Source organism: Mauremys mutica, chromosome 14 (assembly GCF_020497125.1).
Source record: "Mauremys mutica isolate MM-2020 ecotype Southern chromosome 14, ASM2049712v1, whole genome shotgun sequence".
Classification (NCBI taxonomy): domain Eukaryota; kingdom Metazoa; phylum Chordata; order Testudines; family Geoemydidae; genus Mauremys; species Mauremys mutica.
This window is the reverse complement of record NC_059085.1, coordinates 18,911,691-19,055,869: the sequence shown is the minus strand read 5'-3', so window position 1 is coordinate 19,055,869 and position 144,179 is coordinate 18,911,691.

Genomic DNA, 144,179 nt, shown 5'->3' with positions numbered 1-144,179 from the left:
AAGACTTTGCCGTTATAGCTAGGTTGGCAAAGCCTCCTAGTGAAGGTGCAGCTTATACTGGCATAAGGAATTCTTTTGCTGGTAGTTAAATCGCCTCCCAGAATAACAAAAGCTTTACTGATGTTGGTTAGGGCTGTGGTTTTTTCACACTTTTAACCAACATAGCTATGCCAGCAAAACTTTTTAGATGTGGCCTCAAAACAACATTGGCCTTGTAGCCTGTCAGACAAAGTGTGACTAAGGCAGAGGATTTGGGCAACCAGTAGTTAGATGTTCCCCCCACCATTTGCGGTAGAAGTTGTGCATCTTGTCCTACAAGACCATTCCTTCATTTCTATAGAACTGATTATCTGACCTATTCCACAGAAGTCACCACGCACCTTCAGGCTGAAAGCTGAGGTATTCACTGGTCCATTAGGTGTAATAAGTAGTTTATATTCTTTACAGGGGCATTGACTTAGATATCGGCAGGATTGGCCTTAGCACTTCTGATGCCTCAAAGCAGACTGAATGAGAGTTAACTTATATGGGGTCAGAAATGAAAGACAGTGTTTGTCAGGGGATTTCATTAACAAAAGAGAAGTGAGGGGGTCAAAGTCTGTCCTCAGGTGTATATGTCCCTATGTCTCTATCTGTGCACCCATTCCAAGCTTTAGCCCTCTAGTCTCCACTTCCCTGGGGTGAAATCTCATGATTCTCCCACTCTTTAGACTGGGTCCCTGGGGTGCAGCACCCTGTGTACCAACCCTGATTCCTCAGCAGGCCCAGCTGGGTTCAAGCTCTATAAATCCTTCCCTTCCAGAGCTGTGTCCAGAGCACGAGTAGCGGGACATAAAACACAGTATTGTTAAATCTCAACAGGAGGAATTAAAGCATAGGAAGAAAAGGGTTTTTTAACACACAAACAGCCTACCTGCATCTATTGTACTTAAAGTCTAGGTAGGTTTAGTTTATTCACCCACTCCCACTACTGCGGCTGGGGTTCAATCTCCTGCCCTCTTATTCCTGTCTCTCTCTTTCACAAGCTCAGACACACAGGTTTTTACCTACTCTCAAGTTCTTTATTCCAGTTTTCCAGTCTGGATTCCCCCTTCTGTTGTGTCAAGCCCAGGGTGTTGAAATGATCACAGTTTACCATCAGTTTTGTCTTTTATGTATTGGGTGCTACCTAAAGCTTATGGTCTGCCTTTCTGCCTAAGTCCAAGACAACTTCTGCCAGAATTATCGCTTGGTAATCACAGAGCCAACACCACAATAACAATCAAACTAACAGATACACATATAATATTAATAAAATATTACAGGGAGTTGCCACATCCTTCACAGCACCTTTCTTTCAAGCATTTTAGAGACATTCATTAAGATCACAACATTCCTGCAAGGTCTGACAAGCAGTTGTAAGGTCCTTTTTACACATTGGACCCAGAGAGATTCAGTGACTTTCCCAAGGCTACGCAATGAGTCAGTGGACAAAGGAAAAAAACAACAACAAAATCCCAGGCGGAATCTGCTGTGATTATTAGATCATACTCCCTTTAATAGCTGATCCCGCAGCACGACACTCATTATACCATTAAAGTATATAACCTTATGTACGGCTAGAGGAAAAGAAGAATGAATAAGATTGGGTTTTGAATAAATGTTAGTAAGATTCCTGTATAGGGGCCAGAATTTGCCACCCATATTCATGCCTCATTTCATGCCATTGAATTAAAGAGTAAGGACTACTTAACATAACAAAGTATGGTTATAAGTTTAAAAAAAAAATCTCATTCCCCGCCTCCCCATAAGAAAAATAGATTACAAGCCCAAGTGTTCAAAATCATAAATCAGGCCCTCTGGAAATCATGAGACTGGCTCAGATGTCAGGAGATTTTTAAGCAAGAATCCAAATGTATCGTTTTTTATTTTCCTTCTGGCTTTTGAATCTTCAGGGTACACCGGGGCCATATGTTCAGACTTTTATCTGCAACCATAAAGAGTGGCTAAAAAAAAGGAATCTGAGATTTTCACAATCATAGAATTTTGAGAGCTAAGGTTTTAACCTCCCCCCCCCACACCAATCAGTTATTATAAGAGTTATCAACACTGGGACCATTGAACACTATTTGCAGTGGACCATCTTACTGATTTGCACTCAAGATCTCTCTGGCCCTAGTTTTGCACAAATACAGGAAAATTGGCCACAAGCAAACAAATAAAAAATAAAAAATGTTTTTAATCCTGGAGATACAGCTAGAGCATGTTCTTATATTTATGCATGAAAAAAAAGCAGAATATTGGAATTAAGATCTTCCATGTTGACCTGAGAGGACCACGTGTCTCCTCATTACATTCCAGGCAAAAGAATCATGAAACATATTCTTCAACCAGATTTCTTTCTTTTTTTTTTCCCTCCAAGCTTCAACTTGAAGGTCATGTAAGTCTTCAAAACTTCAGTATGCTCTCTACTCCTACACACTTATTCATCATCATGCATCCACAGCAGTGTAAAATACCACGTTTGCCAGTCTTTTAGGAATGTGGAGTTATATTCTACTTACAATATGCTGATTCTGGATCACTGAGTAATTCTCACTATGACCAGCAGATGAAACATTTTCCAGAGTATGCCAGTGAATGACATTTTTTCCCATGAGTTATTTGTCAACCTTTCAACAGAGCACCATATTTTTCCTATTAAGCCCCTTGGAGCTATCACCCAGTAGCTAGAAAAGCTTGTGGCGCTTTGCTGGAGCTCATAAAGCACAAGGCAAAGTGTTGGTAACTCAAAAATGCACATTGCTTTAAATCAAATTTATTAAACAAGCGAGGCTGGCAGGATGTGAGATGCCCAATTGCTTTAGTAGAAGGATGACTAAAATGTTCCACTGCTGCAGAGGTTACACACACTGTACATGCTGTCTGGTGTGAAGAGGGAGAAAAGGAATTTTTCCCTAGTCAGAAAATAAATGTGCTCCACACAAGTGAGAAGTGGGTCCATAGAAATAAGAAACCTCTTGCAGTCCAGCATCATTTTTGCATTTGTAAGGCTTATGCCAGCAACCAGGACAAAGTGAGAAGAGATAAAATACAACATTTGGGAATTCTTGCAGAGCCCTATTAAAAGGCTCATCCCATAACAGAAAAGGGGATTGGGGCCGATGAATTTGTTTTTCTAATAAAGGAACCAACTCTGCCACCTCTCCATTGAGTAGTATCTTACTACTCAAAATCAACGAATCCTGCACCTCCCTGCACCTCGATCATGCTTACTCCAGCTTGCCTGTCCAGGCAGTCCACACCTGGGCATAATAGGGTTCTTACCTCTTACTCCCCTGCATGGTGAAGCAGTCCAAGTTCCAATACAGCCTTTAAAAATAATATGAAAATACTTATAATAATAAATAAATAATAATCATTAACAATACCTAGCTCTGATAGATCCATTTTCATCCATAGACATCAAAGTATTTTATAAAAGGAGGGAATTGTTGTTATCTCCATTTTCCACATAGGGAAACTGAGCCACAGGGAGATGAAATGACATACCCAATATCAAATATAACAGGGCTGTAGCAGAGCTGGCAATAAACCGGTTCTCTTGAGTGCCCAGTGCATTCTCCTATACACTAGACCATGCTGCCTTCTGATGATTCTAAATGCAGTCAGCTCCTGCCTATCTACTATCTTGGGTCCCAAGCCTGCAAACATTTACTCATATGAGTAGGCCTTCCTCTGTCATGTGATTAGTCCCATTTATTTCAAGAGGATTCACTCATGTGACTAAAGATTTGCAAGATTGATCTTTTTGTTTGAAATTGTGTATAATCATATAGCCCGGTATGTTAACACTGCTGCACCACAGCTCGTGGTTCAGGGAGGGGGACTTTGCATGGCTTATGACATACCTGATGTGTGGCAAAGAGAAAACATCATTCCCTAGGGCTGGCAACTATCACAAGCACAAAATCCACATGTTTGGCCTGATCCTCAGCTGGCATAAACTAGCTTTGATGACCAATGCTGATTTGCACCATCTGAGAATCTGGCTCATTACTGTTTTAGACAAAGTCTGGGTTAGACCTTTTCCTGTTTGCTCTCCCCCAGTCTATGTTTACTATGAAAATCAAATAAATATTGTAACACAGCAAACCATTACCCCCGAGGACTATATATATTGAAGCATTACCAACCCTATGCAACATAATTAACCATTACTTGAATTATGGATTGCAAACAGAGCTTTAAGATCTAGCATTTGGAAGTTTAACCCACAATGAAGGAGCCTGTTTTTTATAAGAACAGACTATTACATTTAGCATTTTTTCATATTTTAAATGGCTACTTTTTCACTGTATGGTTCAATGGCAATTAATGTGGGCTTGTCAACAGTGCAAGGTAACATGGAGTAGACAAGCTAAACTTTCTAGCTGACTTGTAACAAATGAGTCTGAATGCACTGGAAATTAAATCTGAGGGATGAATTATGCGATGGAGGCTTTCAGGCATGTGTCCAAGGCAAGGAAAACTGGATAGGGAGAGGGGAGGGAGAGCTATGAAAGAGCTGGGTCACCCTACCTGGACTATCACATAACAGTGGATGGCTCTCTGGCCACAGAAGTGACAATACATGCTGCATCTTCTTGCAATATGTTAGGCTGTTATAAACATTCATTTCCAGTAGTAATGTAAGGCCCAATCCTGCATTCCATGCACAAGCTAAACTCCAACTGTAGTCAAAGCTTGCAGGGTAATACAGCAATAAAAAAAGAATTTTGGGTAGCACAGAATTCTAACATATTTGGGCTTTAAATTAGAAGTAGACGGGGACCAAAATCCTGAAGCAGAACTTTTCTACATTTTTGGGAAAGATTCAAAAGCTGAACCAAGTGCCACATCTTTATAACAGACTGAACCAAAATCCTGGATTTCAAACTTTGGAATCTTTGAAGTCTACAGCCAAATTTTGTAGTATAAACCCATTTCACCTGTAAGTGAAAAAAAATCTGTATCTGGTAAGGACGTGAGCTATACTGTTCTCAGTGTCTAAAATATAATTCTTTGTTCCTCAGTCCTCACCTTTCCCCACACATACTTCTCTGGAAACACTTCTGGAATATTCCAGTATAGCCAAGGCAATTTGATCGAATTTGCCACAGAAGGCAGTATCATATCAAAACCATTGGAAGAGGACAGGACAGCCTTTCTGAGTTTAGACTGAACATTCATCTCAAAGTGGAGGCATGAGGCACAGCCCCCAAACCATGCAGATCCTCATTATTTTGCAATGGAAGGAAGACCCAACAAAATGGAGTGGGTTGCCCCGCCATGCTGTGCTAGGCTCCCTTTTCTCTTTGGCAGCAGGGCTTCTAAAGGGGGCCTGATGCTCTTGACAGGGCCCGCCTCACCTGCTCCCTATTCCTCCTTGATAAAGGGTGGAGAGGGCATAGAATTACTGCTTCTTCTCACTTCCATCATTACTAACTCTTTCTGGGTTTTCTGGAAGAATTACTGCCAGTTTTGGAGGAGACCATGTCATGAAGAATGGCTGCTCCATGGCTTTTCCTCTCCCGTTCCTTTCGTTTGCCCCTTGGATCTATGGATCTCCAGGGAAGAGCCTATACTGACTCCAAGACCCAGGTTCAAGAGCCTTTACATCACCCGTTACTCCCTCCCATATCTTACATGTGAGAAATGAGGAAAGGGAACCCACAATAAGTAATCTAGTGTCATCCCCCTAATAGGGAGGGAACATATTTGAAGTCAACGGTTGTTCTGCTTGTGTAGAGATTGCAGGTCTAGGCTCTCAGTAATGCACTCAGTCAAACAGTAATCTTTTTCTCAGCTCCAGCAGATGCAAAATCTACTGTGTTGATTTCCACTCAATGTTCATTCCCCATTGATTGTCATCAAGCACTTCACTGTAGTGTTGCAGATTCCGCAAAAGTACAGGTCCTTTTGAAATAATTCTTGATAGATGATTGGCATTTAAATATGAATTTTCTGATGAACAATCTGAATTTCTCAGCTTATCATTCTGGGTTGTGTTCTAAATGGTATTTCTTGGGGGATCAGAGACTCAGGGTGTGAAGGCCTCAAGAACTTTTTTTCTTTTTACGTATGTTCTTTTCCTCATGTCTAGGTCTCATAAGCTTGGTTGTTATAGGAAAGTGAAAATTTGGATGAGGGTTTTGTGAACTTTTAAACTGAAGGTTTTGATAATTTGGGTGAAAGCCAAAAAGGCAAATGCAAACTTCAACAACCTGCATTTCTTCTAGTCTGGAATGACTCTGTCTGCTTAATCAATAAGCAATCTTTTTCACATGATGAAGACATCTTATGAGCTATCCATGTTTAAGAATGGTAGCTCTAATGGGATAATTAGCAGCACATTCTATGGTAGCAAAACAAAATAGAAGCGTGTCCTTTAGCTGTCACCTCAATTGTACTTGCTATCGAGGCTAAATAAGACTTTTTAGCTGTTCTGGGCCTAAGCATTCAATGTGATTGGACAGTCTCCCATCCAAACTGTTTGGGTAAGTATCTTCTCATAAAAATAGCTCCAATGACTGGCAGAAGAGATGTACATGAACTTCCATGCCACAGAACCCAAGCACAGGAGGGGCGCTGCTAGATTGGCTGCATGCAGGGGTCTTCTGTGCTCCCTGTGTACCAGGGAAGTACCTCCTTTTACGCTCTGCACATGCTGATGTGGGGACTATGTGTTGAGGGTAGACCTGGAAATCGAGTGGATTCACATACTAAGGTCCTGATCCTGCAAATATTTACAAGTTTAACAGTAAGCACGTGAGCAACGCCATCCACTGTCTGTAGACTGATTCGTTGGCTAGGATTCCCTGCACTGGGGACACAAAGGGGCTATTGGTCCAGCCCACAGAGCTGAGTAGCTGCTGTGGGGTCTTGATGATTGGAGATGGATCTTGGGAGTTCCTTATTCCAATTCTGTATCCAAACTGAAGTGGGGGTTGAGGTAATTTCCCACCTTTCTCCGGATACTGCTAAACCACCCCAGCAAGAGATGACTTGTTCCTTGGGCTCACACGAATACCACTGCTATTAGACCAGCCCAGATTCTACAAAATGGGAGGTATTTTTAAAAACTCTGCATGGAAGGACACTCACAGACCTCTGCAGAAGACCTACAACCCCAGCTCCTTCTTCAGACCACACAGGGAAAACACTGGGCTATACTATCAATTTATGCAGCAGATTTTTGCAGTGCGAAATATTAACATTTCCAGCAAAGAGTAGCTCAACATAAGTTGGTTTGCCAAGTGAGGCTGCCTCATCTTGTTTTTGCTTGAACTGGAACAAATGAACACGTTTCCCCGACTTTTGTGCCTCCTCCCTGCGGCACCCCAGGACACAGGCTTTATCATGGAGTAACAGGAGATATATTTATAAAAGTCTTACTAAAGTATTGACAGTGCATCTCTGCAGTGTATTGCTGATGAACGCTTTGTTGCAGCCCATGGCCTGTCTCCTGTCTGGTTGGGGCACAGCATTACTCCAACCTGCACATGGGCCCAAGATTTTGGTCTCAGTTATATTAATCTAAATCTCCATGGCTCTGGTGATCCAGTTTTCAGTGGGTCTTCTAGCTGCTACTTTTTTATTTATAGATCAGAGTTACATCAATCTATACCAGCTTATCTGAGATCAGAATCTGGCCTACAAAGCTTTACTCAGGTTTTGTTCAGTGGATTATGCATGTAGAGGTGAGTGTCACACCTAGTGTATTACAATAAAATGGCATAATTTGTATTTTCAAATGTAAATTAAAAGTCAAACATGCAAATTATTTAAAAAAACAAAACAAAACAAAAGGAAATTATCATGTGAAAGCTTCTCAAAACCAGAGCCAGATTCTACCACCCTTGTTCACACTATTACTAATTCAAAGCCCACTGATGTCCATGGAAACACTCCTACTAAGTTCAATCGGCTTTGGATCAGGTCCGTTAAATCAACAGGACTGCTCATAGAGGGCCAAATGTGCTGCTCCTTACTCAAAGCTTGTGGCAAAGCCATGGTTAGGACAGACTAAGGGCTTGTCTGTACAGGGAAGTTGATTGGCTCAGATACAGGGGCGGCTCCAGGCACCAGCGCACCAAGAACATGCCTGGGGTGGCAAGCCGCGGTGGCATGCCTGCAGGAGGTCTGCCGGTCCCGCGGTTTCAGCGGCAATTCAGCGGCGGGTACGCTGAAGGTGTGGGACCGGTGGACCTCCCGCAGCCATGCTGCCGAATCTGCATTACCAGCGGACCTCCCGCAGGCACGCTGCCAAAAGCCGACTGACTGCCGTGCTTGAGGCGGCAAAATACATAGAGCCGCCCCTGCTCAGCTATATTGGAATAATTATACTGCTATAACTATATGTCAGTATAACTGTATAACAGTCAATTCTGAATTAATGTGATTTTCAGGGTGAAATATTCATACCAGAAATCAGTCTCTTTTATTCAGGAGCACAGCATCTACACGGCATAGCCACAGTGGTATAATTATTCCACCATAACTATGTTGGACAATTTCCCTGCGTACACGAGTCCTAAGATACTACTCGGTGTGATCTAGGAAATTTGGGGCTACAATTTTTTGCCAGGAAGAAAGTGGTTAGTCTAAAAGCCTCACCTCCCTTCAGTACATTACTGTTCACGTGAGCAACCCCCCTGCCAGCTTCCAGAAGTGCAAGAATGCAGACAAACTCAGAAGGAATCTCAATATTCTTGGAACAAGTGATTCTTCATATTACTACTTTTTCTGGCAGTGCCTGTCAATCATGAAACTTCAGAAATGTCACAAACACCCACATGCACTGTTTCAAAGGTATCTAATGTAGGCTATATAATACCATATTTCAAAATGGATTCAAAGCTTTTCATGTATCCAATAGTTAAGAAAAAGGAAAAACACAAACATGAAATGAAAATGAAATATGTTTGTTTTGCTATTAAGAGCAACACTATTAGTCTATTCCACATCAACATTTCATCACAATTATTTCTGTGGTACATGTTATGGTCCTGATCCTGCAATTGAATCTGTGTGGCATCTGCGCGCTCATGCAAGATTCCAGTGGGGCAGGCCTGTGCAGGTGTGATCCTAAAATATACTTTATGATTTTAGAAAGGATGTAGAATACCAATTAGTTCTTTGGGTGTTCCAAATAGCAACACCATCCCCATTCTACACCCACACTTGACCGTTGCAATTAAAAAGTAATTAATTGTTACCTTAAGACAAGAGGAGGGAAAGAACCACGTTCTTGTGAAAAGTGCACATCTTCCACAGTGATTAATATAATATAATAGCTAGGTAGATCACACCACAACTTCTCCTCCTTCCAGGAGCAGGAGCCACTGAAGAGCATAAGCCCATGAGCAATAGGCCACGAGCAAAAGTTTTATTCCTTGGGCCTGCATCAGTCTTGCACCTGTGTTTTAAAGTTATTATTTAATATTGTTAGTTAAGCACCAGTGATGTGCCTGGAACTGTACAAGACACAGGAGCGAGACAGTCCTTCTGCTGCAGAGCTTCTCTTCTAACCAAGAGCTTGTCTATATGGAACATTATGGGTAGGTTGACATTTAGGCGGCATGCAGAGTATGGACATTGCACGCCCAGCTAACATGGCTATAAACAGCAGTGTAAGATGGTGAGGCACTTCTCGGGTGAGTAGAATACAGACACACCCGAACTCTAGGGTATATACCCCACATGGCTATCTACATGCCCAAGAAGGTTCTCACTGGGCTTCCAGGCCAGAGGTGAAGACAGCATGAAGAGAAGCCAGGATTTAAAGGAGCGACTGGCCACTCTGCTACCTGCCTCTTTTTAGCCTCAACTAGGAAGAGTTAGAAAGCAGGAGCGTGCCACTATCCCATCCTCCAGTGCTTCTCTCTTCTCCTCTCACCTCCCCTGGCTGCTCTGCCCACTCCCTGCCTGAGTCAGGTGCAAGAGCAGTAGGCATTGCCCAGCCAGATCATGGAACTGAACCCTCATTTCCTGATTCCTAGTCTTGTGCCTTAACTACAAGATCATCTTCCCTTCCTCTAGTCCAGTATCTTGCCTTGACAGAGGCTCCATAGGAAGGTGCAAGGAACACTATATGAATAACTCTGGGACAACCAGACCATAATGTCTAATCTCCATCCCTAACATCTGCCAGTCACTGCTTGGTGTATGCCTTGACGCATGAGGGTTTACATCCCTATTTTGTACCCTAATGTAACGGTGGACATTCTCATGATCCAAGGAGCTCAGAAGGTCCCTCTGTGTATTTCATTTACCATCATCTCTACAAACTGACAAACTGAGTCATATGAAGCTAGAGCCACCTACTGTTGGCTTCTCCTGAATCCCCATAGGTTTAGCCCATGGGTCTAGCCTGCTAAAAAGTATGGTTACACCCTCACTACTAGATGGTGGTTTTGTTTGTGTGTGTTCTGCAGGCTTTCCTCTGGTATGTAGTACAGCCTCCTTTGTGTCTGAGAGTTTGTTTCTAGAATGATAAGTGTGTGGAGCTAAAGACTCAGACACAATATTTAAATCCAAATGTCCACTTTTGTAATCTCTTATATGCCAAAGACTCAGAAGCATGTAGCGCACACAGGCGAGGGCAGTAATGCTCTTACTAACCAAGCATTTAAGACAAGTCATTCTGCCACATCTGCACCTTGAGCTGCGCAGTTATACAAGTCTCTAGCATCCTACCCTGTCATGTTAATAGAATGCCAGGGCCATTAAAAGATACTGAATATATTTCCCAGTCTCAGCAAGCAGCTTTCAAATGACTGTATTATTTATTCATTAGTATTACATTCAAAGTGCTGTTTCCCTTGTTATTTGGTGAAATAAATGAAAGAAAAGCAATATCATTCTAAATCCCAATTTACTGCTCTTGGAAGCCTGGAATGGCCACATCATAAAATTCTCTCTCTTCTCCCTAAGTCTCTCTCTGTCCTGCTTCAGACTGAAAGAATAACTGCCTTCAGCATCTCCCCTTATACATTGTGAGAAGTTAGAGGCAGGCATGGGGTAATGGTAGCTCTAGCTAATTAAGTCTATACTACTATAATAATCATCCTCCTCTAGTAGGGAGGAGGGATGGTGTCGTGATGAAGACACTGGACTCGGGCGCCAGAGACTGGGCTGCTTGCTGGCCAGAGTAGCACAGATAAACTGGGTGAGCGTAGTACACTGCTCCAGAAAAAGAGGTGAAATAACTTACCCCTCCCCCAGAAAAAGGGGGGAACAGGGAAAAAATTCAGAGTATAGAAGGTTGGAATATTTTCCCCTGCTGTCAGAAAATCTTGACTTTTCATCAAAAAGCCTCAAACGAAAATGTTTTTCTGCAATAACTTTTAGTTGAAAAATTTGAGGGTTTCAGTTTTTTGATGAGAAAAAAAAATCAAAATTTTCCACAAGAAAGCAGAAACTCCCAATAGAAAAATTAATGTAGCCCAAACCCCAATTTTCCATCGAATCACTGGTGGAATATTTTCGACCAGCCCTAACTGTGACTCTTTAAGGCACAGTTTGTTTTGGGGCCTCTTTCTGCGGTGGTGCATCAATGTCCTGCCCCTTATTCACGGCAGGATGTAGAGTTGGAATCCCTTTGAAATCAGTAAAGGAAGGTACTGCTCTGTGTAGGCAGTGCTGCCAACTCTTATGATTTCATCATGCGTCTCATACTCTTCTTAAAGCTCGAGCTCCTGGAGCCCTATGATTATGGGAAAATCTCAGTTCTCCATTTTAAAAAAGTATGTTTCTATCCTTCATAGTTGCAGAGGAAAGCTTGAACATGTGAATCCCAAAGGCTCAGAAACTAGAACAACAAAAAGAAGCTCAAACTTAATATATATATTTAAAATTATGATTGGGGGGGGCAGAGGGGGTAGCTCAGGATTTTTGAATGCTTAGCCATTTAATTTAATAAATTAAATACAATACAGCGTAAGATGGCCAGGATCAACACCTCAGTCATATGTGATATTAAAAATGCATCAGGTAGGATTTCGCTAGCAACCAAAATCATTTCCTGATCCAGGAGAGTTTGCCATGCCCTCTGAAACCTCACTTTGTAGGCAGAGATTTTTAGAGGAACATGGGATTTTTAAGCACTCAGCTCTCACTGCTTGTTACAGAGATTTGGGCACTTTGTGCCTTTGAAAATCTCCCCTGTAATCTTCAAAGTCAATATTATCACCTCCCACTTTTCAACTCCCTAAGATCTGGTTTAAGCTATAACGGCTACTTTAAGCTCCTGCAGTGTCAGGAAACTTGAATTTGCATCCCAAAATGCTCTAGTACAATGATGTAAAGAAAAGTTGGCAGGAAATAGCAGATATCTGACCCACACAGATGTGTGTGCGCGCTCATGAGTGTGTGTGAGAGAGAGAGACAAATAAGAGATGAACCCTGCTGTGTACTTGACTCTTTAAACACACTGACTCTGCTTTCAAATTGGCCTTGAAATACTAACTGCTAAGCAGATGCAGACATGTAAACTATGACTTTAGAGGAGGGCCCCGATGTGACAAAAGCAAATTTAGTCTCTACTATCTAGCAGCTCAAAGAAGCGCAAGCAGGCAGAGCTAAATTAAACTGAGGTCAGAATATAACCCCTTCCTGACACAAATTCAGACAGCAAACCCCAATTGCTCCAGGACACAAAAAGTGGTAGTTTATCTTGAAATCTAACATGCATGATCTGGCAATGGCATTGTTTCAATTATGAAACAATTCACATCTCAGCTGACACATGTAGTGAAGCTTGCTACTTGCCTAGTACATAATTTAAGGTAAAAGAAAAGAGGGTGTGTTTCATCATGGTCTATCATATCTTTGTCTATTGTTCTGCAATCCATTTGCATACCTAAAGGGAAATGGCCTCTTTAATTTCTTTCCCCTCTCCTAATCATCTGAGGCCTATTAAGAAGTGCTCTGTATCCTGTAATCAGACAATTTATACAGTGTGTACCCTTAGGCTACAGCCATTATAAACAAGCTGGAACACTCTTTTACAATAAATGATTAGCATGGGAAGACACCATTCATAATTAATTTTTTTTTGTTTTTGTTGGCAGATGGTTCCAGGCATCCCAGCATGGCCTATTGCCCACCTCTTTATTATGTGTAGAGAAGGGCAGTTTGTGGGGGTGGGGAAGAAAGCTAACATCTGCAAGGCTAACTCACTTCAAGATTAAAAAATGCTTTTCAGGTCTCCCAACCTTCTCATGAGTCTGTGGTGAGCTTACTGCTGAAGTTGATGGAAACATATATAAATTAGCTTCAGATCAGAATCTTAGTTAAAATCAAGGGAACATTTTAGATCAGGATCACATTCTGGTGCCACTTTATCCACAGCATCTATTCTCGATACACCTTAGGCAAATCAGCTAGTACGTCACACATCTGGAACTCAGGTAGCTGATAGATCCGGACTATGGGCCGCACTGCCACCAGGCTAAATGAAAGTTCTGCTTGTAATTACTTTTTAAAACCAATTGCCTATTTACCTGCTAGTGGAACCAGATCATTGACAACTAGGTGTTTCCATTTATTAATTTATTTATTTTACTGTTTGCTTCTTGCTTTTCACTCCATTGTCTGTATCAACCTTAACACTTTTGAGTTCCTTGCAGCACTGTTAAAGCTTCTCCACACTGGGATGCAGCCAAAGTGAACTGTCATTTGAATGACTTGTGCCCGCACTGGTGCTCAGACTCTCTCCCGTTGAGTTCTCCTGACTGTGATAGGGCAAATTTATCAGAAGACCTGGATTCTACAGAACAGATTCCTTCCCTAAGAGCAAATAAATCTCTTGCTGTCATGGCTCAGTAGGATTCTGAACCTTCACTTTGCTCCTTTCAGAAAATAACATGCTGTACTTGCATATTAGACCTTTGGAGCCAGATCTGTCCTGATCTCATTGAAGTCTGTAGGACTTTTTGCCATTGACTTCAAGGAGATTTGCCCTCTGGAAATATAATAGATTGTTTGCACTACCTAGAAATATACAAAGTCATAATTTCCAAGTGAAACAAAAGGAACTGTATTCTAGAAACGTTTTCATGCCCACAGATACTAAGTCTGATCCTTGGCCAGTGGCAAAACAAGCATTAAGGCTGGGGTAGCCAGCTCTGAGAGGATCATGTCAGTGCAAGGGGATGATCAGTTGGTAGACAGCCTAGCAGGCAAACAAAGCAAGGATTGTGGAAATGGGGGTATGGCTGGGGCTTCTTGCAGATGCCTGACTGCTGCTCACATTTAGTAGGGGACTGACCTAGAGAACAGCTGAGGAGCAAGGGATCACAGAGATGGCTTAAAGTCACTGTAATGGGGTATTCACTCCCACATTAGCCTGGAAAGAGTTAACGAGGCTGGGAAAGAGCCAATTAATGGACAGGCCACACCTGAGGAAAATTAGATCTAAGCAACACTTGAATGATTATGGAGCCCAGCTGAGAAAGAACAGGTAGAGCGGTTATAAAGCCAGGAAGTTGGCAGCAGAAAAGGCTGCAATGAGGAAGCCTGCAGGAAAGAAGGGAACCCAGAGGGAAAGTAAAAGCCCTGGAGAGCCAGGCCACGAAGGAAGGGATTACCCAGAAGTGTGGCGGAGCAGAAGCCTGAAGGAGGCAGAGTAGGAAAAGGCTCAGGGGAACAGCAGCAAGGTGGGATGTTGCAGACCTTGACCACTGATTAGATGGTCTCTCAGCTGGAACCTGGAATAGAGGTTGGAGCCGGGTTCCCCTACCAGCTACTAAGGAAGTGGCACATTCTGGGCAGTGGAACTGAAGACTGTCTGAGACAGTTAGTCCAGTGAGACTTTGAAACTTTGGGAAGGGGAAAAACACACAGTGACCTGGTTGAAGGGCCAAGCCATGAAGAGGGAGCAACCAAGCCACAAGAGAAAGCCCCCCGAGTTGCAGAAAGAGAGAGAGGCTGCGGGGCATGCAAATGAATGACTGACCCAGAAGGAGCTAATTCCCAGAGCAGCCAGGAGGAAGTGCCCTAGAGGTGAGTGTACTCCATGACAGTCACCTTTGAATTCTTCTTCTGAGTCCTTTTATGCCCTTCTCAGCCACAATCAGCCAACCTGGATTAGAAGCAGAAGTGTCAAGAAAGGTTGTTCTCATGCAGATTTCAACCTGGCTTGAACTAAAATTTTCACACAGCAGGCACATGGATTTCCATCCCAGCTTTTGCAAGCCAAGGAGTTCCAGATAATTTTGACAATACAACTTTTGCAATTTTGTCAGGTGCCATGCTTTCCCTGATCCAAACTGGTATGAGAGATCTTCTTGGAAAATTTAAATGCTGCAGAAAGTGGAATTGTTTTCTCTGACTTAGTCTTGACTCGATACCAAAGCATGGTTTGCACTGAATGGCTAGATATGCCACCTTTCAGATGAAATGTAAAATTGGGGCCCTGATCATTTCTAAGTTCTACCATGAGTGTTAAGGAGTTTTTGCCTTCAAAACCCACCCTGTGTTCATGGTGGTCCTGTTTGCATTTTCCATGCCAGAAGGTATAATGCATCTTGTACAGAGAACAAGCCTAGTCTGATTTCAGAAAAGGGGCCATATTGATGTTAAACTTCTCCTAATCTCTGCCAGTGATGGTGGAATTTCTAGGGTCACTGATTTGACATACCAGTGCACATTGTCCTCACATTCCAAAGCAAGCCTGAAAAGGATGACCGCCATATCTGAACCTTCGGTGCATATACTTAATCAGGAGGGAAAAAAAAAAAGGATGCAAAGGATTGCCTTCGGATCAAAATATTTTTCTTGTCAGTACTGACTAGGCCCAAAGGCTTGTAGACCAAGATGTTTGGAAGCCAGAATACCTGTAGGAGATGCTGGAGGGAAGAGCTGACTTGCAAACCAACCACCCTGATTTTTTTTTTTTTTTTTATCTGCAGTGGATTTGGTTCAGGGTTTTCTCCTATAGCCTTTGTTCAGCCAAGAGCTTGCTGCAAGACAGCAGCAACAGATAGAGTTATTCCTTTGTGGATACCGTAAAAAGCAACAAAGATTCCTGTGGCATCTTACTGACTACAAAAGATAGATTTTAAGTGATAAGTGACAGGCAAAAAGGTCAGAGTTAGTTACCAAAATAAAATACAACATAATCACACAGTCTAAATTCTCAACCCTATTAGACTGGGCAACATCTAGATTAAACAGTTTTTCTCACCCCACTGGATATTGCAGTTCATAGTATGCAGGTTTCACCATTGAAACCTGGGCCAGTCCCCTATGTTGGAGTCTTCAGTCTTCTCTGAGTGTCCTTATTGCTAGTTGCAGTGTAGGTGGGGGAAGAAGGAAAGCCAAGCATGGGGCTTCTGTGTTCTGTTTTATACCCTCAGTCCCATGTGCTTGGAGAACACAAGCCCAGGCATGTCTGGTGGGCCTTGCTGAGACCCCAGGCAAGGTTGAGCAATTCCCCTGATGTGGCCGTATGCAGGTGAGTCATTGAATTGTAGCTCCCTTGTCTGTTCAACATCCACTCAGGTGTTGGTTACCTCTCTTGTCATTGTCTCTGGAGAGCTAGTATCTGGGCACCTCCCAACCCATAGTGTATTTTAGTGACAATCATACAACACATTCTCATAACTTCATATGCATTAGTTATATACGTATTCAGATAGAAAAATGACTTTCAGCAGATCATAACCTTTCCCTGATACCTCACATGGCCTGCTTTATATGCAATAGCATAATTATCTATAAATGAGGAATATAGGGGTTACAGGATGCTCCCCAAAGAATGTCACAATGGGAATGTGGCATATCTCCTAACCACTCAGTGAGTGGTGGGGTTTCTGGTTTAGTCACTAAATACCTGACCTGCGGCAGGTTGTACTGGCGTATGTGGTACCAGTAGCATGCCCAACCTGACTTTTCAGGATGAAAGATGAGTCATTTTATTATCCTGACCAAATCTCCTTGTCTTTGGAAGCTGGTTTGCCTATCAGTTCCATGAAAAATGCTTCAGTGTGTACTCAGGACAAAGAGTGACTGCACTTTTTGCTTTGTTCCTGTCTTTTCAGCAATTGCGGGGTGGCTTTTTTCCTTTCACAGACAGACACTGTAGCTCCACATTACAATCATCATTAGACTATATCAATGTAAAGGTAAGTCCAACGCTGGGAGTAAGCTACTTGACAGAGCCTCTTTGTTTGTCTGGATGACTTAAACTGCAAACGCTGAGGTCATCCAAACCTCTCAATCATGGTGCAGCCTAGTTCCAACAGTTGTAGTAGAAACTGATGATGTAAAACATGCTTAACATGCCAAGCCCAAGTTTCAGATGAGGCAATCTGTTACAAGCTTTTTTTCTACTTGAATGTTACACAGCAGCATGCAGAGATTTATTTAAACCGTTTCTAACAGTATGACTACTCAGATCCCCCCCACGATTTCCTGCTCCTCGAGCTAATTGCAAGGACTGTTTTGTCATGAAGCAGAAGAAAATTATTTCTTGGCTTTAGATCTTTGCTGCATTCAGTTCCACAAGTGATGTGCATTGCAGGTATTTAAACTGGATTTCAGAGTCTGGGTTTGGATCCATATCTTGGGCTTCTATTGTAAAGGTTATTACTAATAAATGCTATGAGATTAGGGATAAAAGGGAGGCAATATAGATGCCAGAAGTCTCCCATAAGCATTTTTTTGCTAACCTGTTCATTTAATTTTTGAGCATGCTCTTACTCCTCTGTTGCAACTGCTGTTCTGGAGAACAATACAAAGTGAGGCTCTGTAGTGGTACCTTAGCAGGAAAAACTAAAGTATAAAATTTATCGCTTAAATTAGATAATAAGGCTTCAGGCAGGATTTCCAGCTCCTGAAAAGTAATCTACCTGTAGAAGAGATCCCTCTGCAAAAGAGTTTCATAAAGCAAGTTATGTTGTACTGTATTATAGGGCAAGAAAGTGAATAAAAGGAAGAGAGGAGGCAACTCCACCAGGGCGTGCTGGGTCATTACCGCTGTGGTGACGTTTAAGGCCAGATTCCAACATCTAATGCATCGCTTGTATTGCCACACAAGTTTTCAAAAAGTATCTGCTGACACTTGTAAATCGCCACATGTTTGGATTTCCAACAAGATCTCTCAACAAGCTGTGTTACTGCAAGTCATTATTTCCACTGGAAATAAAAAATGGCTGAAGCATGTTAACTCACAGCAGGGTGTGCAACAGTGTCAGGATAACTCACTAGGGAGCATTCCCACTTCAAGGCCAGAAGGTTCTGTTCAAGTCCCACACCAGGATTTAGGCTGAGGGCTTTTACCTTATATATTTAAAAACTGTGTGAAGCCAGTGCTCACGGACAGTGCCAAATTGACAAGCCCTGGAGAGTGAAATCACACTGCAACAACAAACCTTCCACTCCTCACTGCCCTGTCGACATGCCTCAGTTTTCACATGTAGGAACGATTTTGAGAATGACATGCTCACTCAGCCCCCGAGCTTTTCTGCTAAGGCTGCCCACTAAAGTTACAATGAAATTGAGAGATTCATAAATGTTAAGGCCAGAAGGGACTGTTGTGATAAACTAATCTGACCTCCTGTCTCTCACAGGCCCAAGCACCTCACTCAGTAGTTTCTGCATCAAGCCCATAAGTGCTGCGTGAGCAGTTTGAGATGTTCCATCTTCATTTAAAAGACTAAAGAATTAGTGCCAGTTGGGGTGGGTTTTTGTGAAACAGACTGAGACCAAACCAACCAAACATTTTGAATCATCTGAGATGTTCTCTAATTAATCCACCAGGTTCCAGAGGCTCTGATGAGCACATTTTTTATAAATCATCAAATGATACATAAACATACATCCTTCCCAGTTGCCAATCACAGAGAGCAATGGCTTTCAGGCAGTATTGATCTGAGCTGGACTAAAACTAAGACATAATTATATTCTTGTACCAACTACCGGGGCCATCCAGTTCACAAATGGTTCACGTGTCACGTTACAGAGTACTCGGCTACATCATACTACTGTTGATTTCAGCCATCGCTTGAGATGTTACTAGGATGGCCAGGTGTTCCACAGTGAGCAACCTAGACAACTATTGTCTCCTATGCCTGGACACCACACAGCACTCGCCTCTGGTGCAGGGCAAATGAGGAGAAGCTTAGCCACTGACAGTCTGGGTCATCTGCTTACTGCAGGTGTCAGTGTGGGCAATACTGTACTTACACGACCCTCATCATGATAGTATTTGAGCACCTCCCAATCTTTGAAGCAGGAAAGTATGACTCCCATCTTACATGTGGGTAGCTGAGCAGAGCTTCAAAAATATTGAGGCTCCTAACTTCCTTTGATTTTGTGGATCTGGGCCCAAGTGATTTGTCCTAGGGCCACAGAAATTGAACCCAGATCCAATGGGTACAGTTCTGGGACCTATCCACAGAGTACCCCGTATGCCGGAGTGGGCAAACGACGGCCCTGGGGCCACATCCGGCCTTTCAGATGTTTTACTCCGGTCCTCGAGCTCCTGCCGGGGAGTGGGGTCTAAAGCTTGCCCTGCTCCGTGCAGCTCCCAAAAGCTCCCAAAAGCAGCAGCATACCCCACCTCCGGCTCCTACGCGTAGGGGTAGCTGGCGACTCCGCACACTGCCCCCGCCCCAAGCACCACCCCCACAGCTCCCATTGGCCAGGAACCGCAGCTGATGGGAGCTGCAGGGGCGGCGCCTGCAGACGGGACAGCGCGCAGAGCCTTCTGGCTGTGCCTCCATGTAGGAGCCAGAGAAGGGACATGCCGCTGCTTCAGGGAGCTGCTTGAGGTAAGCACTGCCCGGAGCCTGCGCCTCTGACTCCCTCCAGTGCCCCAACCCCGAGCCCTGATCACCCTCCTGCCCTCCAAACCCCTCATCCCACCCTCCTTCACCCCAGAGCCCGTACCACCAGCCGGAGCCCTCACCCCCTCCTGCACCTCAACCCCCAATTTCATGAGCATTCATGGCCCGCCATACAATTTTCTTACCCAGATGTGGCCCTCGGGCCAAAAAGTTTGCTCACCCCTGCCTTATGCTCATCATTCACAGTAATGTCTGCAGTCAATACGTCTGCATGCATGACTCTACATGCAGGGCGAAGGGCTGGGTCAAAGACTGATGAGAACAGCACTGGATAGGTTGTGTGGAGTATAGTCCTGGAAGCGCACACATGCACACACACACAAACACACTCATTTGACTGGATGTCATTTTCACCAGCTCAGCTGGCTGGTGGCCAGAATGTGCAATTGTTTGCAAAAATCAAGGGGAGACACACACACAACAACAAAACAAAAACCAGCAAGCAACCCTCCCCCCCGACCTCCATACACACAGATTGGGATGCCAGGACAGACCATGAACATCAAGATGTTTCTGTTTCCCAAGGGGACACAGTTTGCCTAACGATTAAATGAAGTTCATTTCTGTCCTTCTAATGTGTGTTCAGAGCCCATCAGACTCTCCAAGAAGAGCAAAGTATTTTCCCTGAGTCATAGTTGGGGAGGAGGGATAGGTCGGTGGTTTGAGCATTGGCCTGCTAAACTCAGGGTTGTGAGTTCAATTCTTGAGGGGGCCCATTTAGGGATCGGGGCAAAAATCTGTCTGGGGATTGGTCCCATTTTGAGCGGTGGTGGGGGGTGGACTAGATGACCTCCTGAGGTCCCTTCCAACCCTGATATTCTATAGTCAGCTCTCTCAGTAAAACATGCTCTAATGTACAAGGCGGTGTGGAAACTATTGTTGAGGGCATTTCAGCTACTTCTTTCGCCTACAAAGGACTTGATCCGAAGCTAATTGAAGTAATTGACAATCTTTCCATTGGCTTAAATGGGCTTTGGATCAGGGTCATAGCTACTACATTATCAATAGCTAGCTCAGTGCACTGTAAGGTGTTTTGGGGCAGCTAGCGTCTGAAAAGCACTCAGTTGCATTATAGTGACATAGTACTAAGATACCTCATATGGTAAAGCCAAAACTATACTAAGTCCCCAAAAGATCTTGTTCAGATTTTTAAACCAACAGAGCTCAGACACAATTGTTTTGAGTGTTTCGCACACTGAAATCTGACTTTCAGTAGAAGGCAGAGCAAAATGTCATGAAAGTAGCACTTGCCTCACTTAGGGCCTGTCATCATGTCAGCAATATTTATGATCTCAAACAAATAATACTGTTTCTTGTCAAGCAGCATACAGCATGTTATCCACAATTATTCAAATAAATCACTATACAATAGTAATCACATTACTCAGAAGTGTGACTCAGTCCTAGTTTTATCTACTAGCAAATATCTGTTACCATCTCCTGCCCATTTCCATTATGGGTATTTTACAACACAGCTGTGTATTTAGGTATAATACTGAAAACTAACAAAAATTTGAACTGAAAAATAAGATGTTCAAAGAGTTGTGAACCTAACCTACTTTTATAAGTGGGCTTCACATAATGAATTTTGGAAGCCTTTCAGTCAGAAAGTGTGTGTGTGTGTGTATGTATGTATGTGTGTGTTTAAATGCAGATTAACTTCAGTGGTATAATACAAGAAGCCTACAAAATAATTCACTGTGTAAAAATCTTTTCTATTTTTTTTAAAAGACCCTTAAGTACTTTAATGTTATAAATATGGCCATAAAGAACATCAGTTTAAAGCAAACTTTAAATCGGCTATTTTCAGCATTGCCATTTGCTCTTTATTAGACAGGACTAATCCTGCAAAGAACTCAGGGCCAGATTTTTAAAGGTATTTAGGGACTTAAGATGCAGACTGGCACATAGTGAGATTCTCAAGAGTACTTAGGCAAATTAGCCACCAAGCTCCAGCTGAAATCATCTGCATCTTTAGGCACCTAAATACCCTTGAAGATCTAGCCATCAAGTAGGTCCTCGATTTTAAACACAAGTAGTACCATGCTAAAGTCATAATGGGTGGCAAGTCAACAGGACAACTCATATGCGTAAACGTTTGGCCGGATCGGAGCCTACATTCCCTGAACTTATTTAAAGGGCTGATCCAAGGCCCACTGAAGTTGTCTGAAGTCAGTGGGCTTTCAATCCGGTCCAGAGGCCCTGATGCAGGAAAGTACTTAAGCATATGCTTAATTTTAAGTATTTGCATAGGTCCCATTAACTGCAAGTTAAGATCATTCTTAATGCTTTCCCAAACAGGAGCCCAAGTCAGTCAGATTTAGGATGTTCAGCAGTGGCACCTTGTAGGGGGAAACATCAAGCCAGTGACCCTGTAGCCTTGCGTCGAGTGGGAGTAAAATACTCTGGATATGTCTCCACTGCAGTGAGAAGGTGCCAGCTGACTTGGGCTCGTGAGGCTCGGGCTAAGGGTCTGTTTAATTGCAATGTCGACGTTTAGACTTGAGCTGGACTCCAGGATCCTGCGAGGTGAGAGGGTCTCAGAGCTCGGGCTGCAGCCCAACCCTGAAAGTCTATAGTGCCATTAAACAGCCCCTGAGCCTGAACGTCAGTCAGCTGGCCCAGGCCCGCCACGGGTAGAATCTAACTGCAGTGCAGACAGCCCCCGTGATTGTGATTTAGGAGCATTTTACATCCACTTTCCAAGGAGGGACACCACAGGAAAGGGAACGGGTGAGCAGATTTTTATATTTAAAACAACCAGTATAAGATTCCGAAACTGTTGAACAGTTTCAGAAACGAAATGTACCCTTCTTGGTTCTATAAAAGTGTGATGATCGTGTGTTTTGAAGTGGGGAGTTTCTTTAAGAGAGAAGAGGAGGACATGGCAGACTGACAATGTTACGAAATCATCTACAACATATGTATACTCCTTTTTTTTTTTAATAAAGCCCCTCTAATATCACACTGTGAGAGCTTTGGCCCTAGTCCTTGAATTGCGCAATTATAGAGGAGAACCTACAAAATCCTGAAGGAAGATAAAATAGATTCTTACAATTGTTTCCTTGGGGACTTGGGGCTATAAATGGTTATGCTAGCATCTGAATTGTCTATAGTTTCTTTTAAGTTTACTTGTTCAGTTAGCTCTTCTGAGTCCTGCTCATCTGCTGAGATGTGAAAGAAGGAAAAAGAAAAATCCACAGAATTTCTCAAAATGTGCCTGGCTTACAATCCTAGATACAAATCTTGCAGAAACTTAGATACACGTGTAACTTTATGCTTATAAGTAGTTCTACTAAAGTCAATGAAACTACTCATGTAAGTAAAGATAAGCATGTGCATAAGTGTTTGTAGTATCTGAGCATCATGCAGTTCAGTAATGGAAAAAAAAACCCAAGCACAGAAACACATTATTCGTAATCCTACTAAATGAAAGTCAAAATATAATAGGTCAAGTCCTCAGCTAGTGTATATCAGCACCATTTCACTGATGAAAATGGAGCTCTGCCGATTTAAACCCATTGAAGGTCTAGCCCCATATATTTACAGCTTCTGACCCGCGATATGTACCAGGGACTCCTATCAGGCTAAAGGCAGCCACCCTGTTACCAAGACACTTCCCAGGTAGATGAGCTACAATGTTGGTTATATCCAATAAATATTGATTACATCCAATATTTGTACTCACTTTAGTCCAAGCTGTAGCTCTTAAAACGAAAAGCTCACATTAATCTGTAATACAACCACCCGTCTCAGTCAACACCAATCCCGGGAGTGTTTAGAGGGCCGTATGGTGTTTCAAAGGAAACAGAATATGTAACATTCTGCTAATTGAATGGGACAGTTCTTATTACCAAGAAGTATCCTTCCGTTTCCCACTGTAGTCAAGATATTTACATATGGATAATGCTTCAATTTACAATCTATAAATAGCATGTCATTACAGTGTAATTAATAATTGTTTATATAATTGCATGAAAACTATTCACAATTCAAATTTTACATTAAAGAGCAATGGCCATTTTTGGTTTCACATTTTGAGCTGTCTAGTGGCAATTCCCTAATTATCAGTAAAGCAATAACTTTCAAGAATAGGAGAGGAGAGTGACTCAAGGCCCAATCCTGCACTCATTGGGTGCTACCATTTAATCTATTATGGTTGCAGAGCTATTTTTATGTGTCTAGATCATTCAGTTACAGCTTTATTGTAGATTGCCTCTATGTCACAATTATCTGCCCAGTATATGTGTGTTTAGAGGGGTTACATTCTGTCAAACTAAGCAGAATCTTCACTGTCATACCTAGTAGCTGAGAAAAAAGTTTTAAAGCAAACATTCTAGGACATTGAGATGCTCTGCTCTTTGGATTATACAGCAACTTTAATCCAAGGATCTCTTAGAGCTTTACCACCTTTGTTTAAACTTCATGAGACCAGGGCATAGTAAGCAATATTATACCCATTTTACAATTGGGTAAACTTCAGTATACTCAGTGAGGTTAGATGACTAACTGGGAAGATAGTACTGTAGTTCTGGCTCCCTGCTTGCTGCTCTAACCACTAGCTCTGTGTCTTCTCTTTTCTTGGTTCCAAGGAGACATTTCCACCCAAGCTTCAACTGCAAATGCTCACTTTTCCACATGCACAGGAAAGTCGAGGAGTAAGCAGTTGATTAATGCACTTCATGTTAACAGCAGTGTAGCCATGAGTCCACAAGAGTCTCTTTTGTAAATAGACAAGTATTTGTAGCTGATTAAGGCGGTCCTAACCCTATGCAGACCAACTTGTAAAAAAAACAACCCCACAAACCAAAACAAACATACCAGTGATGGTAGTGGGGTTTTTTTTGTTTGTTTGTTTGTTTGTTAAGCCACAAACTTATGTAACTGATATGTACCTTGTTTATATTTCTTTTACAATCACTGATGACTATCAATACAATAGTCACAATGGAAGCATTCTTCCTTGTAGTCAGCCTTGGGATTATTATTACTATTAATCCTTGTGACCGAGTTATTCACTGATCCAACAGTTTGTATAGAACATCACCATCACTTCCATGGAAATGTCACTGATGCTGATCTCTGACATTGCTACAGAAACAGTCAGCAGCAGCTGAATAGAAAAGGAGGAAGCTCCACAATGGGCCTGATCCAAAGCCCACTGAAGTCAACAGAAATCTTCAGTAGGCGTCGGATTGGGCCCTATATACGCCAACCACTTGTTAATAAATAAATGGCACGAAAATCTTCTTCTTCCAGCATCTGTTAAAAACCCACCTAATCTGCTAAGCATTCAGGCTATGAGGATAACATCCAATTTGTTCTTTTGGTAGTTATGTATCTGATCAGTTTATGGCATGTGGGGTCTCAATCCATCCTTCAACCTTTATACAAGCAAATAGCTGCCTTGAAGGCAACGGAGAACACTTCAGAAAACTTGTAACCCCAGTCCTACAAACATGTAGGCCCTCATCCTGCAACTGAGTGTGCTTGGGTGCCTCCCCATTGATTTCAGTTGGGGTGGACTGAAAGCACTCAACTGCAGGACTGAAGCCTTGAGCATGATTTTCCCATTAAAAACAATTGGAGGATTAAGTTACACAAACACTTAAGTGTTTGCAGGACTGGAGTCTTATACTGATATTTTCTGGACATTATGTCCTCTTATGGTGCTGTATAATAATAATGGACATATAGAATAAGTGCATGAAAGTAGAATGGAATTTGTTAAAACATTTTTGGGGGTTGAATTAAGTCTTTCATACACAAAGAACACCCAGAAAGAAGGAGCGTGCACACGCGCACACACACACACACACACACATACACACACACACAGAGAAAGGAAGTAAGCTCTGTTTTAAAAGATTAAATTCAGGAAAAACATGTCAAGGTTTCTGAAGCTTTTAATCTTTCTTCATCCTCAGAAGAATAAATCCTTGTTTCGTCTGAAACCATGAACAAACCTCTGCACCAAACACGACTTTCTTGTTTCAGTGTCCTGGGTTGCTCACAGCCTCACACACAGTTACCCGAACGTGTCTGCTGTCAGAGCCATACTTGGTGCAATTCCTTACATTGACTGGTAGCTGTTAGTAATACAAGCAAAAGACATTGCACTGCTGGTGCCAAACCTTTGAACAAAATTACTTCCTTTAACACAACACCACCTTAATTATGTGCTGGGGAACGTAAAGCAGGTCAGACAATTTGTACTGGGACATCATAATTCCATCAGTATAATGCTGACATTAGCAAAGATTTATGAATGGAATGTCATAACTATTTTTTTAGTAAACATATCAAGTTTCTCTAATGGGTTTGGGGGGGGGGCTGGAAGTACTAATTAGCTTTTTCATTTTCCGTGTACCATCTAAAATGTGGGGAGGAAGTGGTGGGAGGGGGGAGGTCTTGTGACAAAAACAAGCACTCAAACAGTTTAGGTATGGCCTGTAATTCAAGCAGATGTTCTCATATAAGGGCTGCAAGGATTAAAGCCTTCTTTGCACATAATTCCATTTTGCTAACTGCTTTCTGTCTGCACATACTTTTCAGAACGTGACAGACTTCTGCCAATAATCAGGGTTATTTTTAAAAAAGGAGGACAAGTAAAAAAATCCAAAAGATTTGTGCTGCTAAACACCAGGGTCTGGCAGCTTCATTTAGAAATTCCTCAACATTTAGCCAGCTAGGTGACTCCATGGCAAATTCTAATTTTGATGGAATGATTATAGCAGTAGCCAATAGAGCTAGGGTTTGGTCAAAGTGTCCTTTGTAGCTTCTGGGTCCAAAAAATTGCACTCTGTGTAAGCACATAGATCTGCATTGAAGGCAAAGGAATTGCACTCTCACTAAGTCTCAATTATTGCTATTTATTTTTATTACAGCAGTGGCCAGAGACTTCCCTCATTGTGCTGGGTTCTGCAGGTCTCTGCCCCAAAGAGCTTACAATCTAAATAAACAGGACAGAAAAGGAGAGAGTAGAAACAGACAGGTAAGTGATTTGCCTACGGCCATACCACAGGTCAGTGGCAGAGATGGGACTGTAGCCCAGGTCTTCTAATTCCCAGGCTGACGTCCTGTCTACTAGACCATGCTGCCTCTCATTTTAAAAAATAAAAACAGAAAAAGGTTTCAAAAGGGCATATTGTAAGTTGCCACTGCCAGCAAAACTTGTCCCTGGCAACAACAAAAAGACAATTTTTTTTCTGTCACACTGGTGTGAATCTTAAATTGCCACTTTGACTTCGGGAGATTCATGGTGGACTTACATGACAGTAACTAAGATCAGAGGGGGAAAATCTATTTCCTGACCCCAACGTTAGCTGGGCAACTGGGATTTTCAAAAGGGGGAAGAATCGCCAATGGAGCAACAAAGCTACTCCAGCCTTCACATCCCTAGCATTCCTCCTTCTACAGGGTAAGGACCAGAAAATCCACCTCCAGCTAATCCCTCCTGAATGCTATCATGCAAGAATCATCCACAGAATGAGTCTCTGCAACAGCAGCAAGAATTCCCTATGCAGCCTCCTGAAAGCTTCCCCCGACTCCTAGCACAATGGAAACGATGAGGGTCCTCCACACCTGAAGAAGTGGGGCAGGATTGCCCCTTAATGAGAGTCTGAAATTGGGCTGTGTGGGCCCTCTGTTCAGGGATGAATACACCCTTAGATTTCACAGTCAAGTAGTGCTTTAGATTTTTTTTTTAAATTAAATTTAAAATGATTGACATTTATAAATTGCAGTAACATTTGTTTTATAAGACTCTCTAATGTAGGTTGTGTAGATTACATCTTTGTTATCACAATGGCTCTATACTATGGATTCTGTGGCCTGAGAAAATACAAGCCAAGATCATCTTATCAGAGTCTATAATAGTAATAAATAATAATAAATAATAATAATAATTGGAGATATACCTATCTCATAGAACTGGAAGGGACCTTGAAAGGTCATCAAGTCCAGCCCCCTGTCTTCACTAGCAGGACCAACTAATGATACTTAGTTACTAAAGCAATACAGTTTTAAGCTTATGGTGTTTATAGACCTGTTCACCATATTCTACCTGACGCTGTATATCAAGTCCATGACTGTCTAGTATTATTAGTGTTCTCAGGTTGCTCTAATTCATTCAACAGCATGAGGTTTTTATGGATCTGTAGCAGCATGGTGCACTTAGGTGCATCTCAACACACTTCCAAGTACCCTCGAAATGGAAAACCCAAAGTAAAATGCAAGGTACATGGTATAGTAACACAGCTGATCATTTGTAGCTATTTCTCATAGCACTGTTAGAAATAATTCTTCCCCCAAAACAGTGCATGAAAATTAATGAAGGAAAAGTGAGTCCTGCTAATGTTAGCTTAGCTTCTATTAGCTAATCTAATAGCATTTATAAAATCTGTTCTGAATGTCTGAGGACACTGGTGCTGGGATATTAAGTCTTCAGTGTCTGTGTCACTGGTTCTGATCCATTTTGATAGTGACTGAAAGTTCTTACCGTTTGCAAACTCTTTAGTGGCCTATATGCAATGATCAGAGGGGTAGCCATGTTAGTCTGGACCTATAAAAGCAGCAAAGAGTCCTGTGGCACCTTATAGACTAACAGACGTATTGGAGCATGAGCTTTTGTGGGTGAATACATGCATCCAACGAAGTGGGTATTCACCCACGAAAGCTCATGCTCCAATATGTCTGTTAGTCTATAAGGTGCCACAGGACTCTTTGCTGCTATATGCAATGAGTCTGTGGTCTTAGTCCAGGTGCCTCAGGCAATATATGAGATGCTGCGCACTCAGTGAGACCTTTGCTGATATTTGCAGAGAAACTAACGGGCATAAAACCCTTCACCACTAGCAGTGGATCTTCTCCATTAGGTTTGAGATCCATTGGCTGGAAAGCTTAGATGACCAATATTCAGGCTGTGGGATGCTTTTCAATGAACAGAAGGCTTCAGAGATGAATATGAGCGATATGACAAATATCATCACTAAGAAAACTGAAATTTCATAAAGTAAAAAGTTAACAAGGAAAAAGCTGTTCTATTTAAAATATAAATGCAGAATCATAGAAGTGAAAATCAGGAGCAACTTGAAGGCATAACCTCTCCCAGTGTTCTTTCTGGGAGTGGGGGTGGGGGCAAAGGGGAAGTGTCAAGATCCATTTGGGGAGCATAAGATATCCACAGTATACCTTGAAAATCTCCCCAGTGTTTCTTGCCTTTAGCCTTACTGCTGTCAAGGCTCCGTGCAGCTCTCACCATCTTTTTTATCCTCATAAGATTTTGGAGGCTGTCAGTGGGTTTTTTTGTTTTGTTTTTTTTTAATAGTCCAGGTGGATAATTCAGTGATAGAAAACATGCTTTCACCCTTTGCTGCTGAGTGCTGTGTCTCTGGAACTCTCCAAGAGTGAATGCCTGGTACCAAGAGTGACATGTAGATCTTTGGCATGGTGTGCAGGGTTAACATGATTAACTGCAGCTCTGAAGAAAAATCTGCAAAACTACAATTCAGTGTACAACCACTAGACAATCCCGTCACGTGGAGGGAAGAAGAAAATGTGAGAAACACTGAATATTAAACACTTCACTCTAGAACATTTAGTATGAAACATACACACTAGTTTGAGATATAGAAAGAGTTTGTTCTTACCATTAGCAACATGTAATAGACAACTTTTCCAAACTTCGGTGTTTAAAGATGGGTTATGTATTTAAAATCAATATTTAGACACCTAGTTAGGTGACCTGATTTTCAGAGATTCTGGAATACCCTCAACTCTCAGTGAAGTCACAGAGTTGCCTAAATATTCATGTAGATGCTCAAATTTTGACACTCAAGTTTGAAAATTTTAGCCTATGGCCGCAGTCCTGAGGTCAGACACACACACAAATGTGGGCACTGATTTTACAAGACGCATGGTGATACGTGCCTAGGTTGATTACATTGGAATGAAAACTAAATAGTAAAGCTTCATCCAGAGATTGGTTTTCAATTGTCCCCAGTCCAGTGGATAGCCAAAGAAAAAGCTGGAAAGCATCCAGATGGCCTGGTTCCGTTTCTTTCTTAAAAAAAAACATTTACTGTAAGTATTAGCCAAAGACACCCCTTTTTTCTTGTGTTTCAAATATGTGACAGAAATATCATATATCCTTTACTTATCAATAGGCCAGGTGCTGCAGCATCTTTTGTTTATACTCGCTTTTCATGTTTCACTAGTTCTGCACCGATTAATCTTCAAATGTACATGTTATATGGGTTTAGGCTTGTCCACTCCATTGTGTACCAGTTCTACTGGGGACTTCAAGCCACTGAATACTCAACAGATAACAGTGAGCTACAGAATCATTGTATTCTTAATTAATATCAGCTAGGAATCCAGATGGGATGGCTGATTTTGCCAAAATGGTCCCAAGTGGCCTTTGTTTTAGGTGCCTCCATTTTTGAGAGTCCAACTTGAATCCACTGCTATTTATACTCCTCCTAGGGGGGCATGCAGTGTCTGCACTCTACATACTGCCATAGGATTTGTGCAGGGTAGACATACCTTTAAAGTAACATCACAGGATTCTGAGGAAAGGAGGGCCAGCTTCAGAGAGAGAGAGAGAGAGAGAGAGAGACTCATCACTCAAATGTGATCATATTTGTATTCAGTTGTAACTACCTGTGTTTGTTGCTATTAAGAAAATCTGGAAGGAGATTTTATGCATCTTGGGGAAGAAAAACAGTCACCAAAATGTGATTCAAACAGACAATAATATGATTTCTTTCCTTTTTCTAACTGTGCTTATTAATAGCTGCATTTTTGTTTCTATTTTTGAGTACGCTGTAGCATGATACATCAGCAGCAAAATAGCTGTTGTTTGATGTAGACATTTTAAACAAAATAAAAGCATTAATCCATTCAACATTTATTTTAACTAGTGTAATGGGGGACTGCTTCCTTGTTTATTCAGCTCTACAGTCTGCTTACCAGGGTGTGTAAGCCAATTCCGAGTGGTCTCTGCAAAGTGGAGGAATATAAAATCTAGATTGAGGTCACTGGAATGAGAACCACAATGACATTTTGAAACTTCTTACAACAATGTTCCTTGGTGAATCACATTAACTATCCCGGAGCTTGCAGATGGGAAAAGGAGTGTGTGTGTTTATTTTCTTATTTCTACTGTAGATCTTTCTTGCAAATTCCATACTGAGATAAAAAGTTCTGCATTTAAATGGCAGAAGAAAAATAGATTAAGGTAGGGGAGTAAATAGACAGACAGCTTCCAGTAAGCAAGAGACAGAGAGAGAATTGGAGAAATGCAGGGAGATGAGATATTCCAAAGCCACATAAAGGGCAATGGGACAGTATGCAGCCATAGCATTAGGTAAGGCATAGAATCAGAAATGCAGGACGGGAAGGAGCCTCGAGAGGTCATCTTGTCCAGTCCACTGCACTCATGGCAAGAGGAACAAGTATTATCTAGACCAGGGGTCGGCAACCGGTGGCTCGCGGCTCGCCAGGGTAAGCACCCTGGCGGGCTGGCCTGGTTTGTTTATCTGCCGCATCGGCAAGTTCGGCTGATCGCGGCTCCCACTGGCCGCGGTTCGCGGTCCCAGGCCAATGCGGGAGGCAGGAAGCCACGGCCAGAACATCCCTCGGCTCGCGCCGCTTCCTGCCTCCCGCATTGGCCTGGGACCGCGAACCGCGGCCAGTGGGAGCCGCGATCGGCCGAACTTGCCGACGCAGCAGATAAACAAACCGGGCCGGCCCGCCAGGGTGCTTACCCTGGAGAGCCGCGAGCCACCGGTTGCCGACCCCTGATCTAGACCATTCCTGACACGTTTGTCTAACTTGTTCTTAAAAACCTACAGTGATGGAGATTCCACAACCTCCCTAGATCATCTGTTCCGGTGCTTAACTATCCTCACAGGAAGTTTTTCCTAATGTCCAATCTGAACCTCCCTTGCTACAATTTAAGCCTATTGCTTCTTGTCCTATCCTCAGTGGTTAAGGAGAACAATTTATCATCTTCTTCTTTATAACAACCTTTTACATACTTGAGGACTGTTGTCATGTCCTCTGTCTGTCTTCTCTTGTCCAGACTAAACATTTCCCCCACATAAACCTTAAACAACAGAGGTTCCATCATTCCTGTCCCTTTCCCCCTACACCAAATACTTGTGTCACCACGAATCTAGAGATGGAACATATGGATGCATTTTGCATGGGTATGAGGATGAGACTGTGGCATTATCAGATCAGCCACCAGCATTTCCCCCCCAGGCAATGGGCATGTTGTGAGCATAATGCTATTAATTCTACTTCATTTGCTTCAGCTTAGTTAGTTTGCTTTGTATACATAGTTCTTGTGATTAAAAGATACAGGGTACAACCTTCCAATGCACCTAAGTGCCATTGAAAGTCAATGGGATTTAGGCTCCTAAGTCACATAGGCACTTTTGAAAATGTTACTCAAAATCAACAACATGGGTTTGTTTTGTTGTAGGGAGATATGGGGAGGGGATTGGGGCTGTGTATCTCACTGCTGCAACCTTACACCACACATGCAGTGCCAGCTGCCTCATTGTTTTCTTAGTATTTGATGGCACATGGGTGGGTAGGAAGAACCCATGTTTTATGCTCTCTTCTCATAAAGATTATTGTTAGGGCTTGGTCTGCTGACAAACCAAGTTTCATTCTAGCAATCACACGAGTGAAAAACAGATGTTTCGCCCACCTATCCTTGTCAGACAAAGATACTCAGAGCTCTCTCCACACTTCCATATTGTGAGTTATTGTTAGTTCCTAACCTGAAGGATTTCCCCCACCCCCCTCTAAAAAATCCATAATATCTGCTGCGTACAGGCAGGTTGCAAGAATTTCTAACAAGACCCACACTGCTTAAAGCCCCTCTTCTCTTCTTAGATATTTGATCTTTTCAGTCATCATTTTAACTTACAATGTGACATTATGCCAAAAAGAAGGAATTCATACATTAGATTCAATTCAGGAAGTTTTCTTCTCATTGTATAAATGACAGATCTTTAAAAAGATCACTGAAAATGAAATGCAAGAAAAAATAATTCCATCTTTTGTGGCAGTTTTTTTTAGTCTCAGAATAAAATAATTATGCTATCAAAGATTAAGGAACTAGCATTGCAGAACGTCAACGTGTGCTTGGACGGATGTATGAAACTCACCTAAATTTGCAGATCGATTTAGAGAAATGACATTCATCTGGAATAGGAATTTAAAGAGAAATGAGTTACGCAGACTACAGATTGAAGGAGAAGACTTTTTTAGAGATGGACATAAGCCATCAAATTAGGATTCACATCTGGATCTGCTTTTCAAACTTGCTGAAGAATTGAAGGTTTCCAAATACTGGGTGAAATCCCGGCCTTGTTGAAATTAATGGGAGTTTTGCCACTGACTTGCATGGGGTCAAAATGTAATCCATGTGGTTTTTGTTTTATCCATTATGAAGATAAAGGCTATTTGTAAGATTTAGATGCAGTTCTGGGTTTGGATTTCAAACATTTCCAAAGTTTGGGAGTGCTTGGTTTGAAGGCTTTGGGTCAGGTCTGTTTCTGTGGTGAAGGGGATGATCAGGGGCAGCTCTAGTAATTTCGCCGCCCCAAGCAGGGCAGCACGTTGCGGGGGGCACTCTGCAGGTCGCTGGTCCTGCGGCTCCGGTGGACCTCCCGCAGACGTGCCTGCAGAGGGTCCGCTGGTCCCGCGGCTCCGGTGGACCTCCCGCAGGCATGCCTGCGGATGCTCCACCGAAGCCACGGGACCAGCGGATCTTCTGCAGGCATGCCAGCGGGAGGTGCACCGGAGCCGCCTGCCGCCCTCCTCGCGGGATGCCGCCCCAAGCGCGCGCTTGGTGCGCTGGGGTCTGGAGCGGGCCCTGGGGATGATAGGTAGATTTGCAGACCTAGGAGATGTAGAAGAGTTCAGGGTCATGGATGATGCCAAGGTGACACCAAGTGGAGACTAATGAAAGATCTTAGTAAAGAAGGGAGACAGAGGAGACATGGAGTGGTGCTTCAGGGTATTCCTTTTACCCTCGGAAGCACTTATGGTTTTGAGACATTTAAATGAATGCAGACCAAAATGCAGACCTGAGCCTACAGTATGTTCTGTGGCTCCTATTTTCCACAAGAGTGGAAGAGATCTGATAATGGATCCACTATGTTCCTCTGCTGGCTTGAACCTACCTTCACCACCCCTTTTAGGCAAGAGCCCTGCAGAGCTGGGCTGGGCTCCAGGATATCATGCAGATAATGTATTGCTCTGGACATAGTTAATGAATTCACTCAAAATACTTAGGGACAATCTATTAAAAGTGATCATTCTGATTGAAAAATCTGACTGAATAGTCCTGAATTGACACAGAACAACTACCTATTATCCTATTGCTTTTGCTATTGGTTTGATAGGATGAAAGCTGGATAATATTTGAAGAAGGTCTTAGGCTCTGATGGAAGGAAATTCCAGAGTCAGAATCTGTCCACCTTTATGTCACAGTGGAAATTACATGTATTCACTTAGGCGTTTGCATAGGAAGACTGGAGATTTGGGTTGAGTTTATCCTATGATCGGAGTTCGTTTCAATTTGTCATTGTCAAAAAATGCTGGGTATTAGTATTAATTATTATTTTACATGCCCTCAGACTGGCAGATGAGTGGATTTTATACATAATAAAATATAAATGTCTGCATATTCACTTGTTTCTTTAACTGTCAGATCTCAGTCTAATACAAACCAAGGGGCGGGGGGTAGGTTGTTATTGGGCCTATTCTATTTACATGGCATGTGAATGTAGTGCTGAAAGCACTTAGGATGCGACTTTGGAAGAAGCCTAAAAGAATTCAATGAGTGCTTAATACCCTTAGGCTACTTTGAAAATCCAAGCCCTAGCCAGTGTGTTTCTGCTAATAGTCTTTGCATTAGTTAGTATGTGGATGCTTGACTCTGTGGTGCCGAGATCTTATTACCGAGTCTTTTTTATTTGTAGACTGACTTTTCTGGAATGTTAATAGCCAACAAACCTAGAAGAGAAGACAAGCTCAGTAGGGGGTTCTGCCTGACCGTGTTTTTTCTACTGTTTATTTCTCTATGAGTTTTTACTGTTTATTTCTCTGTGTGTTTTCTTATAACAAGAAACTTTGGCTTGCAGGTTTGGGCTAAAGATTTGGCAGCTTTCAATCTATCTTGACTTCAAAAGGACTGTAGAAGGAAATGGGCCTTTCTCATTGACGACTTCACAGTACTATCTTGTGAATGCCGCATCATCACATGCTGTGAAGGGGAAACAAGTCCAGTAATTCTGACCCTTCATGAGTTATTTTAATCCTTTGCAGCTCAACCCTGAAAACATTCAGTTTGAAAGGCAAGTCTTTAGGCAGCTAAATACTAGTGATGTGCAAACCTCAAAGATGTCATAGGGCTGAATTGAATAGGCATGCACATTTTCAGATGCTTATCCACAATCCTCCAAAGCTCTTTGGTCTGCAGATTGGCACTGGATATCAAGAATACAGGTTTCTTAAAGGAATTCCAGTGCTGCTTTCAGCAAAGAGAAAACTATCTCAAGATTGGAATAGTGGTTTAAGAGTGTTCTATCATGTCTAGGTGCAAGAGTAGGGATGGAAGGTAAGAAGTCTTGAATTTCCTTCCTGGCTTTGCCACAGTGTGGCACTCTCTCCCTGGGCCTCAACTCACCCATCTGTAAAATGGGATAAGAATCCAAACATTCAAGTTCCTATCCAAATGTAATCCTATCTCTGAAACCTCTGTGATCACTAATTATTTGCCGTTCATCAAGACAAGAATTGGAACTTGGCAAATAATTCATATGCAAATTACCTAGTTTTTTGTTTTCAAACTCACCCTGTAGGGATCATGATTTTCTTTAAACCCGTTTGTTATGTTAACTTGGTCAAAAGCAGTTTGTGGAGCTGTTTTGATTGATCTCAGAGGTAAAATGGTAGATTTCTATTCTCTGATTGGCTATGTAGCGCTCTTTGAATCAGGCTTCTTGGGTGAATACCTGAAATTACAAACCCAAACTTTGTTCCTCGAAGATATTCTATGTTTGTTTGATGTTTGCTGTGGTAGAAAATTCATTTGCTGAAATATTTGTAGGACGTGAACAACAAAACCAAAAACAGATGAAGCATATTATGTTACAAATTTGAATGAATATTGGTGGATTTTTTTTCTGTAGTATTCATCTAGATCCAATAAGAATATTCATGTGAAAGGATGTCAGGTGCTATGACCATGAAAACTGATACTGCTGATTCATGTCAGCAGTCAGAAGAGGAGGGCTCATTAGCTCCTGAGCACACGGAAAAGAGTTTGCACGTTCCACCTGGGAAAGGAAGGAACAGGGTGACACAGTGGATCCTCTGGAGAAAAGCTGCAAAAAGAGCACTCTCAAGGGGAAGCTCGGGCTCCAGTTTACATTTGATTATTCCAAAAATTGAGAGTAAAGGAATTCCCCCATCCCACTGCACAGGGTGAGTTTTGGACACTAACTTCATGTGTATGTGCACACGTCTGAAGAGCTGGATGTGGAGTCTGCCTATACCTGACATCTATTGGTCCCTGAAACAGCAAGTGAATGGGTGCCACTGGCATATGCCTCGGGAACAAATGACAGCTGTAGAATATCTGTTTTTACAGCACATTTATAGAACTGTTAGAAATGGTGTGTTACTGTAACACCGACAGACCCTGGTCGTCGTCGGGTGGGATCAAACCTGGGGCCTCTGGAGCTTAGTACATGAGCCTCTATTGCGTGAGCTAAAAGCCAACTGGCTGTTAGCTAAGGCTGTAGAGCAGACTCATTTTCTCTCTCTCTCTGCGTGGTCTCAGTGCCACTAGATGGGACAGAACTCCACACCCAGATGGTGTGTGGGTTTCATTATCACCATATGAAATGAGGCATCCCCGGACCCCAAAAGATCTAGCTGAATAGCCATGCTTTTCATATGTGGTCTCCTTACTAAGTAATTTCTAAGAGGCACAGTATCATAAATTAAACTGATGAGACAACTGCATAATACTTGTGCTTGAAGGAATGGTTGCATGAGACTGATAAGTAGATAAACAGGTAACATGTCCTAAGCCCTAGGAAGACTAGGTCTTGCTGCTGAATAGAAGTCAACAATAGGAGACGGCTCGTGTCCTCCCAATACTGAAAAGAGAGAGCAGATCAGAATAGGAATCCTGGGATGAAATCCTGCCTTTACTGAAGTCAATAGCAAACCTCCCATTGACTTTGATGAAGCCAGTATTGACTTTAATGGTTAATTTAAAAGAGGGGAAGTAAGTTGGTTTTTAGAAAAATGTTGTAGTGCATTTTTAGCAATGCAGTTTATTGTGCTGTAAAGCACCCCCATGCCTTGGTGGAAGAAAGCGTATTTTAGAAATAAAGATATAAAGTAGCATCACTAAAGACAGAACATCCCCAATTGGGACAGAGGAACCATTCTGAAAGGCAATAAAAATTCAATTAAACCATTTAAGATTTTACAGATGGGGAACAGAGGCACAGAGAGGTTAAATGATTTGCCCATTGTCAAACAGAAAGTCAGTAACAGAGCCAGGAACAGGACCCAGACCTTCGGAGTTCTCAGCAAATGCCTTAACAATCAAACTGATTCCACCCCTGAATGAATAAGCCTGCACATAGGATAGGAGAGAAGCTGTCATTATGCCAGCAGATGAGAGAACATTGAACAGAGGTATCCAATAACAATGTTGTATAATATAATTTGCATAGCAGCTTTCATAGAAATTGTATCCCGGGATCCTTTACAGAGTTAAATAATACAGTTAGAGAGTTAATAGCAGAGTGAAAGAGAAATTAAGTAGTATAGGCAAAGAGGAAAAGAAAAGGTATTTCAACTGAGGCATGAAAATAAATGTAGGCAATAATTAGCACTTATGCAATGCTTTTCATCTTCAAAATGCTGTACAAATATTATTTTACTAATATGCACAACACCCCTGTAAGGAGGTAGAATATTTGGTTATAATATATTATTTAAACTTTTTCCAGATGAGAAAACTGAGGCAGAAAGGTTAAATGACTTGGGTTAAGGTGGGAGTCAGTGTCAGAGCTGGAATTAGAGCTCTGGAACTCCTGGATCCCAGACTTGTGTTTCAGTGTCCTTCTGCAGGTGGAGAGTTGATAAGGCAGATCCACACAGGAAGGCTAGTCCACATAGGAAGGTTCTGCAGAGCAGAAGGCTCTCAGAATTGCAGTAGCCCAACTATGTGAAGGGGCAGAGAAGCAGATGGGGAGAAGCATAATCAAAGATGACATGCTGAGCTGACTGAAGCACCTAACTAAATGGAAAATTCCACTGGGATCAGGGCCCCCTTGAAAAACAGCCAGGCAGGGGACAGGTTTCAGAGTGGCCATGTTAGTCTGTATCAGCAAAAAGAATGAGGAGTACGTGCGGCACCTTAGACACTAACATTTATTTGAGCATAAGCTTTCGTAGCCCACAGAAGCTTATGCTCAAATAACTTTGTTAGTCTCTAAGGTGCCACAAGTACTTCTCGTTCTCCAGGCAGGGGAGATAGTCCTGCAATTGCAATGCAGCTTAAAATTATAGACAAAGCAGGAAATGGAGCTCATTAGAATCAAGATTTATTTTTATTTATTAATATTAGGCCTATTTAAAAGGCCTGCTTAATCCCCAAATGGGTGAGGGTGTTTTTAGTTATTTATATCATGCTATAGGTATAAAGGGCACTTTGCAGACTAACAAAAAGAGAACCTGGATCCTCTTGCATAGAGTTTACAACACTTGATCCTGCAGAGAGTTAAGCATATGAGTAACTTTATTCACAGGACTAGTCTCTTGTTTGCCTTTGCTGGGTTGGGTCCTATGGGCTCCAATCCGGAAGCCTTACTCCCATGAGTAAACACAACAGACAGGAGTAGCTGCATGACACACACGACAAGGGTTAGGGGAGGGTAACAGAAGCAAGGGGTTACCTGATTGTGTAGTATCAGCTCTGCTTTGTTTATGGCCATTTAACATTTTTTTATTTTACTTTAAAATTTTATTTGGAGTAGCCAAGTGAGTCAGTTGGCACTAGGAAGACGCTAAAGGAAACAGTTTTGGTGAATGACTTAAAGGAGAGCAGAAAAGTTGCTTAGCACTCAGATTCTATTAGCATGAATGTACCTATCTACAGCAGACCTGCTTTCTCTGTTTGCAGCCTAAATAGGAAATCACAAAGAAATTACAGCTGGGCATTAATCTAGATGTTTTTACATAACATCCACTCTGTATGACCTTGTTTTATACTGTACTAGAAACAATGTTATTTTTGCATTTTTAAGCATTTTCAGTGGAAGTAAAAGAAAATAATGGGCAATATATTGCATATTGTTGCACCTTGCCATCCTGATTGCCCTAATCACACTCCTATTCTGGAAGGTGGTAATGACCACGGGGAGCATGTAACCCTATTTGACTGCCTATAAACATTTAATGTTCATTAAACTTTATTAGGATTGTGGGTACAGCCAAATCAGGGTGGCAACTTAAGAGCGCAAACCTCCAAACATGTCCGTAACTTTACTCGTCTGAGTAATCCCATTAACAAAATAATCTTTTGTCCATATATATATACACACACACACATTCAATTCTAAATTCAATCCACAGATACTGTGCTTGTTTTAACCTAGACAAAGTTCTGAAGTAGCTGTCCCTATATCGTACTGAACAGTGGAGGAGGAGAACTATAAATAAAACTGGTGTTTTTAAAAAAATCCGTACTGGAATTATGCCTCTTGTTACTGTCTCTGGGTCCTGTGCTCTCCTGGTTTGTCACATTCATAATCAGATCTCCTAGCCAGGCCTGAAATGACTTAGCCAGAAAATTACTGAAGCTATGGGTTAGTCGGACTGCAACATTTGTAACCTTATTTTTCATCCAGAGTATAGAACACAATCAAATTCTCATTGAAAAATAAGGGGGAATTTAGCTGTTGACTTCAGTGGGAGCAGAATCACAATCACAGAGCCTGTTCCAAAGCCCCCCTGAAATCAATGAGGGCTTTCCATAAACTTCAATGAGTTTTGAGTGAGCAACAGTAAGTGGGGAAGGGTTGTAAGTATTGAAGCAGACAAAGGAAATAGACATGGGTATCATAAAGCCAAGGTCTACATCCTCAAGACATCTCTGTATGAAATATCTATCTTCCTCTTAGCGATAAGTGTGTTGTTTACTATTATTTATTTTTCATCCGCCAAAAGGTAAATTAATCCATTTATTTTAAAAAGCGTGTTTTTATTACATTTGGAGTAATTTCCCTTGAAAAAGAAAGATGTTTCTTAAAACCATGGGCAGTAAAACTAGATTTTTTTTTGTTTACATCTGAGATGAGACTGTGTATCATTATTCATGCATAATCTGATTCCAAATTCTTCCTTGTTTACAATTGGTTTTGTGTATTTTCTTATGTAAGCAAGAATTAATACACGCAGCCATGAAAGAAATATGCTATATTATCTTTTACTGCATTTCTTTAGAAGATGCTATATGTCTTCTTTAACTTCCCAATGACATTCAGAGCAGTCTGAGGAAAACACAAATAAATACATATATAAACAAAGACACAAAGAGAAATAAAACACAAGACCCCTACTAACCATATGTAATGGAAGCGTGGAAATGATAAATCAGAAGTTTGGAGTCTGCCTACCACTGAGATGTACTTAAAGGAGGTACAGGTGGCATGGAGGGCCACAGTCAAACAGCAGACACAGCAGTTACCGCTTGTTTTCACTCAGCAACTAGATAGTAATTAAAGACTCGGTTCTTCTTTTTCACTTCCCTGTTTGGGAAGACAATGTCATGGCATTGTACTCGCCTCTAAATATTAGCACCCTCCAGTGTGCACTCCCAGTAACAAACTGCCTTCCTTTCTCTTTAAAATGATCCTCCAACAAATGCTAGAGCCCACCGGGTGTGGATGATCAAAGGTTGGCACCAAAAGGTTGGCGAGATCTGAGGCGGTTCTAAATCCCACCGGATTCAAGGAACACTGGGAAAGGTAAAAAGGCATTGCTGGCTTATTCTGGTAGCCCTGACTCATGTCATTGGCTATTTGCACGTTGACCTTTACATCCACCAAATTTCAACTTCATATTTACCAGCCTCGCTCAAACTTCTATTGCCTCCTTTCTGAGAAAATACTCATTCTGTCTACCCACATTTGCTAATTCTACTGCCTGTCTCCAATTTCCTTTAGCTCAGCAAAGTTCTGAATGCACTAGCACCAGCTTCCCTCAGTACAACCTTCTTGGCTACTTTCATTCTGACTTTCCATCATACTTCTTTACCAAGGAAAATTGCAGTGCCTGAGGATTTCAATTTGGTTTTTTACCCCTATCATGTTCATATTTGCAGCAGAGAGAGAGGGCACTCTACTGTCCTGTGATTTGGAGGCAGTCCTGAGCACCTGAATTTAGGAGAGAAAACAAATCTGACTTTCACAGTGCTGAGAATGCCCTTCTTTGTGTGGTTAATGATCTACTTTGTCTCTTTGCCATTTAGTTAGTTCTCAATATGCTCCAGTATTTTAGATTATTTGGTTCACAAACCTAATAGCTGTCATTTAAGTGTAAATAACAATAATATTATCAACATAATATGCATTTGGATTATTTCTGAGTGTTTTAAAATTTGGCATTGTTGTGCAGCTACTGAGTCTGTGACAGACATATAAATTCAAAACAAAATAAATAAAAATAAAGCTTTTTAATTCTAACAGATTGCACCATGATTTGCAACTTTACATCCACCATGGCTGAATACAGCAACCTCATGGGCAGCAACCAACCACACACTGGCCAATGAATGTAAAAGTGTTGGAGAAGGGAATTTTTGACCAAGGACACTGGGACAAGCTCCTAGTTTAGAGCATCATTCTCATACATAGTGGTTTAAATCAGGAATAACTATATTGAGATCAATAGAATTATATCAATGTACAACAAATGTAAGGTGAGGTAAGAGCTAAGTGCCTAGTCCTACAAAAACGTACCTTGAAACCTCTAATGTCCATTCAGAGCAGAAGACAGTGGTCTTCAAGATCTTATTTGAAGTATATTTTCTTTTCACACTCATTCTCCCCTCTCAGAGCCTGATCCAAAGGCCATTGAAATCAGTGGAAAGACTCCTTAACTTCAGTATGGCTAGGATCAAGCCTATACGTTGGTGTAAACCCAGAGTAACTCCATTTGAGCCAATGGTGCAAATGGGAGGAAAATCATCACGTTTAATTCCACAGTTAGATGCACTTTTCAGTGGCAGAGTTTTATTTAGGGAAAACAATGGCTGTGTTCTGTTTAGTCTTTCCAAGCCTAGCCATACTCTTTCAGCTGTGAACTGAAAAGTAGCAGATATAAAATATTTGTAGTGATGTGTGATTTCTGACTACATTTAACAATATCTTTATTTTGTATGATTGTAATATCCCATAAGTAATTTAATCTTTTTTTAAAAAAGCATTAAACCATCAAAGGAAGTTTTCAAATTCAAATATAGGAAAGATAAAATAGATAAAATGTCTCAGAAAGAATTATTATCTATAGTAATAACTGGGTTGTAAAGTTTGACCTTATGAATCAAGTAATATGATGGCCTTTGGAAACCTGAGGCCTATGGTATTTCTGGGTCTGCCACAGTGTCCCTTTGAATGTTCTTCAAAGATATAAAAGCTACCTAACCTGTCTTGCAACTAAAATAAAAGTTTATTCCTGCTCATCTATTCGCAGGATCAAAATCCAAGAGCAGTTGTGACTTAATGAAATCCAGACCACACTCATCTTTGTGAAAGGGCAGTTCTGAATTTTCACTTTCAGAATTCCACCCTGACTCCAAGCCTTTTAAAAATTCCACTTATTCTAGTCTATATTTATTATGTGTTCAGAAAGGTGAGGACATACTCAGTTATATATTTTCCCATTAGGTTACCTGACTCATGCCTTTGGGAGGCATTTGGGGTAAATGAATTAGGAACCTACATCATATTGACTTTCTGTGAGGGGCTCCTATGTGCCTACATCATTTTTGAAAATGGTAATTTCGACGCTTTTGAAAACTGTACCCTTGGCACACTAGCTACATAATAAATAGCAATCTAAAATCCAAAAGAAGAATATCCAGACTACTGTACAATGATACAATACAGTGACAGGTAATGCATATTCTTAAAGCTATTTTCTGCCCTTGGAAGCACACGCACAACTGAGGGTAAAGCGTCTCCATACAATTCAATATAAATCACACAAGGATATCAAGACAACACTAACATGGAATCTTAACTATAAGCGCTGTAAATTCTGTGTCTCGGCAATGCCCATAACCTCAGAAGCTTCACTATTTATTGTCCAGCACATAGGCTTCAAGGTTTTATTTTTGGTGTATACAACTTGAATTAATATTGGCTTAGTCTAATTAATGGACCATCTGCTGAACCTCCCAACAAGGCATTTGAGAAGGAGGAGTCAGATTTCCTCACTGTCTTACAATATAATCAAGACTTTTAGAATGCTCACCTCTTAATATATTCTCAGGTAAGTGCAAAACATAGCTCAACCTTAACTATGGTGATATCTCCATCATGCTAAAGCCCATTACCTATCTGCTTTCCTGGCAAGCAAGTCTAAGGGCATTTTAACCTTCTTTTTGCTTATTTTAAGAACTCTTTAAGTCGCTTAGGGTAGGTCTATACTTACCTGCCGGGTCGACGCGTAGCGTTCGACTTCTCGGAGTTTGAACTATCGCGTCTAATCTAGACACGATAGTTCGAACTCCGAATGCGCTCCCGTCGACTCCGGAACTCCACCACCACGAATGGTGGTGGCGGAGTCAACGGGGGAGCCGCGGACTTCGATCCCGCAGCGTCTGGACAGGTAAGAAGTTCGAACTAAGGTAGTTTGACTTCAGCTACACTATTCGCGTAGCTGAAGTCGCGTACCTTAGTTCGACCCCCCACCCTAGTGTAGACTAGGCCTAAGAGGATTAAGACCCTGGTCCTTCAGGGTATGTCTATTCAGCTGCTGAAAGTAAGGGTATATCTACACTAGAAACACCGAAGTGGTGCAGCTGCAGCATTGCAACTGCATCGCTGAAGCGCAGACACTTACTACAGCAACGGAAGGGGTTCTTCCATTGCTATAGTAAATCCACCTCTTCAAGAGGCAGTAAGAGGAATTCTTCCATCGACCTACTGCTGTCTACATTTAAGTTGACTTAAGTGCATCTCTCAGGGGATGGGGTGAATTTTTTACACCCATGAGCAATCTAGCTAGGTTGACCCAAGTTTTAGGGTCCCTGAGTCTTGCAGCTTAGTTTGACAGACTTGTGCTAGCATGCTAAAAATAGCAATGTGACTGTTCCAGCGTGGGCTGGAACTCCGTCTCTGAAGACCAGGGAGGAGAGCGGGCTTCAGAGCCTAAGCCTGAACATCAAAGCAAGGGCTCTGCAGCTATTTTGAGCATGCTAGCACAGGGCTTGCTAGCACAAGTCTGTTGACCAGGGCTGCGAGACTCTCTCCCAGCAGGTGTGTAGACATACCCTCAATTTTCTTTAAGTTAAAGTTAAACAAATATCTAAGTGGATAACTCAGATGTGTGCACTCTTCGGAGAACTGCATATTGGCTATCTGACACCAGCCCTGGGGTAGAGCCAGGAAGGCATTGTGGTCTAGTGGTTAGACAAGGAAACTCTTGGGATGAAATCCTGGCCCCATTGACTTTAGTTTCTATTCTGATCTTTCCCACTGACTTGGGCACTAAACCTCTTTGTGCCTGAGCTTACCCATCTATCAAAGTGAAGCTCAATTAATGATGCAAGGCTTAATTAATTCTTTATAAAATACTTCAGGGGATGCCAATGGAAAAGCATTATATGTATTAAGTCACAATTACTGATTTGAACTGTACATCAGATATACTTGCAAGATAAAGCATATTCCGACTCTGTCCCTCTTATCCAGAGACTTACTCCCTTCTGTTTTCAGCCCCAGTTCATAGAAAAATCTGCCCCCTCTCAGTTACTTCCTCCTTGCAGGCTCCCTGCTGGTCCTTTGCACTGATTTGATTTAACTGCAGCAGAGCAGGACTGGACCAGAGCAGTAAGAGATGATGTCACATCTGCCTGAATTAATAAGGTGATAGACTCAGCATGGTACTGTAAGGTGAGCTGAATGGGTCAACAGATGGATACCACCACCATGTTTTCCCATGGCTGTCTGGGATGGATCCTCACACTTCAGCTCTTTGGAAAAAGCTCCTTGCAGTCAGCTCAGATTAATTTCACATTCTTGTTTGGCATATATGTTAATATCCTTTATGAGGCCTTAACCTGGAAAGTCTGTTGACTCTTGAAGATCTAATACATGTCATATGTCTTTAATGAATGACTGCCAGGGCTGTTTCTTTCACCTTATTTATCTCCTACTCATGACATAAATATATCAAGATACACTCTCCATTTATTATGCATCTTGTGCCTCCACACTGCGTCACTTTATCTCCACATTATTAATGGTGTTCCTCTGTTTTAAAATGTTTTATTGCTTAATATCTTAATACACTGGTCATATCTTTGTCTTTTTCACCAGCCCATTTTTTTTCCTCTTCAGTCAATGAAAAATGCTGGTCACTAAAAAATGATGCTCATAGTGCTATTTATTTTGGAAGGTAAACAAAATATAATGTGCATATCTGACCATTTAAAGAATATGGATTTTGTAGGTAGGCAGCACGTCTAGTGGTTATAGCTAGGGACTAGGCATCAGGAAAGCTGAGCTCTATTCCTGACTTTGCTACTGCCTTGCTCTGTGACTTTGAACAATTTTTTAAAAGTGGTCTCTAATTTTAGGTTTCTTAGTGTTTGCTTCTGGTGCCTGGTGTGAAGGAGGCAGTCAAGCTGGTCCCTACCCACTCAACAGAGGTGGTGCTAGCCCACTGGGGACCCTAAGCAGGAATATTTTTGCTTCCCCCCCACAACACATAATAAAAAGTGAATAGCCCCCCTTGAGCTGCTTGCGGCCCTAAACAATTGCTTAGTCTGCTTATGCCTAGTGCTGGCTCTGCCATCCAGAGACCCTTACGGAATGTATGGTAATGGTCCTACATGGCACCCATGAAGACTCAAGGGAAGGAGTCACCAAGCTCCGCTGAGTAGGGTGGATGATTAAGACAGTGGTTACCCAGAAGCCAGCAAATTTCTAGTGCCCAGGTTAAGGGTATGGGTGGATGTTTGAAGAGCTTAGCTGAGTTGGCTTGACCCAAGTCTACTTTGATATTTGGCAAATTCTGGTTTCCGGCTCTTTGCATAGCTCTTAAGATTTCGAGGGGACAAAATGTTTAAAGAAACTGCTCCAAACAAGCCCACGCAAACAGGGATGGTAAACAGCATTTGGTAGATGACCTCCATGAGGAGACAGAAGCACCTAGGACTAGGTAAATATTGAGGCTAAATATGTCCTGGATTGACAAAAAATGTTTTTTGTATGTATTATGTATTAAGTATTCTCAAGGAATGATGGTCTAAAAACGTAACTGGGGCTCCTTTGTATACTGGATTGAGGACCCTGAGACTGGACTGAGGATACTGGCCTACTCTACGCCGTCAATGCTGAAAAAGAATGAAGGAGCTGGACTTGCTTCCTGAAACTAGTCCCTGTTCTCTACTTCCTTTATCTTCCCTGCACAGGCTGGGCTTTAGCATGCCTCGCTACATGAATCGTATTGAGAAAAGCTGGGGTGACATGTAATTGTGGCATGAGAAGCATACAAAGCTGTGGATATCTTCAAACTTCTCAGGGGAGTCCGACCAACCAACCAAGCTTACAATTAAGTACCAACAACTTCAGGTCAGTAGACATTCTGGTTCCTTTCAAGTCCTGCTGCGGTCTGGGCTTCAGAGACACTGGATTAATATTTAATTGTTAACAAGTGACCTTCTGCGGGTAATGAGGTGGACTCCAGCCATAAAGCAACCATTTTTCTGAAAAAATGGCCTTTGCTAGGAGAGAAAAATTCAGAAGGCCATTGAGTCCTGTTCTCCCACTAGGCCTCGCCTTACATTGTACTTGTTATTGTTATTAAAAAGAGGACTGAGCCAGCTGGTATAAATTGGCATAGTTCTTTTTCTTCAATTAATTATGCCACTTTACATTAGCTGAGGATACGTCCCAAATACTTATGATTAATCATAAGCAACATCATCTTGTCAGTGGGGTAAGATGAGCCTAAAAGTTTTTTTTATTTCTGACTGTAAATACCTGGTCCCTTCTCTACATCCCTTTCTTACTCACTGTGACTGGTCCTGGGTTTTGGCTCTAGGTCCTGGGAATACCATTGAATACTGATACAGTCAGGTAGAGATAGATGAAAATCATGGATACTGTTTAGATCATTGGCTCTCAAATGGGGGGCTGCAACCCGGTTATGTGGGGGGTCACGAGCCCCAAGCCCGGCGCGTGGCTGCGAGCCATAAGCCCCGACCCCTGTGCCAGGCTGTGAGCTCCGACCCTGACAGTGGCATATGGCTGTGAGCCCCGACCTCTGTGTGGGGCTGTCAGCTCTGACCCCAACTCTGGTCAGGAGTGTGGCTGCCAACCATGAGTCTTGACCCCTGTGCTGGGCTGCAACTGAGCAGTTACCTACTGAGGATATTCATGCACAGGAACAGTTTGTTGACACGATCAATGATGATGAAGTGAAAGCAAAATTCACACAGCTGCCTCCAAACCAGTTCCGGTGCTCAGTTGCAAGTGAATACCCACTGGTGTCTGAAATGGCCCTCAGAGTCCTTATGTCATTTCCTGCTACCTACGAATGAGAGAGTGGATTCTCCAGCCTTCTCACAATAAAGATGAAATCTCGAAACTGGCTTGATGTGAAGGATGACATCAGATGCGCCCTTTCTAAAACAACACCAAGAATAAAACTTCTTGTGTCAAACAGCATCATCCATCTCACTGCTTTTTGGCTGCTTCAGATCATTAATTGCGGGTAAGTATTAAAAAAATTCTACTTAAAAATAACGTTTCTGCTTATATTTAATTTAATAAAAATGTGTTTTAGTCTTAATTTAAAAGCAGTGAGAAAAGGTAAATTCATTTTAAGCAATTGGGTTTTCAAGACAATATCAAACATGCTGGGTAAACAGTAGGATGTTCTCTGTGGATGACTGATGATAAACTAAACAACAGAATTTAAGACAACTAAATGTGCTGAATCTTATGCTCAAGCTTGGTAGTTGAAGAGGACTCCCCATACCTTTATCCAAATTCTCCTTTAACTAGTTAAACTTTAGAGTATATAGGGTATCTGCTCTGAGCATTCACAAATCAATGAGAAGACTTGTGTAGCAGAACACTGTACCCCATTTGATCTTAACCTGAGTGGCTAAGCAATATTCAGGGTCTTGTGGGTTGTTTCCCTTAGGAGAGGAACTTGATGATGAAGTCTTTGATACAATCCTATTGATTTACAAAGAATGTACATAAAGTCCTGTTACTCTGAACACAGTAGAAATTAAACAGCAGGAGACAGTTTCTTTGCTTTCAGTTTCAAGCCTCTTTCAGCCAGCCCTCTACGCAAAAGCGCGCACTCTAGACTTTTTCTCAGGATCATGCTCCCAGTGCTTGTTCTGGCTATAAGCAAGTATGATTCTCAGAACAAACTCTTTGCACACCAGATGAATGGTGTGTGGCTGGTTTACTCCAGCCTCATATAACTCTGGCTGCAACGACTCTGAGGTCATAAAATAGTTACACTGATGGCTTCAGCAGGCAGTCCCATCTAGACTAGTCCCATCTAACCTGAGGAGGGATACTATTTGTGATGTAAAAGAGAGGCTGTAAACTTCATGATGGGTGAAAGAAAGAAGAGTTTTCCAAACAGCTCTTTGAAGAAATCTTAGAACGTGGTATGTCACTCCAGTGATGTGGAATTTGACATAGAATGCTCAACCTCAACGTTGCATAAGATGCTGCAGATACAGAGATTACAAGTCTCTTCAATTTACAGAACTATGAGGTTTTCATTTTGAGCCTTGATTGTCCCAGGGTCACAAACTTTTATATAATAGACACAGGGATGATTTGGAAGCTGAAAACAACCCAGATAATCACAACGACGATAACACTAATGCTGAAAAGATTTCCCTACTTTCAATGTAGACCTGAGTGAATCCAGTAGGTGGGGGCCTCCTGGATGGGAGCCTCTCTGAGCCCGGACAGATGGCAGACAAAATGCAACTCCAAGGTCTGAACGCAAGAGTGACACAAAAATCACCACCTGTCTATCCATATATTGATTAAATCATATTAACCTTTGAATGATCAATACCAGTGTCTATTTTTTGGGCTGTCTGAGCCTGCATCTTTGCAGGCCACCTTTCAAACACACAAACATAAAAATCACCATAATTAGAGGAAACGCTATAAGTTCATTTCCGTGAAGGGGAAAAAAAAAGAGTTTAAAGACTAGATGTTTAGACAGCCCTGCAAGCCCCCTTGTGACCTTACTCTGATATTTAACAAAACATTAATCTTCTTGCCAGCAATTATAAAGAATACAGTGATGTAGCTGGGGCTCAGTGAGTGAGTAATAGTAATTCCATTGTTCTCTTTTATTTATGCCTTGGCTGTACCAGGCAGATGAGGTAAGTTGGGGCTTTTTATATGTTATTATTCTGAACTGGCAATACATAAAGGCTGATTACACAAATATCTGTCTGTTTCTGAAGCACTGTTTCACACCTCCTTCCAGCTCACGATCAAAGCGTTTCAACATTTTATTATGAAATCATGAAATACCCCCTCTCTTAGTTTGCATATGAATTATAGTCTTTTTTTTAAATACTGGTGTACAACAGTGACAGTGCCTTTTGAACCGAGGAACAAAACAAGGTGTTACATATTACTTCTTGAAGGCAGTGACTTGCTGAATAATTCGGTTTGCTGGAGCACAGTCCAACCTCTCTATTAAATACAAAAGCTTTGAGAGCAGAGTCTCTCTCTCTGGCAACCAGAGGCCAATGATTTTGTTTCAGTTTGAAAAAAAAACAGGACCCACTGTTAAGCATCAAGTTGAGAAAAATATGTTTCATGTAGCCATATACTAACAAATGATCTTCCCTCTGCTTCTCCAGACTACAGCACTTGTGCATGCTAAGAACAGAGCGCCCTTATGTAAATGAAGAGTAATTTAAATAGTGTCACTCTTCATTTATTGACATAGTTCCTTGCATCCCAGAAGGTTCCAAATTGTTTACACATATATGCCATAAAGAGCCACTGAAAAACACAGCTGCAGGGCAGAGTGTGGCAGGACCGAACAAACTGTGAGCAGAAATTCTGGTCAAGGAATGAGGATAAACACTCACCTCTCATGCCACTGAATCTATCATACTCTCTCTCTCTCTCTCACACACACACACACACAGTTTATAATGACTCATTTCACCAACATGCTAAACTGCATGGTACTCATTTTGTCTACCTCAGAAAGATGAAGAGCTAAGATGCTGAGATGTGAACCTCTGGTTCCAGGAAGTATATATTTCAAAGTTTCAAACATGTGAGATTTGAGCTCACTTCTGTGGAAGTTAAAGGCAAAATTCCCATTGAATTCCAGCAGATAGTAAGCTACATCTGCCTGTAGGACATGTCTTATTATCATACAGCTAATCAATCAGAGATCAGTAATTACTTTTTACCTGGTCCTGAGCATATTTCCATGTTTTCCTTTGAAGTGGCTTCATTAATAACCCATTGAGGCACTACATATGTTTACGGATTTTTTTTAATTGCTTTACAAGACAGACAGACACACACACACAGAGTAAACAATTTCAAAGCTACAATAAAGAAAGTTGTGTTTGGCTTTAAAATCTGTGAATCTTGACTATACATTCTGCTGTCATTTAAACCTCTGGTACCACTATAAGTAAGAGCAGAATTTGTCCAATAAATATTGACCTGCTTTATTTATAAGGCTTGTCTCTCCCGTAATTCACTACTTTGATTGGTAGAGACAGATTTGGACCATTTCTTTGAATCTGATAATGTGTCAGATTCTAGATTTAGAGTGGGAGGGTAAAATGAGATTGTCTCCGTGCTTCATTACATACCCAAACAGTGATGGACCCAAGACTAGCTCCAGCCTGGGGACTTTTGTATGGGCATGAAGAGCAGGGGTACACAGACAAGCCAGCAGTTTGATTTATAATATTTTCTCTTTTAAATATGATATTTTTATATTAATGGAGGCTTTCACAGCATAAGTCATAAGCACGTGGCCAAATAAATGACTGCAATAATTATTCTCTTTGTAAATAAACTACAGCTTTTGTTTCTTGCATAGAGTAAAGATCAGATTCTCCCCTTGAATAGTGCCTTTCTCCTGGGATAGCCCTGTTGACTACAATAGGATTCATGGAATAAGATACTATTCAACAGAGTCAGGATATCAGAATCTGGCTCTGAGTTAGTATGGCTACAGTCTGACTATCCCACCACACTCTGCATTGTGGCTGTGAAATCTCAAAATCCTTCACACAGCCAGCTAGAATTTTCCTGGTCACCCATGTCTGTATGAAACTAGACATGTTTCTCAACAGTCCCTAAAATTTGAGACCAGTCTCAAAGTCTTCATGAAATCATATAGCTTATTGCATAGCCCACCAAATCAGGAAGAGGAGGTGAAAGAGGCATTTCTAGAAAAAATAGCAGAAATAGCCAAAACACAAGACCTGGTAGTAACTTACTGGATATCTGTTGGAAAAGTACTATGGAAAAACACAAAATTTCCAGTGAGTTCTTGGAACATATTGGAGACAGCTTTCTGTTTCAGAAAGTGGAGGAAGAAACCAAGATGACAGCCTTTTAGAATTGATTCTGCCAAACTGGGAGGAATTGGTTGTGAATCTGAAGGTGAAAGGTAATTTGGGTGAAATGACCATGAAATGACAGAGAATCAAAAAGGAATCCTACAAAAAGTGAAAACGTGGACGAATTGCTAAGGAGGAGTACAAAAGAATAGCACAAGCATGTAGAGACAAAATCAGAAAAAGCTAAGACACAAAATGAGTTACATCTAGCAAGGGACATAAAAGGCAATAAAGAGAAGTTATTTACATACATTAGAAGCAAGAGAAAGACAAAGGAAAGTGCAGGTCCTCTACTTAGCGAGGAAGGAGAGATAATAACTGATGACATCAAGATGGCTGAGGTGTTTAATGCTTATTTTGTTTCAGTCTTCACTAAGAAGGTTAATGGTGACCAAATACTCAACATTGATATTAACAAGGGAGAAGGAACACAAGCCAACATAGGAAGCAAACAGGTTAGAGAACATTTAGATAAGTTAGATATACTCAAGTTGGCAGGACCTGAAGAAACTCATCCTAGGGTTTTTAAGGAATTAACTGAAGCAATCATGGAACCATTACTGATTATCTTCCAGAACTCCAGAAGGATGGGTGAGGTCCCAGAGGACTGGAGAAGGGCAAATATAGTACCCATCTTTAAAAAAAGGGAACAGAGAGGATCCAGGGAATTACAGACCGGTCAGCCTAACTTTGATATCTGGAAAAACACTGGAACAAACTATTAAACCATCAATTTGTAAGCACCTAGAGAATAATAGGGTTATAAGGAATAGCCAGCATGGATTTGTCAAAAATAAATCATGCCAAACCAACCTAATTTCCTTCTTTGACAGGGTTACCGGCCTAGAGGTTAGGGGAGGAAGCAGTAGATGTTATATATATTGATTTTATAAGACTTTTGATACAGTCCCACGTGACAGTCTTAAAATCAAACTAGGGAATGTGGTTTAGATGAAATTACTATAAAGTGAGTGCACCACTGGTTTTCAGACCATGCTCAAAGAGTAGTTATCAATGGTTCACTGTCAAAGTGGGAGGGTGTATCTAGTGGGGTCCCGCAGGGAACAGTCTTGGGTCCGATACTATTCAATATTTTCATTAATGATTTGGATAATGGAGTGGAGAGTATGCTTATAAAATATGCAGATGACACCAACTTGGTTGTTGCAAGCACTTTGGAGAAGAGGATTAGAATTCATAACAAATTGGAGAATTGGTCTGAAACCAACAGACAACCAATAAAGATAAGTGCAAAGTATGTCTTCACTACTGGCTGGATCGGTGGGCAGCGATCGATCCAGCGAGGATCAATTTATTGCGTCTAGTCTAAACATGATAAATAGATCGTCGAGCGCTCTCCCGTCAACTCCTGTACTCCAGCTTGGCGAGAGGCACAGGCAGAGTTGACGGGGGAGTGGCAGCAGTTGACTCACTGTAGTGAAGACACCGCGGTAAGTAGATCTAAGTACGTTGACTTCAGCTACATTATTCACATAGCTGAAGATGCGTAATTTAGATTGATTCCCCCCCGCCCAGTGTAGACCAGGTCTTAGGAAAGAAAAATCAAATGCACAACTACAAAATGGGGAATAACAGGCTAGGTGGTAGTACTGCTGAAAAGGATCTGGGGGTTATAGTGGATTGCAAATTGAATTTGAGTCAACAATGTGATGCAGTTGTGAAAGAGGCTAATACCATTCTGGAATATATTAACAGGAGTGTCATATGTAAGACATGGGAGGTAATTGCCTCACAAGGCACAGGTGAAACTTCAGCTGGAGTACTGTGCCCAAGTCTGAGCCCCACACTTTATGAAAGATGGGGACAAATTGAAGAGAGTCAAGAGGAGATCAACAAAAACAATAAAAGGTTTAGAAAACCTGACCTATGAGGAAAGGTTAAAAAAAACTGGGCATGTTTAGTCTTGAGAAAAAAAAGACTGAGTGGGAATTGGATAACGATCTTAAAATACGTTAAGGGCTGTTATAAAGATGACTCTGATCAATTATTTTCCATGTCCACTGGAGGTAGGATAAGAAGTAATGGGCTTAATCTATAGCAAGGGAGATTTAGGTTAGATATTAGGAAAACTTCCTAACTATAAGTGCAGTTAAGTTCCTGAATAAGCTTCCAAGGGAGGTTGTGGAATCTCTCCTACTGGAGGTTTTTAAGGACAGGTTGGACAAACACCTGTCAGGGATGCTCTAAATTTACTTGATCCTGCCTCAGCAAGGGATGGACTTGACTTCTTGAGGTTCCTTCCTGCCCTATATTTCTATGTTCTTTGATAATATAAGCATTTCATCTGCTCTTCCTAAAAATACAGTTGGTTTATATTCCTCATTAACATAATCATTGAATTTTCTATTCCAGAGTGTTTTAAAGCATGATCACAGTACAGCATGACCTCACATGAGGTATCAACAAATAAAATCTTCCAGGTTGATACATTACAGAAATCTCCTGAAATCAGATCCAAAGAATCTAATGTTATTCCTGACATTCTTTGCATAAGGTTAATGACAGTAGCACAACAGAAGGGGAGAGACACATTTTGAAAAATGTCAAAACTGGAGCTTTAGAAAAAATTCCGTCTCTAGGGCTTGATGATATTCACAAATGCACAAGCTGCAGCATCTTTGTGCATCTTGTAAAATCAGCAGCTCCGCACGCATGAGACACAAACTCACAAAGGCAAGAATTCAAAGTTGAGGCTTAAGCCCTGTTCATAATTTGTTGCATTGTTGCAGCACGTATGCGATATGTAAGACCCCCAACTGTTTGGAAACCCCTGTCATGTCTCGGCACAATGGGAGTGAGTGAAGGACTGAATTGTAGCCATAGTCCTTCAGTTCTCCGGCTAGTATAAGGTTTAAATAAGACAGTGTTATCTGAGTTTTTGTGCTAATGGAAAAGGAAGAAAAAAAGGAAATAAAACAACATTTTAGAAAATTAAATGTAATCCTATCTTCAAGGTGTGTGAGACTTCCCATTTTATGCCACTACATTTGCTGTGGGCCATCATGCAAATAAACAAACACATAATTGAATAATTCTAGCAACTCATTTTATCTTGTACAGTTCTCCTGAAAGAATTTACAGAGTAACATGAAATATAACAGGTAAGAAGGGGCAAATATGGCCCACTGAGAAAGATGTTTTTAAATTTGAGTAAATATACATCTTATGGGATAGATGGTTGTTCTGGTCACCCGGGAATATCACACAGTTCAAACACAAATTAAACTACATTGATAGATGTTTATCTTGTAAAACACTTGTCCAACTTTTCAATTATTGCATTAATAATGGGCATTATGTGGTCTGATGTGATGCAAGACTTTATATGGCAGATACTGCCTGAGATGCGATTGAATCACATGACCACAAAAGCTCCTCTTTGAACAACTGCAGTCTATCATACCGACATGCCGATCTACCATATGGTCTGGGATATCTGCTCATGTAACATACCTATCAAATTGGATTTATTTGTCAATCACAGGGTATGAGGAAGGGGCTGGGAATCAGCTTTCTTTTGTCACTGTCTTGTTATATTGCCTTGACATGTCACATAACCTCTCTGTGCCTCAGTTTACCAGTCTATAAAATAGGTAAAATAATGCTTGTCTGCTTAACTCACAAAAGTGGCATAATGATTAAATAGGAGAATTTGTAAAGCACTTTGAGATACTTGGAATGAAAAGTATTACATTACTGTCAAATATTATTAGTGTTATTAGTTCCAGTATTACGATTATAATAATTTAAAATGCTGTGTTATGCCACTGGACCATGCAATCTAGTATTCTGTGCCTAGCTTTGGGCAGTAACTGATGCTTCAGAGGAGCGTGAAAGCTGAAAAAACACATCTAGATAGTTATGTAGACTGGGAGATCAGTGAGAGCTGAGAGTATTCACTGGTTTGGAAAAATCTGACCTTATGTATTTATAGCCACTCAAAAATTGGCACACCCAAAATTACAGGCCATTTTTGAAACTTCACATCATAATGTATTATGGAGGTGGGAGCTCCTGAGTTAAGGAATCCTATCGCATGAAATTAGATTTCTTGGGTTTTTAGACAAGGAAGGCATGCCTCATTCTTTTGGACACCTCTGATGCTACGGTATGGATGGGGAATTGGGAGGGATTAGGTAACCTGGTGTAGAGTCAAGCATCAGGAAAGTGAGTCACCAAATCCTGGCTGGGGAAAGATCAAGAAAACTAAGATAGATAAATAACCGATTTTTTCGATTTGTTGATTGAACTGATTTTTTTTTAAATTCTTAATTTTGGGGGCAAAATTAGTATTTTAAATAGTTTAAAAATGAAATGGAAGTAAAATTCAAAAGAAACATCATTTTGTATAGAAAAACAAAATATTTAATTTAGAAAATGTCAAAATTAAACATTTCAACTTTTTTGTAGGTGGGTTTTTGTGTGTGTGTGTGTGGATGGGGGGAGGGCTGAACTAATTTTGGCTTTGACGCAAATTCACAGAATGTTTCAGGCAACCTGAACGTGTATTTTTGGCAAAAAAGAGGTTTCGTCAGAAAGAGAGCTCTAAAGGAAACAAGTCCAAATATTACCGGTCCTGTCTGGAGGACCAGTATATCTTAACTTCTGTGTAGGAATTTTCTGAAGCGCTTTGTCTTTGTGTTTTCTCTGGTTTGGCTGTATTTCCAGCTGGATATTTGCTACCTTTTGCTAAAATGGATAAGGCAGAAATGTTATTTTTTGTCTGTGATTTGGCGTTCTACACTTGAGTATCTGTGCTACGAGGTGAACTCAGCTTGTATCATACTTGTGGCTCCTATATGTAATTTGGGTATAACCTTTGACTTCAGTTACTTGTTTCATTCCCATATTGATTCTGCTGTTTCAACTTGTCGATTTCACTTAATGAACATTTCCAAAATCTGTGCTTACTGCTGCAAGTATAAGTCTTGGTCCTTTCTCAGATTGATTATTATAATGGGATACTTGCTGTTCTTTCTACATCTACTGTCTGTAAATTGCAGTTTGTGCAGAATCAGGAAGCTCATCTGATTTTCTTTATTCCCCATCCCCCATACCACCACTTTTCTCAATTTCTTCTCATCACTCAGGTGTTTACATTTGCCATACTTTGATCTAGTCAATTTACAGTTTTCACCTTGGCATTTAGTGTATGAAGCCATTTTGCAACACCACCCTTAAGATCTGGGGTAAAATTTTCAGAAGTATCTACATGATTTAGCAGTCTAAGTCTCATTTTCAGAAGTGACTTAGGCAGTTAGGAGCCCAAACCTCAGTGAAACACAATGCAACTAAAATTTCCAAGTCACTTTGAAAAACAGGACTTTGGCTCCCAAGTTCCCATGCCTTTCAATGAGACTTAAAGTGCCCACATCGATTTTGAAAATGGGACTTAGGGTGTTAAACTCCTTAGGCACCTTTGAAAATGTACCCTTGATCTCTGTGTAATCCATTCCCAATTTGAGCTCACTTTCTGATTTGCAAGTGGTGCTCTCATATTTACAATTCTTTAAATCTGAATACTCAGCCATTGCTTGCATTGTTACACTATGGAGGAATTCTCTTAGGAAGATGAGACATTCAGCATGGTTGATTCATTAAGGGAATTAAGGGTTACAATTCCTACTTAATGTTTCTGTTCCTTAACTTATTTTGTGTGTGCCATATGCAACATTTGATCCCCCCTTAATGAAGTAAACCATGGAGCCAATGCCAGTGAAAAACAGATTATATCCTATCAGTCAAGCAACACTTTAACAGGAAAAAAAATCACATTGAGTGCTTAGATCTTGTATGCTTTCTTCCCACTCCATTTTGAGTTGTGCTGAACTCAGGGTTGAATTAGCAGAAACAGACCATCTCCTGAACAACTTCCATGTGGGTCTCTTGGATATTAACTTTATCCTTAACTTCAAATGGTCTTTTCCATTGACTTAAATAGGTTTTGGACCAGGTCCTTTGTACCCTTTATTTTTCTAGCTCCTCTCCATGTTCTGCTCTGCAGTCTCTCTCCTTTTTGAAGCTCCCAGTTTCATAGATAATCATTATTTTCTTATATATAATTCCTCCTAAGTGCTGTAATATCCCAAATGTTTTTAATTCCATAAACTGTTTCCTGTGATCTTTTCCAGACAACTTCTCAGCATGGTTTCTAGTTTTCTCTGAGGCTATCCTTTTTTCATCCACCTCTTCCTCTCCTCACTTCGCCCCCCACCACACAATAGCACTGGCTTCCTTTACCCATAGCTCATTTGTCTGTTTAGCATCTATTTGTCATTCATTGCCCTTGATGTTCTAGCACTCCTCATCTCTTTTCATATTCTCAGCTATGACCGACTGTGGATACTTACATACTACTATGGAAACACCAAAAGCTTAGAGTTCAGTTCTTTTTCTTCTAATTGGACATTTGCCTAGTTATCTTCAATAATCTCCCTCTTCCCCAGGAAGCTTTAATATTATCACCACTCCAGTCTGTACAGACCCATCATAATAAAGTAATGGAAGCTGGCAGAAGAACCCCTATTTTAAGTTTCCTGAGGCTAATATTTAATCGCAAAAATGTAATAAGACATTTTTTTTCCAATGGAGCTACTTTATTTTCAGGAACATCCATCTGCCTGATTTACACATGCAAAAGCCCATTCTGAAACTCAGAGTTTGGCATGTGTCAAAAGGCATGCCTTCTGTTACTGGTGGTGCAGATAAGGAGGCCCGCTGAAAACGTCCCAGTTAGACTAAAATACTGAACTACACGGGCTAACTTAGAGTCAGTGAATACTAAAAAAAACCTAGCAATGTCCATGGAAAAAAATACAGCAATCTAACAAGGTTAACTTTTGGCAGAAAAATTCAACTGAATTGAACAGGCCAAACTCTGCTCTCAGTGTTACCCACATTACCCTGTATGAACTAGTGTGAGTTTAACTAAGTGCAGAATTTGGCACAACATATTGACATACTGACGCTATATTGAGCTTCATCTTGTCATTCTAAAATTAACATTTAATATTTGTAACGTGACAGAACCTAGAGCCCAGATGTATTGAAGCCCCGTGACGCTAGACACTTTACATCATATAATGAAAAGAGGAGTCCTGCCCCCAAAGAGTTTATAATCTAGATATAAGAGAGACAATGACTGGTAGATACAACAAACAGATGGGGAGAGCACAAGATAAAAGTAATTTATGTCAGCTGAGGATCTGGCCAGTAATTTAATTAATGTTATCAAACCTATGTATAGACATCAAAATAAAGACTACTGATCTGCAATACAGCTACATAAAAAGCATATCATACAATGAAAATAAAGTGAATCTCCCAGTTACGGTGAATGTAATAAGCAGCGGCCACAGCACCCCAGCACTTTGCCAATATTAAATTAGCTTAATAATTATTATAGTGTTATAGTGGGAATTCACAGTGGTGTAGTAGTTCATTGTGATCTCTATTCTACAATATTACTCAGCTCTGAAGTGTTCATTGGGAATGTATTCCATGCTGTTAACGAAATGTATATTTGTATATACAATCTCAGACACCCACATGGTTTTCCAAATAGGATGTAATAATTTTTTTAAAGTACTGAATAAAAAGCCTAAAGCTGCAATTGGATTAAGTCACAGGATATCAACATTGAAAGTGAGGTCAAGTTAACAGGAAGAAATTCATGTCTCTAATGACAAGTTTGGTACAAGGAAATGAAAAAAGATCAAAGCTGATAAAAAATAAATGTATGTAATGAAACAGTGGTTTGAGAAGTCTGGGAAACTTACTTTATTTTCATTGTATGATATGTTTCTTGTGTAGCTGTATTGCTGTTGAATATTGTTTGTTTGGATGTCTATACATGGATTTGATTACATTAATTCAGTTATTGCCCAGATTCTCAGCTGGTGTAAATCAGCATTCCTTCGCTGACTCCAATGGAATGACATTGTTCTACCGAGGCTGAAGATCTGACCCTCTAGATCTTGCAAATAGAAGGTAGTGGGTTTAAGAGAGGTTAAAACTTCAATAGTTTGCTAACAATGCACAGATCTTTAACAGTTGTGCAAATGGCTAAAAGTTCTTGCTACAAAGATTTTTAATTAGCATTATAAAATGAATTGCAATTTAATTAAAAATGAAAAAAAAACAACACAAAACCCCAGAAGTGGAAAAATGTTAAAAGAATAAAACGGGCAAGAAACGCTCCTGGATTTGGATGTAATTCTAACAGTAATTTGAACCAACATCTGAAATGCATTATATAATTTTAAACATATACTGAAAATTATTTTCTTCCAAGCTTACAGCACGTATAGACTCACCAGTTGTTGCAAGGTTTTTGGCTATTTTCCCCTTAATCTTTAGCTTTAAATAAACAAGATTGTTAATTAAAAATTTTACCTTCAGTGGGTATCTCGTCAGACCTCCTATGTTAACCAGGGTGTGGCTTAGTCAGCAATTGCGCTATAAGAAGTCATGTAGCGATTCAGGAGATGACAGAAAATGTTAAACTAATAGCCCAGTATTCTATTTGGGGGCAATGTAATGTCTTTTGAATGAGACAATCAAACCAAGGTCTTGATCTCTTGTGGTCCACTGACCATCCTATAGAACTCTTCCTAGAAGTGTTATTAACCCCGGTATCCTGGCTAGATTTCATTTGAAACCACTGTAGTCTGCCTTCCTTCAATTCTCCCTGTTTCTGTGGGGTACATCTAACAGCTGTGTGCTGTTAAACAACCATGGTGTTTCTCCACAGTAATGGCTGCAATGTGCAATTTCCTCAAAGTTGCTGAAAAGCTTTGAAATCCTTCTGCACAGAAGGCCTTGGTTTCTAAAAGGATTCCAGCTCAGTCTGCATTTTTGCAGGTGCAATTAACGGAGCCTGCAGTTAAATTGTTAAGACTGGGATTTTCAAAGTAACCTAAGAAAATCAAGTGCCCAACTTCAATTGACTTCCAATGGGATTTGGGCACTTAGCTTCCTTAGCCCAGTGGACATCCCAGCCTAGATCTTTCAGCAATACCGTTTGTACCTGTCGTTAACTGGATCCAAAACTGCAGGTGCAAAAATTGGGGCCAATTTAATGTAATGCTATTACACTGGAGAATGAATTCCTCCATTCGTCCACACAGCAGGTATAGGAAAAGCCATGGGACCTGCTTTGAAACCTGGTGGTGCCTCTAGGCACCCTGGCAGGGCAGATTTTGGAAACTGATGGGATGTTAAGTCTCATTGTTTGCATCACTTTCAAAATATATCATTATGTTGCTGGTGAAGTTGTTAACTGTGACTCGTCTGCCTTAACTGTTTAAATGCTGATTTGATATATCACAACATGCAAAATGCAGAGTAGGTTGTAATTTATCACTGATACCAGTTTTAGAATAACATCACAATAAATGTGTTTTTTGAAGCCTCGGGGTGAGTAAGAAGTTCACATGTGCGTAAAAATACATATAATAATAAAGAAAATTATTTCCCACCTCAAAGTTAGACATGGCTAGAATTCCTCCACTAAGTATTGTGCTTCTTCTTGTCTGAGGTACCATGTGATTGGCATGGTATACTCCTCACTGCTTATACTGTTCTTTGCATATAGTGTAATATTCTGTACATCTTAGCTCATTGATGAGGGGAGCTTATCACTTAACTGAGAACACAAAGGTTTTTTAATGGCTTTTTGAGTCATGTCGTATAAGATTTTCTCATCAAAGTGAAACAAAAAGTTTCATTTTGATTTGAAAGGAAACCAACTCCATTCCCCACCAGTCCAAAACAATTTTTTATCCCTTCTTTAATTTCCCCTCCCTCTCTTTTCTGTGCAATGATTGGGAGAATTGGATCCTTACGTGGGTGGGAGATGCAGGGGGAGGGCACTGACACCTTCAGCTGGGCAGGAACTGGAATTTCCATTTTAGGGGAAATTCAGTGATTTCTAAATTTGTTTTTGTTCTGAATCAGAATGAAATGTTGAATTTTGAAATTTCTCACAAAAATGAAATGTTTGAAATAAAAAAAAAACATTTGGGGTCAATCAAAATGTTTCATTTCCACACCAAAAATACATTTTGTTTGGATTTAAATAATATTTGAAAGGAAAAGTTGTTTCAAAACAAAGGCAAAAATCAAAAAAAGTTCTATTCAGTTGCTCTGTTCTATGCTACAAAGTTTCATCACAATCAACAAGTTCCCATGGAAAAATATTCTGTTGGAAAATTTTCAACCAGCACCCTTTTGTCCTGGCCAAGAGGCAGGGCTAGTGCAGCAGAGAGTGCATGATTCAGCCCCTTCAAAGGCTGGCACAGCTCTGGTTCCAGTATGCTGTGCCCCATGTGACCATAGAGCCATTGTGAGAAAGCCCAAATGTCTCTGGATAAATTCATTTCTGCACGGCCCTCTTCCACCCCCATCAATGTTGTCTTTGGCTTAAAAATCACTATATAGCCTTTCACGTATGGAACTACAGGTGAAACAGGCAGTGACACCTATAGCTTAGGTTACCTGACATTGTCCATCATAAGACCCTGTTTTCAGTTGTTCGTAATTTTGCCATGTGTAAACAGTTTGAGCTGAAATTTTCCATGCCAGGTGTCTGCCTCTGGCTGAATTTTCAGAGGGAACTTTCAGTTAAAATAGAAAAGCTATTTGCAAGAATGAGATTAGGGAAAAATACATTTTTGTCATAGTAAAAAGAATTCTTACAACCGTTTCACTGAGAAACTCTAGACCTGCCATGCTCCTCGCTTACAAACAGCCCCCCAACCCTGAAGCAAATACTCACCAGCAACCACACACCACACAACAAAAACACTAACCCAGGAACCTATCCTTGCAACAAAGTCCATTGCCAACTCTGTCCACATATCTATTCAGGGGGCACCATCATAGGACCTAATCATATCAGCTACACTATCAGAGGCTCGTTCACCTGGACATCTACAATGTGATATATGCCATCATGTGCCAGCAATGCCCCTCTGTCATGTACATTGGCCAAACCGGACACTCTCTATGCAAAAGACTAAATGGACATAAATCAGACGTCAAGAATTATAACATTAATAAAACAGTCAGAGAACACTTCAACCTCCTTGATCACTCGATTACAGACCTCAAAGTCACAATTATTCAACAAAAAAACTTCAAAAAACTGACTCCAACGAGAAACTGCAGAATTGGAATTAATTTACAAATTGGACACCATTAAATTAGGCTTGAATAAAGACTGGGAGTGGATGGGTCATTACACAAAGTAAAACCTATCTCCCCATGCTAATCTTTTTTCCTCTACTGTTACTCACACCTTCTTGTCAACTGTTGGAAATGGGCCATCCTGATTATTACTACTAGGTTTTTTTTCTCCTGCTGATAATAGCCCACCTTAACTGATTACTCTTGTTATAGTTAGTATGGCAACATCCATTTTTTCATGTCCTCTGTGTATATATATCTTCCCTTTGTATTTTCCACTGCATGCATCCGATGAAGTGGGTTTTAGCCCACAAAAGCTTATGCTCAAATAAATTTGTTAGTCTCTAAGGTGCCACAGGTACTCCTCTCCTCGTTCTTTTTGCATTTAATTAAAGTATATCAAAATACATATGAACTGGCAATCTTGATCATGGCATTTCCTAACTTTTGAGTGCTTGACTCATCACCCTTCGTGTTCTTTTAATGGCATTTTTTGGCTGGAATACTATAAAAGTTACTGGAGGTTAAATGATTTTAAGCAAATGACAGTTTGTAAGGGGAATCATGTATCTGCTCAAGCTGCTCATACTCACCATTCCTCTACCATTAAGAAGGATTTCAACTGCAGCTAGTTTGTTGTAAAGCTTTGCTTGAAGATTGAGTCCTGTCTCATTCTATAATTAAACATTTAAAGAAATCTATGAAGTACAATAAGGGAATTCTAAAACTACATTCACTGAGGTTAGAGAGCCTATTTTATGCTCAGAAATATCAAAAGGTTTCCTTTGAGTAGTTATTACTTCCCTTGTTTTCATAAAGGAGGGAATATTAGGGTTTCGCTCCAATTTTTTTGTGCTTATAATATATTCATATGCATTATGCTAGGTTACAAATTCTCACACAGACTAATCTGTATATAATATACTATCCAGAAACATAATAGAATGTACAATAGAGATGTTAGGAATAGAACGTTTTCTATATGATCATAAGATATCTACATTTAATTTAATATTACAAAAACAATTTGGATGTGTTAGTTCATATATTTACATTTAAATAAAATCTGGGAATGATTCAAGACAAAAGGTTTTGCATACATATAAAAGCAAGATTAAATTATCTTGGGAGGGACAGTTTTGGGCATTTGTACGGTTGACTACTCATGAACAAACTGTAATGTTCATCTAGTGATCTTTAATTGTATATTAACTTCAGAAAACAACTGTCATTATCTAGGTTACTACTTCAAATACTATCCCCTATCATATCTGTACTGATTAGAACATAATGTGTAGCTAATGAGACTCAATCTGATGTCTACACTGTTGGTACATGCCTATTGTGAAAAGTCGTACATTACACAGACAGCTCCCCTGCATTTGGTTTACAACGTAGAATTCCCTATACAATTTCCCCTCCCTGCCATTGTGTGTGCAGAGTTTGATTACAGGTACTGATTTACTGTGTTCAAGGTAAATATAAAAAAAACCATATTCTGTGTAATGATGCCACAGTGGGATACATATCTTAGCATATATCAGTAATATTGCTAACTTATTCATCTGTTTGTTTAGTACTTGCATTGCACTTGGGGTTGTGCAATGTCCTAAAATAAAGGAACACACTGTCTCAACAGCTTAGGACAAAAATGATCAAACATCTGATTCTACAGACAGGTACACAAAAATAGTTCTACTTACTCAATAATTCCATTAACTATTGCATGTCTGGCAAGTATCTAGGACTTCAATGGAACTACTAGTGCTAGTAAAGTTACACACATGCAGAGGTGTTTCCAGGACTGGGCTCTTGTTTAAGCATCTATGATAATATTTAGACACAGAGGAAGACATCTTGGCCTAAAAGTCATTGACAAAACTCTCACTGATTCCAATAAGGTCAGTATCTAATCCCTAAAAATATGCAGCCTCCTCTTAAAGGCACTGGGTGGCCACAGCTCCTATTTACTTCATTAGGAGATGCAGATACTCAGCATCTCTGAAAACGAGGCCATGTTTATTTAGATCCATATGTATGGATTTAAGGTGCCGCACTGTAGGCCCCCAAGTTTGAAAGTTCTCCCTTAATGCATTGGTGAGCATTGCACTATACTAAGATATTAAAAGTATGGTCCTGCCCCAAAAAGTTTATAGCCCAGTGGTTCGGAGGCACAGTACGTAAGTTAAAACCATACAGGCTCAGAGGTAATTTATGGCCATCTTTTAAAAACTACTTATGCTCACTTTCTTTTTCTCCAGGCGTAAATGCGTAGCTTGGTCTTTTGGGCACAGATGCATTTTACACATATCCTGCTCTCTTTGAACATTGTGCACTCCCCTTGTGTAAGTGGCAAGCTATTTCCGGGATAGAAGCCCGGTTTGTCTATTGAAGAAAAACAATTACACGTAACATAAACGGCAGCCTTTTCACACACATATATGGGTCATAAATGAATGCAGAATATTGCCATTAGTTAGGAACTCCAAGAAGCAGACATTCATTCTAGGAGGCCAGACTCCCAACAGGAATATATTTAAGAGAGATCCATGTTGAAATTCAAACAATCTGTGCTGTGTATAATATTTCAAATATGAACGGCCAATAGGGCATTACTTTTTTTTTTTTCCTGAACCAAAGTTTGTATGTTTCTGGCAATGATTCTGGGAAGATCATGGCTTTATTAGCTAAAAGCCTCATTCAGAAAATAACCATATCCTAGCTTTAGTGGATAAACAGTGATAGAATCCCTTAAGTGATATATATTAAACCTTCTTATTTTAACGTAAGTTATATTTTTTTCAGTGCATTAAAGACAGTTTTCTTTTTGACTGGTTTCTCTATGGTTTATGTGTTCCTTCTCTTCTCTTGAGGCTACCTTCAAGAAAAATGACCCTTTTTCTCTACAGGAAGTTAAAATTCTTATAAAAAATGTGAAATCTTGTGTTGTTGAAAAGTTAATCTTATTGTTTTAAAGCTGATCTCTTTGGAAAATATGGCTCTTATTTCTAGTTATATTTAATGTTCTTTTAGCTCAAAATATTTGGCATGATTTCTCAGAAATGCCATTTTGCTGGGGGGACAAAAGAAAAAAAAAGAAAAAAGGTTTAGAGGATCAAGTCTGCTGGGCTCTTTCCATTATTTACATACTGGTCACAATACTGGCAACATTTTAACCACTACAACATGGTTACTCAGTATCCATGGTCAAACTGGCTCTTTGTTTCAGGAGATGGCCTGTAATTAGAAGGTACCTGACATTATGTCACATTTCTGTACATATCAATGGGAAATGATATTGGCCGTGAAAAAAGCATCCCTCCAGGGTTTATCATGAATTCAGCCTTGACTGCTCTCCCACAAGGCTGTGTCAAGCTCAAGTTCTTTTACTCAGTAATTCTTTTAAAGAATCTGTGCTTAGTACGGGGGTTCTAACTGAAGTCCTTGGCAGTACACTCTGCAATACATGTATTTCATTAATACTTTGCTTATTAAGGACTTGATTCAGCTCCTATAGAAGTTTGTCCATTGATTTCAATGTGAGCTGGATCAAGCCCCAAAAGACAGACAAGCTAACAAAAAAAAAAAGGGGGGGGAGCACATCAGTTTAATGCACTAAATGTGTCCCAGAGATTAATAGCTCATCTGAGGGGACGGATGCTGAAACTTGTTTTGAAACTTAATAGGCAGCAGGTTTAAAACAAATCAAAGGAAGTTCTTCTTCATGCAGCGCACAGTCAACTTGCAGAACTCCTTACCTGAGGAGGTTGTGAAGGCTAGGACTATAACAGCGTTTAAAAGAGAACTGGATAAATTCATGGTGGCTAGGTCCATAAATGGCTATTAGCCAGGATGGGTAAGAATGGTGTCCCTAGCCTCTGTTTGTCAGAGGATGGAGATGGATGGCAGGAGAGAGATCACTTGATCATTGCCTGTTAGGTTCACTCCCTCTGGGGCACCTGGCATTGGCCACTGTCGGTAGACAGCTACTGGGCTGGATGGACCTTTGGTCTGACCCGGTACGGCCATTCTTATGTTCTTATGAAGCTACTTTATTTTCCTTGTCTCTGTCAATAAGGGCTTGATCCAGCAAAGGTGCTGAGCATTCTTGCCTAGATCCTCAGGCTTCTGACCTTGAAATCAATGGGAGATAGCCACTTAAATACCTTTGAGGAGCTTGGCCTCTGATCGCAATACAATAAAGCACATAAAAAAGTCTTGAGAAAGAAAGAATGAGCGGGGACCCAATCACAGTCTTCGAGGAGATTAAGTGCTGTTATAAAGAGGACAAGTATGGATTGTTCTCTATGCCCACTGAAGGTAGGACAAGAAGTCATGGAGCTCAATATGCAGCAAGGGAGATTTAGGTTAGCTATGAGGAAAACTTTCTAACTATAAGGACAGTTAAGCACTGGAATAGGCTTCCAAGGGATCCTGGGAATTCACATCACTGGAGGCTTTTAAGAACAGGTTGGACAAACACATCTCAGGGGTGGGTCTAGGTTTGTCCTGCCTCAATGCAGGAGGCAGGATTAGATGACCTCTCAAGGTCCCTTACAGCCCTACATTTCTGTGAACCTGATTCTACACAAGCACATGCTTAACAATCACCACTTAACTTAACAAACAACTCCACTGACATCAGCGGGACTGCTCACGTGCTGTACTAATGGATCAGACCCAGAGCGCTCAGTCCCGTGCAGAATCGAACCCAGAGGGCAGCCCTGGCCCGTATCACGTTTGTGTAGAATGCTGATATTATAAGAAGATAAGGCTAGCACTGGTCTGTTACAAACTAGGACAAAAGTGATTTTTTTGGCATCTCTTCAAAATGTACTTGGATCGATGTTATCAGAACGAGTCCGATCATTAAAGCTACTAAGGAAAGTAAGATTTAGCTAAAATGTCTAACTGTTTATGAAGGGCTAGATTCTGACCCCCTGATTCATTTTGAATAGCACGTTAGTCCATGAACAGTCCCATTGACTTCAGTGGGGCTGCCCCAGAAGTGAGGTCCTGGGAATAAGTCTTTGAATCTGGCCCTAAATCATCTGTTTCAGACACTGAGGGGGAGAGTCTATGCAGCTCCTCTGTGCTGCACATCTTAGGACCCGAAGTCCAGGGGAAGTCAAGGTGAAGGTGGGTTCGCCACTTTTGTACCCTTGCCCTTCCCGGGGCTGCTTAGAGGACCCTTGGAAGCCCTACGTTTTGGCAGTTTTCCTGAAGTTACCCCATTGGTTGTTGCATTGCCTGGAATCCCCACATTGCTGGGTGCTGTGGCCCTCCCCTGACACAACCCCACTGTTGTCAGCCTTCTATCCAGCATGCTCCAATGCTTGCAAAGGAGTTCTCAAAAGGCAGCTGTATGGCTGTCCTTTGTAGTGCCTGAGCCAGAGGAATCCTCCTTCAGCCAGAACTAGAGCTTTTAGTGCCACTTGATGCTACTTGCACAGTAAAAAAAAAAGAGCTGGGGCAAGGGTAATGATCTCACCCCCAAACTCTGCAAAGGCCTTATAAGTCAGTCTCACTGGGAGATTGTCCAAGACCAAGAGAGATACATTAAGCCCTTTGAGTATGGCTGAATACGCTAAAACTGGTACAGAGTACTAAATAAAAATGAGCAGAACAAATTATTACATACCTGTGGTACTCAAACAGTGTATACCCTAAGGGTATAATATTGGGCTCAACACTGGAGAAAATTGGTTGATCATACAATGCCTGTTATTTCTTAATTATATCTATTTTGTGATGTGTACCCTGCCAGAATTATTTAAAAGAAAACTGACATTCAGAAATAGGCACTGATTGGACAAAAAAAGGGGACCCCCCCCAATTTTGTACACTAAAAATAAAGTATTGAAGAATCACATCATTAATGTAGGATATAGTTTCATGTGAGTGAAAAATCCATATAGATTGCATGGTGGCAAAAAACAATTTGATCCTATACAGGAACCTTCCCTGTCTAAATTTTAATAAATAATATGTCAAACCCTGAGATTCTTTCTTGCCTTCTGTAAGGGCAGATCCCTGTACTCGCACATGGAGCTCATTGCAGGATCAGGACCTCAGTTATTTCTCAGTCCTTACTCAAGGAAGCTTCTTTTGATTTTGATGGGAGTTTGCCTGAATAAAGAGTGAGTTACAGCTGAAGAATCTCAGGAGGATTTTTCCTTTTGTACTGAGCTGTTCTTTCATTTCACTTGCTCTTTGTATTTGCTGCTTAACTTCTCTTTTCATGTCATGTTCATATTTCTGTATAATTTAGTTTTACTAATATTTTACCAGCTATTATAACCCTTTAGTATTTCATTTATCTTTACTGATCTATGCCGACACTTGATAAATATGTATAGTTTCTTTAAAAAAATCAATAAAGAGTTACAATAAAGTCATGCATTACACTAACAATGGCTGGCTATCTTTTTAAATCAGGCCACACAAACTGCACATCCAATATCATGGACTATTTTGCAAGCTACATTATTTTCAATACCTTTGTCATAATAAACATTTAAAATGTTCTAGTCCATCTCTTATTTCAATACATTGTATTAAAGGAATGTGAGGCATTTACTCATTCACTTGGCTCAGAATAAACCACAATGTTTTATAGGGCTACAAACATACTCATTACATCCAGCTTGTTCAAAACACTGTTTCTTGTAAGCTTATTAGAACTTTATTAGAAGCTTAGCAGATTGCTGCCTCTGTTGCCCTCATCTTCCCTCTCCCATTCCCTTTGATTATCTGTTACACCCACTTGTTGTGTCTTGTCTTAAATTAGATTTTAAGTATTTTGGGGTAGGGACTGCCTCTGAGCATGGGCTAGAGTTTGCTTTTAGGGTGGCCCAGCCCTCAACAAGGGGTAGTTTGTAATCTGTACTGACCCAGGAGTAAACCTGGCAGGTGTTTTGATTCAGAGAGACACCTCTGCATCAGAATTCCTTCCCTGCTTTCTCCTTGCTCTGGGGTTAGCAATTTGCTCCTGGCCTATTCCAGCAGCAAATTATGCAGTACCCCAGCTGGCTGAGCTGAACTAGTTACAATATGGTGGGAGTTCGACAAAGCCTCTGCCCACTCCCCAACTCCAAGGAGATAGTAAATGGATTCACTGCCCTGCTTACTGCTATGTGCCAAGGACCAGATGTAAGGGGTAGGGTCAGTTCTTACTCCCTCACACTCTCTGGTGTGGATGTGTAGTCCACTCACAGTCTAGTCACCTATCACTATTACTCAAGATTTGTATTTTATGTCCTGAAGCACGAGGTCTGTTATTCCCTTGAAACATTTGTGACTTATTTCCCAGCTTAGTGCAGCTATTGATTTCAAACTTGTATCTATCCACTCCACTTTTTAAATCCTATTAAATGGTCGCCATGTTTTCCTGCGGCAGCGAATTCCACAGGTTTGCTAAAAGTTTAAATTTTGCAAATGGTCAGTTTCATTGAGTGCCCCTCTTCCATTAAGGTAATGGCTTAATCTTGCAGAGTCTTTCTACATAATACCTCTAACATGTAGCCTTTCCTATCCATCAACTCAGCTATAACTCTCATCCAGGCTCTCATCGTCTTGCATCTCGATTACTGCAGCATTCTTTTCTATGGCCTGACAAAAGCTATCTTGATCCACTGATATCCACTCAGAATGCTGCTGCAAAGATCATTTCCCTAGCCCATTGCTTGGACTGCATCACCCCTCCCTTTGCATCCCTTCACATCACAGACTCTTCTCCATTGTATCAAACATAAGTTATGTGCCTTCTCCTGTGAAGCTCCTCACACTTAGGAAAAGCCCCCCAAAAATGTCCACAAAACTCATTATGCTCCTTCATAATCTTCCTTAAAACTCTCCTTTGCCACGAGGCCTACAAAAAAAACTTGATCAGGCTTAGGCTGCTGGTGCACTGAGACCACTGCCTGTCATGCTGGCGAATATAGTCTCCTGATTTCCTTGTACTCCCCCTCTCCCCTGTCTGTATCTATCTATTGTTTCTTGTCTTTCTTTCAGCTCCATGTCTGCATAGCGCTTAGCACAACAGGGTCCTGGTCCATGACTGAAGCTTTCAGGAGTTATGATGATACAGATAAACAACATAATCATCACTGAAAAGGAATGCTTGACTGATTTACATCAGTCGAGTCACTATTCTGTATACCTTTGTCATGTCACCTGTTCTCTCCTTCTCTAGTGCCAATCTTTTAAATCTTTCCTCATTGTAAGCCACTTGTCAAGTAACTTGCAATTTTCTGGGCCTTGTCACTTTAATTGGAAATGTCCTATGGAGTACACTAGAGAATTCTATTTCTGCTATAGAATTCTAAAGGAAAATTATCCTTCTATTCATTTTTAAAAATTTCAGTCAAGCTATATTATTTTTCCATAGAACTTGACTGGTTTAAAGTTTTGTAGGAATTTTCCAATAGGTCAAACTTAATAATATCCATCTTGAAAAAAGATAGAAACAAAAACAAAAGAGGATGCATTAAAGGATGCATCATAAATAACACATGGAAGACATTATTCCATTTATCCCTTTCTACTGTGAACTAGCATCATTTCTGCATTTTCACTGCCATTGTCCACTGAGAAAATACTTCCACTGAACTATATTTCCCTTACAATTGTGTTGGAAATGTTTACTTCTAGTTGATTTTATGTATGAAAAACTTAAGTTAGTTATCACACTGAGCACTATTTCATACCTGTGGTTTCTTTCTAGGTTATATTTGTACCTAGTGTAGTAGCCATGTTGGTCCCATGATATTAGATATACCAAGTGGGTGAGGTAATATCTGTAATTGCTCAGGCCTCAGACAGGAAAACCATTGAAATGAAACAGTATCAGAGAAAGATAATGGAAAACCTCTAGGTGGGATTACCCTACTGTAATCAACAAAGTATGTTGTAGAAGAAATTACATAGACTCATTCATGATCTGAGAGCAGTTTGGTAGGAAATGTGTCTTCAGCTGTGTTTGGAAAATGCTTAGCACATTCTAAATAGGGATAAAATGGCCAATATGCTAATCAGCTGGGAGTCCAACCTACCTGTAGCTAAGTCTTCTAAATGAAAACAAGGGTGAGCGTGAAGCAGAGGTTAGAGGAACTCAAAGGATGAGCCTAGACTCTTACAGGTTGTCTCACATACACTGCAGCTATGCCTGGCTCCTAGTAAAGGAGAACGACAACATCAGGATGTTACTACGATTTTTATAAGAATCAACCAATTTAACAAATGCATTTCTATCTAATTTCTTAATCAGACATCCTAGGCAGACTCTACATCTCTGTTTCTTTATACTAATAGTACTTTGTGATGTCCGGGCTTTGCCATGTGCATAGCAGTACATCCTGTATAATTACCCTTTGACTGCATGGCATATTTAAGGTGGCTCCTTCTTTGAACTTTTTAAAGGCTCTGCTCCCAGTTTCACCGGGACAACTCAATTTCTTCCTATGGTGACTTGCTCCCTGTGCAACCCCACCGCAGTCAATGAAATTACACAGGTGTAACAGAGAAATGTGGTCCCTGGCTTTCAAATATAGGGGACATTGGTCATACCATTAAGCCCGACACAAGGGCCTTTTAATTTAAATGTAATCTGCAAAAGACCAAATTACCAGCAACATGTTCTCATTAATTCCTGTAAGGGATGCTCAGGCTTTGACCCCTTATTGTTCTCCTTATCGGGAAGTGGCTGAGTCATAGTATTAATAAGCCATCACTCACTTAAATGGTCATTCACTGCTGCATGGACTAAAGATAGGCTCATCCTTTTGAAGTGGGACCGGGCAAGCAAGGCTGCTGTAATGGGCTGTGATTATTTTCACTATGAATGCTCCTCTGGCTTTGAAAAATTAAAAGGAGCGCTCGTTTTCTGTCTTGAGTATTTCTCACACTGGCAAAAAAAAAAAATGAACACTTTGAAATGTAAATGATTTAATCTTTGCAAACCTCTGCCTGAGAGGGAGCGACGACTTCATTTACAAAATGAAGACATTTTAGGAAATGATTATCATTGTAAAATTGAGGCCAGCAGGGGGTCTGGGTTCAAACTCTTAGGATATCAGCAGTGTAACGAGTTTGAGCTTCCTTATGGCATTTGCTCGTGTGGGTTCCAGCAGAGAGACATTGTAAATGGGAATTTGTTCCCAGTAGTTTCGCTTAGTTAAATAAAATAGTTCTGCTCATTGTTTAAAAAAAACAATCTAATAAAATTCATGGCAAATAAAAAAATAAGATTACAATTCTTTGGATTAGTACACAGTATGTGTATGTATGTAATTTAGTACTTGAAAAGTACCGACAGCTCTGAAGGTTGAACTCCTTTGTTTATCCACAACATAGGCAACAGTAGTGTTAGCTTTACCATACTGTCCTACAAATGTGTCTCAGACCTGATCTGGCGGGACCACCCCAGGTGGGGAAAGAGTATTTTATTTAAATGTAACCATTCAGTCCTTAGCCTCCTCTGTTAAGACTCCCAATTAATGCCAGTGGTAGTGCTGTTTTTTGTGATATACAGTAGGCCCCTTAGGAACTGGCAGAGACTACTGACTCTCATCACAAAGAGCAGATGTAACAACTTTCAGTGATTAATAATCTAGACCATGATCTGAAATCTGATCTGGATGGACAGATCCCTGCACACACATGCAATTCGACTGAGAGTAGTGAAGCGCCATAGAGGAAGAGGGATCAGTCTGTGTGAATTGCACCTTAGGAGAGAGAAGTTAGAGAAGACTTCCCCTGGTGACCTTAGGATGGGATTCAATGCTCTTATCCGCTTTACACCAGTGTAACTACACTGATTTCAGTGGCGTTGCTCCCAGTTTGCAGTAGTGTAAATGAGATTAGAATCAGGACCTTTAACTCATTACCATTCCCCCGAGCCAGCCTGTCTCCCAGTATGATTTACTCAAAAGCATGACTTAAATGTAAAATGTAAAGGCACCAAATCTTCCTCATGAAGAATCCCCGCTGTTACTTTGATCTCACTCTAAAAATTGCATGCATGCAATTCTGGCGACATTCAGAAGTTTAAGCAGTTGAATGCATCTATGCATCTACACATGCAAGGACAAAATACTGAATTTACCAGTATTCAATATCTGACCATGGTAAAAGGGAGTTGAGAATTAAGGGCTGTATGTGCACAATGCACACGGTATAGATTGAATAAGCTCTGCAGGGCTAAGCCACAGTCCTGATCCAGACCAAACTTTTGAGGTTTTCCTTGTACTAATCGCAAGGAGAAAAATATCTGTGTTTTAATATTCTATAAAGAGAGAGAAAATATGCACTTTAGTTAAAAAAAAGCTGTTGAAAATGTCCACAACATGTAGAAAAATAAAGAAACTTTTTAATACGATGCAAAAAAAAAAAGTGTAAACAGCATCCAGAATAAAGCCAGGCTCATTGCTTACCGTTTTTCTGGGCTTAAGCAGGTGTTTTGTTCATGTGCACTGAAGTGTGAGGCAGCTGTTCTCTCTAAGGTATGAAGGAGTCCATTGTGAACAACAGTCAGCTTTGGTTCCAAGGCAAGTTTGTAAATTGGACAATCCTAGTAACAGAGGTAAGTTCCACACACTTCCTTTTGGACAGGACTTCTTTTGCTTAGTACAGCTACACACCTGACAGGTGTTGCAGACTCAGAGTCAAAGATGAGGGTGTGTAACCAGAAACAAAGGTGAGAAAGAAAGCCCCGTGGAGTAAATCTGGTCTTTAGCACACAACATGTCAACTGTATCTAAATGATTGCAGTACAAAAGTGCTATTTGGTGGTTTTTATGAGTTCTAAGTGCCACTGACCTGAAAGATACTCATTCAGTGGAGGACTGACCTCTTACTGCTGAGTACTATGTCCTATGATATTTTAAATACCTAATTACATATGATGCCTATAACAGAAGATTACTCTGTTGGCTGATGGGCATTGTGGCTAGACTGGAGGCTATGGGACTGATGAATATGAAGTACAAATATGTAGGCTAGTGATGAAATAGCACTGAGGAGGGCTCGTGAAAGTTATACTAGATTGTGAACTCTCTAGGGCAGACTGTGTTTGTTTTACTCATTTGTACAGAGCCTTGCACAATGGAGCCCTTATCCCAACTGTAATAGAAATAAGTTTTTTAATGGACTGTAGTTAGTCAAACTCCACTGAACATTCCAGTGAATTCTGAATTCCAGAGCATTCAGTGAATTCTGAAACCTGAAGTCTCAAATCAATAGGGTGTGACTTCCTCAGTCTCTAAGGAGATTTGATTTGATAGTTACTGTTAATTTTTTTCCCCAGTCCTGACCAAGAAGACTTACTGAATACTGAACCCTGATTATTTTTGCTGGTCAAGAAGAGAGACTGTAAAGGGTTTTGGTTAAAGCAGTGTTGCCAACTCTCATGATTTTTGTCATGAGTCTCATGATAATTATTGGTTTCAGAGTAGCTGCCGTGTTAGTCTGTATCCGCAAAAAGAACAGGAGTACTTGCGGCACCTTAGAGACTAACAAATTTATTTTAGCATGAGCTTTCGTGAGCTACAGCTCACTTCTTCGGATGCATAGACTGGAACACATAGACAGGAGATATTTATGTATGAATAACTCCTGTCTGTGTGTTCCATTCTATGCATCCGAAGAAGTGAGCTGTAGCTCACGAAAGCTCATGCTGAAATAAATTTGTTAGTCTCTAAGGTGCCGCAAGTACTCCTGTTCTTTTTGATGATAATTATTGTTTCCCTTAAAGACCTAGCTCCTGGAGTCAAGTGGATATGTGATGACTTCAGCCTTTGTTCTTAAAGAAAAAGTACATTTCTAGCTCTCGTGGCTGTGGAGAAAGCTTCAAAATGTGACCCCCATGCACCTAAAGACTCAAAAAGCAGCAGGCGAATAAAAAGAACACCAAATCTATTTTTTTTACATAATCCCATTTTAAAGCCAATCTCATGATTTTGGTGAGCCTGCCTCATGATTTTTGAACATTTGGGGTTGGCAATACTGTTAAAGTTCCTCCATCAAATGCTTTTATACACAGTATTCATATAGATCAAATGTCTCAGTATGAACGTCACCCTCCACGGACTGCCATTAAACGTGTGGCAATAAACTAACGACAACAGGCATCTTTAACCTAAGTTCCTTTTAGCTCAGCATTTTGGACAAATAACTCACTGTTTGACACTAAGGGTTGGGGGAAGCTGAAATAAATGTGCAACATGTTGCTTCATTCTCTATTGGTGAGCTTCTAATTTTAAGGAAGTACGGAATTTAGCCACTGGGATTCTCTAAGAATTAGCTGCTTTGAACTAACCTGCAAATACTTTGCTATGGTTAATTCACTATCGATGCAAACTATTTCCAAGTTGTTGTTTTCTTAATATTGTCTTTAGTGGCAGATATTTTACATATTTAAAGTCTTTTTCATGTTAGCCTAATGAACGGCTGCTGTAATCCACCAGGGGAACATATATTTGAGTTTTCATTCATGCTTTATAAAGTATTGTCACAGTTAAGCACAAAGGAATAATCTGATTGTTTCCCAAATAGCAAGAACAAATCATGATTGAAGGATTCCTTCTGTTTAAAGCTATGCTGTGCAAAGCCTATTGAGCATGTTATCAGAGTCATCTCTGATGCGTATACTAACTACACAAAGCTGCTGTATAGATGCCATTCAAGAGCCAATTTAGTATCAAATGGTCAAGATTGCTGACTTGCAGATTACAAATATCACAAGATATTTATGTATTTATATTAAATCAGGTTGAGAATAAGAGGCAAAACTCTGGGTCGCTCCATTTGTAATTAAAATAGGTCTGAATTTGAATCGATGTTTTATGATTTTGTTTGGCGAGGATTTGAAAAGCGCCGCCACGGATCCAGTGCCTTTGCCTTTCACAAGATAACGTGAAATTTGTATGAATGGGCAAAAGAGCATTAGATTACATCACCTCGTAGGTCAGCTGGAAAAGCAAGAGCATTAAGCGCGAGTCTTCCACAATATGTATTCTAACTATGAGAAAGCGGAGTGAAAGGCAAAAAACAGGTGTTACAGGACACAGTGTGAGAAATGATGGTAGGGGATGATTGTAGCAAAGGGGTTAGATTCCCTCTGCTATCTCTCTGTGGTCAGACTACCAGGGGCGGTCCTCATATGTTTGACCTCTGGGCAAAGATAACTCTTTCATACCCTCTGTTCCACTTTTCCACTTTGTATCCAAGCCCTCTGCTATAAAATGTAAAACCAGCACATAGAACATGCTGCTTTGGAGGTCTGCCACTTGCATTCAGGCAACCATTTGTACTTTTGCAGGCGTAATCAATCTCCTGTTGCTATCAGCAGGGGAGTGGAGCTTTGCTGCTTTATGGCTTAAAAGTAGTTTTGTGCAAATTCTACTCTTCCCTCCGCCTGCCCCCTGCCCTCCCCTCCCCAGCCCCGCTTTTAGCTCCACTACTCATAGGATTTTCAGGGACATGGGCTAGAGCGGAGAAAAGAAGCTTGTTTGATTAAAGTATAGAGGGGTTTTTTGTGTGTGTTTATATTTTCTCTGCATCTATTAAGGGGTGTGGGGGAGAGACTTCATTTATATGTTAATATTAGCCGGCACCCTGACTAAACTGACAGAACTATTTCATGGGAAGCTGACAAATTTTGTCAGCTAGGCTATACTTCCACATCTCAATGGTGGCAATAATCTTGATTAGCAAAACAATTGGGGGGCCAAAGGAGTCCTGCTGCTCCAAAGGCCCTGCTCTCAGGTTACAGTTTGCTAATGTGATGAATCCAGAGAGTCCTTCAAGCTTGAAAAAATTCTCAAAAGCAGCTGAATTTAGGCAAATGAAGGGAACCATTTTGGGAGTTGGACAAAAGGGGTTAATTTGATTGACCATGTCTCCATAGTCTTATAATAATCATTTACTTAACAAGTGCACAGTGAATCATTCCATGGAAACGGCTGGAGTTAACAGAAGATGTTCGAATGGAATATCTGTTTATTCCAGATGTATGGGAATTTTAGCCAAAAATCAACCCATCATTTCTGCCTGTAGTATTGGGTCTTACTTAGAAATAGCAGCAAAATTGAAAGGATTGCAAACACTTTATGATGGCATCTTCTATGAAGCAATCTGGGCTTCCATTTTTCATTAGCTTGCTGCGTTGCTAATTAAACCTTTGGAAATTAATTGCTCTTGTACTGAGGAAATGAAACTGCCTTATAAAGGCTTAAGCAGTCTTATTTTCAGTGTTATTTATGGCACCTATTTCTCCCTGCAAACAAGTTATTTATATCTTCACCTTATCTGAATCAAGTAGGCATCATTATTACATACAGGATCCACATTCTGCTCTCGTTTACACTTGTTTAAAACTGGGGCAGCTCCACTGCTATCAGTGGAGTCACTCTGCATTTGCATTCATCTAACAGAACAAAATTTGGCCCACTGGAATTACAGGCTCACAGGAATTAATCTGGCCCATTCGGGCATAATGTGCAAAATCCAAATGTTAGACATATGGGTGCAACTCTTATCGGAGTTGTTGTGCCAAATTCTACAGTTATGTGTGTGTAAGTTGCATATAAAACAGATATCAGTGTAAAGGAGGGTGTAAAATAGAGAAGGCCATCCCACACTTTACACCCTCTGATAGTTGCTTTCCTGCTACACACACAACCTTGACATGTAATTTACACTCCTTTTTCTACAGAACTGTACATTACCACTTACATTGTGATTTTTATCTCTGTAGAATTTAGCCCAAGTACACAAATAATAAGCATACCCGTGAAATGCAATGATATGTCTTTTTTTGTTAAAAACAAACAAACAAACAAAAAACTTTCCTACCTATGGCAGTCATAGCACATCTTTTAAATTTGCATGGAGCTGGTACACATTGAACTTCTTTAGCTTCAACAGCTCTTAACTCTATAATTTTATTAGATATTCTGCAAGCATGAAGAAGGGACCAGGTTAAATCAGAGAGAAGAACAAGATAAACTATTTGTGCTTTTGCTTCCTGTTCTTTGAAGTTTAGTACCATAAATGCCATTATGGTGGAAATTCAAACTTTTCTGAGCCAGCCACTTGTGACCAATGTGCTGTAAGTACATTCATAACTCTGCCTTAAATCTCGAAGCTCATTTATTCTGTGTTGTTTAGAAACAATGAGCAAAGTTTTCAAATGTAGTTAACTGTGTACAGTAAGAAGGTATTTATTTTAACTCTCTGGGCCAAATTTGTGAGTGCAAATACAGGTGAACATTTTTCAAGCACTGTCTTCCGCACATTCAAGATGTATCATATAAACAAGCAAAATCCTTTTATCTAAATAGGCTGTGTATGTGTATGGTAAATTCTATCCACCACACTGTTGAAAAATGAACATGCAGAGTTGCACGTGCATAAATGGAAACCAGGTGGAGGCTTCCTTGAAAATTAGTCCTCTTGATCCTGAGTCTCCTATCAGTAGCATAATTTTTATGGTGCTTTAACTCCATTGATTTAAACGAAGATACTTCCAATAGACACCAGTGTAGATGAGAGGATGGTCAGGTCCCTTATATCTAACCAGGGGTACGTCCAGTCTACCTGGTAGCGATCAATCTATTGGGGATCGATATATCGCATCTTGTCTAGACGCGATATATTGATCCCCGAACGCACTCCCGTCGACTCTGGAACTCCACCAGGGTGCGCGGCGGAAGCAGAGTCGACAGGGGAGCCACGGCTGTCGATACCGCGCTGTGAGGACGGGAGGCAAGTTGAAATAAGATACGTCAATTTCAGCTATGCTATTCCCATAGCTGAAGTTGCGTATCTTATATCGACCTCCTCCCTCTAGTGTAGACTAGGCCCAGGAAATGGATACTGAAACAGAGGGTTCACCATCAGAGGGTGTCATAATGATTCGGCACTTAATTCTGACTTTACTCAGGCAGAGCCCTCTTTAATGCCAGCTGGAGATCCGCCTGAGTAAAGGGTTCAGGAATGGACCCATAGAGCCTTTGAAGACCTTAAACCACATTGGCTAAATCACCATTGTAAAGAAACACTTATTTTTTGCAGATTTTATCCAGCAAAACAATGGTTTTCAGAGATTGACAAGATATATAACAAACAAAATAATCATGAAGAACTAAATCCAGTGTCCTAGGGAATTAAAACTACAGCGGGGAGAGGGGTTTACTAACATGCAACATCCTGGCAACCCGCATCAAGCAGACTTAAAGGAGAGAGTTGTTTCCTCTTCTTTTTAACAGCTCTGCTCGCGGACTCATTTTTTTCTGTACTTCATGTTTCCAGATGTTCATAACTGAATTAATTTTTTTTAAAGGAGCCCAGAGTGCTGTTTTATACCAGCTGTCACATGGTGCCATAGTGACACAGAAACAAAAAAGGAAAACATCATATTACATCATTGACATCATATTGCTACAACTTCATTAAGAACTAGGGCTGTCAAGTGATTAAAAAAATTAATTGCGATTAATCACACTGTTAAACAATAATAGAATACCATTTATTTACATATTTTGGGATGTTTTCTACATTTTCAAATATATTGATTTCAATTACAACGTAACACAAAGTATACAGTGCTCATTTTATATTTATTTTTTATTACGAATATTTGTGCTATAAAAACAAAAAGGTAATATTTTTCAATTCACCTCATGAAAGTACTGTAATACAATCTCTTTATCATGAAAGATGAACTTACAAATGTGGAATTATATACAAAAAACCCCTGCATTCAAAAATAAAACAATGTAAAACTTAGAGCCTACAAGTCCACTCAGTCCTACCTTTTGTTCATTCAGTCACTCAGACAAACAAGTTTGTTTACATTTGCAGGAGATAATGCTGCCTGCCTCTTGTTTACAATGTCACCTGAAAGTGAGAACAGGTGTTCACATGGCACTGTTGTAGCCGGCGTCGCCAGATATTTATGCACCAGATGTGTTAAAGATTCATATGGCCCTTCATGCTTCAACCACCATTCTAGAGGACTTGTGTCCATGCTAATGAGGGGTTCTGCTCGATAATGATCCAAAGCAGTGCAGACCGACACATGTTCACTTTCATCATCTGAGTCAGATGCCACCACAGAAGGTTGATTTTCTTTTTTGGTGGTTCAGGTTCCGTAGTTTCCACATCGGAGTGTTGTTTTTTTAAGTCTTCTGAGAGCAAGCTCCACACCTCATCCCTTGCAGATTTCAGAAGGCACTTCAGAATCTTAAACCTTGGGTTGAGTGCTGTAGCGATCTTTAGAAATCTCACATTGGTACCTTCTTTGCGTTTTGTCAAATCTGCAGTGAAAGTGTTCTTAAAATGAAAACCATGTGCTGGGTCATCATCCGAGACTGCTCTAACATTAAATATATGGCAGAATGCAGGGGACATACAATTAATTAACATATTTTTTTAATGAGCATCATCAGCATTGAAGCATGTCCTCTGAAATAGAAGCTGAAACATGAAGGGGCATACGAATGTTTATCATATCTGGCATGTAAATACATCGCAATGCCGGCTACAAAAGTGCAATGGCTTTTCTCACTTTCAGGTGACTTGTAAGTAAGAAGCTGGCAGCATTATCTCCCATAAATGTAAACAAAAGTTATTGACTGAACAAGAAGTAGGTCTGAGTGGACTTGTAGGCTCTAAAGTTTTACATTGTTTTGGTTTTGAGTGCAGTTATGTAACAAAAAAATCTACATTTCTAAGTTGCACTTTCATGATAAAGAAATTGCATTATGGTATTGTATGAGATGAACTGAAAAATATTATTTCTTTTGTTTATCATTTTTACAGTGGAAATATTTGTAACAAAACTAATAATATAAAGTGAACACTGTATACTTTGTATTCTGTGTTGTAATTGAAATCAATATATTTGAAAATGTAGAAAAATATCCAAAATATTTAATAAATTTCAGTGGGTATTCTGTTGCAATTAAATGCAATTAAAACAGATTAATCACAATTAATTTTTATTGCAATTAATTTTTTGAGTTAATCGTGTGAGTTAACTGCAATTAATCAACAGCCCTATTAAGAACCATAAACAACCTTTCCTCCTGTACATTGTTGATATCTTTATCCAAACACTCATGATGGAACTATTTAATTTGGAGATTGCTTTGAGCAATGGTATAGGTTACAGTGACAGACCAGAAGTTATGAAGCCCTGGCATGACAACGATGCTAAGGATTCTGGTTCTTATTCTCAGGCAATTTATGAACAGCACATGCATCCGATGAAGTGGGTATTCACCCATGAAAGCTCATGCTCCAAAACGTCTGTTAGTCTATAAGGTGCCACAGGACTCTTTGCTGCTTTTAAAGATCCAGACTAACATGGCTACCCCTCTGATACATGTACGTGTGTAATTCATCACTGGGAGAATCTCACAAAACTTCATTTAAGTGATTTTGTGGAAGAGATATTCAGACCTTTGTGTATCTCACTCACAAAAACTAGCCTGATCACTGCTCTTGAATGACCAAACAATGCCTCAGCTCAGCTGAAATGTTTCCAGTGAAGCTTTAAGTGAACAAGAAGCTTGAATCAAGCACTGGAATAAAAGCCCTCCACAATTTCAAAGAAAAGATAATAGATTTGGTTTGGTTCCAAACATCGTCAGCTAGATGAACACCAAGGACAATGTTTAGTTATAGATTAATAATCCAAAGTACAAATAGTTCTGAACAAATTGGGGGAAAACATAAAACCACAATATTAAGCAAACCAGAGGCCAAAGGTCTGCCTGCAGTTACTAACCATTCTCAGGGTTATATTTTTTTTAAAAAGCGATGACACAAACTATACTTAATAAACCACTGAACTTTGCAACACAAATATTAAGATGAATCAGCCTGAATCATATATGCTGCAAAGAATCATGAGATGTAAAAATCAATTACAGTGCGTGCAGTTCATAGTTCTCATGCAAACAGCAGTAATGAAATCATATTTAGTTGCTGAACAGGAAAATGACGATTGCTTTGCTCTCATTTAGAAGGGAGGGATTCTAAATTATGATTTAAGTTTATTATGGGAAGTTCTCAAGACTTTTCATTTCTGCATGCCCCTTTAAACTGGCTGGTGAAATGCAAAGTTATATGTGAAAGAATCTAGACCAAATTCCATATGAAAGAAAACTGGCCTAATCATCTCATTATTTAGGTGACCATGTGGCTGTAATATGTAACACCACTGGAATTCTACTTTAATTATATTTACTGTGAACTGCTTCTAAAGCATTACCTACAGAAATAACATGGGTTATGGATTGTTAAAATATCTGAGGAGTAAATGGAAAAAGAAAGAGATGGACTTCTTTCAATAGAAAGGTAACAGCTAGAAAGACAAATTCAGACCTAGTACAAATGGACTGCAGTTTCATATATACCAGGTCTGACTTTCGCCTCACATTTTTTGAACCGTGATAATTTCTTAGTTTGTACCACTATGTCCACCATCAAGGGTGACAGCAGAAGGCACAACTCCTGTTGGCTTCAGTGGGGGCTGCATGTGCATACTCTGGCCAAAAAATTTTGTTTCATGACATTTGGCACAAATAATGTCACCATTTTGTTTTGCCAAACTTCACACCTTTCCTCACAGCTTCACCCTCCCCCACCCTGAAATCTTGAACAAGTTTGCATGTTTAGTCAGCACTGAATTTTAAGCCTGGAGATTTCCTGACCAATTTGAGGTCTGATAAAAACTTAAACCAGAGCTTCACATCCTTTAGACTCTGATTCTATGGTACCATTCTATATGCACTGTATCAAACTATTAACATTTTTGCAACATACAAAGAGGCTTTTCTTTTAGTTCCCAAACAAATGACCTGTTCAAATTCATAACGAGGTATGAATCGAGCTAAATGGACTTCAAGGTGAGTCATTCATTAATCACAAACAAAACAGGACTGGAATCAAGGACACATCAGCACATACTGTAAAGGTAAAAGGTTGCACAAGCTTTTTATTTAATATTAACTACATTATGTTTTTTTTTAATGTGAATTCTGAGAAGTTGATTTTCTCAGCTTGTTTGAAAGTGTTCAAAGTGACTGGCTAATCGCTCTCCTCAACCGCACTTTCCCTTCAAGTTAATATTTGTTTAACAAAACTGTATCATGTGTTATGTGTTTCTCTTCCTGACGTTAGAAAGCTATGGACGTATTTAGACTGAAATTATTTTGGCAATTATGTAAATACACAAGACTGCTGGGGGAAATTTCACGATCTGAGGAGTTATGGGGACAAAGCCTCAGGTGGCTAACTCCACTGGAATCAACTATTTCATTGGAGTTATATTGACAGAGAATTTGGCCCATACCATTTACGAAGAGGCATGCGGTGGAGGCCAATCATTGCAGTTACAGAGCTCCGCTCAGTGGGGGGTGGGGAAGGAGAGAAGGCTTTAAACCAACTTTGCTGTTCTTAGCTATTGAGACCAGGTTGGGGTCAGTAATGCAGTTTAGGCTGAGGACTTCTCTAAATTACACTTCACTGCCCCTTCAGCTTTAAAAAAAAAATCAGTCAAGCAATCAATAAAATCAATAATTCTTCTCTAACTTGTTATTGTCCATGTGAGGGGAAAATGGATCCCAGCTATGATGGCAAGCACAGTTCCTAACAGCTGTTTTGAAGGGAAATACTGAGCTCTGATCTGGATGGTGGACGCTGAGCTAGGAATATACAAGAGGTTGGGTTCAAAGGCCTCTCCTGATCTTATTTACACCCGTTTTACATCTGTGTAATTCCATTCACTGCAGTGGATTTACATCAGAAGCAGTCTCAAGGTCTTGGGCAGGAACGGGGGTGAGCTCTCCCTCCCATACACAGCATTGTAAGACCTAGTGAGGACCATGGTGGGCAAGGTGAGAGCTGAGTGACTCATTTGGAAAGTACCAGGTCTAATCTGAGGGGGGTTAACAGCAAGTGTCACAGGCAGAAGACAGCATATCGATTTAAGGCCATATACCAAGGTAACAGGCTTGTCCTTTATACGAGCAGACTTTTCATCTTCAGTTCTGACTTTGAAAGATGTGGAGCACAGAGTTGGTGAGGCAGATTCACGAAACTAAACAGCATAATCACCCACAAGCTCTGTAGCCCAACCAAGACCCAAGTTCTGTTGTAAACACAACAAATGTCGCTATTGATTACATATATATGCCAAGAGTTCAGTGGTGACTAAGCCTGGCTCTCTTTGCACTAGATGTGCAACAAAACAAAGGTCAACTGGCAACTCTGTATTTTCATAGGAAGAGCGAATAGTATTTGGACAGCAGAGGAAATTAAATTCAACGGCTGCACCTGTTGCATCCAAAGCTGAAATTCATATTGTCTGAACGTGCTTATTCTGTGAGCATATTTGACTGAAAGGTTCAGCAGCACCTTGAGACACTTTCAATAAATAAAGGCAAGAGAAAGTCATTTAAAGACATGGGGCCATGCTGCGACATTGCACCTGTGCAATGAAAGGGACTGAGTGGAGATACTCTGAGGCCCAGGGCAGAAGAAGGCAGACTGCCATAAGGAGAGCAGGGAACAGCACTCTTTACACATGGGGCAAATGAAGCAGTCTGCTTTCTCCATTGATCCTGCTGCAAAACACTAGCGGCCATACTGGGACTGGGGTAAGATGGGATTCTGGCCACCCCATCAACTACATTTTTCAGGGGATCGTTGGATGCTGCTGGGTATGCTAACCAACCTCCCACCCCCAAAATGTAGGGAGTGCTAGAGTCAGTACAGTGCCTGGCTCTACATTTGTGCATGGTGGGGAGAGGAGAAAGGGAAGAGGTCTTCCTAGCAGTGCATGCGCACAGCTGCTCAGATAGTCCAGTGATGGGCATGATCTAAAAACCTATACAGGCAACTTTAACATTAGCAAATAACTTTTCATATAATTGTTCTAGAATTTCCATTAACTTGCCTGTTTTTCTGTAAGCTCTCCTCCAGGAGAGGGCAAATTGGGCAACACGTTCCTCTCTGAGACGTATCTTGGACCTATTATCAACACCGTGGATACTTCAGATAAAGAGCCAAATACTGGCCCATTGTATAAATGGCTCCAAAACAGATATGTAATATGATGCAAAACAGCTCTATTGTGAGCCCTTAATCCGACAAGGAATCCTCCCTCTGTCCCATCACACACCATAGTAGCCCTGAAGCAGGGTTACTATTTGGAGCACCAGTGGGTCAGGAGGGTGACAATGTCAGAAACCCCCTGAGGTGGTTCTTGGGGCGCTGGTGATCAATAATATTGAGTCACCACTCTCAGAGCAGATTATTCAGAGTGATCTGGATTGCTTGGTAAACTGGATACAAGCAAACAATATGTGTTTTCACATATACAGTTATACATCGAGGAACAAAGAATGTAAGCCACATGTATAGGATGGGGACTCTATCCTGGAAAGCACTAACTCATAGTGGATAATCAGCTGAACATGAGCTCCCAGTGCGACGCAATGACCAAAAAGGCTGATGTGATCCATGGATGTATAAATAGGGTAATCGCAAGCAGGAACAGGGAAGTTATATTACCTCTGTATTTGGCACTGGTGAGACTGCTGCTGGAATACTATGTCCAGTTCTGCTGTCCACGATTTAAGAAGGATGCTGATAAATTAGGGAGGATGCATGAAAGAACCTCGAGAAATATTAAGGGACAAAACTTTAATAATGGACTTCAATAACAGACTCTTCAATTTAGCAGACAAAGTTATAACAAGATCCACTGACTGGAAGCTGAAGCTAGACAACTTCAGACTAGAAATAGGGTGCCATTAAAACAAAACAAAAAAAACCAGTAAGGGTTACTAACTACTGGAACAATTTACCAAGGAAAGTGGTGGATTCTCCATCACTCCCAATTTTTAAATCAAAATTGGAAGTTTTTCAAACAGATAGGCTCTAGTTTAAAAAAGAATTGGCTTGTGGCTTGTGTTATGCAGAGATCAGATCAGATAATGACAGTGATCTCTTCTTGTGTTATAATCTGTGAAATCTATTCTTGCCCTGGTCAGTGCTGGATGGTCAGTTCTCATTGCCAAGTAAGGAGCCCTACACACACTAAATGTTCAGACCACACATCTTTGTGCTCTTGACTCACCATGGCACAAGAATAAAGTGTCTTTTGTAGCATATCATATGTCTCTCGGAGCACCACCTCTTTGGAGGCTTTGGGGAAACCTCAGAATCAGGGAGGAAATGTCCAATCCCACAGAATCTGGCCTTTAGCAATAAAGATATGAGAGGCAAACATTGTCCTTAGCTTCTCAAGTATGTTAAGTATCTCCCAGACTACACTTTAAATGAAGAAATACAAAATACTATGTCCACTTACGTAATCAGTCCCATGATCATGTTTTCCATACCTTATCTGAATAACCGATGCAAGTCCTGGAGGACTGCTGTGGTATCTTTTTCCATAATAATCCCATCACCTTCCATCTGTTAATAATTAGCTACGTAATCCATGTGTCATGTTATATAGTCATCAAAAAGTGCTGTTACCTGCATATAACACACACAAAACAGTATGAGAAGATACTTTTAAAAAGAAGAGAGAACCTTAAACATTAATAAGTAGAAAATCTGGGAAATCAAAGCATTTTTCCTCCCTTTTTTTATAATAGCCTTTCATTCTTTTTATGATTTTGTCTCTGAAAGCTCTTTCTGTGGATGACAGTTGATATTGTTCTTCCATCCTTCTGCAGACAGCATTAGGGAGGGAGAGAAAAAAAAACTATTGTAGAGCTTCTCGTCTCTGCAACATGATTTTTATAATTAATATATACAACCGAGCAGAGAAAGGTACGTTATAATGAAGTGCAATTAAGAGGTGTTTGTTCCTGTCCCACACATAAGATGACTATAATTTCCCTGGCTGTTTAGAAGTCAACCATTATCATTATATTTCACACATATCTTTTCTACTTTTTTTTTTTTGCGCACTCCTGATTTTGTTTATTTTCAATTAAAATACCAAACAAACATGCGTTTGGAAAATCTGATATTCTGTTAACATCATCTTTTAATTATACGTCTTAGCAATCATTAAATCTAACATCCCACTCACAAAACCAAATTCTGTTCCAATGTAAATCCGGAATAACTCCATTCATGCCTATGGAATTATACCGCATTTACACTGAGATAAAGGAGAACAGAATTTGCTCTGTCCCCAGTCAGTCTGGCTCACATGCAACTTCTGAGTTATTAATCAATTAATTTTAAATTTAACTTACCGTAGAACAGTGGGTTTAGTTTACCAAAGCTGGGTTTAGACTACAATGCCCAAATTTCAGGTTTGCATTATTTGTATTGTGGGTCTCCAGCCTCATTGTGCTAAGGTCTGTACCAACATGTAATAAGAAAATGTCCCTATTCTGAAGAGTTTGCAAATTCAAATTCACAATGAGACAATCAGTGGATGCAGGAGACAGAGAAGAGGAGCACATGGAAATAAGGTTCTGTTTGATATGGATCTGACAGTTTGTGCTTTAATTAAAACCCCAACATGTTGGTGCCTTAATACTGATATTAAGAATAAAGATGGTCTAAGCCAACAAAAGCTGATTGAATTGTGGATCAAACTTTGCAGTTCAGGCCTGGGTCTACAGGAGGTTGATCCAAAATGCTGAATCTGGCCCTCCCCAAACTTGGTTTTGGAGGAAGTCCAGAACTGAAGCTGCCAGAGTTTTGAGGTTGGACCAATCACTAAGGCTGTGAAGGAGCTAACCAAACACTCTCCCCCTCCCTCTTTAGATTTGGAAAACCCCTGTAAACCAATTCTGCAAAACACCTAATCGTGACAGTACAAAGCAAACCAGCATTTATAGCCTTATTAAAGCCCACTGAATCCAATGAAAAAACTCCCTCTGACTTTGATGGCCTTTGGACCAGGTTTGTATAATTTTGCTCAGATCCCATTTACAACCATAGGTAAAGAGCTTACTGGTTTTGAAAACAAGATTAAAACAGATTTTAAAATGTTATTAAACCTAATGTTAAAAAATTATATAATGCACAAGTTAAGAAAAGTGTGTCTGTGCATCTGGGTATAGTGGTTAGATTATCCACAAATACAAAGTTTGTTTTAAAAGTCATAAGATACATATAGTGCATAATCAGCAGTAACCCACATTTAGGTGAATAAATTTAACAATACAGTTTAGATATTAGCATTCAAGTATTTGGGTACATCACTCATGAAAAGTTATACAGAAAGTTGGTTGTGGAAAGCAAATATATCAATGCATGAAGATTGTCCCTCAGCAATTGAGAATTTAGGGTAGCACAGCCTATCTTGTGGAGAAGACTTAGGAGAAGAACGAGGGTATTGATTCTTAGAGTTGAGTGAATAATTTCCAGCTGCATTATTAAATGAAGGTATCCTCCGTCTTGGCTCATAGGGTGGCACAATTTCTTTGAAAAATGTCCAGAAGTTTGAAGCACAGAGAAGTTTGAAGTCTGTGAGCACTTGTCCTAGTAAAACTGAATAGCTCAAATTTTCATGGACAGGGAACATAAAAAGAGTGTGAGCACAGCAAAACAAATTCATTTTTAAATTGGAGTGAATATTTGCCAAACTTCCTTGTGGCATTTGCTCAACTCTGCAAAACACTTGCTGGGAAAAAAAAGTTTCATATTTAGATACATCTAAATCCATTTAAATCTATCTAAAATGTCATTTTTAAATTAATTGTTGGGGTTCCCCAAATGATCTAAAATATAAAAAAATTAAACCTTCTGTTTTTCAAAACATATTCTCCATTTACCGTCAGATTACTGACCTACCCTCATATTTGTGCTCGCTCTCTTTCTCTGCTAGTGTCTCCAACTAGCTTCACTTCAACAAACTACAGCTGATAAAAATTACAGGATCAACTTCCACATCCTGAATCCCTGCAAAAACTGTCCCCTCAGTATCTTTTATTCAGTCCTCTGTTTTTCCATGCGATATTCAGCAGAATTTAGTCTGCTTGTTTTAATACTGCTTTATTTGACTATTAATTTAATTGGACAGAATGGGCCTTCCCACTAGGCTGAAATGTTCAGTGTCTAGTACCTGTGCAGCAGAGTGCATTATCATGTGTGACTTCTCTTATCTGCTATCAATAAGCCATTTTGCACTGGTATCCCTTCACATTATGTTTTATACTGAAAGTCATAAAAAAACCCTCTTATTTAAAAAAAATCCAATCCAACCAGCTCTCCCCCATTAACTAAGAAAAAACCCAAATCTGCCAAAGTACTGATCTTATCCCAGCTTCTCTGTAGTAGATCCGTTAAAGTGACCATGTAGATTTCTCACAGTAACGATCTATGTTAAAAAACAGATTTGATGGGATTTGCATGTTGTTAATGGATTACAAGTGAGGAGCCAGCTGTATCTTTCAACAGTTATGGAAAATTATTTGCTATAATACACATCTGGAAACAAGGAATTGGACAAGAAGGTCAGTCTTTCTAATTTCATTTTTTGGATTGCATAAAAAACCCTAAACAATTCGAAACTAAACCACCTTTCCTCCTTCGGCTCCTCTCTAATCTCCCCCAAACTCCTCATTAATCCTTTGTTCTCCCATATTTAGTTAACGTTTTATTGTACTGCCTACAGTGCAAGCCAGCTATTGAAAGCAAAGAAACTGAAACTGCATGGCATCTGTCATAGGATAAACAGCATTCCTGCATAAACTACAGACTCCATTTCTGCAAACACTTTTGCACGAGTAACTTTACTTAAATGAGTAGCGCTATTCAGTTCATTGGGATTATTCACAAGTAAAGAACTAAGAAGACTGCATAGCTGTAGTATCACTCATTCACCAGAGATGGTTAAATAACCATTTAATGGACTCCAAAGAAATGCCATATTGTCATGAGCATGGCACAATTCTCAGCCTTTTCACCTTGTCCCAGGTTGGAAAGCTCCATTAATAATCTTAAACTAGTAACTCTTAGGTGACAGCTTGCTGTACTATCCCACTTGCTACCAGGCCAGATCCCATTCTATTTAAATCTTTAGGGTCATGATCTTCATTTTACTATTAAAAGACACTGGCTGAAAACTCATTGGGCCAGAATCTTAGGTTTTAGAAATTGGCAGAGCTCCATTGAAATCCACTGTTTCAATTATTCTGCTGTTACAAATCATATTGTTCTTATAGAAAATAACTTTTCAGACAAAGTTTTCTCTCACTCAGGTATGTTACCTACATTGTGTGGCTTAAAATTTTAGAGGAATAGTTAGAAATTGTTTAAGAAATATCAGAGGATATTTATCCTCCTCCCCCCAAACAGTCTTGGAATTCAGATTCTCTCCCTATAGATTTCTTTCCTGATCAACATATTATATAAAAATACATCTTGACTTTGCTTTGCTAAGAAAGGCTCTAAATACTCGGTGTAGCACAGCAGGAAGCTCCTTTAAAGCAGTTTAGATTGGTGGGTGGATTGAAAGGGGAGGAGACCACAATTATACCCCATTTCAATGACATGTCTGGAGATACAGTGACTCCAGACAAAGAAGCTGAAATGTATGAAAGTTGCCATGTCTTCAAGACAGACCTAAAAATACCTGCCTGAACTGCAGGTTTGAAACCATTTCCAAGAGCAGTTCACATAGGCTTTCCTGCTGGGAGCCTAAGACAGCACTGAATCATTTACAACAGGCTGTCTAGAGTACCTGGTTATCAGTGAGAGTGAAGCACAAAGCACTTCTCTACTTAGTGCAAACATATAGTCTTCTTTGTACATGCAGGTAACTACATCTCTCTAACCTCCAGTTGTTACTCAGGCAAAACTCCAACTCACTCTTATTGCTGATCATTATGATGTGCCATGCGTTAATAAGGTTTGCCGACGGGAACTAAAGTAGACCATTCCAAAAAAAACCAAGACCAGAGCTGAGCTCTTTGAATAGAATTCTGGAATGGCTACCAACCACATGATAGCCTGCAATTCTCAGAATACTTGTCACATGAAGCCAAAGTTGCTAAATTCTGTAGCTTCCTCCAACTTGGCACAAGGTACACATTTCAGTTCAGAAACCATTTTGGGCTAGGGATGGGTACTCTCACACACCTTGCCACTAAAGGAATTTACTTTTGTGGCCTTGGTGCCAAGCAAGTTCTTTTGAAACCCAAAACAATTATTTCCTAACTGAGATTAGCCCAACAAAGCCAGCACAGGGGGCACATTATTAGAAATATCCATGTCTCTATCTTTCCCCATTTTGGCTAGAGGAGTGGGTATAGGATTGAATCCCGACTACACAACTCTGCAGTCAGAACAGCATCTTCAACAGCTGCTGCACAAAGTTGCTTCCTACTGTTGTTGCTGACTCTCTGGTATCTGGGAGGGAAACATGCTCCATGCTTCTTGTGAGAAGAAACCCCAAAGTTCAGGCCTCTGAGACAATTACAGTTCCTTTCTCAAGTGGATTAGCCTCTTTCTCTGAGTAAATGAGCAAAATGGCTTTTGCTGAATCTTCAGAGCACCAGAACTAGGCTCAGTCAATCAGGAAGTAAGAAGAAATACCATTAATTTGCCCATTTCATTTCCATGTACCTTGAAATACACTAGGAAACACTGGAAAATCACAGAGCAGACAACATATGCTGGAGAATTGGGGCCAGTGTTATAATGTGACTGGACCTCAGTTTAGACCTACTGTAATATTTTTCAATATTTTCCCATACTTTTGCTAGAGGCAATCAGACAGTCACATGAATTGTCTGTGAGAAAGCTGTGACCTGGGTCACAGGTGATGATGCAATATAACACAACCCTTTCAGTTTTGCCTGGAGGATTCAACTACATGACCATAGCCTTCAAGGGGACTCTTACATAGGTGGGAGGGATAGCTCAGTGGTTTGAGCAGTAGCTTGCTAAACCCAGGGTTGTGTGTTCAGTCCTTGAGAGGAGCCATTTAGGGAACTGGGGTAAAAATTTGTCTGGGGATTGGTCCTGTTTTGAGCAGGTGGTTGGACTAGATGACCTCCTGAAGTCCCTGATATTCTATGACTCCTTCCCAATGCACTTTCACATACATGGGTGGAGGTTTAAACCCACCAAACCTCAAACCCAAGGGCTTGTGATTCAATGTGTCCATTTTGCATAGTTCTAGTTATAAAAAAAATGTACCCATCTCTCACAAGAGTTGTAACCCTGATCAATATTACCCTTAACAAGTGGGTTGGATATCTAACAAACAGGTACCATCCTTAGCACGAAGTCAGACATGAATTTGGAGAAATTTGGAGAAATGTATTAAAAAAAACAATTAAAAATAATTATTACACACAAACATCTAGGTTGCTCCAAAACACTTTCCTACAACAGCAGCGAGATTTTGTCACTTGGCAGTAGGAATTTGTATGTCTCAGGTGGATTATAAAATAACTAACGGGTCTGGGACGCATGTGAACACAACTTGCTTTTCTCAGATATAAAACAGAACTTAAGAACACTTTCATCTGCTAAGTCCTCACTTCAAACGCCATCTTTTCCAGCATTAATAATACCTATTCAAGGGCCTTTTAAGTTTCAAAGTGCTTTATAGACATTCATCAAGGCTCACAACTTTCCCTGTGAGATAAGTATCAATTTATTATCCCAATTTAACGGTGAGGAAACCAAGGCATGGATGCCTTGCCTACAATGGGGAAAAGATGGGTGTGAAATTCTCCTCTGGAGTATTTCCACCTGTGATAAAAACAGTGGAGGCTGTAGGGTAGAAAAGGCTTAAGTGCTTTTACCGTCATGTCATCTAACTCACAAGCTCCTGTCCCTATCCATGATCGCACACTTGCTCATTCAGGCTGGTTTTGACCTGAGAAGTCATTGGAAAAGTGAATGAAAGGAGAATGTATTTCAAAAATGGAGAAATTAAAAAATAAAGTACCTATAAAACTGCATAGCAAAGGCAAAACAAATTTGCAGTATTTCATTTGAAATTCCCAAAGAGCTAAATGTCTGATCCTGCACACATTTAAGTCACTGGTAAAGTTCCCATTTATTTCAGGATCTGAGTAGAGGATCAAGCCCTTACATAACTCTAGATGAACAATTTATTTTACAACATGGTTTGGAAATACTGTTACTATCTCAGTAAATGGCACCCAACAAACCCTGATATTTTACAGCTATTTCCATTCTGTTCACATAAAATAGCTCATGACAAAGGAGGAACTTCTTAGCGGGAAGTGACTGCATGATCAAGCCTGGAGAAATCTGCAGGCAGATCCTGATGTAAATCAGCATAACTCCAGCATAACTGAAGTCAACAGAGCTATGCCAGTTTCCATTATCTGGCCCACATTTACTTTAAGTGCAACACCAGGAGTACGTAAACAGGGGTGAAATTCTGGCTCCATGAAAGTCTGGGAGTTTTGCTATTGACTGCAATGGAACCAGGATTTTGCCCATGGTGAAGGTGACTACTGAAAACTCTGGGTCAACTTCTGCATAGTTACTGCACAGCATGAAAGCACAAGTCAAATTTACTGAAGTCAAATTTCCACACTCAAATCCCATTTACATCAGGGTTACTGAGTAGAATTTGTCTCTAAAAATTGAGAAAAATAGGATTCACAAAGAATTAAGACAAACACTTAACAGTACTCAGAACAAGACAGATACAGAGACCAGACATACACAACTATAGATTTTGATGTCAGCTCTGACAGCTACCATGATGTTTAGTGTGTGTATGTTGACAGTTGAAGATGAGGGGCTAAAGCAGAAGGAAAATCTTCCACGCTTGAGACACTAAATTATTCAACTTAATTGATGCAAATGACGGAGACTTAACTAAACTATAACATGAGCTATGGCTCAGGGACATATGATGCATGCCAATTTATAGCACTTTACAGTAAATTTTTACTAACTATATACTAATAACTGATCAAAGTTATACATGGTATAAGGAAAATTAGTTTTCCTTTTTTCAAATTTAAATCCTTTATATGTAGTTTGACAAAAATCAGGAAGGGATATTAATTGACTAGAGAGATTTGGTCTAGATCTAGGATAGGACATACATTGAAACAAATAGATGAAGTGCAACAAACAACAACAATAAAAATCCATGCCACAACATTTGCATGGCAACACAAAGCTTCCGTCATCACACTAATTTAAAAATTATTTTGGAAAAATACCCCCAGTTGACTGCTATGCTGTGCTGAGTGGGCTGGTATATATTTCCTTGATTTATTTTACAGTCTCCCATTATTCCCTCTGTCCAAACAATTTTTCCATGTCATTAATTGTTTTGCAACCAGGTAAATAAGAGACAGACTTTTTTTCCACTGCACGTTAGTTCCTCTTATTTTGTTTTGTTCCGTGCTGTTTCATGTGCTCTTCTGGCTGAGACAAGTGTCTGGAGATCTTGCAGAACTTTGGCAATAATATGAGAGTTTCTGGGAGAATTTTCAGAGAGCTTTGCCAAGCTTGTACAGCAGCTATCATACTTGTGATGATACAAGGCTATTTCATTGTGGTTGCATGCCAAAGTGAAGCCTATTCAAAACACCTGTTTTGTGAAGTGTAATAACCAAATAACATAAAAACCTTGGTTTCCCAAAACATATGCTGGAGCATCTTTTTTCACTCTGGCCACGATTTTCAACAGTAACTAGCAATTTTATGTGCCTGTACTTTTGTATGCCCAGTTTGAGACAATCTATTTTCCTTAAGTGCTAAGCACCAGCACTAATCATCATTAGATGTCTCAGCTGGATACCCAAAAATTGGAGGACCCTGAATAAAAGCCATCAAGGCCTGAGCCTATGGACCTTACATATTTATTGGTGCGGATCAAAAAATCACATCTGAAAAATCTTTATTCTCTCAATTTCTCAAGAAAGAGATCATCTTCTGTGTCTGCTTCCCCTTCCAATTCTCCTTTATCCTGGCATCTTCAGGGTCTTCTTTTGATGTCCTGTAAACTAAGCTCCAAAGCTCCATACATCACTAATGGTCCAAAAATACCGGTAGTCTCCTCAGGGAGCAGGGCCAGGCTCATAGAATGAGAACCACTGTGTTGGTTACATTAAATGGACTCTGGGGGAAGTGGGCAGGGGGGTGCAGGTGGGAAGGAACAGATACATTCCCTGTTACAGTTCAAATATAGTTGTCCAGATCCTCAGTTGGTGTAAATCAGGGTAGCTCCACTGGGTTCAACAGAGCTACATTGATTTAAACCAGCTGAGGATCTGGCAAATGGATTGCAAAATAGGATGACAAGGAACTGCAATAATAGATTTCTTATAATGTGAAACACTGAAGTGCTGAATAATATAACTTCACCCATTATATTATGTTTTATTAAAATCTATTGCTGCCACTGGGATTTATGAAAACATTTACCTAATTGCATGACCAACATTTACTTGTTCTTTGCTTTTAAGAGCAGGTTTTTCCTCACTGGCGGAGTGCTTTCACAATATTATAGACAAGAATACTTAAAGAATACATAACAAACACACATAATTCAGGGACTGCATGGTTTAGGAAATTGGAAATGGATTCTGGGAGCCTTATCTCACTAGTGGTTCAAATCCAGTCTGAGTTGGTAGCGACCAAGATAAGTTACTAAATGGCTTTTCAGTTCCCTATATGAAATGAATTTGATAGTTTCAGTCCACTATCCTGTGAACAAGTGTCCTTATCACAAAAAGCACGATCGGTATTTCAGTAGCACCTACCTACGGTCCACCACTGAGGTCAATTCCCTATTGCCAACTCTTATGATTTAGTCACGATTCTGATGATAATCATTGTTTTCTATAAAGCCCCAGCTCCTGGAGTCAAGTGGATATGTGATGATGTCAGCCTTCATTCATAAAGAAAATGTAAATTTCCAGCCTTTGTGCCTGTGAAGAAAGCTTCAAAATGTGACCCCAGTGTACCCTAAAGGCTCCAAAAGCAGAAGGTAAATAAAAGAACACCAAATTATTATTTTTACATAATCTCATGATTTTAAAGCCAATCTCGTTATTTTTGGTGAGCCTGACTCATGATTTTTGAACATTTGGGATTGGCAATACTAGTGATAGTACTTGCTCTGAAGAGCTTTCAGTCTAAATAGACAAGACCATCAAAGGGTAGGAGGAGAAACACGGGCACAGAAAGATGAAGTGACTTCCTCAATATGATACAATGGGTCTGACAGAACCAGGATTAGACTCTAGGTCTCCCAATGCCCCATTTGGTATCCTATCCTCCCAACGGGACCAGTGACCCTATTTGGCAATGCTGGTGAGAGTCTGAGCAGACAGACCAGGAATTAATGAGGAAGGAGACTGAACAAATCTCTCGCTCCTACGAGTTGGTCACTGAAGATCAGGGTTGCAACACATTGATAGCGTAATATAGACCAGTTTACACACCTGTAGCTCATGCTGCAATTGCTGTGTGGACAATCAGAGGACTTTGGGCCAGAATCTGTTGATGTACCCTGCTGTAATCTCCACTGAAGTCTGGCTTTTCAATTTTTCAAGACTGTTCATGTGGAAACTTTCATGAGGACTAAATTTAGGTGATTTTTTTTAAAAGAAGAAATCCTGTATCTTTTAGGAAAGAATACCACCAATCACAAGCCCTGACTCAACATTTAAGTGAGTGTGTAAATGTACTCGTGCAAGTAAATGAGATTCTCACGGGGAGTGCAGTTACGTATGTGCTCACATATTCGTGGCCCACAAGAGAAGTGCAATATTTTAGTTCCCAAATCTGTGGACAATTTACCATGAAATGTTGATTCATAATTCTTCTCAGGCTTTAATGCATAAATTATACATGTATTTTAAGATAACGATACAGGCCACTTCATAAACATTGTCTTTGATGAAAAAGATCAGACAACTGTTACTGTTTTTTATTAGTGGGGGAGGGAGTTAGGGTTGGCGTCAGCAAGACAGACCATTGTATGTATAATATCAATGACTTAAGTTTACTCTGAGTTGGCTCCTTTGTAAATTCCCCAGGCTCTATGAAATCCAGAGTTGGGGCTGATAAAAACACTTAAAAATAAAAAGGCATCAAAAGAGCATTTTATAAATGGAGCATATTTAAAAAAAACACAACAATTTCAATCTGATCCAGGTAGACACATAAAATGTTAGGAATAAGTTCAAAGCATGGCTCAAAACACTTTTATATGTGCCCTTAAAATAAAAGAGAGACTACAGATGCATGTCTGGGAGAATCTTTTGTGTGCATGTGTGTGTGTAAACAGAATTAGGATTAAATGCTCTATATTTATATCCTTCCTCACTGAAGCTTTAAATCGCATATTTTTGCTCTTAAATATTGTTCTTGATTTTTCCTGTGACAAACAACTGCTATGGAGAGGAAATAATTACCTTTATTAAACAGGCAGTAGCTTACTCCGTCTCATACACCTTTTAGACAATTCTGTACATAAAGGCAGCCAACAGAGCCCATACTGTGGGCTCAGTATCGGAAAGGCCATCTGAAATGGGAGCAGAGTAGGGGACGACATCCCCAACCTCTTAGTCAAGGGCCCAGACTGTCTGTAAGTGGAAAGGGGCAGCTAGGGAACAGGCTGGGCAAGCATATTTGAACGTAACCCCCACTTGGAGTTTGCCTGCTCCTGGACTTTTGAACTGAGCTTCTAGGGGACCTACCAAAAGGAATGCAACTAAAATGGCTACCAGAGCGCTCGGACACCATTTGTCAGCATACTTGGGGTTGGAGTGGGGACAAAAGGAACTAGAAGCTCTTGCTGGGGCCAATAGAGAGGATTCTGCATAGGGTGATACGGACAAGTGGTCCACTGGACTAGTGAGAAGCCAGAGCGGCACAGCCTCCAGCGAGAGGACAGTCTGACTCTGCAGCACTAAGGAGAGAGAGTTTAGATTCCAGTTTTAAGTTTGGAAGCTGAGAGAGAAACAGCAGAACTGAGGAAATCTCTGCTAAACTGCCACTCCCTCCTAATGGAGTTCTTGCACTGCTGTGAGATCTATGGGTCAGACAGTTCCAGTACTGCAGCAACCAGCACCTAGCAGAGAGAGATCTGACCAGGCCCCGGCTACCAAGACCCAGCTGAGACCCCAGGAGGAATCCAGACCAGAGAACCTGACTGGAGTCAGGAGAGGACTCTGCCCCCTTCAAGGGTGAAGATAACGTCTGGGGACTTTTGTTTGAAGTCAGTGCTGCACTGCTTCCTTTCTGGACACTCAACCTCAGTCTACCTTGGGAAGGTGCCAAGGAGGGAACTGGATTCTGAAGAGTAGTGTTTGGAGGCAGGGAAATGGTTTATTTATTTTAAAAAGTTTATTACTCATTAGTTAACCGTAACCCTTTCCTTTCCCAAATCCTATTTCTCTGCTCCCAGACAAGTCCCCCACTTGCTTTACTGTTACTATTGGTGACTCAACCTTTGCTGGGGTTTTATTTATTTTATTGTCCCTTGTGTACTGGGCTTTATATTGTTTGCCAGCTACTAGCAGTACTGATTTTTGTTCAAGGGACAACATCGTTGTGTATATGATACAGGGAGGAGTCACCAGTTGGTAGAGGCACCAGGTGCTAGAAAAGAGCCCAGGGCTCAACCCATGTGAGGAGAGGGGAGAAGCCACCGTGATAGCAAGCACCAGGGAGTGAAAAGGGGAGGAGCCTTAAGCCATGCCTTTGGGAAGGAGCTACCTATGAATGAGTGCTGATTCAGTGTCTCTCTGCCAGGACGCTGACACCTGTGCAGCTTTTATGGCTGAAGTTTAAAGTTTCTCTCATAGTGGAACCTTCAAGGAATGGCAGTGGCAGTATAACTGCACACCTCCCCCAGAGATAAGTCTACACTGGCCCTACAATACACTGGCTCGACTGTACTCACAGGTGCAAAATATGTACCTGTAAGGATGCATACTCTATTGGGCAATCCTGAAGTCCTTGCTCAATGACTTCAACGAGAGCTTAGTCTGAATAAACCGTAATCAAACTCTCTCTCAATAGTTTTGCCTGTCCTCAGTAATATGCTGCCAGTTATTGTAATGTTTATTTTCTTTACTTTCACCTTATATTACCTCATTTAAACTCTCTAATCATTTCAAGCTCACTTATGAACAAACTAGGATCAAGAAGGGTCTTCCACAAAGTTTCTTAGGTTCCTAAATGGGCCTGCACTTTTTGTACTGAATCGTTCTTAAAAGAAATACACGGTCATATTCTAATCCACTCTTCTACTATTGCGGAATCATCAGACTTCAGTATTCTTAAAATATTTTCAACCCTTCCAGTATCAAAACTTCATATTATTTCACATCATCCACACAAGGTCCCTTGGTATCATCTGTCAAATTATTTACCATCCTAGTAAGGTAGGTCCAGTACCTCTGGACTGAAACCCCACCTACTGCTGATATTTACTGAGCAAAACTGATTGGGGACAGCAGTAGCACTCTAACATAGGAATGGCCATACTGGGTCAGACCAATGGTCCATCTAGTCCAATATCCTGTCTTCCAACAGTGGCCAATACTAGGTGCTTCAGAGGGAATGAACAGAACAGGTAATCATCAAGTGATCCATCCCCTGTCGCACATTTCCAGCTTCTGGCAAGCAGAGGCTAGAGAGACTTCAGAGCATGATTTTGCATCCCATCCCTGCCCATTTCGCCTAATAGCCACCGATGGACCTATCCTCCATAAATTTATCTAGTTCTTTTTTGAACCCTGTTATACTCTTGGCCTTCAAAACATCCTCTGGCAAATAGGATGTCTGCCATATCTTCTTCTCCCCATGACACTCCACATGCCTCTTCACCAAGGTAATTTTAAAAAACTTTGTCCTTAGTTTATTTATACAGATGCCTTAGCCCCAATAATGAACATTTAACATTTCAATGTTTCAAAAGTGAGTCTTTATATAATAGAAACATCAGCAGAGATTATATCTACACATGCTTATGATCAGATTTAACTACCTTTCTTCCTTTTTGTAGCTTGTAAGATCCACAAATGTTAGAGGTGAGGCTGACAGCAGAGGCAAGAAACACAAGGAACTAGATGAACCTGCCATTAATAGAGAGCATCCGCCCTTGAATTGTTAAAGGAGGTGCACAGGAGGAATAGCCAGAAATACCTTCTCTCCGTTTGGTGAGCTAAGAGCTGTGCCTCACCATTCAGATGTGGATCTGCTCCATGATTTGGTCACAGTACAGTTGTAGTACTGCAAAAACTTCACCCATGGATAGATCACGATGGCCACCCAGAAATTACAGCTCCTTCAACTGCCCAACATGAGTACATTGAATAAATTCTCTGTAGTGGCTACATGTCCATTACCAGGTACATTTAAAGTGCCTGACCCTTACCTTTAGAACTCATGGGTATTGGCAAGGAGGCTGAGCTCATCTCTTGTCACATTTAAGGTCAAATACTAGACACATGAGTTATGGTGAGTCTTCTAAACTAGTAGAAGTGATTCAGCAGGCAGTGCACAGAATTTTAACCTTTCTAAGAAAATAGCTTAAAGGCAGGGGAGGTGTAAGGATGGTCTCCTAGTCAAGGCACAAGACAGAACAGTAAGAGAACTGGATACTAACCCAACGTGAACTTGGGTAGGTCACTTCACTTCTCTGTGCCTCAGGTCCCTCATTTAGGGAATAGGCATAATGGTATTTCCGTGGCGAACATGGGTAATGTGAGCCTTAGTGCACTGATGTGTATGGAGATTCTAATGTAGAAGGCACTGCATAACACAAAAATATTAGTGAATAACTTGGTTGTGGGTGACCAGAGAGGTGAAATCCTGGTCCTACTGAAGTCAACAGGGGGCTTTGCCAGGATGTCACTCAGGGAATCTTAATCCTCACTCTTGATAGAATTCCTTAACTTTAGGTAACTGGTGTCCAGATACCATGGTGATGATTTCTTTTAGAAACATTAATCAAACATTTCCTGCCAGTAACATAGTCTGATTTTTTTTAAATGATGGTAGGATAAAGCAGGAACTGAAGATGAAATTTAAGTGAATTCATCATGATTTCAAATAAATACAATAGCCGCTAAAACACGCTAGGGAGTTTCCAAACTGGCAAGGCAAATGGGAGGAAGGGGAGTCATTGTTTGGTGCTTCTGACCTAGGGAGAGAAGTAAAAAAATCAGAGGCAGGGAAGCAGGCAGGGATATTTAACATCCCTAAAAATCAGAGGCAGGGATGTTTAACATCCCTTTATTTACCCATTTCATTTAGTAAATGCATTAAATTAAACTGCAGATGTTCTGCTGTCAGTGCAGTGAGCAAGCTGCTGAGCGTTAGTGGGCTGTTTCATGATGGAAACATTTTATGTAAATAAACAAACACTATTTTGTTAATTAGTTAATGAATTATTTTTTTAAAATGCTCCATTAGGCTCTCTATAGCCCAAGTAACTATAGTTCCTATTTTTAATCGAGACCCTGCACTAGAAAATGCAGAATGCTCAAGCTCACAGAAATTGCAGATCATGAATAACTAATTATCACTAGTACACTCATGTTTTATGTTATTATACATTATCTATAGTATTTCTATACCGAAGACCACCAAAGCCATGACACTAGAAATAAGAAATCCAGTCCGTAGGAGGGATGTCAAGAAGTAAGGTTTATAAATCAATGGAAGGTATAAAAAGATGAGATTATTAATGACGAAGAGACTCCCTGAATAGGTTTAATATGAATTGGGAGTGCCGGGAGTGGGAGGGGGTCAATAGCTGGTAAATTCTGAAGAGCTGCATTCTCAGTTATATACGTACCCTCAAATCAGTGTCTGAAATAACAGCAAACTGAAGATTTTCAAGAATATACATTCCACTCATGATTCTGACAGATGGAACTGTACAAAAATATATAAATAAATCATTCCTGTATCTGACTGTATTTCATTGCATCACTGTGCTCATATGATTCAGGTTGCTAGCTGTGTGGTAAAGTTTTTAATAGACAGATGGCTAATTTTACAATTCCAACCCAATTTCTTACTGGACCAACTCCAAGGATCCAGTGTTAGTGTAATGCCATGGATAAAGGTCAGCAGAACACAGAGCAGAACATATGCTAATGTCAGCATTTTCACATAGTCTTCTTTAACAGAATATACAGTGCTAAGCTGAGGGATTTGCACTGGCTCAACACTAGCACCATATGGGTGGCCTGTTGCAAAGTAATGATGGCCTAAGCATAGAATCTTAATCAGGTACTGATGGCCAATGAATCAAATAGCACCACACAAGTAATCACTAAGTGATTTAAAAAATTACAGAAGATGTATTGCTGAAATTACTCTGCTAACTAGAGAAGTGATTTTGTCTCAACTAAAGCCAGTCATGTCATTACCTCTTAATCTTAACCCCAATCTTTTTCTCGTGGCACAAATCTCTCTAGAAATATAAAAAAACCTTAATTTCTTGTAGTTATAAACTTTGACATATGTAATGGAAACTTAGCACTGATGCTATTGTGTTACTATTTGGAGATATTGATTTATTTCCAGTAATTTGTTAAAGATGCACATGAACGGTTTTAATCCTATTTACGGTTTATGGTATTCAGTAGAAAAACTTGATACAGTATTACTGCTTGACAATGTAACACTTTTATTGTTATAGATTTCATAGCATGCCAAGTCCAGCTCATTTTACTCACAGGAGTCATTCTATTTAAACCAATGGAATTATGATATGAGTAAGGTGAGCAAGATTTGGTCCTGAGGTATATCCTGCATTATAATTTGAATACAGAATGTGTCTGCATTTGATGATCATTTGGGGAGGAACTGCAGACAGTACTCTCAAAAAGAACATGAGTACTTTCTGCGGATACCAGACAGTACTCTGTAACACTTAACCCGGACTGATGCTTTGCAGAAGAGCACAGGCAAAGCAATTTGCCTGTGCGTCCTCTGTATTCCAATGGAAGGGATCTGCGTGATTGCCCTGCATGGAAGGCAGAGGGCTGTGATAGAGGTTGGCCAGAGGCAATGCTATGGTATCTGAGTTTAGGCAGATCATATTCCCACTGCCCCATCTGCCCCCCAATTTCCATGCATTGGGGGGACTGCAGCCGCTACTCCAATATATAGACTGCGGTAGTGGCTGTGAAGCTGAATTGCCACTTCTTGGACCCAGTTTCAGGGGTGAATTTCAACTTCTCAACCCATCTGCAATTCTGCAGCACCGGAAGTGCAGATTTCGCAAGGCACTTAAACTCACCCTTAACTTCAAATTTATGAGTAATCCCATCCTTATTCATCAAAGCACTTGAAGTAAATGGGGTTTAACCACACACTTAGGGGCCAGAGTCCAATATTTGGACTTTTCCCTGAAAGTGGGTTTCACCCTTATGTATACATACACATGTAAAATAAATCTTAGGTAAAAATAATACATTTCTAAATGGCTCCTTGATCTATGGTGCTGCTAGTTTTTCTACAGTAAGGTGATGCATGGCCAACATGAGATAAGAATGCAACACAGAAATATCAGTGCACTGTAAATAAAGACTCTGGACATTAAATTGTATGAAGAATATTCCGTTTTTACCCTAAAGTAATGGATCAAAATACAGAGGCTCTGCCCTCGCAAATTGTGGGTGGGTGGGTGGGTGGAATAGGGAGAGAGGGAAAGTTTTGAGTGTTTTTAAAAATCTTTTGTTAAATCTGCATTGAAAATCTGGGAAGCTTTCCTCTCTAGATTTCACTTTCTGAAAATGACTGGAAACCCTACCAGCCATTTCAAACATGTCCACAGGAGTTTATATAAAACAATGTGAATAAGTGAAACAAAGCTTAACACTCCATATATAGAAATTAGACTTCACTTTTGCCAGGAAAATAATGCTGAAACCTCAAATTTAGTAAGTAAATACTTTCATTAAATTAATTTTAATTGTTTATTTAAAAACCTGAAAAGTATTGCATTTCCTTTTACCCAGCAGGTTGTTTTAGTCTCTTCCAGACTGTTTGTTTTATATTCAAAATAATTCTAGTAAAGTGACAGGACTTTTACTTTTGAGATTTTTGTGGATAAAGTTTAGGAGCAATTTAAAAAATGAAAAGAAAACAAACAAACAAATAAAAAAAACCTTCTCCCTAAGCCTAACAGATAAAAGTTAATTACAACAGAAAAACCTCAAAGAAACACATATAATTATTCTAACTAAATCAAATACTTAGGGGGAAAAAATCCTTATAAATATACAAAATCCGAATGATGAAAATCTTCATAGTTAATAGAAATATGAAATGTTCTGTCTGAACTGGAAGCCTGTAAAGGAGCATTTAGGCTAAATACAAAACATAGTTTGAAGAAACTTTAGACATGTGCAAAATTACTTTGAAAGGGAAAAAGGAAAAAAGAAAACCCCCAGAAATTAGGCCAGTTTTTAGGCTACAAGCCAACTGTTTGCTCTACTTTGCTTTATTTATTAGTTCTTAAGGTATTTAAAACTTGAGCATTAAAACTGCAGAATGATTTGCAAATGAATGCAGTTGCAGTTGTGAAAATATAACTCACAGCTGAATGTGGGTTATACAGACAAATGGCTGCTTTGTTAGAGGAGGGGAAGTGAAGTTCTGTGTTAATTTATTACAAACTGCAGCATTTCAACCCTGATGTCCAGGCAACAATGTTTTTTATTTCAAGTAATTTATAAGTACTTCCCATAGCACTTAACAGTGATGTCTTTGGTTGTTTCACCATGGTACCAGAGTGTATATGTATTTACTGTGGGAATTTGTTTTTAATAAAACTGTTGTAAGGCATTTTTATTCCTTCTCTTTGTTACATTAAAACATTCACTGCATAAGTAATGTATTTTATTCCTACTTGAAAGGCAGCAGATTACGGCCAGCACTGTATTTGGTTGTGTAAAATAATGACAGGGTAAGTAATGTCTCAAGCAAAGCAAGCTATTTCACTTGCCACTGTATCTTTTTCCTGTCTTGGTGTGATCAAGATAGACCCAGGACTGGATCTGTCCCAGATGAAAGTGAAAAACATGAAGGGGGAATCAAATAAAGGAAAAGAAACCAAATTATGATGTCTGACTAATCAGAATTCATGATATTGGCATATTTTAGCAATGCTAGTGTTATAGTTCTTGAAGATTTTCCATTATAAATGCTTTGAGGGATTTATTACAGGGCCATACAAATTCACTTTGGATTATTTGGTTTACAGGCTGCCAGCTTAGAGACTAGCACACAAATGGACTGCTAAAGGCAATATACCAGTACTAGTTCTACCTATCCACACCCAGGACTAGGATGGGCCTTTTTGTCACACGAGTTTTTTTCCCAATCCAAAAAAAAGAATAGATTTTAAGGGCAGAAGAGACAATTATGATTATCTAATTTGACCAAGTGATGACAAATTCACCATGTCCCCAGGTAAGCAGTTCAAATGGTTAATTACCCTCACAGTTAAAAATGTACACATTACTAGTCTGAATTTATCTAGCTTCAGCTTCCAACCAGTAGATCTTGTTTTGCCTTTTAATGCTAATTAAAGAGCCATCTATCATCAGAAATATTTTTCCCATATGAGGCATAAGTACTTGTAGATCATGACCTCATCTGGGGTAGGGACATTTTTATATTTTTCTAAAAATTGTTTCACAAATCCCTAGTTATTAGGAAAGAAATTGATGTTCTTAAGGATGATCTTATTTCATTGCTCTCCCAATGATTTGTGTTTTTCCAGCTTATTGATGCAGCTGTCAGGAAAAAAATTATAGGCGGAAAACAAAATTATAGGCTACATACAACTTTAGGCCTGGCCTACACCAAAAAGTTAGGTCAATGTAAGTCACCTGGTCTTACTTTTTGTGCATGTGTTTTTATTCACATTTGTCCCTGGCCAACATATGCACCCCCTGCAGTGGTGCAGTAAAAGCACCTACAGATGTCTTCGCAGTGCAAGTGTAGATACTGCATGACCTGTGTTGACCGTGGGCAGCGAGTGAACCACTGGCTGGGGGAGGCTAGCCACCAATCAATCTGATGCTGAGCCACAGATTTGACAGCTTTACAAACTACATGCCACACTTGGTGGAGACCCAACCAGCATCCTGGAGTCCAAGACAGAGACCACTACCATGAACAGGGAGGAGGAGGAGGTGGTGCAGGAAGAGAGAGAGAGAGGGGAGATGCAGCAGGGTGACCAGCTGTGCCACAAGCCAGGACAATGTTTGCAGGGATACTGGAACAATTTGTGTAGTGAGAGTGCTGAAAGCCAATGAACCAAACTGTAAATCCTGTATATGATGGAAATCACTTCAAGCCAGGGGGTGCTGCAGCACCCCTAATTTCAGCACCTATGCAGTCTAGCCAGCCCTACCAGTCAAGCATACATGAGCCCGATAAAAGGGAAGGGAATTCGGGAACGTGTGCGTATACATTTTTTCTTACAAAGTTCAAATTTAAAGATCTCATCCCCAAGTTAACAAAACACAGGCATTGACTTCTCATTGTTTTACTTGTATGAGACGAGGTAGCAGTACAACAAACAGAGATAGAATTGGTATCTGCTTTTCATTCCCCTGTTGGGTGAGGACAGGGTGCGGGGGACAATAGTAAAAGATGGGTGCAGTTTATGTATATTGGGAGGTCCCTTGTATCCTCCTGAGAGATCATTATGAAATTTTTCATGGAGATTTTCTGCAATCTTTTCCTGAAGGCTAGCAGCATATGGACCCAGGCAGCTTCACGACACCAGCAGCTGCTGTGCTTTCTCTGACTCTGTTACCCTCAGGGGTGAGACATCAGCTAAAATCACCACTGCCTAGGAAAATAGTGCCAATATTCAGTGCCAATGCCCTATACATTTACAATGGAAGAGGGACTCAGATTTTATTGTTTTATGCAACTGAAATTCCTTCCCAGCTCCTCCACTCTTGCATCCAGAATGCCTGACTCTGATGAGAGGAATAAGAAGAGGACTAGGGAGGTCCTGCAACCAGTACTACATTGGACCACAAATGTAAGGCCTGGAGGACTGACATGGAGGATGATGTGGCGAAGGAAAGAGCAGACAGAAGGACAAGAAGCTTTGGGCTTAAATTGCAGGAAGGGTGGTTTAGGTTGGACATTAGGAAAAACTTCCTAACTGTCAGGGTGGTTAAACACTGGCATAAATTGCCTAGAGAGGTTGTGAAATCTCCATCACTGGAGATTTTTAAGAGGAGTTTAGACAAACACCTGTCAGGGATGGTCTAGATTATACTTAGTCCTGCCAGGAGTGCAGAGGCCTGGACTAGATTACCTCTCGAGGTCTCTTCCAGTTCTATGATTCTATGAAACGCCCATGATTCCCATGAGGAAAAGGGAGAGGGAGATGCCTTAGGACGTAATGGGTCCTCCCAGGCAGCAAAGTCAAATACTGCAGATCCAGGTCCAAAAATCTCACACTACCCTTTGCAGTGCTTGGAGAACTCCATGGTAGCAGGTCCCCATACTTCTCAATATACCATGAGGCATCATGGGCTGCATCCATACCCCTACCACTCCACACTGGGGAACAACAAGGAAAACCACAGCTACACATACATGGACCTGTGAGAACCCTGGCTGGTGTATGTAGTCACAACAGAGTGCATTTATACACTGAGATAGACAGAAATGTTTGTTGCCTTTTCAATTTTAAAGTTCCATTCCGTGAATTGATGTTAAAAGTTTGTTTGGCTGTTCTTATTTTATATATGTTGGTTCTCTGCACTATTTTTGCCACCCAGTAAATTTTTGGAGTATAAAATTATGTTTATTAGTTCACAATACATACTGCATCATGCAGAGCAGTACTCAAATGTAAATGTACCGCAAACACCACAGAACTAACCGGTTCAGGAAAACTCCCTGTCATATTAATAAATGTACAGCAAACACCACAATTCATAGCTTCAGTAAAACACAGTCTCATGTTTATAAACGTACAGTATAAATGTTCAGTGAAGCATATACTCAGTTATAAATGTACAGCAAGCACTACACTATTCCTAACAGCATCCAAAGCTCCAGGCTCAGAGAACAGTCCTGCACAGAACACTACTGTGGCTGACTGCTGAAGTGCTTTTTTAAAGCCTCCCTTTCAGACACTGCATCTGAGCTCTTGTTATGGATCTTGATTCTGGCTGTTCAAAGTTAGCAGACAGCTGCTTCACCTCTGCTCTCCACCTCAGCTACACAAGAACATAAGAGTAGCCATACTGGGTCAGAGCAAAGATCCATCCAGCCCAGTATCCTGTCTACTGACAGTGGCCAATGCCAGGTGCCCCAGAGGGAGTGAACCTAACAGTTAATGATCAAGTGATCTCTCTCCTACCATCCATCTCCACCCTCTGACAGACAGAGGCTAGGGACCATTCCTTACCCATCCTGGCTAATAGCCATTAATGGTCTTAACCTCCATGAATTTATCTAGTTCTCTTTTAAACCCTGTTATAGTTCTAGCCTTCACAACCTCCTCAGGCAAGGAGTTCCACAGGTTGATTGTGCACTACGTGAATAAGAACTTCCTTTTATTTGTTTTAAACCTGCTGCCCATTAATTTCATTTGGTGGCCCCCTAGTTCTTATGGGAACAAGTAAATAACTTTTTCTTATTCACTTTCTCCACACCACTCATGATTTTATATACCTCTATCATATCCTCCCTTAGTCTCCTCCTTTCCAGGCTGAAAAGTCCTAGCCTCTTTAATCTCTCCTCATATGGGACCCGTTCCAAACCCCTAATCAGTTTAGTTGCCCTTCTCTGAACCTTTTCTAATGCCAGTATATCTTTTTTGAGATGAGGAGACCACATCTGTACACAGTATTCACAATGTGGGTGTACAATGTGTGACAGCAGCAAAGAATCCTGTGGCACCTTATAGACTAACAGACGTTTTGCAGCATGAGCTTTCGTGGGTGAATACCCACTTCTTCGGATGCAAGTAGTGGAGACAGTGCCCCCCATAAGGCTTTATGGAATGTGCTTATAATTGTTTATGTGACATAACTGAAATGTTTTAGGCTACATATGCCAGGTAACATATCTATGTAAAGGTTATGATCTACTGAATACATTCATCCTATTTGTATGCAGTTATCATTTTGGTATTCAAAGTTATGAATATTGGCTCTATACTGGCTTGATTTTAACTAGCCTAGTAGAGCATTTGGTCAGCTTCTTGAGAAAAGTGCAAATTAAGTGCCCAATCAAAAACCATTTAAGCCAACAATGAACTTGAAGATGCCAATCCACATCTGAGCCTTCCCAGGAATGTGGCTTGCTCATGAAACTCCACCTTGGAGCTGAACTTTGCATAGGAGGCAGGAGGAGGTCTCCGCCCACAAGAGAAAGTCTACTTAAACCCCTGGGACACCCCTCCATTTTGTCTTCAGCTTAGCTAAAGAGAGAGCCTCTCCAACCCCAACGATACTGGAAAGGAACTGGAACAAAGGAAAGTAACTACAGGGGGAGTGAGTGATTGCTGGCTGGACCCAGACTAGAAGGAGACTAGTCTGTAAAAGAAAGGTTACTGGGTGAGGTTTTATTTGTAGTCAGATTCTTAGACATAGACTTGCATGTTCTATTTTATTTTACTTGGTAATTCACTTTGTTCTGTCTGTTACTACTTGGAACCAGTTAAATACTACTTTCTGTATTTAATATCATCAGTTTTTACTTATTGATTAACCCAGAGTATGTATTAGTACTGGGGGGTGGGGGGGGGAGAGAGGGAAAGACAGCTGTGCATATCTCTCTTTCAGTGTTATAGAGGCCGAACAATTTATGAATTTACCCTGTATAAGCTTTATACAGGGTAAAACAGATGTATTTGGGGTTTGGGAATTGGACATCTGAGTGTTAAAGGCAGGAACACTTCTGCAAGTTGCTTTCAGTTAAGCCTACAGCTGTTAGGGGACGTGGCTCAGACCCTGGGTCTGGGTTTGCAGCAGGCTAGCAGGTCTGGCTCAAACCAGGCAGGACACTGAAGTCCCAAGCTGGGAGGGCAGGAAAGCAGGGGCAGAAGTAGTCTTGGCACATCAGCTGGCAGCCCCCAGGGGGGTTTCTGTGATCCAACCCATCACACCATGGATATATATATAGGGCAGTAAGATATTCTCTGTCTTATTCTCTATCCCTTTTTAAATGATTCCTAACATCCTGTTTGCTTTTTTGACTGCCGCTGCACACTGCGTAGATGTCTTCAGAGAACTATCCACGAAGACTCCAAGATCTCTTTCCGGATTAGTTGTAACTAAGTTAGCCCCCGTCATATTGTATGTATAGTTGGGGTTATTTTTTCTCTATCTATTTTCTATCTCATGGGGGCGGGGAGGGGAGATGAGAAGTAATATTGACCAATACACTAGAACAACTATATGGGTGTTTAATGAATACTGTGACCTAGACAGAATGATACTATAGAGACCCAAACCCCAGAAGCTGAAGATGGTGCAGATACCCATGTTACAGAGCTGAGAACTCTGACATCCATGTGTAACTTTGGGGACATTAAAAATTAAATTAGGATTATTTGTGGAACATGTGGTTTCAGGAGAGATTATTGAGATAAACAGGCCTAACCCTATAGAAATGCCTCCAAATACCAAGGGCACCTGAGCTGTCCAGGGAAAGGATCAAACAATAATAGCCACTAGTATAGCACAAGCACACAGATGCAAGATCAAGAAACCCAGGAAGCGGGACAGAGACAGAGTGACTGAGAATGTAGGCATCGTGGTCCAATGCATAAATTGTGGAACACAACACAAAAGGCAGAAACCAAAATACCCAGCCATAGGCAGTGGCGCAAGGGGTGTGGAAAACAGAACCACCTTATGTCTCAGTGTCAGACACCCTAGGAAGAGTAAAGCAGTTAATGCAGTAATTGAACATAGAGACTTCCAGTGAAGAGGAGGCTCTGCAGTGTGATGTCAGCAGATCCAAAGACTCATTCCACATGCACTGCAGAAGAAGGCTGCCGGCTATTCAGCTGCCTTATTTGCAACTATGTTCTTATATCAATGACCAGTTCAATTCCATCTATATTGTGGAGCCAGTTGTAATGTAATCCCAGCAGCAAACGGGTCTACCGGCAACAGTTCTCTACATAACCCTGGTTCATCCCCAGAGCAAGCCCTCTTATGCAGTGAAGGAGGGAGGAGTCCTGTAGAAAAATAGTATGTGATCAGGTAATAAAAGACTGCATCATAATGCACATAAAACACAAGGGATCAAATTAAATTTTCACAGGCAACCCTGATTCTGGCATTTCCTAACCTGAGAGTTTTTGACTGTGCAACATTAATAATGTTCTTTTAATGTAGTTGTGTGCAATTTCCTAGGTTTTTAGACAAGTACACTGAAGTATCATCATGTGGCATGATATTGACACTCACAACAAAAAATCAGCCTTAGGCAGACACCCTACATGGAAAATTTCAACCCAAATAGTTAAAATGTGATAAAGTTTATAAACAACTCAAATATAATGGGAAGTGGCAGACAACCTTAATAATAGAAAGTGCTATCAGCTCCACATACAATAATAGATCACGCCAACATTTGCCATCTACTGTAGATCTCATTTTTTATTTAACCCACCGGATGTTTCCTTAGATCAGCAGTACTGACTGCCAAACTCATGCAAATATCTGTAATCATGATAGTATTTTTGAAACTAAACCCAGAGATCCATGTCAATAAATACAACAAACTTATAGGACATACTCTTATGTGCTCTCAAATGCACTACGGTGTACTTTCAAATGCAGCACTGCCAACTCAACCATTCAAAAATCATAAGCCAGGACCCACAAAATTGATGTAAAGTCACGAAATCTTAAAAAAAATAGTTTAATTTGCCTTTTGATTTGTGATCCTTTAGGGTACAGTTGGGTCATGTATTTAAGGATGTCTCCATAACCACAACAGCTAGAAACTTACTTTTACGTAAGATGAAAGCTGAGATTTTCACCAGACATAACTTTGTGAGCTGGGGCTTTAAGAAAAAAACATCAAATATCAAAAGACTTGCAATAAAGTTGCAAAAGTTGGCAACACTGCAAATCGCTTCTCGGCTCTCTGAGCTAAGAGGTGAAAACATTATCTAAAAGTTGCATCTGGGGAGAGATCAAGAGCAGTGATAGTTCAACTCACACTCCTGTGATGAGGTAAACATGTAAAACTTCTTAAAAGGGCTACCAAGTTGTTTAAGCTGGCAACATTGGGTTTCAACAGCCAGAAACATAAGGCATTTGAATATACAAAAGTATTTTGTGGGTTTACTAGACAGTTTACCCTGACCACCATTACTCCTCTGAGACAAGGGCTTAAGTCCAAAATGACGCAAAATTAGTTTAGTGGATACCTGAGTAGTGGGGAAAGACACACACAGAGGTCATGGGCATTCAGGGTGCACAGGTCTACTGGAGAGATGCACAGGACAACCATTAAGGCTACACCAGCCCTTACACTCAAGCTGAATTCCCATTGACTTCAATGGGAAGTGGCTGTGCAGATGGATTGCATGATTGGACTCAAAGCATTGAAATCTTTGTGACATGAAGTTCTAGCCACATGCACTATATGTGGAGGAAGTCACATGGCAGATAATAGCAGCAGTGGATAAACTCAGCCACAGAGAACAGAAAATTACAGACCTCCAAGATACTGCTTATATACTTGGCCCTGAAAAAGTGTGACATCTCATCCAAAGGGGCAGATGGACGTGCCATACTGAGTTATGAGGCTAAAAGGCTCATATTTTTATGTTAGAAAAATATAGCTTTTCTGTGTAGTGAACAGAGAGCAAAGATCCTCCTTCTCCTAGCCACTGCAGACAGAAGCAGATCAGCATTTCAGGCTGTGATTATTGAGAGTCAGATCCCATAACTCTGTCCTAATAAAACTCAGACAAGCGCACATTAGAAGCATGTCATTTTTAAGGGTCTTGGACTTCCCACTTCTGAATCAGAATTTTCTCTCCAGGAATTCATGTGATGGTACATTATAAATCTCAGAGAAGAGCTTAATCCCCTCAGAGATTACATGAGCAAAACTGCAGGAATCCTATTTCAAGATGAAAAAAGTGTTTTCATATCAACTGGTCTTGTTATAGCAGACATACACACACTCACTTTGACGCCTGCATCAAAAATGTAACAATGACATGCTTGTAAATACATTTATCAGGACAGCATCATAACCAAAATCCTGGATCAGAAAACTCAGTTACATAGCTTCATACAATAATTGTGGAGGGGAACAGGTGTGAGTGTACATTACTCCTGTGCCTGCTTTGAGGGGAGACATTCCCAGCATAGTAAAGGGTAAGATAGTGGTATGTCCCCTTCAAGCCTTCCAGTGGTTGCACCTAGATGAACACCAACATTTTTGAGGGATTTGGAATTGAGACCGAATCTGAAATTTGCAGCTGGCACCGTAACAGGCTGAACCAAAAACCTGATCCCAACTCACTCTCTCTTACACTGTGGAATAACTATTGAAGTCAATGGAATTCTATCCCTGTGTGAGATCAGACCAGGCCTTCCATATTGGAACATCTGCGAACTTCAGAGAGAACTTCGATACCGGATGCAAATTTCGCAGCTCTGGCCTGGCTCGACTTTGGAAGTTTCTTAAAATGCCCACACTGATTGCAAAGAACTGTTGCACACTGGGTCACACAGCCGTTCTCTCCCTTCGCATGAGCCTCGTTATTTCCAATATGCAGTGATAGTGCAACGACATACTGGAGCCAGACGCAAGAAAATGCAGTTGGGAAACCTAGATAAATGACCAAATAAGGCTATTTCCCCCTTAGCAGCCATTCCAATATTGCCTTGAAGTTGTTCCTTAAAAGCAACGTCTTTTACATTTTGTGTTTGCTTAATCAGCTGGACTTGTGCAAGTCAAAGCAATACCTCCTTCAATCGTCTGAGTTTTCACCTGTTTCTGCTATGTACTACAGTATTACAAAAGCCAAGATTTAGAGACACACTCACTTCATATTATCTTAAGAACCAGTGACGTTAACTGGAAACAGTCCACACAGTTCTGTATTGTCCATCAGATGCTTTAAAGCCATTTATAAGCTGACAAATACACACCGATTTCTGTGGTTGGAACATCTGCACTTTCTCAACTATTTGTAAAGCATCAAAAATGCCTATTAGTATAAAAATTGAAGAAAAATTACCCGCAGGAGGAATGGGCATTAGCCATGCTTCACTTCCCCCCTTTCTGTTGACATTTGAAGCACTTTTTTTTCCTCCTCCTTTCTTTCCAATTCACAGTGGGTCTAAAGAGGTGAATCAGTGCACAGAGAAAGAGAGAGAGAAAAAAAATAAAGAAAAGAAAGAAAAAACCGCAACCCTCTTTTTGCCAGGGTGGGTATGAAATATGAAGGCCCAACGATTGTTTGAGCTCAGTGCATTGGAATAACATTGGTTAAATTATGGATAGTTTTGAATAGTGTCACTTTTTTTTCCCCTCTGCAGATGGTTGTTCACACAAGGAGCCTGGCCTGCATAATTGTATCACTAATAAGCAGTAAGGCAATTAGTTGTGTAAGTGTGCTATAATCATTCTAACAGAAGAGATGACGAAGAGACAAAAAAAAGGAGGGGGGAGAAAAAATGTCTTTTCTCAATTCATCAACTGACAGCCATAATTAGATATAGATAATTGAAAATTCCACAGTAGGGGGGCAGGCTTATACAAATGAATTTTCTTTGCTTCCCTTATGCATTTTTCCCCCCTTTGCCTGAACATCCCCCCAGAAAAAGGCAGAAAATTTGTCATTCCAGGGGAGCGTATACTGTATGAACCACAGGCTGCTCATTCAGAGCAATGATGTCAGAATAACATCCCCTCCACCCCCCAGTATGAAATAGACAGCTTTGAACTGGCCCTTTATTAGCTGTTTTCAGCCAGTAGCAAATAATACCCCCTAGATGATCTATATCAGCTTGCGGATAGCGAAATGTAAAACTCTAGGAGAAGAGGTCACCTTTTTTTCCATTGACACGAAGACGGCTTGGTTTTGGGGAGGGTGCGGGAAGAGCTCTGAGTTATAATAGAGCATTACATCATCAAGTATTATGGGAAGAAGGGGATTTCTTTTGAGCGAAGCCTGATTATCAAAGGCTATAATTAAATTTGGGCTAAAAATGCTCAAGTGCTTATGAGTTTGTGGAAACTATGCACAGAACAGCTTTCCATTGAATTAATCAGCTTGCAAGTTTTCATTATTCTGGACCTTCTCTTTCTAAACTGTAAGCTCACAATCACAGCCTCTTTTTTATCAACAAACTCTCCTAAAATTTAATTGGACAAACCTTAACTGTGATTTTTTTTTCCTTAAAGAGAGAGCATGTTAAGTCTGGAGCTTGTTAATTAAGTTCTTTAAATGCCCCCAGCTGTGCAATAAATTTTCAAAGTACACAACTGCATATTTATTTTTTTAACATTTGCTCCCTCGTTTTTCAGTTACAAGCTGTTTTTGAAAACACAACAAAAAAAATCTCAGAGAATTCCCATGTATTATTGTGATTCTGGCTGGTGAAAACTGGAGAAAGTCAGAAGTTGCATTTGATTGAAATATAACTTGAGAGCAAAGGAAATGCTTCCAGTGGCCAAAATTTACTACATTCTTCAGAGATAATCCAAGAGTGGGTTGTTTTTTTGTTTTTAAAGTGTCCTAGCAAGTTATTGTGGCAGATGTGTGCAAGGAGAAAATGCATTCTGCAGCTATTTCACAACGAAAACCTTCTACCTGACACCAGTTAAGAAGTGGGTGATTGAAATTATATTTAAACTTCAAATTCCAGGGCCAGGTCTTCAAATTGGTGTAAATCAGTATAGTTTCATTCATTTAAATGGAGCTACACAAAACGACACCAGTACAGGTTCTGTTCCCAAGACTTAACAATAACTACTGCTTCTGATAAAAGTAGGATAACATGCTAATATTTATCTTCATATTTACTCTTCAACATATGCCCCACTGTCTGTATTTATAGCTTGATTTTGAACACAGATCACGCATTAATTGGATCTACACAGTGAAATCCCAGCTTAAATGTTAAATTAAGAACTACACTTGGAAAATATTCTATAGTACTAATGCTCCTCTGTTTGGAGAGTGGGAGAGAGAGAAGAGAGCATAATATGTGGTCCCCATCCCTCCTTATTAGATCCATATTTTGTGAGTAAAAGTTATCATACATAAGGACTTCTAATCTCTGTCAGCTCAGAAAAGTTTGCAGAATGGAAATAGCTTAGTATGGTACTGAGCACTGGAAAATAGTATTGGCACCTTTGTGTATCATGGAACCAACAATGAAATGACAGTAGGTGGCTACACTTTTCCCATGTAGAGTCCTCAGTTTAAACAGCCCATGGCTGCCTCTGATGAAAAGAGCTAACCATGTTGAACCTCAAGAACAAACCTGTTCTCCGTGCTAAACAGTCAATGGTAATGGGAGGTTGTTACTACAAGTGATACTCGTTTAAGCTTCCCTCTGCTTTGAAGAGCTGTTTTTAGATTCAAACTAGAGCACTTCACTCAAACATCCCTCATTTTAGGCCCCAAATTCCCAATGTTTCATATAAATTTGGTGAGAATTTTATTGTTGAGAATTATTTAAATCAAAAATAACCAATTGTGAAAATAAAGTTATAGAAAGAGTGAATTATGCTAAAGGGGCAAATCCCACAGGATAAGAAGTTTCCTGTAGGAATAATATTTTGTTCCTTGGTTGGATCTTTGTCCCAGTTTGCATCCCACATTTTGGACCTTCAAAGATTAAGAGCTGTGAACTAGTGTAGCAAATGGAGCAAAAATGTTTAAATGCAAAAATTGCTGGCAGCACAAAAAGTGAATAAGCACATTCCACCTCATACAATTTTGCAACATTTATCTTAGACCAGTTGTTTATATACATGGAAACAGATGGAATATCTCAGATTCAAAATACAACTCTACCCCGATAGAACGCTGTCCTCAGGAGCCAAAAAATCTTACCGTGTTATAGGTGAAACCGAGTTATATAGAATTTGCTTTGATCCACCAGAGTGCGCAGCCCCCCTCCCTCCCCAGAGCACTGGTTAACCGCATTATATCCGAATTTGTGTTATATCGGGTCGTGTTATATTGGGGTAGAGGTGTAGTTCTGGTATCCTTTAAAAGTATTAAATATTTAATATCACAAACATTAAAATTGTGGCTAAATTCTCCTTGTAGTTATATCCAGGCAGTTCAATTTACTTTAGGGATCCAGAGGAGAATTTGGCCCATACTCCCTTGTGCATCCCCAGTATAGCAGACATCGTGCCTTGCTATAAGCGGATAGAGACAGGAAACAAAACAAAACTCTGAGATCTTCTGTGCTTACGGGCTGCACTGGCCAAGCTTATCATTTCTTTCCTTCTACCGCTCCCCCCACATTTTCTCTTTTACGGACCTACAGTTTGAAAAGAGTTTGGTTTTCTTCTCTCATTTTCAGATCATTACCCATTTCTGACATTTTGTTTTTTTCCTGCCTGCTCTTTTCTGAGCTCTCTGAGCAGAGTACTCCACTGCTTTACACAATGTCTGTTCCTTTCTAGATGCTGGGATCAGCCCAAAAGCAAATGCCCCTGAGGTCTCTTGAGCATCCCATTTAGCCTCTTGCCAACATGGAGGTCACATTCTTGGCTAGGGATTTACACAGAATCCAACCCTTCCAAACCAATTGAATGTAGCCTTACTAACTTTCTACCCTCACTCCATTATCCGGGAACCTTTAGATCTTTAGTCTGGCAGTGGATGTGCTGGTATGAGATAAAGACAGGTCTTTTCTCAGGGTAACTTTTCCAGAATGAATCGCCACCCTTTTCTCAAGTGGTTTTGCTTCCCATGCTATCTGTGGGAGGTAACCATGACTCCTGCTAAGAATGCCAGACACGTAACTGAATGGTGTACATGCTCAGTTCCACTATGGAGGGCATCAGAAGGTCAGCAGAACCCTCACATATTTCAGGAGAACTCCAAGGACATGGATTTGGATCCCAGTCTATTACACTGTTGTAAAACTGTATTCACTCAAAAAGTTAAATTTACTTTCATTACAGTTCTAAACTATTAGTGCTAGTTGAAACTTTTCTATCACACACTTTTTTTTGTAGAAAATAGAGTTTTTGATTAGACAAAGTTTTTAGAAGAAAGTGTCTGCTTTACTCAAAATTTTCTATTTTCATTGGAAAAACGAACATGCTAAGTTCGGTCAAAAATTTTCATTCTTCATGTTTTCTTTTCTTTTTTTTCCTACAAAAAGTTGAAATTTTCCAGCAGGGAGAAAATTCCAAACAGTTTGATAAATTACACAGTTTCTGAAATGAGTTATTTAATGTTTTAGAACCTTGATTTGTAAGGCCGTGACAAACGATACTTGGAAGCTCACTGATTCAGCAGAGACAGGGAAGGTGGCTTATACTAACTTGATAAAAAGCCTGGTTACTCCCTGCTTTCAAACTTCAATTTATATGCCATCATTTTCTGAGCAGATGTCATACTTCCTTTGGCCTACATTACAACTCTAGGCACAACTCTGGAGTAATTCTGAGAGGCCTTGTCTCTCAGACACACTCGTCTGAGGCCTGGTCTACACTAGGACTTTAATTCGAATTTAGCAGCGTTAATTCGAATTAACCGTGCACCCATCCACACCACGAAGCTATTTAATTCGACATAGAGGGCTCTTTAGTTCGACTTCTGTACTCCTCCCCGACGAGGGGAGTAGCGCTAAATTCGACATGGCTATGTCGAATTAGGCTAGGTGTGGATACAAATCGACCTTAGTAGCTCCGGGAGCTATCTCACAGTGCACCACTCTGTTGATGCTCTGGACAGCAGTCCGAGCTTGGATGGTCTGACCAGCGACACAGGAAATGCCCCGGGAAAATTTGAATTCCTTTTCCTGTCTGGCCAGTTTGAATCTCATTTCCTGTGTGGACATCATGGCGAGCTCAGCAGCACGGCAACGATGCAGAGCTCTCCAGCAGAGGAGTCCAGGGAATCTCAGAGTAGAAAGAAGGCCCCAGCATGGACTGACCAGGAAGTCTTGGATCTCATTGCTGTGTGGGGCGATGAGTCTGTGCTTTCAGAGCTGCGCTCCAACAAACGGAATGCAAAGACCTACGAGAAAGTCTCCAAAGCCATGGCACTCAGAGGATACAGCCGGGATACAACGCAGTGCCGCGTGAAAGTCAAGGAGCTGAGACAAGGCTACCAAAAAATCAAAGCGGCAAACGGACGCTCCGGAGCCCAGCCCCAGACATGCCGCTTCTACGAGGCACTGCATGCCATTCTCGGTGGGTCTGCCACCACTGCCCCACCAGTGTCCGTGGACTCTGAGGATGGGATAGTGTCGACGGCCAGTTCCTCAGCGATGTTCGCAGACGGGGAAGATGAGGAAGGAGATGAGGACAGGGGGGGGGGCAGTCGACAGCGCTTACAATGCTGATTTTCCAGACAGCCAGGATCTCTTCATCACCCTCACTGAGATCCCCTACCAACCCTCCCCAGCCGTTACCCCGGACCCTGAATCAGGGGAAGGATCAGTCTGTAAGTGCTTTAAACATGTTAACATTTATTTTTAATGGAGCAGGAATAGTTACTAGTTGAAAAGAAGGTCAATATATATGGGGATAGAACTGAAATCCTCTTGGGAGATCTCTGAGAAGCTCTCCTGGAGGTAATCGAAAAGCCTCCGCATGAGGTTCCTGGGGAGAGCTGCCTTAGTGGGTGCTCCGAAGTAGCACACTTTTCCGCGCCAGGCTTTCATCTGGTACTCCAGGACCATTGCCTCAACGAGCATGGCAGCATAGGCCCCTGGTTTGTGCTCGCTTTCAAGCAGCATGCGCTCTCTATCTCTTTCTGTGACCCTCCTCAGGGTGATCTCACTTGGAGACTCCTGCATTTAATTAGAGTAATTTATTTACTATTAGTATTGGGAGTGCTTCACTGTTCCTTTGCATAACAAGAAGCGTCACTTTACAGCCACGTGGTGGAGGCTGCAGAGTGGCAGCATACAGGGATCTTTCCCAGGGAACAGACACGAGGGGGTGGAACAGGGGCAGAATTTATGCTTTCAGGATTGCCAGCAGCAAGAGGACAGTGGTATACATTCACTTTTAAGCAGCCAAAAGTCTTTGGCTTACCATGCCTGCCTGCTCCACGGATTCTGCTGTCCTGCCCCGCTTGTCTGATCTGCAGTGCAATCCCCCAGGCAATGAAAGCGAATTCCGAAAATTCGAATTTTCCCTGAGTGAGTGCGCATGAGATAGGTGCTGTGCATGGTCTTGTTCACAGAGACTGACTAGACTATGTTTCTTCTTTGCAAAAATGTATCTTTGTAAGGAATTCACTCCCTTTTTCCCATCACACAGCTGCAACTGCTCCAGCATGCCCCTCACAGAGGCTGGCGCAGATTAGGCGGCGCAAGAAAAAGACACAGGACGAGATGTTCGCTGAACTTATGGGCTGCTCCCGAGCCGAGGCGGCCCAGCAGAGCCAGTGGAGGGAGAACCTCTCTCAGCAGCAGCGCTCACACAGCGAACGGGAGGACAGATGGTGTCTGGAGGACCAGCAGGCAACTCAAACGCTGCTTGGGCTAATGAGGGAGCAAACGGACACGCTCAGGCGCCTTGTGGATGTTCTGCAGGACCGCAGGCAGGAGGACAGAGCCCCCCTGCACTGTAACTGCAACCGCCCTCCCCCGCCACAAAGTCCAATACCCCCCTCACCCAAAATAACAAGAAGGAGGTGCACTGTCATTCCACCCCAGCAGAGTGCTTAAGTACCAAAAAGCTCTCATTTGCTAAATTTTGAGAAGTCCTTCCCTTTCTGGGTCACCCAAGGCCAAATCCCAGTTTCATCCCCTAACTATGTAGTTGATTATTAAAAATAGTTTGCTGTTCATTACTGTTTCCGTCATGTTTCTTTACAGAAGACTTTGTGTGAAGGGGGGAAGGGGTTTGGTAATTGCATAGGACAGTCACCATTACCAGGGTACAGACACAGGGGCAGGATCTACAGCAGGTCACACAAACAGTGCAGTCACTAGGCACCCTGGTCAGTCTGGGAGGTGTTTTTCATGTTCTGTGCATAGGCGGCAGGTGCCCTGCTCCAGCTATATTTGGAGCTGGGTCTCTCCCCCGGCCCTGCCTGGATCGGGCCCTGGCCCCCACAGGTCTCCCCCAGCCCCGCCGCATCCCTGCCTGACAGTAGAGCGGCTCCCCGCAGAAATGCTGTCTGCTGCCCCAGGGTCCTAGCGCCTGCCATCCATAAATGGCAAGGCAGGCTGCCCTTACCCTGCCCTTCTACCATAGCCCTGAGCCTCTCCAATGCCCCAAACCCTCAGCCCCAGCCAGAGCCCTCATCCCCCTATACCTCCTCCCCCTTCCCACTCACCTCTCACCCCTTCCTACGCCCCCACCCCGAGCCCAGAGCCTGCACCCCTCACCCCTTCCTGCACACCCACCTGTAACCGTCCTCCCCCCAGTCCTCCCCTGCCACAAGGCCACAGAGCCCCGGCACACAGAGTCCCGAAAAGGAGGGATGGCAGGCTCCATTGAAACAACCAGTCCGGCACTGCAGACCACTCTAGGAGCAGGAGCCTGTCATTCCTCGAGTGTAGAAGCAGTCTGTACATCACTGCACACCCTACCCACCACAGTCTGCGTCCCTGTTTCAACCCTTTAACGCGAATTCATTAGTAAAGAAAACGTTGTTAATCAACAATATTCCATTAACTTTATTTTTAAACATTTGTTGGAAGGGAGGAAACGTGGTGAACGGGGTATGTAACCGCAAAAGAAAGTCAACAGTAACTGAAACAGGGGCAGGTTCAGCTTCTCTGTAAAGAAACTGAACAGTCACAGGTTACCCTGCAACCTGAGGAATCTATCTTTCAAAGCCTCCCGGATGCACAGCGCTTCCCACTGGGCTCTTCTGATTGCACTGGTGTCTGGCTGAGCGTAATCAGCAGCCAGGCGATTTGCCTCAACCTCCCATCCCGCCATAAAGGTCTCCTCCTTGCTCTCACAGAGATCGTGGAGCACACAGCAAGCAGCAATAGCAATGGGGATATTGGTTTCGCTGAGATCCGAGCAAGTCAGTAAGCTCCTCCATCTCCCCTTCTGACGTCCGAAAGCACACTCCACCACCATTCTGCACTTGCTCAGCCGGTAGTTGAAGAGTTCCTTGTCACTGTCCAAGGTGCCTGTATAGGGCTTCATGAGCCAGGGCATTAGCGGGTAGGCTGGGTCCCCGAGGATCACTGTAGGCATCTGCACATCCCCAACAGTTATTTTGTGGTCCGGGAAGAAACTACCTTCCTGCAGGCGTCTAAACAGACCAGAGTTCCTGAACACACGCGCATCATGAACCTTGCACGGCCACCCGACGTTGATGTTGGTAAAGTGTCCCCTATGGTCCACCATTGCTTGCAGCACCATTGAAAAGTAGCCTTTTCTGTTAATATACTGGCTGGCCTGGTGGGCCGGTCCCAGGATAAGGATGTGAGTCCCATCTATAGCCCCACCGCAGTTTGGGAATCCCATCGCGGCGAAGCCATCTATGACGACCTGGACGTTTCCCAGGGTCACTACCTTTGAGAGCAGTACGTCAACGATTGCGTGGGCTACTTGCATCACAGCAAGCCCCACGGTAGATTTGCCCACGCCAAAGTGGTTTGCTACTGACCGGTTGCTGTCTGGCGTGGCAAGTTTCCAGAGGGCTATGGCCACTCGCTTCTGCACACTCAGGGCTGCTCGCATCCGGGTGTCCTTGCGATTCAGGGCAGGGGACAACAAGTCACACAGTTCAAGGAAAGTGCCCTTATGCATGCAGAAGTTTCACAGCCACTGTGATTCATCCCAGACCTGCAGCACTATGCGGTCCCACCAGTCCGTGCTTGTTTCCCGGGCCCAGAATCGCCGTTCCATAGCATGAACATGACCCATTGCCACCATGATCTCCACGGCGCGGCGTACCGTGCTTTCTGAGAGGTCTGTGCCACTCTGTGACTTCATGTCCTCACCGCGCTGCCGGAGCCGCCTCGCCCGATTTCTCAGCAGCTGACTGTTGAAGAGGTGTACAATAAGGTGGGAGGAGTTGACAACGGCCATAAGTGCAGCGATGATCGCAGCGGGCTCCATGATCGCAGTGGAGTGCTGTGGCGTCCGCGCTGTCACTAACAGGAAAAGTGCGCAAACTGATTTCCCGCCGGCGGAGTGACGGTTGAATGCTGACAGTTACCCAAGACCACCCTCGACACAGTTTTCCCCCCAGCATGCATTGGGGGGAAATCCCAGAATTCCAATGGGCAGTGGGGAGTGCGGGAACTGTGGGATAGCTTCCCACAGTGCACCGCTTCCAATTTCGACGCTTTCCCCATTAGTGTGGACTCACAAAGTCGAATTAGTGTCCTTAGTGTGGACACACAAATTCGAATTTGTAAGGTCGATTCTACAAATTCGAATTAACTTATATCGAACTAATCTGGTAGTGTAGACATACCCTGAGTCACAATTCAGCCCTCTTTGCTCCTAGGGAATACTATTTACCAATGGTCTATGTCGGAAATTAATTACTTCCCCCCAACTCTGGCTCAGTTACTCTGATAAGGGGATGGAACCAAAATTCTGCCTATACGCAGCTTGTTTCACATCCACATGCCTCATGGAATAAGTGAGTGGATAGGCTGCCCTGCAATTTCCAGTGTGTCCAGAGCTAAGGTCTTGGTAGCCCTAGTCCAGGTTGAATGGGAGTTCTTACTTTTACCTTCCCTGAACAGGCTGTGTGTTGAGTCACCATCCAGACCCTTGATATTAAAGAATCAACAGTAGAGCCTACTTCTATCCTTGTTATTTAAGATGGTGTGATCAAGAGCAGAATTTCATCCTAGTTCCCAAAAGAGATTGACTCACACAAAAACCCTGGATCAAAAAAGCCCTGAACTTTGAATTTTTTGAGACACAGATCCAAATTCTGCATCCAACCACTAACTGTTAGAATGCTTAAAATTACCCCAAACTGCATGTCTGGCACCTTTGCACTTGTGTGAAATCCACGTGACCTTAATGGAATCCCATGCAGGTGCAAGAGTCTGACCATTCAGATAGAATGTGGGATTAGGGCCACAGAGAGGATACATGTTTGTCAAGGTACAGTATCAATCACATTCAGGAACAGCAAATGAATCCTCATAGTTAAAATCTTTACTTGTTCGTTCAGAATTTCAGGCGGCTGCTTTGTATGATTTTCCTCCCTCAGCCCCATCTAGTTTATATAAAGATACCATTTCACAATCTGCCATGGACAAAGAAATAAGACTTATTTTGGAGATGTCTTTTAAAAAAAAAATATATATATATATATATATATGTATATATAATGCATTTTTCCTTTTGTTACAGCAGCTGTCTCAGGTGTTGCTCTCTCTTGCACAATAATATAACAGATCAGATACACTCAAAATATATACCCAGGACTTGAAGTGAATGCACATTTTACTGGATTTTTTCCTCCCTAGCAGAATGAAAGGTTTTATTTTATTTTATTTTAAAGGAGGATTCTTGGCTGCATTTCCATGGTACACAATGACACATTTGGTCCTTTGTGTTTCTAACTAAGTAATGACATAGTTCCTCTAAACCATGAAAAATGTTGCGTTTGACCAAACAAGAAAGGATGAACTTCTGGGAAATTCCATTCACTGGATCTTGAATTAGACCCAGAACACTGGGACGTATCCATTCTTTCCTGCAGCCCCCTGCCAAACCTGGCTATAGCTCCAGTGGCACTGCATTGTTTCTGCCTTATTCACTGGATACAGTAATATCAACACAAACTGTTCTCAACTGCTGAAGGCTTGATTCTCAAACATATGGATATGTTGAAAATTAAATTGCAGGGTTTATTTGAATTTATAGACAGCTCAGTGAATGTATTTTTGAGATACAGTCTCCGTCAAGGAGATAGATGTCACCTGCCATGAGTAACATGATTCTATAATGTTAAAATGCCACATTCTCTTTGTAGGTAATTCTATTCAATCACTTCCCGCAAAGATTTGGGTAACGAACACTTGAACATCTGTTTTTTTTTCCTCTCCTCCCCTCTACTTTCCTGAAAAATCCTGATTTGGATATTTCTTTACTGAATGCAAAACTCCTCAGCTCAATTAATCTCTCGTGATAATTTCAAGAGCCTGGTTTGGATTATGTTGGTATATTATTCTCTCCCCTTTTATTAAAGTTCCCACGTTTTCAGTGGGAATGTGGCAGGGCAGATTAGAGGAGGGTCAGTTGGGGCTGTATTAAACAGTCTGCTTTCCCACTTGTCGTCCTTTGCCTGGCCATGGAATGCAGGAATAGATACAAAGTTGGTGTTGTGTCTTTTTGTAGCCCCAGCCTCTGAAGTAAATGACACGCAAGAGTCAGTCGCCATTGAACAGAAGCACGTCAATTTTTCAGTGTAAGCATTGCATTACCTTATCATCATATCCACTTGTGATTAGAAGGGTTTTTTTTAAATCTTTCAAGCAATTATAATTATAAGTCACATGAGTCACACCCAAGTGATCTTCAGAGCTGAAGAACCCCATTCTCTGAACACGGCCACTTGGGCTGAAGCATTAGATTGGACTATGATTAAATATGAACGGATAAGAGGTATCAAATAGTTCAACTAATATAGATCTTTATCTCTTTTGTATTTCTACCTGCAAATAGGCAGTTATTACAAATTTGCTCTTATTTGAGATGTTTGGAAAATTCTATGCAAACTTAATCCCAGTTGTTCACAATCAGTCTTTGATTATTTGCTATGATTTTATTTATTTAGTTTATACTTTATACACACAGGAATAAGAAGCTCTCCCAGGCTTTAGTTTGTTTTACATGGAAAATAAAACCAGTTGATTATCACTCATTTCACAACCAAAAAATAACCAACCAAAGATGGAGTCAAACCCAAACAATACTCTCTCCCCAATAAATACCAAACTATTTCACTCTCCTCCCTTCCCTACAAGGTTTAGGGGTGGATTATACAATCCTCACTCATGTGGGTGAGTAACATTGTTTGTAAAATATTAAAAGAAGAAACTAGATTATATGGATACCTCTTCTCAAGATGAAGCTTAGTTAACATATAAGAAAGGAAGCTGCTAGTAGTGCATTCACCATGAAGGTCCCTCTAATTTGGAATTTATTCCCTCTTCCTCAGTTTTAAATAGTTGTAATAATCTGAGACTTTCTGATCACATGGCATAGATAACAGGCCAGATAGTCAGCTGCAGTGAATGCGGCTATGCTGACATACCACAGAGGAGGATCTAGCTCTGTGTTTTTAATTGATGGCTAAAACACCTTGTCTGGGCTAGCACCCAACTCCTCTGGTGCTTTGAAAATTCCAGCCATGCTACCTTGAATAGTTTTTCATTTTTCATGGAGAGACCACAAAGGCTCACGCTGTACTAAAATCAACATTCAGCATCTCCAGTACTTTGGTTCCACTCAGTCTAGGAAGATCATTTTTCTGAAGGACCTGAAATAACACTCTCCACAAAACATATATAAATTATTGAGATATATTTTGGCCTTTTGAAAGTGAAATTCTTTCTACCGCTTTATAACTTAAAAAACCGGTTCAACTGGTGACATTTGCCCAATTCAGCGTAAGTTATCACCAATGGAAAGCTAATTCTACCTGTCTTGATTCTGACATGAATTATATTAATTTTTCTGTCAGTGAGCTATGTTGCCTCAGTTGTGATGGAATCCATAATTTGGTTCAGATGATTAGTGGGCATATTTCAAGACCCTTTATCAGCAGTCCAGCCACTTTTTAATATCTAATAAGTTCATAAGAAAATAAGAACGGCCGTACCGGGTCAGACCAGAGGTCCATATAGCCCAGTATCCTGTCTACCGACAGTGGCCAATGCCAGGTGCCCCAGAGGGAGTGAACCTAACACGCAATGATCAAGTGATCTCTCTCCTGCCATCCATCTCCATCCTCTCACAAACAGAGGCTAGGGACACCATTCCTTACCCATCCTGGCTAATAGCCATTTATGGACTTAATCACCATGAATTTATCCAGTTCTCTTTTAAATGCTGTTATAGCCCTAGCCTTCACAACCTCCTCAGGCAAGGAGTTCCGCAAGTTGACTGTGCGCTGCGTGAAGAACTTCCTTTTATTTGTTTTAAACCTGCTGCCTATTCAAAAGACACATACGTTCCCCCAAGATGGAGAAAGAACGTAGAGGATCCATTATTTTTTTATGTTCTTTTGGCACTATGTAAATTCATATAGAGCACAGCTTGGATGCCATTATTATTATTATTAGCTTTCATTAACAATGACGACTTCCCATTTATGTAATCATCAAAGAACTGTATTAGACAGTATTGAGAGTAGTCACCAGGAAATATCACCATGTACTTATTAACTTTCTAAGTGATGACTAGGCTTGGATGTAATAACTCCTAGAATACTACATCACAATCACTTGGTTTCATATGCATTCAGAACTGTCTAGTCCCTTGACCTTTGGGAATTTGAGAGGGCTGTTTATTTTTTTAGACTCCAAGTTAATGAAATTAAAACGTGACTACATTTGAAAAGTACATTATAGAATTTTGCCAAACAGCATGTTAACTGAAACGTAAGCAACTATTAACAAACAAACTTATTTTCTTGGCAGTTCCTGTAGGTTCTCACTTGCTGAATTTCAGGTCCCAGCAAACAAAAACACAAAGTGAAACTCAGTCAATAGCACTGAGATTCACCTGGTTTCATACTGAAATGGGAAGCTTAAAGTCAAACTCAAAACTGATTTGGCTATGCTCAGGTTTGTGAACTTTACCCTAACATGGCAGTGTTTCTATCAAGACAGGAAAGCAGGTAAGCTTTCTTAACAAAAGTTTTGCATGGCCTTCTCTCACAGAGGTGTGGTGAGGCTTAAATAATGTCAATTAAGCAGTTTAATGTTCTCAGATAAAAGCCACTATACAACTGTGAAGTATTTATAAGTGCAGCTGTTAGCCCTGCCTTAAGGTTGCTTCACACTTCCATTAGAAGTCCCTGTTTTCAGTTGCTAATGTTCTTTGCTACACTTTTACCATTTGGGCAAAAATTTTCTATGCTGCCTCTGCCAGTTGCCTTTTTTTAAGTTTCATTAGCTAAAACAGTTAATCTGTTTCCAAGGAAATTAAGGAAAATATGTTGTTTCCTCACGTTAAAAATTGCTTTCAACCATTTGATAGAATGCTCTAGCACATCCCTCCATGCTTTGGAGCTGGAACTGGGAATTTGGGCATGAGGGGTGAAGGGGAGGGCTTCCCTGGTGTTAGGGATGCTCTTTTTGCCATCCCTGTAAAAATCCGCTCAAATTTGGTGAAGTTATAAGCCTCTGAAGAATCTCAGTTCACACATGCTCAATAGAGACTTTCCAGAGTTGGCATCTAACTTCTCCAGAAATTCTACCTGTATTGAGCATGCTCTGTCCCTTCACAACCTCCAGGTGCTGGCTGAACTCTGAGAAGACTGAGGCAAGGAACTTCAATAGATGTGTTTATTATTTTACCTAGATCTGCATGTCTCATATGCTATGTGAGTAAAGAGTAATTTGTTTTAGAATCCTATGCAAAGTCTATTTGCTTTCACTGTCACATTCCCCTGAAGAGTTAAACAGTTAACCTAGAGCATTCAAATGATTGAAGTTCTGGGAGAGCAACTGGGAAGTCTATGGGGTCAAGCAATGGTTCTTGGGACCTACAGTAGCTAGATCAAAAAAGTCCCATTTCTTTGAAAGAGTAACAGACAGTGTGCTAGTGCCCAGGAAAGGCCACAGGAAGAGATAAATGTTACATCCTACTTAGACCCAGGGAATCTTTGAGCACACAGGTCCCGTGGATTTGGACCCAACACAGCAGCCTGGTGAATATCTAGCAAAGGGAGCTCTATTCGGGTGATGGGTGAGACAAATCACAGACTATTTTTTCTCCCCTGAGGTGGCTGAAGTAAGGTTGCACGGATAACTTTCGTTTTTAGTAACTTCAACTGCTGACTTGTTAACTGTAACATCCTTTTACATCAGGTTTCTTGGCTGTAATTATGATGACTGGATAAAACATTTGCCTTCTTTTTTCCAGGGTCTGCAGTTCATGCTCTAAGAGTTTATTGCTCTGAAATCTCGTCAGTCTGCTACTGGAAATATTAGCTTCTGGATGGGAACAGAGCAGCAAACCCCAGTGGGAGAATGACAGAGTGCTCAACCGATTAGTGACGGGGGGCAGAAACAGCGGCAGGAAGCCAGCCAATCATTTGAAGAGGAAATGGGCATCAAGTAGAAAGTACCTTTAGGGTAGCTTTTTAAAAAAAGAAAAGCACTTAAAAATCCTCCAGAGTTAATTGGTTTGAAATATGAAACTTTTCAAACTCATTCTCTTTGGGGTGATTTTGTCCTCAGAATTTCATGTGGTACTTGGGTTCAAAATGACTTCATTAAGCCATGCAGTAAGTGGGTCAGGCCGTGCCATCGCTGAGAGAGGGAATGTGATAAGGGTAGGCAGTGTCAGGAAGCTTTTTCCTCCTCACTGGTTAAGTTTTATTAGCAAGTCTCTTGGAAAGCACTGTACTGTATCAAAGGCCTTGATGTTTTTAGAACAAAGAATTTATGTGCATTAGAAGTGTAACCTACCTTGTTCTGTTCATTGAAATACATCATCATTTTGTGCCTGGTGGTAGCAAAGGTAATTTAGAGGATCCTGACAGAAATATATATAGATCATTAAAACTATCCATTAATATACTTGTGGTATTATAAACATAGGGGTTTGTGGATGACAGAAGTGAAAACCAACTCATTAGTTTGCATCAGTATTAAAATGTGATACATTTTCTTCTCAGTCTGATTCAAGTTAAGTGAAAGGAGCTTTCTGAGCAGGGCCGGCTCCAGACCCCAGCGGCTTGGGGCGGCATTTTGCCGGCAGGGCGGCAGGCGGCTCCGGCGGATGCTCCACCGGAGCCGCGGGAACAGCGCGCCCTCCGCAGGCACGTCTGCAAGAGGTCCCCTGGAGCCGCGGGACCGGCGACCGGCAGCCCCCCCCCCCCCCGCGGCGTGCCGCCCTGCTTGGGGCGGCCAAATTCCTAGAGCCGCCCCTGTTTCTGAGCTCCCAGTAATTTGTCTAAACCAAAAAACAAATACCTTCCCCAAAACACTCCAACTTAGTAATCCTTTTGAAATCTCATGTCCAACCTGCATTTGCTCATGAGACGATGAGCGTGATAGTCTCAGGCCAGACCAGGGCTCAGCCAGTGCAACTGACCATGCTGCATTTAAATAAACAATACTTGTTTATCATTATTTGCATTCTTATCTCAGGAGACATCTAACACTGTCATATCAGGGCTCTTGCAGATCCAGACTGTCATCATCAGATATTAGTATCATTCCTATCTATTCCTGCAAACAATCTAAGCAGACTGCTATCAATATGGTAAGACAGGACTGAATTCTCAGCTGTGCAGTGCTCACAAACAGCTCAGTTATGCCAGAAGCAATGATCTAATACAGATCTCTTCACTGAACAGCTTTCTGCCCCCTCTTTTCCTCCAGCATGCCCTCTACACAAAGAGGGGGAGGAAGAGTGGATGATACAGAACATCTACATATAGGGAATTTTTGGCTACCAAAGCAGCACAACAGAACCAGAACAGCAGTCAAAGATCTGGTCCATGAATCTCATATTCTTACTACAGTACCTGGACACAATGGCATCAGTGACATTGAGTAGTTCACTGATAACTTCAATGTAATGACGATATAACAATCCTGCAGAAACTGATTTATTTGTCAGGTATAGAAGTGTTATTTAATATTGCAATGGTTGTACATCTATATCCCTGAACATGGGAGAAGCTTTTCACATTTTTCTGTCTGCCTTTTTTTTGTCAAGTCTTTTATGTCTTGAGAAATATGATGCTCATAAAAATCCAGTGGAAAATCCCCAGTGTCTAAAAACTGAGAAAACATCTTCTTTCCATAGTTTTCCCATTTGTGAGCCTGTGTCATCTAAAAGGAGAGTACAAACCAACTGTGCAAAATATCAGTATTGCTTTAAATGCATAAAGCTAATAACTTCGAGGCATGCAATTGTTATTTGTTCAATAAGATATTGGCATGCAAATTTGCATATATAAATATGCTTCCACCTTCTTTTTGCTTATAGTGAAGAATATCTTCATCTAAGCTGATCAAAATCTTGAAAAAAAAACCACTTATTGGTTTGGTTGGGATAATTTAATTTTGAAAAAAAAAAGTGTGTTTCACTACAGTATTTAAAAATGGATGTGGTTATCTGAAGGATTCTAATGACTGCATAAATATTTAAATTATCCATTTTGGGGGCAAAGCACTTTTAAAGGTTTCCTGTTATATTCTTGCTTTTAAAGTTATGCTATGTTCTCCCTAAGATCCATCACCCATGAAGCAATGTAACTATGGGATGCCGTAATTTGGGGCCAGATATTCAAAAGAGCTCAGCACTCAATTTTATCAAAAGATAAAGGCCAGTTTTCCAAATGTTCTCAGCATTTAATTTGCTGAAGTCTTTTGCAAATCTGGCCAATAATGAGGAAAAGCGAAGAAAAATTATTTTCAAGGTCAAAACTCAATCTTGGTGAATTGGTTTGGAAACACCTCACACCAGCCATGTCCTTCCTCCTGAAAACAACCAAAAATTGAGCAGCAGTTGATAATTGTTTCTTATCTCCACAAAGAGAAGCCACACTAGCCAGATTTTCATTCCAAACCCCCTGGACTATATATAAACAAACCATATCAATTAAACTAGGAACAGATTTACCCTACAGTTTACATCCCTTTCAGCTTTTATAAGTAGGAGTAAAACACAAACTAAAAAGTATAGGTGGATGAAGAACAGTGAGCAAATGACCACAGAAATGAAAAAAAGGAACAGCCATACTGGATCAGATCAAAGGTACATCTACCCAGTACCCTGTCTTCCAACAGTGGCCAATGCCAGGTGTCCCAGAGGGAATGAACAGAACAGGTAGTCATTGAGTGATCCATTCCCTGTCGCCCATTCCCAGCAATGCTCAGGAGTGTTGAGTGCCTACACCCAAGAGCATATTAAAGGGGGAAAGGATAAGTGTTAGCTTACTATTCATAAAGAAGATCACTGTAGACATAATCAGTGAATTCAGAGCTACATGAAAGCTAGCAAGGTTCACTCCCTCTTTTCTGTCAATTTGATCAGTACCAAATTGAAGTACTAAATATATGGCCTAATATTTTGTAATAATTAGTGAGGGAAAAATTCTGCTCTCTGATCTGCCTGAGAGACCACAACTCTGATAGCATGCTTTCCCTAACTGCATGACACTACATGAAAAATCGGTATATGTGGGAAGAGCAAACCTTCTGGTGAGTTCTGCTGTGCACATCTGGAATTCTGCCTTAAATTATGTCCAGGCCCCACCTTACTTTGGAAGTTGTCATTATCTCTGTGTGTGTGTGTGTGTGTGTGTGTGTGCGTGCGTGTGAGAGAGAGAGCATTCTACCCTTCTTTACAGGATAGGATGTCAAACATATGCACGTGACCATGACATGCTCTAGCATTTGACTCAAAGAAGATACAATCCCCACTACTTTGGCAAATTTTATTTGTTAGCTCATGAACTTTAGCTCTACCCTCCAACTATTAGGCTCTATTGTCAATAATACAAGCATATTGTTTACCTGGTGACACGGGTAGAGTCCATTGTTTGCAGCCATTACAAGATGCCCATTGTTTGCAGACGTGAATTTGTTACAGACTACTGTATTTGCTGGTCTGTGAATTTCAGATGTTCAAGGTGACTGTAGTCTAATGGAAGGAGTTGAGGAGGATTAAGTAATGTATTGACTAAGTAGGTATATGTATCACTAGAAAGTGACACTTGCTTCATTAGAGGCTATCACTCAAAAATTAGCTGTTGCATAATAATTTTGAAAGACAAACTGGAACCACTAAGTGCATAATGCAAGAGATATGGGTGAAGTCTTGTTCTCATTTATGCTTGTAAAATGGTATTTCTGCAAAGTTCTTGCATGAGTTAAAGTAAATTTCTGCAAAGTTCACCCCACAATGTTAGAGACATACAATATATCCTCTGGTTTTCACTAGGTATGAGTGAAACCTCGCAAACGTGGAGATCAGTTGTTAGACTTTTGTGGAAAACTGGCTACACAAAAAAATTGAGCCAAACGCAGTGTTGGGGTAAACTGCAACAGTTCCATTGACTTCAACAATTGATACCAGCCGAGGATCCTGGCCACTACTGTTTCCTTAAATTGGTGTCACTAACCTTAAATTGTGAAGTTATCTTGTGTTACACCTAGAGAAGTTCAGGTATTAAAGTACTACCCTTATTAGCTCACCAGGAGAATATGACCTTTTGGTAGTTTTCTTTCTGTTAATTAGTTATGACAATCCACTTAGCTATCTGCCCTCCTGGCTTTGTTATTCTGAATTGGTTTTCTGTAAGTAAAATAGTGGTGCTAGTAATAAAGATAAGTTAAAAGAAAATTAAAAATAATATCTCTGAATCAGAAAATAACTATCTAGATATGCAAATAATCTATTGCGTGTATCACTACCACATTTTCCCATGTCTGCTATTCAGTTGTCAGTCACTTCTAACCATACACTCAGACTTGTTTTTTCCTTCTATTTAGCCCATAAGAAAAATATTAACAGAAATAGTTTTGTGCTGAGTGAAAATGTATCACGATATATTCACCGAAGAAGAGAGGGAAAGGCACATTGGATGATGATACTGCTCTGCTTTGACCATAAAAGGGCCTCAGCTTTACATTCAGAGTATGAAATGCTCTCGTCTGTTATAGCTATGGAAGATAGAAAACTCATCTCTAGAAATTATAAAGAAATATGGAATAAAATGTTATATTTACAGCATGTGTACTAGTATTTTGAACCCGCATTGTTGAATAAGGATAGATGCCCACTGCTGAGCTCTATTAAAGGGCTCCAAAGATTGCTATCCACATCAACTTTCCTAAAAGTTATTCTTTCTAAAGAAAAAAAGGACACACACACACACACACACTTCATTTGTGATCAGTTAGCTTTTCCAGGGTTGAAGGTCCACAAAATACAGCAACTTCTGCTGACCAGTGGAGATGAAGCCACAATCTTTCCTACTCTCTCCCCACTTTTCATGACTGGATCCCAGAAAGAGCAGTAATAGCTCAGGGACTACAATTTTGTGCAGTTCTTAACATGTGCCATGCAATATGGTTTGGGGATGGTCCTTACTTACTGTCTTTAATGAACAACCACCAAAGGGCCACTGGCTTTGTAGCCCAAAGAGAGAGTTTTCCCAAGAAAAAGTGTTATTTAAACTCATGCAAACTTTTATCTGGTCTCCTGCTACTTCATAACAACGGGATTGTCAAGTGTCAGTACTGCACACATGCAAACCTAGAAATACTGCATTTACACAACACACTCACCATATACCTACAAGCAGAAACTGACTTGCCCAAGATTACACTGGTCAAGCTGGAAATAGATCTGAGCATTCTGAACCCAACTTCCACTAGTCCATAAACAAAATATTATCAAGTATTGAATTGTGGATAAAAATAAATGCACAACATGAATTTCATCTTTATGAACATACACCTCGGATTTGGTTTCAGACTATGGCATTTACTATTCTTTAAACATATTTATATCCATAGTAATATTTATAAGCCACATATCAAGGGAAAAACAGGCCCCGTGATAATAAACATTCATCTGGAAAAATATTATTTTGTCAAAAGGTCCAGTGGATTACCAAAATTCTATTCCAGGGGTCAGCAACCTTTCAGAAGTGACAGGTTTCAGAGTAGCAGCCGTGTTAGTCTGTATCCGCAAAAAAACCAGGAGTACTTGTGGCACCTTAATTTGTTAGTCTTTAAGGTGCCACAAGTACTCCTGTTTTTTTTTCTTTCAGAAGTGGTGTGCCGAGTCTTCATTTATTCACTCTAATTTAAGGTCTCACGTGCCGGTAATACATTTTAACGTTTTTAGAAGGTCTATTTCTATGTCTATAATATATAACTAAACTATTGTTGTATGTAAAGTAAATATGGTTTTTAAAATGTTTAAGAAGCTTCATTTAAAATTAAATTAAAATGCAGAGCCTCCCGGACCGGTGGCCAGGACCCGGGCAGCGTGAGTGCCACTGAAAATCAGCTCGCATGCTGCCTTCGGCACACGTGCCATAGTTTGCCTACCCCTGTTCTATTCCCACTGCAAGCCAAATTTTTATCAGCAAAAATATGAATACTGAACTCTATCATCATAGGCCTTCCCATCAATTTTTCCAAAGAAAATATTAAATATTATATTGTCTTAGACATGTTCAAAACTTTATTCTTATGTTGGTAGGTATCAGCTAATTCCTATCCAGAAGTGCATGGGGTGCATGACCTGTGCTCCTTTGCAGTAGATATTTCTCCATACAGACAGTGGGAGATGATACTTTAAAAGTTCAGTTAAGCTCCTTCCCTTCATCTCAAACTCATTATAATTCAAGCCTGTACACTGAAACTGACAATGGTCCCTTTCCTTTATTTCTTTAATTAGTACTGTCATTTTTAATACACTGAAAAGAAAGATTGTGTGACTTGATATCAGGCATCTTATCCTGAAACTTCCAATGTGTCTATTTTACAAAGTAAAAAATAAAAAAATAAAATCCTCTGTTCAACTATCAATTGAAGAGTGGGTCTTTTCTGTGTGTCATTAATTTAGTTCCATTTTTGGACACAGTACACACAATTTCTTTAAACAAAGATGTCAGATTGTTAAATGTCTTAGCTATAGAGTGTCCTGGTAATTCAATCCCTTGGATTTGCTTGGATGTCCTAAAGTGTTTTGAGTGCAAACACTGGAAGGAAACTCCAGCACCGGTCAGTCCTCTCTTAAATCTTCTTATGGATTTCATTTGCTGTGTGGCCTGAGAGAGGTCAAAAGGTTTTGGCATAGAAGTAGAATTCTAGAAATAATCACCTTATAGACCCACTAAATCAATCATAATTAATGCACTTGCCTAGTTCTGTCAGAGGATTGCTGCTAGAGGGCAAAATAAAGAGGCCCTTTCTAATACAATTTGAAAAGAGATCAAATCTGTCATTTCATCTAATAATTGAGCCAAATGAGAAAAGAGAAAGGTCAGAGTTCATCCTGTGACCTTATGTAAACCCAATAATACATAATTCATTTTCATTTTATGGAATTTATAAGATGCTGTAAACTGTCAGAATACAGACACATCTGCTTTAGCTTCCACCAAACTCGAGTCTCCTGCTTACCATGCAACTCACACTGAGCTGCCAAAACTTTTAAGTGGTATATTCTGGCAGAATAATCCAAAAGCCTTCAACAAGGACTGGTATTTAATTCATTCTTCCAAGCGTGTGAAGTTAATAACTGAACAAATCACTCGCAGTTCTTTCTAAATGATATCAAACCTGTAATTTATTTATTGAATGTTACAAATACAGTTAAAACATGTTTTCATGCAAAATGGTTTCATTCCTTTTTTTTATTATTATTATCGAAATGTAATCTGGATTTTTTTTTAATAATATGGTTTATAAATACATACGCATCCTTAGAGCACAGCACTTTCATTCCGAGCCCCTTGCTTCAATCAACAGGATGCAGCAGAACATTTACAGGCACCTCCTATTGCAGTTGTTAACTATTTAGAGCAAATGGTGGGAGGGCATGCTTAGAAAACATTTCCCAGGGAACAAGCTCCCTCAAATGGCTGTCCGTTTAGGTAGAAAACATTGAATTCCACCTGAAGTAAATGCCAAGTGATTTCTAAGACATTTTATAACACTTTACTCACACCTTGGCCTATTCCGGTGACATTCTCCTCTCAGTTAAGTTATTTAGGGTTGTACTAGAGGAGAATCTGGTCCATTATGTCCAGATGTTACATGGATGCCAGGGGTCCTATTCCTCACTGCCTTGTCCCATGTACTGTCATTGTGCCAGGCACATTGTGCAGCATTCTGTGCATCCTTGACTTTATATTTTCCTTAGACATCCCGGGCCAGCAATTTACATAGAGATTTTTTATGTTGTATATGATACAGTATGAAAAGTGCTTAGAACTGGAGATAGGCACTAATGGAAGTCAAAAGAAATAAATAGTGAAAAAAACAAATAAATAGATCAATATGTAGCTACATTGTAGAATGTATTTTCCATTACATACGCTGCAGAGTGGAAGTCTGTCTGTCTGCTCCGTTTAGAGTTGCTGGACGCAGTAAAGGGGTCAAACGCAGCCCCAAATCCAATCATTTTGTACTGCTTGGACAGTACAAAGCTACCAGAGAGATGTCTTAAATCATGCCAGAGGCTGCTTTGGCTCCTGGCCTAGCCAAAACAGGGAAGTAATAATGTGGCTTGGAGCTCTCTTTACTCCCTTGCTCTCCTTAACTGCACCAAACTGAAGATTGAGCCTTTTGCTTACATGAATTCCTCACTCCACGAAGATTTCCTTAACTCAGCAGTAAAGGTAAGAGATACAAATAAAAGTCACCATTAAGACTGACTAAGCTATGCTAGAAGGTATCCAGATTCCAGTTACATGTACAATATGTGAGATAGTTACTGAGCAGTAGAATTAGCAGTAACAATAATCTGCATGTCTATAGCACCTTCTATGAGTGAATTTCCAAGTGCTTTAATGAACATATCCTCACAGCAGCCCTCTAAAATAGAAGGGTATCATTTTCTAAGACATTATCATTTTCCCCTTTTTACAGATTGGGAAACTAAGGCAGAGAGACAAGTGACTTGTCCAGGGCCACACCAAAGCCTGTTACAGTACATCTAAGCAGCAAATAACAACCCGCGGCAGGCTCATGCCAGTGATTTGGGCTGCGGGGTAGGAGGGTCCAGAGCTCGGGCTCCAGCCATAGAAGTCTACACAGCAATGAAACAGCCACACAGTCTGAGCCCCCCAGAGCCTAAGTCGACTGGAATGGGCCAGCTGGGGTTTTTTCTTTGCTATGTAGACATACCCTTAGAGCCAGAATTAGAACCCAGATCTTCTGAGTTCCTGCCTTCTCCTTGTAGTTTTACCACACACATCATGACACAGAAAATACACACACACACACACACACACACACACGTCTTTTGGCCTTGTTTGTGAACTGTGAGAAATAAAAATGTAATGTGTATGTCAGTTTCTCTGGATTCATGTTAACCTTTATCTATTTACCCTTTTTGAGTTTGAAGTGACAACAATCCTCGAATTCATCATATTGTTTAAGGTTGACCCCTGGCCCCCTCAGGTCATATCACCCCCTGAGGTCATCTGCCCATCTGATTAACACATTCCATAATTTTGGAAGTGGTCTATCCCATTAATCATGGCAGAGGCACCAGAAGCAGTATGAAGAAAACACTGAGGTTATCAAATCCCCGCAGGAGATTAGGAAGTTAGATAAGCATGTGAAGTTTAACAAACAAAACGTACATGAACAAACCAAAAAGTATTCAGGGCCTGTAACCTGACACAGGCGAAGCAGCATGAGAAAAACAAACATCAGCATAATCCTCCTCCCCCTCATCTCCTTCTGAGCAGAATTTCATAAAGCTCTGATATTTCCTCTTGAAGATAATATAATATACCAATCCGGTCTTGAGAAGACAGTGTCAAATATTTCTCCTCTTTTTGGCCTATATTAATCAAATTGCCTGTATAATACACAACCGAGTTAGATCTGTCTATATAGAAAACTAATGTTCATCCAAGGTAGTAAATTTGGGTGGCCACTGCTGCATTCCCTGAATACTCAGCATTCTGGGGTACCTCTGGGAACAGCCCCCACTTGTTATACCCCATATGTGACGCACTCTGAAAAATAGCCTCATCGGTGAGTCCACTGACTCTACATGAAAATACTGGACAAAACCAGGCCTGGTTCTAAATCCCTATGGAACAAGGAATAATACTTTAGAAAACCAGGACTGTCAGGCTTAAAACTGACCGCATGGCCTCCTTGTGGCAAACCCTGGCCAGAATGACATCAAAGTGCCATGACTTTGGTTTCATCAACAAAGAGATGTTTAAGATGGTGTGGTTTTGCTTGTTGACACTGGATCTGATTTTGACTTAGTTAAAGGGACATGGAAGAATTATAAAATGGGCTATATACCCACAAACAGGTATTTTAAAAATTGATTGATTTAGAGTAAACATAAAAACATCTTTAGAGGCAAAAATGAATGAGAGGAAGCCTGATTAGTGGATAAGACAGTGGACTGAGAGGTAGAAATCCTGAGTTCTTTTCCCAGATCAGTAACTGGCCTGCTATGCAACTTGGGCAAATCACTTCAACCCTGTGTGCCTCTGTTTTTCCTCCCACTATTTGTCTATCTTGTCTAATTAGATTGCAAACTCTTCGGGACAGGAACTGCCTCTTGCTCTGTGTCTGCACAACACCTAGCACAATGGGATCTTAGTTGCGGCCTCTAACTGCAACAGTGATACAAAGGTTATGGTTAAGGATGCTAGGCATAAACATGGATTTACTTAGGCAGTGTCTAATATTGTTAGTTTTTCCCAGAATGTGAGATCTTTGGGGCAGGCACTTTGTCCTTTTTTGTGTAAAGCCACTACCAAAATGGGACTCCAGTCCCGAATGAGATTACGATCATAATACAAACAGGTCGACATAATAGCTGATCAAAAAATTAAAACTTATTTTCATGAAACACTGTGAATTCTCAAAGTTGTTTTAATTTCGAAGTGTTCAGAATTGACCCATTTTTGTATTTTTCATATTTATATTAATAAAAAAAGGAGGAAATTCAATAAAACATTGAGAGCTTAATAACATTTTTAATTGACTAAAAACCACAAGTTCCTCTTTGCTAAAAATAATTTAGAACACAGAAAAAAGCATATGGTTTTATGAAAGCCAGCATATGTCAGCAGCTGACATTGTTTTGCAAAAAGCTCCAGTAAATCTAATTGTCCCCAGTTAACAGACGGTGAAACTGAAGCAAAGAGAAGTAAAGTGACTTTACAGGATTACTCAGCTACTGAGCTAATGTCAGAACCAGGGTAAGAAAACTGATCTCCTGACTCCCAATCCTTTGCCAAATCCACTAAACCACAATTCCCCCCAATTGGCAGAGAATAAATGATGGATAAGATCTGCAGAAAAGAGAAAGAGCCTTTTGCCTGTTGATAGTAAAATAAACCAATATGGTTGTTTTCTGTTTGTAGCTTTCAAGGCACAAGTTGTGGGTATTTCAGTCTCAGGAAGTTCAGGGTATGGCTAACGAATGTCAGCAATGACTGAGCCATTCATATGAAATTGGCATCCCTTTGCCATAAGTCTACCCTAAGGAAACTTCTAGTCAGACACAATAGCAAGAACTAGAAAGGTTCAAGAGAGTAGTAGCATAACCTGAAACGGAACTCACTGATGCAACAAACCATGTGGAAAAAAAGAACATGGGCAGTAGTTATTAATTGTATTTTGTAACCACCTTGCAAATTTGGAAGTCTCACATGAGGAGACTCTTACTGCATCTTCAATTTTTGCAGTTGAATGCTTACTGAATTATAAGGACCACATTATCAGAAAGGGGCTTTCTATTTGTGCCTATAAATTTGCACACACAATCGAACATCTGTGTCGGCAAACAGCATTTACAGCCATGGACCACACAGAAGCCCAAATGCAGACTTTTCCCATCTCATTTCATTGTCATTTCAGTTGACTGAGTATGGAAAGCTGCAGGTACAGAGCCTGGTTTAAGGCACATTTGAAAACAGCCTTAAATGTTTAATTGTAGTTTACAAAGAGGCTTAGGGTCTGGCACATGCTGGCTATGAAGAGGCGGATGCCACTGTGGATTCATGAAGTAGGTAAATGATTCCATGACATTGATAAAGCCTCAAGGTTAGAACAATCCTTAGGATTTATCGGTGTCACCAAACCATTTGTGCCTTTGTTACAATTTCTTCCTTGCTCCCCTCTTGCTCCCAAGAGAAAGTGAAGTTAATCCTACCCTTGAAAAGGTGCAGTTTACATCTCCACTTGTGTCTGGGGCCAGCAAATGGGAGGGAGAAACCAAAATTATCTGTCCACCTGCTTGCAGGATGGACTATCTGGGGATGCAAGGGCAGTAGTCAGCACTAAACATGAACCCAAAATCCAAGCAGGTTGAGACGGTCCCTCACTTCCCCATCAGGAGATAAGACAAGGGCTAAATCTAACTCTACATAATTGGCTATGGTAATTAAAAACCCGTAAGATCAGGAACTCAGGGTATTAAATAAAACAATGTAAATCAAAATACAAGGATTACTAGCAACTCTTCTACTTCCTTTTGTGCTGCTTTCTAGAGCTTCACTTGCTATTATGAAGTTTTATCTTTAGAAAAAAGATGGGAAGACAGAAAACATTTTTATACTTTTATAGAAATTTCCTCATGTGGAAACTGACTGCATGAAATATACAATACATTATGATTTATTTAAGCACTGGTCATGTTTCGAGGTATAAAATCAATTAGATCAAAGAATTTATAGTTCTAGATATGCTTCAGAGAATGACATTGTTATGGTTGTAATAAACAAAATATATTGGTAAGTACATGTTCAAAACTATAACAATTTAACCACTTCCTCTGCTTAATTTCTACACTCATATTTTCTTGGGAGTACAGATTTTGGAGTACAGACTTTGCTGAGGTATGCGTCCAAACCTGTCATTGGGGGGGGGAGGAACCCAAGCCCATGCTGAACTACCAATGAATGGTAAAACATAAACAAATTTTATACTTAGAAGCTAGACTTATACTGTTTTCTTATAGTGCTCCATATTATTGTTTCAGTTATTGTATATACCAAGTTCCATTTCCAACGTGTCAGTCACTATCCTATCTAAGGATGACAAACTAATTAAAACAGAATTAGCAGACATCAGTACTTCGATGTACGAAGGTGTTCAGAGGTCGATGCGTGAGACGGGGAAGGGTATCTTACTATATGAATAGAGAAGAGGGAAACAAATCAATCTTTGGGCTTTTCTATCTGAAAACACTCAGGAAAATTATTCACAATTAATTTTTAAAGTGGACTAGTTAAACTGCATTAAACCCCCATGTGGACACTCTCATTGACAATAAAAGTGGCCCTAAGACAAGCCTTTTGGAGGGCAGATTTTGGAAGGTGGGAATATTAGTTGCATCCATTGAGCTAGCAAATCTCAGATTTATCCTGCAGTGAGGGCGACTAATACCCCAATCAGCATAATGCTTAAGCACCTGCTTATCTTGAACTTTAACTTGAAGTCAATGGAATTTAAGCACAAGCTAATTGCTTTGCTGAACTGGGGACCAAGTGCCTAACTACCCGCTGGTATACACATTTTCCTGATTTCTAAGCACAAGTGAGCACATCAGTTTTGTGGGTGAAATTTAAACATATTTGAAAATGTGTTGCTGTAGAGCATCTTGTAATGGCTTTTCTTGACTTGGTACGAATCCACAGGAAACACACCTCAATGTTCAGACTGTGAGTGAGATGTTAATAAATTTGGAGAAGGAGTAATGTCCACTGAAGAAAGGCCGTAATACACTCTGTTTACACCTATTATTTTGCCCTTCTTTATACAAAGTGTCAAAAAGCATAAAAAGAAGTAGAGAAAACAGATGGCTCCCCAAATACAGGTAAAGACCTACAGTAAAAGGGAAATTAAAGTAGTCCAAAGCCTGACATGGGAACTGCTGAGTTAAGAAATATCTGGCTATTGGTTCCTTAACAAAAATCAGACATCTATATAATAAATTTGTGGATGCTGGTATTTACTCTGTTAGCCACACATTGCTTGATCTATTTTAAATGGGTTGAATCCCCCCTTAGAAGAATATTGTTTTCTGGATGGCTCCTCCTCCAAGATCCAAACTGAAGATGAAGAATACATTCA